Here is a 144,179-nt window from a genome sequence, read left to right as displayed (position 1 = left end):
CTAAAAAGAAAGAGAAAAAAGAGCAAAGCAGGCTCCAAAGCAGGTGGGGTGAGATGTTTCTCTGAGAGGTGACCTCTGAGCTGGGGCCTGAGGGATGAGGAGCGGCGGGAAGGCTGGAGGAAATGGCCAGGCGAAGGCCTGGAGGCTTGTTTGGTGTGAGCAAGGCAAAGAGTGAGAGGAGACGGGGTCAGATTGCTGGGCAGGGCCAGGACACACAGGGTCCTGAAGGCCATGGTAAAAGGTGAGCAGAGGGTTTTAAGCAAGGGGGAGACGTGACTGGATTCATGTCCTAAAAGGCTCCTGGCTGCCGTGGCGCTGAGGCTGGAGTTCTGCCGAGGCTCTGCAAGTCCAGCCCCTGGCACATGGTTCTGATGGGACCCTGCCCTCCCTCCAGCCCTCTGGCATCTCTCCCAGGGAGCATGCAGTGGGTGGGTCCATTGGCTGGGCCACAGGCCAAGGCCTCCTTGCATCAGGGAGATAGTGGATGAGGGTCAGGGAGCGCCTGCCCTCACTGCAGGGAGATGGGAACAGCAAATCCCTTCCCTGGCCTGGCTGGGGCCTGCCTGCCCTGCACGGTCCCAGTGACATCCCACTCCCGTTCCAGGGCATCTGCCAAAGCGAGGCTGGCTGTGTTCTGCTTTGCTCAGCCTCCCTGTGACCTCAGTGTCATGCCATGTGAGGGGCCCAATGACCACAACTCACTGGGCATCCAGGTCAGGCCAGAGCCTGAACCAAGCACCTCTTACCAGCCCTGGCATATCACACCGGCCCCTCAGGCTCAGACTCAACCAACACTCAGGGACACAAAGTCACCTGCTGAGGGTCACACAGCCCATCATGGGTGCAGTGTAGGACACATCTTTGCAGGTTCCTCCTGCTCCACCCTAGGCTCTACCTCTCAGCCCCTGGGGGATGCTCAACACTAGGTCAGAGGAAGAAAGGTGGGGAAGGGTGTTCCAGCCAGTGGGAACAGCATATACCAAGTCCTGGCTGGACAGTATATATTTTTTTGTAACTGCTTTATTGAGATACAATTTACATACCATACAATTCACGCATTTGAAGTGTACAATTCAATGGTTTTTTTTTTTTTTTTGAGATGGAGTCTCACTCTCTCGCCGAGGCTGGAGTGTAGTGGCGTGATCTTGGTTCACTGCAGCCTCCGCCCCCCAGGGTTCAAGTGATTCTCCTGCCTCAGTCTCCCGAGTAGCTGGGATTATAGGTGTGTGCCACCACGCCTGGCTAATTTTTTGTATTTTTAGTAGAGACGGGGTTTCACCATGTTGGTCAGGCTGGTCTCGAACTCCTGACCTCAAGTGATCCACCGGCCTTGGCCTCCCAAAGTTTTGGGATTACAGGCATGAGCTACCATGCCCGGCCTTAATGGTTTTTAGTATAGTCAAGAGTTGTGTAACCATCACCACTGTCAAATTCCAAAACATTGTCATCACCCCCAAAAGAAATCCTATAACGTTAGCTATCACCCCCTACCCCCTGGCAGTCATTAATCCATTAATACTTTCTGTCTCTACAGATTTTCCTATTCTGGATATTTCAGATAAATGGAATCACACAATATGAGACCATTTGTGTCCGGCTTCTTTTTTTTTTGAGACAGGGCATTACTCTGTCACTCAGGCTGGAGTGCAGTGGGACGATCATAGCTCACTGCATCCTCGACTTCCCTGGCTCAGATCATTCTCCCACCTGAGCCTCCCGGGTTGCCGGGACTACAGGTGTGTGCCACCACACCCAGATCATTTTTTTGGTGTGATTTGTAAAGATGAGGTTTTGCCATGTTGTCCAGGCTGGTCTTGAATTCTTGGGCTCAAGTGATCCCGCCTTGGCCTCCCAAAGTGCTGGGATTATAGGTGGGAACCTCCATGCCTGGTGGCATCTGGCTTCTTAGCACAATGTTTCCCAGATTCATCCATGTCGTGGCATGTGTCAATGCCTCATTTCTTTTTGTGGCTGAATAATATTCCATTATGATAGATATACCACATCTCGCTTATCCATTCACTTTCTGAATAATGCTGCTATGAACATTCATGTGCAAGCATTTGTGTGTGTCATATGTTTTCATTTTCTCGGGCATGACCCTAGGAGGGGTGTGTCTGGGCCACATAGGAATTCTATGTTTAACTCTTTGAGGAATTGACAGGCTTTTCTAATATAGGTTTTTTAAAAATAGTGAATATATAATATGTGTGCGTCTGCATGTGCACTTGTATTTATATGTATGCATCAAGTATGTGAACACAATTGTATATGTGTCTGTGTTAACTTGTCCTTCATGGCTGGGCGCAGTGGGTCACACCTGTAATCCCAGCACTTTCGGAGGCTGAGGCAGGTGGATCACTTGAGTTCAGGAGTTTGAGACTGGCCTGGGCAACATGGTGAAACTCCATCTCTACAAAAAATTCAAAAATTAGCCAGGCATGTTGGCATATGCTTGTAGTTCCAGCTACTGGCGAGGCTGAGGTGGGAGGATCATTGGAGCCCAGGAGGGAGAGGTTGCAGTGAGCCGAGATTGTACCAGTGTACCCCAGCCTGGGCAACAGAGCCAGGCCCTGTCTCAAAAAAAAAAAAAATAATATATATATATATATATATCCTCCGTAAGTAGTAGTTGTCATGATCATGCTTCTCCCACACACAGGAAGCCGGGAAGGGCATTCCTGGCAGAAGGATCAGTGTGGACAAATGCTGGGAGCTAGGAGTGAGAAGTGGAAGGGAGTTCTCGCTTTGGAAAGTGCTGGAAAGTGGCTGGGTCCACAGTAAGCCCCACATTTGAGCTCATACATCTTCTTTCTGCCCACAGCTTCTCATGCAAATCATATGCAAATCTCTCCCCTCCCATCAGCCCCGCGGCACTCAGAGGAGTGGGAAATATTCTCGATTGGGCCCTTCCCTTCATTAATTTCCAGGTCGTAGTACATTACTCACAGATAATTAAGAGTGAGCTATTAATACAACATTTAATATTCAAGTGCAGCGAAGAGGAGAGAACTGTAAGTCACAGAATCCAATACGACAAGAGATTGTGGTTTAGCGATGATATATATATATATATATATATATTTTTTTTTTTTTTTTTTTTTTTTTGCCTTCCAGATGCTCTGGACTATTTTTTGCTGAAATGTGGACCTGAGAACTTCATGTATTGATAGAACATGAATACACCTTAAATCACCAGCAAACCCATTTGAAGGGCCCAGGAGATATGGCTGGACAGTAACTACACCCAGAAATGTAACTGTCTCCATGGGGCATGTCTGGAGCGAGGAGATGGCCTGCCTGTCCCTTGGCTGGCTGGGTACTGATGTAGGGGAGGTTGGGCAGAAGTAGAGACAAAGAAGGAAATGTGGAAATGTGATGGTTCCTGTCCACACCTGGGGTGGGAGGTGGGGTGGGGGATGGAGCAGCTGGATTCTGGTCATCCCCAAACTCCCGTTCATCCTGGGTGGAGGCTAAGGCAGCCTGGACTATCCTGATGCGCTTCCCTGTATGATCTTGAAAATAAGGACTCGGCCGGCCGCGATGGCTCACGCCCGTAATTCCAGCATTTTGGGAGCACCGGGGGGCAGATCACCTGAGATCGAGAGTTGGAGACCAGCCTGGCCAACGTGGTGAAACCCCATCTGTACTAAAAATACAAAAATTATCTGGGCTTGGTGGTGGACGCTTGTAATCCCAGCTACTTGGGAGGCTGAGGCAGGAGAATTGCTTGAACCCAGGAGCTGGAGGTTGCAATGAGCCGAGATCAAGCCACTGCACTCCAGCCTGGGCGGCAAGAGCGAAACTCTGTCTCAAAAAAAAAAAAAAAAAAAAAAGAAGAAAGAAAATAAGGACTCTGTTGTGTCTCAACCTCACTGATCTCCAGAAAAAGAGCTCAGTAAATATGGAGTGATGGAGTCGAACATCTCTGAGCATCTTGGGGGCCTCAGTTTCCAAAGCCATAAAATGGACTTTCCATGGAATAATCGTGAAGGGCCAGTGCCCAACTTCCTCTGCTTAGAGGGAGCAAGTACATGTGATGTGGGAGTGTCACCTCAATGCCAGCAGCCATTTGTCACCGAGGCTGCTTGGTGTGTGTGGCTGGCAGACTTGGGTCACATCTTCGGACTGCAGCTCACTGCCTGTGTGTCCAGTCCTTTCGACCACCCTGGGAATCCACCTCCTGATCTGCAAAGCGGGGATAGGGTTGTCTCCAGGTGATTCACACTTAATGCACGGACAGGGCTTCACACATCCTGAGCGCTCAGTAGGTAAGTGGTACCTGCAGCTGGTATATGTGGTTCTGTTGTTTTGACAGTGGTTTTGGCTGTGAGCTGATTGAGTGGCCCATGGGGTGGTCGGTGGATGGAGATGGGCCTGCAGGCAGAGGTGTGGAGCCTGAAGGAAAGTCTGCTGTTCGCCAGGCATGAGCTGGGCATGCCCATGCTTAGCGTGTTAACTGGATGGTCTAACATTCACAACCAACCTGCAAGGCATCATCATGTTGTTTCGTTTTACAGGCGAGCCTAGGGAGGCCCAGAGACATCAAGGCACTCGCCCAAAGGCACCCAGCAGAGCCTGGGTCTCCTGGAATCTCTGTCTCCAAGGCCTGTGCTGTGATCTGTTGCTTGGGACTCATGGGAATGCTGGGTGGAGAGGCGGGAATACGGTGGAAGCTAACTAAGGCTCAGAGTTAGATTGGCCCGAGTTTGAGTTCCACCTTGGCCCTGTGTAATCCTGGGAATGTCATTCCTCCCCACATCACCTGGGCCTCTCATCTTGAAGTGGGAATAATGGAATCAGAACCAAACTGCTGGGGTCATTCTGCAAGGCAAACAGGTCAGTGTCCTCCAGGCTGTTTCTGGGCCCATAGGAATTGGCCAAAATACATCTTACCGTTGGGGATTAGCGTGTGTGGCTGGCAGACCTGGGTCACAGTGAATCAATCTCCAGTGAATTAGTGTCCATCTGTGTCCATGTCACAGATGAGAAAACAGGTTCATAGAAGAAAAGCAAACTCCAAGGTCACAAATAAATGAACTGTCTGAATCCAAAGTGAGCCTTACTACATCCCAGCCATAATTGTATTAGTTGGTAATATAATAATAACAAAACTGATATTCTTATTAATTTCTTCTCATACTGATCCCTTCCTAGCACCCCCAGAATTTGTGGATGATGAGCCTCCAGGGTCTCTCCAGAGGAGGAATCCCAGAAAGAGACTGTGTCCAAGGTCACATAACAGCCAGACATAATTAGAAAGAGGTGATAGCTCAGGGACCATATTTATGATTTCCTCTGAATTCTGGGTCTGGCAAGGTAATCACTTCCCTTAATTCATTAATTCAACAGAAACTCACAGATCACCTACTCATCTCCTGCATGTTGGATACTGAGGCAGCTGAGATAAGTTTGCCAGAGTCCCTGCACTTTGGGAGTGCACAATCTATTAGGGAACCCAGATTCATATACTAGTGTGGCTGTGGGCTTGAGACCCACAATGCCCAGACTCTCACGCATGGCAAGCGTGTTACAGCTTACACAGCCTGTGTGTTTCGTTTGTCTCATTTGAACATCCAACAAGCAGTGCCTTGGAGCTGGCCTTACAATGTCCATTTTGCAGATGAGGAGATTGAGTTCAACTCAGCGAGGACACCGCCTTGCCTAAGACCATGCAGTGAACCAGTGGCAAAGGCAGCATGCATTACAATAGCAGCTACTTACTCTTAAGTTAACAGGGAGTTTTATCTCCTTATTCATCGAATGCTCACGGTGACTGTAGGAGGCAGGGGCTGTCATGATCCTTATTTTACAGATGAGGAGATGACAGATTAAAAGAAGGTGTCATTGCTTGAGGTCACATCGTCATCCACACAGCCTGGATCTCCAGGCGGGACTGTTTGACCCTGAAGCCAGACTCTTCTCTGCTAGACCCTCTCCTGGGAGAAAGTCAAGGTATTCTGTGAGCTTTGTGGACACCGGGAACATGCCTGTCTCCCTTCTCGTTATAGCCTGGCTTAAGAAAGTCTTATTGAATGAATGAAAGAACAAAGGAAGGATGTTAGGTTTCCCCATTCACCCATCAACCGTCAACCTATGGACTGAAGGTGTGTGTCCCCCTAAATTAATATGTTGAAGCCCTAACCCTCTGTGTAGCTATATTTGAAGATGGGATCTCTAAGGAAGTGATTAAAGTTAAATTAGGTCATAAGGGTGGCGCCCTGATCCGATAGGATTAGTGTTCTTATAGGAAGAGACACCAGAGCTCTCCCTCTCTCTGTGTCTCTGGGCACACAAAAAGGAAAGGCCATGTGAGCACACCATGAGAAGGCAGTTGTCTTCAAGCCAGGAAGAGAGCCCTCACCAGAAACTGATCAGTTGGAATCTTGATCTTGGACTTCTACCCTCAAGAACTGTGAGAAAATAACTTTCTGTTGTTTAAACCACTCAGTCTTAGGTATTTTGTTATGTCAGCCTGTCTTAATCAGTTGGGGTGCTATAAAAATGATCCTACACTGGGTGGTTTAAACAATACAAATCTATTTCTCATAGTCTGAAATCAAGGTGCCAGCATGGTTGAGTTCTGGTGGGGGCCATCTTTCTGGTTTGTAGATGGCTGTTTTCTTGCCAAGTTCTTGCATGGCGGAGAGCAGAAAGACAGAAAGCAAGTACTCTCCTGTCTCCTCTTATAAGGGCACTAATCCCATCGTGAGGGCTCCATCCTCATGACTTAATTACTTCCCCAACTCCCCACCTTCTAAAGCCTTCCCACTGGGGAGTGGGGTTTCAACATATGAATTTTGTGGGGCACATAAACATGTAGTGCATAATACAGCCTGAGTAAGTTAATACATCTTCTATTTCCCTTCTCCTTTCCTTCCTTTCATCCACCCATCCATCCATTCATCCATCCATCCCCCCATCCATCCACCTCCATCCATCATTCAACTCTTCCTCCCTCCCTTCTTTCCTTCCTTTTTGCCTTCCTTCCTTGCTTTCTTCCTCCTACCCATCCTTCCATCTATCCATCCATCCATATCCACCCATCATCATTCAGCCCTTCTTCCCTCTCTCTCTCTCTTCCTCCATTCCATCCTTCCATACTTCAATCCTTTCATCCATCTATCCATCCATTAATTAATTTTCCCTCCCTCCCGTCATCTACGTGTCCCTCTAGTATACCCTTCCTCCTACCCATCCTTCCTTCCTCCCATCCTTCCATCCGTTATTCAACTCTTCCTCCCTTTCTCCCTCCCTCTCTTCTCCCTTCCCTTTCCCTTCGTTCCTTCCTCCTACCCATTCTTTCATCCTTTCATCTATCCATCCACCCATCCATATCCACCCATCATCATTTAATCCCTTCTTTCCTCCCTCCCTCTCTCCCTCCCTTCCTCCATTCCATCCTTTCATCCTTCAATCATTTCATCCATCTATCCATTCATTTTTTAATCCTCCCTCCCCTCATCCATCTGTCCCTCTAGTACACCATTCCTCCTACCCATCCTTCCTTCCTCCCATCCATCCGTCTATCCATCCATCCATCCCTCCTTCAACTCTTTCTCCCTCTCTCCCTCCCTCTTTTCCCCACTTCCTTCCCCTTCCTTCCTCTCTTCCTTTCTTCCTCCTACCCATCCTTTCATCCTTTCATCTATCCATCCACCCATCCATATCCATCCGTCATCATTCAGCCCTTCTTGCCTCCCACCCTCTGTCCCTCCCTTCTTCCCTTCCATCCTTCTATGCTTCGGTTCTTTCATCCATCTATCCATCCATTGGCTAATCCTCCCTGCCTCCCCTCATCTACCCGTTCTTCTACTACACCCTTCCTCCTACCCACCACCCTCCATCCCACCCATGCACTCTAGGGAGAATCAGTGCCACCCTCACCCTGGCACTGCACTCTGTGCCAAAGCGTTACCCAAAGCACACCAAAGTCTGTTCTTGGGACTCAGCCAGGGATCAGTGGGATTCCTCTGTGTATTTGCTATTCATGGCACCTTATGTAAGTGGTCTCTCTTAGTCAAGTTACACTATCCCAAACTTGTTAAGTCACACTATCCCAAACTAACCCCTCAAATTTGGTTTAAAAGAATTCCAATCAGCCATTTGTTTGCACAATGAGGTAACAAACAGAAAATTAATTTTATGTACACAGATAGAAATGATGAAATCCAACAGCTGCCCAGATATTTCATGCTGCAGAGGCCAGAGCTTTTAGGGAGGCCTTCTCAAGGGAAGGCTGGCCTGGAGAAGCCAGGTACCTGGCAGAAGGTTGGGAAAACTCCCGACAGCCTCCCCCACCTGCTCCACCTCGGCCCCACCCAGGCCGGCTCTGTGCAAATCACCCAGAAGCCTCATTTGCATTCACAACAGCTCATTTCCATACCCTCCAGCTCTCGGTGGCACGGCTGCCACTGGGCTGGGGGACAGCAGTCCCTTTTGTTTTCCCATGCCATCCAGGGAGTTGCTCCTTCATCCTTCAAAGATGGTAAAAAAAAAAAAAAAAAAAAAAAAAAGAAAAGGAAAAGAAAGAATGCAAGTGAGAAAAAAGAAAAAGGAAAGGGGAAGAAACACTCAAGACAAAGAGAAAGGCACCATCTGGGCAACAGGAAGGGAAGAAAATACCACTGTCTGGAGTTTGGACCCTGGGGAAGCAGGCGACAGAGGGACAGGGCCTCGGGGCTGGCTGGAGTAGAGGATCTTGGAATTGTCAGAACTGGCTCAAGTCCCAGCCTCGTCATTTACTTGGCTTTGGGATCTCGGGCAGGTGACTGGGAGGCTCATGCCTCTGTTTCCCCATCTGGGACCTGGCACTCTCACACCAGTGGCCTACGGCTGCTTGGAGAACTCCAGGGGGCTGTGTGGACATTGTGTGGCATGCAGTGGCCCCTCAGTGCCTGCGCTCCTGGTCATTCCTGCTGCAGACCTCGATGGCAAAGGGACTGCCACGTCTGAGCTGGTGGCACTGCCTGACACACCCTCTTCTGCAGGACTAGCTGTGTCCACCCTGGCTCTGCCCTGCCCCTTTCCCTCCCTGGGCCTCAGTTTCCCCAAGGTGGTGGAACTCCAGCTCCAAAGGCTGGTGCCCTTTAGTTCTCCCCTCTTACTCCTGTGTTTAGCAAATTGCAACAAAAGCCAAGGTATAGTGATGATAATGCTAATGAGGATGATGATAATAATATGAATATGTTTTTTAATTTTTACTTTTTGTGGGTACGGTATATATACTTATGGAATACATGAGCTATTTTGACACAGGCATGCAATACCTTTTTTTTTTTTTTTTCGAGATGGAGTCTTGCTCTGTCGCCCAGGCTGGAGTGCAGTGGCGCGATCTTGGCTCACTGCAAGCTCCGCCTCCTGGGGTTCACGCCATTCTCCTGCCTCAGCCTCCCGAGTAGCTGGGACTACAGGCGCCCGCCACCATGCCCGGCTAATTTCTTTTTGTATTCATGGTAGAGACGGGGGTTTCACCTTTGTAGCCAGGATGGTTTCGATCTCCTGACCTTGTGATCTGCCTGCCTCGGCCTCCCAAAGTGCTGGGATTACAGGCATGAGCCACGGTGCCCAGCCTCAGGCATGCAATACCTAATAATCACATCAGGGCAAATGGAGTATCCATCCCCTCAAGCATTTATCCTTTATGTTACAAACAATCCGAATATACTCTTTTAGTTATTTTAAAATGTACAATTGACTATAGTCGCCCAGTTGTGCTAGCAAATACTAGGTCTTATTTATTCTTTCTAGCTACTTTTCTGTACCCATTAAGAATTCCCACTTCCCCCACACCCCTCAACTACACTTCCCAGCCTCTGGTAACCATCCTTCTACTTTCCGTCTCCGTGGGTTCAATTGTTTTAATTTTTGGCTCTCTCAAATAAGTGAGACGTGCGAAGTTTATCTTTCTGGGCCTTGCTTATTTCACTTACCATAATGACCCCCAGTTCCATCCATGTTTTTACAAATGCCTGGGTCTCATTCTTTTTTATGGCTGAATAGTACTTCATCATGCGTAAGTACCATATTTCTTTATCCATTCACCTATTGATGGACACTTAGGCCACTGCCAGATCTTGGCTATTGAGAACAGAGCTGCAATAAACATGGGAGTGCAGATATCTCTTCGATAGACTGATTTCCATTCTTTTGAATAATAATATGAATATTCATAGAGTATGCAAGGGAGAACCTTGCACTGGGCTAAGCCCTGAATCCCTCCTTTCTCATTTTGTACTTACAACCTCCCTGTGGCTCATGTTTTAGTATGATCTCCACTTTACAGTCAGGGACAGAGAGGCTCAAACCCAGGCCTTCGCCTCTGTTTTCTGCAGGCTTTGGAGAGGCAAAACTCTCATGTCCTAGAGAACTTTGCCCGTGGCCCCTGCCTATTTGCCTCTCCACCAGGGAGGACTCAAGTCCCACCCATGCCTATAGAGCAGCCCCCAGATCCCTAAAGCCGTGCATTAGTGGGAGGGGGCGGCTCTGTGGCAGGGCCAAGGGCCAGGGCGCTAGGCTCTGCCGTATCTCACCAGGGATGTGTCTTGCTTAGCAGAGTCTTGGTTCAGGAAGGGTAGCCCTGCCTGGGCTTGGTGGGTAAGAAGTCGAGGTGCTTTAGAGGTGGGGGAAGGACATAAATGTTTGATCTTGCACTTTGTTCCTCACCCTGTGACCTTTCAATACCTGGTCCTGACCTTACCCCTGGGTCCCTGGGTCTGTATACTCCCCTTTCTCACTATGCTCCTAAATTTCTCACATCCACCAGGTTCCTGGATGAGTGAATGTGGTGCAAAGGCCCTGTGGTCCACACAGTCTGGGGTCCTTCTCCCTTCTATTGTCACATGTTGGTTGCTGTGTGTGTGTGTCTGTCCCGCAAGCAGGAAAACATGCTTCAGGGCCTGTTTGTTTGTGTTCATGTATGTGCAAGGGCCCTTGTGTCTTCATGGTGGTGAAGAACATGAATGCTGCTGCCAGCCTGCCGTGGGTTCAAATCCCAGCTCCGCTAGTTACCAGATGTGTGACTTCAGGCAAACCATGTAACCTCTCTTGAGTGTCATCTGTAAAATGAGGATGACGACAGCACTTAGCCTTGTTGTAAGAATTGAATGAATAACACAGACAAACTGTTGAGAAGAGCATTTGGCCCATGGTAAACTCTTATAAGAGACAGCCCTGGTGAGAATGGTTTGTGGGTGTGGGTGTGTGTACATGTAAGTATGTGTATCTATGAGTGGATGTGGCAGATTGGGTCCAGAATCTTATGCGAGCGCGTTCATACATTACGCTTGTGTTTTATATATCTGTGTGAACTGCATGGGAGCTGTACATGTGTGATGAGTAGGTCAGACCTGGTAGACGAGAGACCCTTGTAAGGGGTGGATTTGTGCTTGCTTAAACATTTCATATCAGTGTTCATTCAATTGATGAACAATTCTACTATTTGTGTAGAAGAGTTTGTAGGAAAACATAACTTGCTCTTTTTGCAGGAAGTAGTAGTATCTGCCTGAAGACCCACTAGAAAGAGGGACTTCTCTCTCCCCTTCCAGCTTGGAATCAGGGACACTGCCCCCTAGGCAGGAACTAGGGAATGCTCACATGCCCAGGGTGGGCTGGTAAGGCCTTTTGCTTGGGCTGGTAACTCCCCTGCTATCTGCAAGGCTGGCTTCAGGAGCCTCTCCCTGGGTCCACTGGGGAACCACCTCCCTCTGGTGTACTAAGAAGGCCAAGGGAGGTGTTGGCCCCAGTCCTTTCCCCTGAGTGTTTTTATTCTGTCCCGAGCTTCACATTTCAGTTTTAAATTTAGCCACATGCGAAGCCTTGTGTGACCCTGGCAGATTCGTCTTTCCAACTCTGGCTCCTGTGTGGCAATTGGGGCCCACTCTAGCCTTTTTTGAAAGGAAGAGAATCCAAACAATCAGGAGAGGAAACAGAGGGGCCAAGAGACTGTAAAAGTTCCCCTCAGTCTCCCCCTAAAGACACATCCCATTTCTTAATCATTTCTCTCTTTTCGAGAGCCTCTATGCCACCTGGCCACTTCCCTCCTTTTTTTGATCACATGAAGCTGGTGCCAGGATACTTAACTGGAAATCATAAGATGCAGGTTTGAGACCTGACTCACCTCGGGGTCTCTACATGACCTGGGGCAAGACCCTTCAGCTCCGTGGACCTCAGTTTCCCCACTTATCCATGGAGGCTTCAGTTCCTCCCCTCTGGTTGTCTCTGAGGGCACCGTGTGGATTCAATAGATGGGAGTGTGTTTATGATCTGTGATTCACTTACATCTTCTCTTGAGTTTCCCAGAAGCCCTGGCTCTAGAAATCTTTGTTGATTAATTTCTGGCTGGGAAGGGGAGTATGAGGTGTGGTCAGGGAGCTTAGAAGGGGGCTTAACTTTTGTTCCCTCAGAGCCTGGCAGGCACATAGGAGGTGCCAAGCAGTTGGTGGTTGAATGGATGACACCTTCCTGGGGTGATCATTTTTGGAATGTGGCCCACCCAAGGTCACACAGCCGGTGAGGACCAGCTGGTAGCTATTCTCTCTGCTGTGAGGGCATGGACCCTGGTGGGTGACACCAGCCGCCACTGTGCCTGTCCTATGTGTGCGTGTCCAGGAGGCAGGGGGTGGGGCATTAGCATTCATGGCGCACATGGCCACTAGAGGAGGCTGCCTGGTCCCCCCTGGGAGGCCGGATGTTGCAGCCATTGGGCCAGCTTGTCTCGGGAGGGGCGAGAACCTGACACCGCCAAACACTTGGTCCTGTCACTCCTGAGGGATTTGGTGAGCAGGTGGGTAACTTGGTTGGGTACATGCTGTGCTGGGTGGCTGGGAGGTGGGGAAGTTGGTACATTCGTTGTGAGTCCAGCACTGCAGGACAGTAGGACATGGCGTATAGTAGGTGTTTCATAAATAGTTTTGTACGAATAAACAACCAAAAAATTATTGATCTAATTGCCTAAAACCTAAACCAGTCTTCCATAACTCAATATATATGTTCCTCCCATGATCTCAAAACCTAAATTCAGAAAGCTGGGAGTCATGCTTGCTTTCCCATGATGGTTCATCTCCACAACCCACCCATTTCCAAGACCTGAAAATTCTCCCTTCAAAATGTACCCCAAATCCACCCTCCCCAGCATCTCTCGCTTGGATGCCTGTGGCCGCCTTTGCATGAACCTCATTTCTTCTTCTCTCACTCCCACCACCTCCTTCTCCACCAGGTGATCTTGGCAAAGTGTGAGTGGCTCTGTCAGTCCTGTGTTTAAAACCTGTGGCTTTTGGCTGGGCGCAGTGGTTCACGCCTGTAATCCCAGCACTTCGGGAAGCTGAGGTGGGCAGGTCATCTGAGGTCAGGAGTTTGAGACCAGCCTGGCCAACATGGTGAAACCCCGTCTCTACTAAAAATACCAAAAGATTAGCTGGGTATGGTGGCACATGCCTGTAATTCCAGCTACTCAGGAGGCTGAGGCAGAAGAATTGCTTGAACCCGGGAAGTGGAGGTTGCATTGAACCAAGATCGCACCACTGCACTCCAGCCTGAGTAACAGAGTGAGACTCCCTCTCAAAAAAACAAAACAAAACAAAAACCTGTGGCTTTTGTGATAAAATTCACACTCTTGTCTGGGTGCCTCCATCTTCTCCTTACTCATGAAGCCTCAGCCACTGCTCTCAGTTGCTCTTCTTAACCATGCCAAGCATGGCTAGGTTCCCACTTCCGACCCGTCTTCATGATTTTAGGGCTGGTTTTTTCTTGTCTGGTAGACTCCTCATATTTGAAGCTTTGTTCTTATCTTCCTATATTTTTTTCTCACAGTCATTACTCTTGATATTAAGTTATAGGGACATGTCTGGGACAGGATTGCGATGAAGAAGGTAGAGGATGGTTGGAATGATTTGGGAGGAGTGAAGAGGGATACTTCACCAGGATGGGCTGTTTGCCACATAGTCACCCACTGAATTATACTCCCTCTTTCCTTCCACCATCCGTCCATCCACCCATCCATCATCCATCCATCCATCCATCCATCCGTCCATCCGTCCTTCATCCATCCATCCTTTATCCATCCATCCATCCATGCATCCTACCCTCTCACTCATCCATCTATTCAACTACTAATCTCTATATCCATTCATCCATTCATCCACCCGCCCACCCATTCATGTACCCATTTTTCTATCCACCCACCCACTCACCTGTCTATCCATCCATCCATTCATCCATCCATCTATCCATTCATCAATCTATCCACTTATCTATCATCTATCCATCCATCCATCCATCCATCCATCCATCCATCCATCCATCCATTCATCCATCCATCCACTCATCCATTCTACCCTCCTACTTATCCATCTATTCAGCTACTAATCTCTGTATCCATTCATCCATCCATCCACCCACCCATCTATCCATCCATCGATCAATCTATCCACTTATCTATCATCCATCCATCCATTCATTCACCTATGCATCCATCCTTTCACCTACCCACCCTTCCATCCGTCCTTTCATTCATTGTCCATCCATCTACCCATCCACCTACTTATTCACCCATCCATCCACCCACCTATCCACACATTCACCCATACACCTATCTATCCATCCATCCACCCATCCATCCATCCATCCATCCACCCATCCCTTCATCCAATCTTTGTTGAGCTCTTTTTACTTGATCTGGCCAAAGTATGTAATTTTCTGTACTTCAGTTATCTTTTCTTCAGAATGAGGCAACCCTACTTACCTTATGGGACTGCTGTGAGGATCACAGGAGATGATGTGTGCACAGTTTCTAAGAGTGTGCCTGGCATGGAGGAAAGGCTCAACCAACATTTCTCTCAGAAGCACCTGGATTTTGGTACACAGCCTGCTCCTCTAGCCTTTTTGCTCTTTAAGCTTCCACCTCCTCTTCCCCCAGCAAGTTCCCTCCTAGAGGGCTCAGTCGCATCACACCACTCCATGGAAGGAGGAGAGCAGCTGCTGCCCAGGTGACCCACAACCCAAGGGTGGAGGTGGGCATTGGACAGCCTGTCCCATTGCCCTGTGAAGGACAGGGGAGATACTCATGAGGGACCAGTGTGCGCATGTAAATGTAGGCATGTCTCTCTTTTTCTCTGGAGATCTCCCTGCCTCTCTTTCTTTTCTTCTTTCCCCCTCTTTCCCATCTCTCTCCCCTTACCTTTCATTCCCTTCTCTTCAATTCACTTCTATTTCTCTCCCCAACTCTCTTTGTCTTTTTTCCCTCTCTCTTTTCTCTTATCTCACTGCTTCCTCCTCTTTCTCTTCCTTTTCTCCTTCTCCTCCTCTGTCTTTCCTTCCGCTTGCTCTTCCCCCTCCTCCTTCTTCTCCTTCTTGTTTGCTCAGCACTAGATGGAGGATCTGATTCTGCAGTCTTGGTTGGTCCTGGCTTCCCAGAAAATAACATCAGTACACCACATTCTTAGAATCTTAGAGTGCCCCTATATGGCATCTGAGCTGCGGAGGGCCTCTGAAACAGAGAAGAATGGAATCAGAGGACCACAGTGTCAGGAATTCTGAGAGCTAAGCTCTCTAGAACTTCAAGATTAAGGCTTATTGAATCTTGGAAAATAATAGAATGTCTGGAGAATAGGAGTTCAGAATCACTGACTTCCTTGGAGCTGGCTCTGCAAGTTTTCGATATCCCATTCCTAGATTGCCAGCACCTTCATTTAATAACTTAATAACTCTTTACTGCTGTAAAGCACCTGCTATGTGCCAGGCACTGTTTTGGGCTACTTGGGATAAACCCATGAACTAAGCAGGCAAAAATTCCCGCTTTCTGGACTTTGCCCCAGGGATGAGGCAGGGCCTGGGACTAACACATAATGAACTGATAAGACAGGTGGAAGGTGAGTGCTATGGAGTTTTTCGCATAACCAAGTACTGCCTGTGTTCTTTACTTCATATTTTTCTTTAAGTAGACTCACTTTAAAACACAGAAATATATTTTTAAAAGGAAGCTATATATTGCTGAAAATAATGAGAAACCAATATCGGTGTCCATCAGCAGAAAGTGTCTTCAAAAATGAGTACAATGGGCCAGGTGCGGTGGCTCATGCCTATAATCCCAGCACTTTGGGAGGCCAAAGCAGGTGGATCACTTGAGGTCAGGAGTTCAAGACCAGCCTGGTGACACGGTGAAACCCCGTCTCTACTAAAAATACAAAAATTAGTTGGGCATGATGACGGGCGCCTGTAATACCAGCTACTTGGGAGGCTGAGGCAGGGGAATCATTTGAACGTGGGAGGCAGAGGTTTCAGTGAGTCAAGATCATGCCACTGCACACCAGCCTGGGTGACAGAGACTCCATCTCAAAGAAAAAAAAATGAGGACAGGGGGTGCCGCCTGTAGTCCCAGATACTCTGGAAGGATTTCTTGGGCCCAGGAGTTCGAGGCCAGCCCAGGTAATATAGCAAGACCCCATCTCTAACTAAGACAACAACCAAAAAAGGGCTGGGGGCAGTGGCTCATGCCTGTAATCCCAGGACTTTGGGAGGCTGAGGCTGGTGGATCACTGGAGGCCAGAATTTCGAGACCAGCCTGGCCAACATGGCGAAACTCCGTCTCTACTAAAAATACAAAAATTAGCTGGGCGTGGTGGCACATGCCTATAATCCCAGCTTCTTGGGAGGCTGAGGCAGGATAATTGCTTGAACCCGGGAGGTGGAGGTTGCAGTGAGCTGAGATCATGCCGTTGCACTCCAGCCTGGGCGACAGAGTGAAACTCCGTCTCAAAAAAAAAGAAAAAAAACTAAACTAAAATAAATAAATAAATACAAACAAACAAACAAACAAAAAACTCCCAAAAAGAAGCACAGTGGAAATAAAATGCTGTAATGAGAAACCTGGCTTGATGCTGTTCCTTGTCTCTTTGGGAGCACGAGGACTGCATGCCCCACTCTTTGTTGTGAAGGAGAATTGGCAAGTGTCGCAGCCACCAAAGACAGGCAGGCTATAAAGAAGATGAAAAAGAAAAAGAAATGATTTAAATATCCTCTATGTACCACTGAAATCCTCAGGCCTGGCTTCAGCCTGCCGCTCCAGGGCCCCAGCAGGGAGGGCCTGTGTGATGTTGGGGCAAATCACCTTACCTCTTTGAGCCTCAGTTTCCCCATCTGGAAATAAGGGGATGATGAAGGCACCTTTCTCCTGGCACTCTTGTAGGGATTGATTAAAGTAAGTGCTTCAGGTGTACTGAAGGATTTGCAGGGTTAGTAATTTCTCCCTCCCACTTCCTTCTAGGCCTATAGGGGGAGTCATTCCAGGCTGCTAGGAGGAGGGTCCCTAGGCCCAGCATAGCACCTCCCTGGCCATCTACACCCTCACACCTTCTTCTCCACCTCCTTCACCTGGCCCTGGTGGGAGCTGGAAGGGTTGCCTCATCTAGGCTGAGCCCTCTGGAGCAATTTACAGGCCTGCAGTCCCATCCTTCCTAGTTTCTCCCAGCTGGGAGGCTATCATCTGCCTGCCAACCCCCAACACCTCTGTGTTTCATGCCCATTGAGATTTAGGGTTCCACCATTTTCCTGAAGGCAAATCGGGCCGAGGGGAATTTTAATGCAGCTTTATCAGCTATATCACGCTCACTTTACTTGGCAGGGAAATTGCCGGTGGGGGGTTGGACAAATGCTTGGAACAGGCGATAAACTCCCAACATCTTTATTCCCTGCAAGAAGGGGCTGTGGGCCCTGAAGACCCTGGGGAGGCCTTGAGTTCAGATGGCTTAGAACTCCCTATCATCCACATCTAAACCTTCCAAAGGATCCAGAACTTCTCCAGGTAGGAAACTCATTCATTCATTCAGTCATTCATATGTGTAACTCATTCATTCATTCATTCATTCGTGTGTTCCTTCAACAGGTATTTAACCAGTGCCTGCCCTAGGCCAAGCCCTGGGGGTCTAGTTATGAAAAGAACGTGAATCCTGCCCTCTTGGAGCTCACATTCCTATGGGCAACAGGATTCCCTTGTCTCAGGAAGCCCAGAGGCTGTGAGAGCCCAAAGAAGCAGCTGGCCCCACCTGGGAAGTCCCAGAAGGCTTCCTGGTGGTGGTGGTGATGGTGGTGGTGGTGGGGCATGTAAGTGAGCAACTGAAGGACAAGAAGGAGCATCTAAGTCCAGGAAGGCTTCCTGGTGGTGGTGGTGATGGTGGTGGTAGAGAATATAAGCTGAGTGACTGAAGGACAAGAAGGAACACCCAAGGCTTTGGATGGTGGTAAGAACTGTGTTCTAAGGGTGGTGGGGAGTCATTAAGGAAGTGGAATAGAAGTCAGCTGTGAGGACGGAGGGGTCAGAGTGGACACAGGGAAGTAAGTGAGGAGGCCGCTGCCCTGTCCAGGAGACAAGAAAGGACTGGGGATGGAGTGAAGTGGACACACCTGGAAAATTTATGGGGTGGTATCTATAGGACCTGGACTGGGGCAGAGGGTTTGCGGCTTGGTGGGTGTCAGTAGGGTGGGGGTCCTGGACCTCAGACCATCAGGGGATGGTAAAGAACATTTGTGCTGGGCACGCTCTCACTGCATTTGTTTCTCTTTGGCTACCCTGACTCAGAGGTGAAAAATCTCTTGTATATCAGATAGGCGGCCTTGGCGTGCCCTGGGGTGGACCCCAGCTCCTGTCTTCTTTCCCAGTGAGATGGGAGCAAGGGTTACCCTTGCAGCAAAAGCCTCACTCTCCCACTCCAGGCAGGGGGCTGGGGGCATGGGAGTCCATGACCTGGGGTGGGGCAGCGGAGCCCTTGGGGGCAGAGGTGAGGGAAGGGTGACCTTTCTCCTGTCTCTCAGTCCAGCCCTCTGGTTTGATCTGGGGCCCTCTGTGTGTTCTTTTGTACAAGGAAGGACTTGAGTTTCTCTCTGCAATGCTCAGTCCCTCTTTCCCGCCCTCCTTCTGTCCATCCACTCAATCCTTATTTATGGAGAGCTTTTAGGCACTGGGGATACAGCACAGGATGAATCAGGCAAAAATCCCAGCCCTGACCTCATGGAGCTTACGCTAGAGCAGAAGGATGACGAAGGATAAACAGAGTAGGCTAAAATATACAATATGCCAGAGCAACAATAAAAATGAGGCAGAGGCAGCGAAAGAGAGCATTGGGGTAGTCAGTGCCCTACTGAACTGAGATCCTGGATTACTTCATACCATTTCCACGCCGGGCCTGTACTTTACGGATACACTACCTACGCGTGTATCCATAAAAGGTATACAGTGTGGCTTGGCATGTTTTAAAACTTTCTATAAACGCAAGCATCCCATATGCATATTCTGTGATTGCTTTTTTGGCTCGACATCCTATTTTGAGACTGATCCTTGTTGATACGTGACGCTCCAGTTGACACACTGTCACTGCGATAGACTATTCCGCAGTATGAATATGTCACTACTCATTGAGTCATCTTTCCGGTGATGGACACTTAGGTTGTTTCCAATTTTTTTTTCTCTTACCACCCAAGCTGTAGGAACTTTCTTGTACCAGTCAACACCCCTGGACTCCAGTGTTTTCTAAAAGAAAAGCACCTGGCGACAGAAAGCCAATAATATCTGTCAAATTGCCCAACATGGTCTACAATGACACGATGATGATGATGATGAAGAAAAAATGGCTCCCGGGGACTGAGGGCCTCTTTCATGTAGGATCATTCCAGTCACATTAGCCCACACCTCCTTTCCATCCTCACACGCTAAAAGGTAGACTCCAGGATTGTTCTCACGTAGCAGACACAGGCCCGGAGAACAGGGAGGTTAAGCAGGTTCCCTAAGGCCACTCGACTAGGAAGGGACAGCGGGAATGCCAACCTGCACCCTCTGAGCGTAGCCACTGCACTGCCTGGTCCCTCTCTCTTCATAGCTCTGCTCCATCAGAGTGGTCTCATTATATCCCTTAAACACCCTCACCATGGTCCTGCCTCTAAGCATTCACACCAGCTGTTCCCTCTGTCCAGAATGCTTTTCTAGTCTCATCTCCAAGGCTGCCTCTCAGACCCTTCCTGGATCCTTTCCTCCTTTCTTTTCTTTCTTTTTTTCTTTTTGAGTTAGGGTCTTGCTCTGTCTCTCAATGTAGTGGTATGATCATAGCTCAGTACAGCTTCGACCTTCCTGGGCTCAAGTGATCCTTCCATCTCAGCCTCCTGAATAGCTGGGACTGCAGGCATGCACCACCACGCTTGGCTAATTTTTTGACTTTTTTGTAGAGACTAGGTTTCACCATGTTGCCCAGGCTGGTCTTCAACTCCTAGGCTCAAGTGATCCACCCGCTTCAGCCCCACAAAGTACTGGGATTACAGGCGTGAGCCACTGTGTCCCACCTCTGGGCAGTTTCTTGATCTCATTTATGTCTATAAGCTAGCCTACCATGGCACAGACTATTGTAGATGCTCGGTAAGTGATACTTTGACAGAGTGCTTGCACCATGCCAGGCTCTAGGCTGAGTGCTTTGCAGATATAAGCTCATTTCACCTTCACAATGATCCCTTGAAGTGGGAAGATGGTTTTCATCATACACCAAGGAGGAAGAGGAGCGGGGGCTCTCAGAGGCATTAAGTAACTTGCCCAGTGCACGCAGCAAGGGAAAGCAGAGGCCAGATTTGGAACCAGGTCTGCCCTGCTCCATCTCGCCACTGCCTCTCCATGTCTTCCTGGGGACTTGAGCGTCACAGAACTCACATATCAGAGTTTGGTGATGACGCCTTCATTTCACAAGAGGGGAAACTGAGGCCCAGAGAGGGACCAGGACTTGCCCAGGATCACCCAGCGAGTTGGTAGCAGATAAGGTCAAGCTCTTGTAATCTCCTGGACTCCCCAGGCCACTGTGACCCTGGCCACACTGGCTCGGTGTCCATGGCCCCATCAGAATGAGGGTGACATGTGCCGCATCTCTCTCTCCACATTGGGGACCGGTGGCCAGGGATGTGGCTGAGAAGGTAAAGCGAGAAGCGTGGATCAGAGATGTGTCTGTCACTGTGACGGGACGCTCAAGGCAGATCCATTATTCAGGTCATCAGGCTGGAGCCACCAGGCAGGCGAGGGAGGCCTGCTGCAGCCGGACGGTCAGCTGGCAGGGCCGAGGGGGGGCTGCAGGTCCCCGGGAGCTGTCACTGCTGACTGATGGATGGGGACAGCTTCCAGTCGCCGGCCATCCCCGCCACGAGCCCCGTGGCCATCTCTGCGGCCGCCCACGCTGGCCTCCCGCCCGGCGCCTTGCTTTGAACGTCCACAAGGCCTTTTGTTCCCGCAGCAGGAGCTGGGCAGGCAGCGTTGAGGGGCCCCTTTCAGAGGAAGGAGCCGCCTGCTGGGGCTTCCCCCTGCCCTCGACCCCTGCTGTGTTCCTCTAATTACCTGTGGGCAGGAGGGGCTGGCTGAGGGGTCCAGCTGAGCCCTGAGGAATCTGCTGGGGGAGGGGCTGGTGATGGTGGTGTGGCCATAGAGGCCTCAAATTCCAACCCGAAGAGATGATGGGGACACACTCGTCCCGATCGCAAATTGGAAACTGAGTCCCAAAGAGGGCAACTGCCGTGCTTGAGGTCACATAGCGAGTTAGAAGTAGGGCTTGGTCTAGACCCAGGGGTGTTTTGACTCCCCAGGGTAAGAGGTGGGAACAGAACCGGTGCTTAATAATTTTGAACACCTACTTGACACCTGCCGTCTTATTGAATCAGGTCCTTCACTTCCCAGCTCCGGGTCCTCAGGCAGGTCAATTTCCTCTCTCAGCCCCGGTTTCTTCATCTATGCAACACACTTATTTACCAAGGACCTTTTCTATTCAAGACCATGACGAGACATAAATTAGACATGGTCTCTAGCCTCAAGGAGCCCACCAATACAGGGAGTCTGTAGATGGCTTGGCACACGTGGTAAGTGCTGGGGTGCGTGGGCGGAGATGGCTGTGGGGCCTCAGAGGGGACAGGAGGGGCCCACGGAGGGCACAGTGTCTGAGGATTTTATCCAGGGAGGTGGCTTTGAAGAGCTGCAGATGATCTCCTGGCTGTGAGGAGCCACTGGAGGAGCTGAGGCAGAGGCAGGGGGTAGCCAGGAGTCTACTGCAACCGTCCAGGCAAGAGGTGATGAGGGCTAGGTCAAGCGGCAGTCCCTGAACCTTCACACAGGCTGGACTTTGAGCCAGTGGGCCTCGGACTCTTGGTGTAGCTGCTTTTTGGTGGTTCCTTAAAAAGCTAAACATAGATTTGCCATATGACCCAGCAATACCACTCCTGGGAATATGCCTAAAGGAATTGCAAACAGAGACTTGAACAGATACTTGTACACCCATGCTTGCAGCAGCATTATTCATAGTAGGCAAGATGTGGAAACAGCCCAGGTGTCTATCTACGGATAAATGGATAAACAAAATGTGGCATATCCGTACAATGGAATCTTGTTCAGCCATATAAAGGAATGAAGTTCTGATACATGCTACAACATGAATGTACCTTGAAAACATTATGCTAAGTGAAATAAGCCAGACACAGAAGGACAAATATTGCATGATTCCACTCATGTGAAAGATCTACAATAGGCAAATTCATAGAGACAGGAAGTGGTTAATAGGGGGTAGGGGGAGGGGGAAATAGGAGAGTTACTGCTTAATAGGTACAGAGTTTATTTTTGGGGTGATAAAAAATTTTAGAAATAGATAGTTGTGGCCGGGCATGGTGGCTCATGCCTGTAATCCCAGTACTTTGGGAGGCAGAGGCAGGTGGATCACATGAGCCCAGGAGTTCGAGACCAGCCTGGGCAACATGGCGAAACCGTGTCTCTAAAAAAAATGCAAAAATTATCTGGGCATGGTGGTGTGTGCCTGTAATCCCAGCTGCTTGGGAAGCTGAGGTGGGAATATCGCTGAGAGTGGGTGGCAGAGGTTGCAGTGAGCTGAGATCACGCCAGTGCACTCCAGCCTGGGTGACAGAGTGAGACCCTGTGTCAAAAAAAAAAAGAGATAGTGGTGATGGTTGTATGACATTATGAATGTACTTAATGCCACTGAATTGTTCATTGTATAATGCATTGAAATTGATTTAATGCATTGCATTTAAATGGGTGAGTTGTATGCTATGAGTTTAGCTATCTCAAAGAAGCTAAATTTAAAAACCAGGGCCAGGCATTGTGACTCAAGCCTGTAGTCCCAGCACTTTGGGAGGCCAAGGCAGGTGAATCGCTTGAGCTTATGAGTTCAAGACCAGCCTGGACAACATGGCGAAACCCCATCTATCTCTACAAAAAATACAAAAATTAGCCAGGTGTGGTGGCACACACCTGTAGTCCCAGCTACTTGGGAGGCTGAGGCAGGAGGGTTGCTTGAGCCTGGGAGGTGGAGGTTGCAGTGAGCCCAGGGAGCCTGGGCGATAGAGCCAGACCTTGTCTCAAAAGAAAAACAAAAACAAAAAACAAAACAAAACAAAAAACCAAATGAGTGGAGTTCGTGGGTCGGAGTCCTGAGGCCTCAGTAAAATGGGAAGAAGGGAAAGTCATCTTAGGGGAGATGAAGGCCACGGTGTGTCTGATTTTGCAAATCATGACTGGCTGCCCATGTCCCTTCCCTGTGGACATTTTCCCTTTTGGGAGATTCGAGCCCCACTCCTAGGCTGACTTGCTGTGTGCCCTTTGCTGAGTTGTACAACCTCTCTGAGCCTCAGTTGTCTCATCTATATATCAATCTATTTGCTTCAGGCTAACCGTTTGCTGGGCTCAGGGTCAGACATTTGCTCTGAATCTTTCTTTCAGTCCTCACCCTATTTGAAAGGAGAACACAGGGGCCCAGGGAGGGTGGGAGCCTTGCCGGGAGCTCCTAGAGAGTATGGCTGAGACAACCTGAGAGCTTGGCCTGGGGCTGGCCCAGGGTTTGCCTCAGTCCTCATCTCCCACTGGCCCTGAGAACTCCTTACCCAGCCCCGCTCCCCTCCCCTTTGCGTCCGTTTGGAGTTGGTCACGGATTTTGTTCCTTCTGCAAATGATCTCCATGTGTCAGGGATTGGGTTTCCCCTCGTCTGGCCCTGTCTCTCTTGGGACCCCAGGCCCCCCACGGGCTGATGCAGCCGGACGGGGCCTCCCCAGCAACTCCATGGCTCATTCTGATCCTGAGATGGGGCCCAGGCAGGATGGGGCCTGGGCATCTGGTTTAACCATCAGAGCAGGGGCTTGTTTCGGTTTTAATGACCCATGGAGCCCTCGGGAGAGGGAGAGGGAGCCGACTGGCAAACGGGGTGCAGAGAGGCAGCAGGGCCGATGGGAGAGCGGAACTGAACAAACAAATACCGGAGCGTTAATGGGGGACTCTGCGGCCGAGAAGTCACACTCACACTCATGCACGTGTGTAAGCACACACATGCACACATGCTGATGGAAAAGCCACCTTGCACACACCTACTTGCAGACGTTCCTGCCTCCTTCACCCTAGCCGTCTAAATGTCATGCTGGTCTCCGCACATTCTCAGTGCCATCCAGCCCCTCAGCCTTTGCCTAGGCCAGCTCCTCCACCTGGAATGCCATCCCTGCAAATGCCAGTCCTGCGGTTTGCGATGCCTGTGCTTCAGGGAACCCTTCCCTGATCCCACCTCCCCACCACCAGAGGCGGGGCCCCTCCTCCTCCTCCTCAGGCCTGTGGGTTGGGGAGAAGCCGCAGACAAGCTTCTGCTCAGCTGTGCGGGTGCCCTGTGATCTTGGGCAAGTCCCTTCCCCATCCCGGAGCCTGAGTTCCCAGTGCTCCATCTGGAAAAAGGCAACTCCACACCTCCTGCCTTCCTGGGTTCTCGCAACCGCCTTACTGTGATTGTCCCCATTTTGAGGCTGAGAAAAGAGAGGTTCAGAGAGGTTTAGTAAGTAGTCCAAGGTCACCCAGCTGGTTATCAGGAGACTGGGTGAAACCCTAGTACCTATGCCTTCCCCCACTTCTGTTGCTGAGAACGGTCAGATCAGCCCAGGAGTCAGACAGACCTGTGCTGACTGCCCCTTGGGCAGAGTCAACTGGACCCTCATTGTTTCTCGGCTCCCCCTTCGCTGTTATTCTGACAGGGGCATGTGATTGACAAGAGCTCATTTGCTCCCAGCCCAGCCAGGGGGCCCTGAGCATCTGCCAACCCCTCTCCAGGCCTCAGCCTCCTCATCTGCAGGTGGAGAAGAGTATTCCTGCTCTCTTGACCCTACCTGCCATGCTGGGTGGTAGCTGGGGTGGCAGTAGGTGCTTCCAGGTCTCAGCAGAGGAAACTGAGGCTCAGGAAAGCCAGGGCAGGGCTGGGATTCAAACCCATGCTTTGGACTTCGTGCCTGGCTTTGCCCATTGACCCCAGACTGCCTTCTGCCTCTAACTGGCAGGTGCAAACCAAGCCTGGGGGATGCCATCCACCTTGTTAACCCCTTTACTAATCCGGGCTTTGGAGGGTTTATCAGAATAAGCATGAGGGCTGGGAGGGTTTGGGAAGGTGGTCTGGGGAGGGAAAGACACACTGGGGACTTGGGGCTCCATGGATCTTTCTGCCCAACTCCCAAGTTCATTTCATCTGTCACATGGGCATACTGTTACTGCCTGCTTTGTAGGTGTTGGTGAGGATAAAGAGGAGTTAGTGGTAAATGGTGCCTGGCCTATCCACGCTTCATGGAAGCGTTGGCTCGTTACCAGCATCAAGTGTTAGCATTATTTATTAATCATCGGCTTGGAATGACATGTGTTATGCACCGGGGCTGCCTTTTTAGCAAAGACCTAGTTCATTGTTACAAGGACTTGGGGTTGACTCAGGGTATGGCAATGGCCTTGGCCTCTCCAAGCCTCAGTTTCTGCATCTGTGAAATGGAGGTGATACCCCCAGCCTCCCTCACCCATCTTTTGCAAACATAGTCTCTAGCTGTTCCAAGCTGCCAGATGCCAGATCTGCTCAGAGGCCCACATAGGTCTCTCAGCTCATCTCTGACAGCAAGTCTCCACCCCAGGGCCCAGGGAGGCCCAGGAGGCCAGCTTCTCCAGGGTGAGTGGTGGGTACTATTAGACTTCAGTGCCTGGTTTCTCTAACTGCGGGGCTGGCTATGGCCAGGCTGATCCTCCATCTAGACTGAAAATACCTGTGCAAATCCCTCTTGTAAAATCCTCAGCCCCCTCCCGTGGGGCCTCCTGGGGACATGCCAGAGGTTAAAATAAGACCTGAAGTTAGCAGAGGCCTGTCCCCGGCTGCCACCTGATTCTACCAGTCCCTCAGGGACTTGGTGCTCCTGGCACAGACGGATTCTGATATGACTGTCAGCAGGCAAGTGCCAGGCTGAGCCATCTCCAGTCCCCGAGGAGTTTTAGGATGCAGATTCCCTGGCCTGACTCCATGAGGTAGAGTCAGTGGCTCGCGGTGGGGCCCAGGGAAACTGTGTTTTATAAAACTCTCAGGGGTTGTGCTGACAGCTAGTGTTGGATGTCCATGTTCCACCGCCATTGATATCGACTTATGCTTGCTTATTCATGCCTTTGTCTCCTTTTCAGTGGTGCTGGGAGCCTCTGAGGGCAGGGCTTGGTTTTCTGTCTGTCTGAGCAAATGCTGGGTGAAATGATGAATGAATGAATTAATGAATGAATGAATGGATGAATGGACAAATGAATGACTGGATAAGCAGCTCCCTGGAGAATTTTGGACCTTCCTTGCCACTGATGGGGGTGAGAGCTTTGGGGCTGATATTCCCCTGGATACCTGAGCTCAGTTTAGAGGCAGGAGGAGGCATTTTTTCAGATTGCTTGGAGCCCCCTCCTCCAGGCAGCCTTCCCTGATGCCTTCCCCATCTGCTGTGCCCCACATCCCCTACTTTCTCACCCATCTCATGCCCTTTCCTTGTTTGTTTCCCTCTGCCCAGGACCCACCTTATGCCTGACTCAGGATGCTGTCAGTAACTGTTGAATGACCAAGCAGATGAATGAATGAAGTATCCCTAAGACCAAATCTCTCCTTGGCTTTGCCTTCCAATAAAGGGAAGTCTTGGAAGAAGATGCCCCTCTCTTGCCACACTCTGCCTCCCCAACCTTTGTCTTTACTCCAGTCCTGCCACATTTTTCAAGTTCTCTCCATTTTCTCCAGCCACCAAGCCTTTGCACCTGCTGTTCCTTGTACCTGAAACTCCCTCTGCCCTTGCTAATTCCTCCTTCTCCACATCTTTGCTTCAATGTTTTGGCTGTGTGTTGCCCTGATTGCCCCCCCAAAGCCCCATGTTCTTGCCAAAGCTGCCACCTTCCTTCCTACTTAAAGTGTGAGCTCCTTGATGCTGAGGCCGTATCAACTTCATTTCTGCTTCTCCAGCACCCAAGCTGGGAATGTTTGTTGAATGAATACATAACCTTGTTAAAAAGCCTCAGCTGTGCTTTCTAAAAATATTAGTTCTAAATCCCAGTATGGCTGGGGGACCCAGGCTGAGGATCCCAGAGATGGGTGAGGCGTGGAGGGTGCAGATGTGTCTCTAGGGCAGGGCCTTTGACAGGTCCTGCCAGGCCTGGAAATGCTGGCCCATCGCCCAGGACCAGAGACCACTTTTCCACTGAGCAGTGGCTCTCTGGCCTGAGGCTGCACTGACATTCCCAGCGCCAAGCTGTCCATCTCTCCCAGAGTTTAGAGTGGAGCTGAATTGGCTGGAAGTCAGGTAGTGAGGGGTGGAGAAGCAGAGGATGAGCCTGCTGTGTGAAGCTCCAAAGGGAGGCTGAAGAGAGAGAGTTATGGGCTCGGCCCCCACCTGCCCTTGAAACATGGAGGAGCAGCACCCAGGAAAAGCTCTTGGTAACTTCTCAGGCCCATGTGAATGTCAGGGGTTATGATTATCATAAGGTGACCCATTCTCATGGCCTGACCATCTTTCTGAGCGATGATGATGATGGTAGTATCTCCATTGATTGACAGCTCATGAGTGCCTGGTCTAGGGCTGAATGCCGGGGAGGTGGAGAAAAAGAATAACACACCAACCACACTGATTGTGTATCTTGAATGTGCTGGGCACTCTTTTAATTGCACTTTCTATATGACCTCATTTAAACCTCTTGAGTTTACCAGTTTACCAATGAGGCAACTGAGGCCAAGAGAGGCTAAGAGAGTCTCTTAAGGTCACAGAGCTGGGAACAGACAGAGGCAGGATTTGTCTCAGGGCCCCTGTGCCTTTGACCACGATAATATGTGGTGTCTGGGTTGGTCATAGCCCCTGCATTGAGGGGGCCAGGCACTCCCACACTAAACTCTCAAGCTCCTGCAGCTCTTTCGTTCCAGCAGGTGCACGCATGCCTTCGTGTCTTCTCTCACACTTATTCAATCAACAAACATTTGTTGGTACCTACTATGAGCCAGGACTGTTCTCGGCATTGGGATATGGACAAAAGTGCCCCATGCAGAGAAGATGACTTTAGAGCTTAGTTATACTCTGGTACGTGCCTAAAGGCAAAGACCAGGTAAATGCACTCACCGTGTGTGTGTGTGTGTGTTTATGTGTGTGTGTGTGTGTGTGTACTTGTGCAAAATCAGGGAAGGCTTCCTGGAGGAAGTGATGTTGAAATCAGGACCTGAAGGAGGAGTGGGAGAGAGAGGGAGCTGGTGAGGGTGCAGCGGCAGGGGGACAGGAGAAGCTCACATGGGCTGGATGATTGGGTTCATCCCACCCCCAGGCCTTCGCTTGGTGTGTTCCTCTGTCTGTGACACTTTTCCCTCTTCTTCATATCACTCCTGCTTCCTTTCCAAGTCTCAGGTGAGACATTGCCTCCTCCAGGAAGCCTTCCTGATGGTCCCTTGGCTGGGTCAGTGGCCTCCTCTAGGTCCCCACAACTCCCTGTGCCACCTGAATTGCTTACTAGGCTGTGAGTTCCCAGAGGGCATGGCCGGGTCTGGCTCCTGTCAGTGCAAAGGGGGTGCCCAGTGAGTAACTGAATAAATGAGGGAGTGAGTGAAACTGCTCTCCACTCTGCTGTGCTGATGGTGAAGGCTGCAGAGCCTGGTGCCTGCCCAAGGGATCCACAGACGCAGCTCCCTTCTGCCCCCAAATGGCTCCACCCAGGGAATTCCCTCAGACCTAGCTGATGATCCCATGTGGACCCACATAGGACCGGGCAGGGGAATTGATCCCATCTTTCAGGGCCAGGCTTCATCCAGTGTGCCAACTGCTTTTGATCTGATCTTCTCTTCGGCTGTTTAAAACTTCTGCCAGGATACACACATATGTTCCCACAAAGACACACCCAGACACGGACACACGTACAGGTACATGCACCCACAGACACGGACACACGCACAGGTACACACATGACAGACGTGGACACACGCACAGGTACACGCACCACAGACGTGGACACGCGCACAGGCACACGCACCACAGACGTGGACACGCGCACAGGCACACACACAGGTACACACACCCCCACACAGACATGGACACACACGAACACAAATTCAGACAAATACACATGACACACACCCAAAGACACACATGTGGACATGCACACACATATGGATGCATATACGTGGAAACACACAGACATGCACAGACACACATGGGCACACACAGAATACACACACACAAATACACACATTTATGAGCTCTGAAGCAGGAGGGCCACCATTACGTCTTCCCCAAGGTTGTTGTGAGGGTTAAATGAGCCAAAGTGATGAAAGTCCAGCTTCCTGCAGGCTCCGAGTAAGTGCTCAAGGCCGGTATCATGGGCGTGGGACCCGTGCAGTCATGCAGGACCTTGAGCACAGAAGGGCCCACGCTTGGTTTAATGCTCTCCTGTCACCATGTTGAAATCCTTAATATTCGAACAAGAGGCCCTGCATTTTTATTGTGTGAGTCCTGTGAGTTAGGAGTTGGCGTTGTGTGTGTTCCTAGTTTAACTGGCAGCCTGGAAACACCGATGGAGAGTCCACATGAACCCTGACTTCTGTAGGATTGTTTGAAAGGCAATGAGGCCGGCCAGGAAGGGTGCAGAACGCTGGGCTTGAAGGCTGGGGTGGGGAAACCCTGGCAGCCCAGACATTGCAGATCGGTTTGTAGCAAGCACCGTGTATATTCAGAGCAACAAAAAGGTGAGTTCGTGAGCAAAGAAGGTGGGGATGTGGGACCTCTGGGATCCAGTCCTGGCTTTGCCAGCGACCCCGATGACTGGCTGCATCTTGCTGTGCCTCAGTTGTCCCCATCTCTGCACCAGGCACTACCAGTGGATGGACCAGTCTGGATATTGGGGTCCCATCCCTGCTCCGGCTGTCCACCTCCTCAATCCAGAGACTGAGACCTGATGACATCTACTTCATTAATCCACTCGCAGCATCTTCTCCCCAGTTCAGCTGAGCAGAGATCAGCTGGCTGGCTGGAAGGCTGGTTATCTGGTGCAGAGCAGGTGGAGGGGCCGCACTCGGGGCCGACTGGCCGCCTGGTTTGTATTTTTAACACCCGGCTCTCGGGCGGTGACAAGGTGTCTGCTAAGTGAGGTAATAGGCAATTGAGTGGGTTCCGCTTTGCCGAGGGCCCTCATAAATCATGTCTGTCAGGGGCCTGTGTCGTAGTCCAGGGCAGCGCTGCGCGTCGGCAATTAGCCAGCCTGTGACCGGTGACTGGACTGCAGCCCTCTAGTCCAGCAGCACGGCCCTGGCAGGGCCTGAGGGGGGCTTTGGCCTCTGCCCCTCCTCTCTGTCCTCCCAGCCTTCTCCAGCTCAGCCTCAGACAGATGAGGAGGGACTGACAAGGAGCAGGAGTAGTCCTGGGGCTGCTCAGGAGGTTTTGAGTGGCCTTGGCAAGTGGCTGTCTCTGGGCCTCAGTTTCCTCATCTGCAAAGTGGGTGCAATAATGACTGCTTGAGGACTAATGAGTGAAATTGACAAGGAGAGCACACATCTTAAGGTAAGGAAGCCTCAGTGAGTGACAGTGATGATTGATGATGTTAATAAACACTCTGATGGCGCTTGCGTGGTGCCAGCACTGTTTATTCTAAGCACTTTGCATGTATTCACTCGCAGAGTCTCCATGCCTATTCCTCTTCAAGCCACGCTTCCCTACTTCCAATGCTTCCTTTACGGAGGGGACCCATGGTAAAGGCTCAGGTTCAGGCATATTTCTAGGTGGTGTCACCACAGGTGATTTTTATCTTATTATTTTTATATCATTTCGTTCTTCTAAATTTGTCTTTCACCAAGTGTGACACCAGGGCTGGAGGAGAGAAGCTCCCTAAGCATGGAGGCTGAGGCTTGAGGTCTACACAGAGTGGTGCTCCTGGGCCTGGGGACTCCAAGGCAGGAGGCAAAGCCCCCAAGTCCTTTGTTAAATACACACGCTGGCCCAGAGGGAGAAAAATGCCACATGGAGCCACACACACACACACACACACACACACACACAGACATGCATACTCACATATACACACACTCACATACACACATTAAAATACACACAAATATACACACTAACATATACACACATATACACACATTCATATATACACACACCTACACACATGCATACTCACATATACACACACAATCATATACACACATATACACACATACACACTGAAATATACACAAACATGCACACATGCATATATACACATATTTACATATACACACTCACATACACACATGCATACTCACATATACACACAATCACATCTACATACATACATACTAAAATACACACTGAAATGTACACAAACTTACACACATATACACACATGCATATATACACATTTACATATACACACATGCAGTTACATATACACACACTCACACACATGCATACTCACATATACACACACAATCACATCTACACACACACATCTACACACATACACACTAAAATACACACAAACTTACACGCATATACACACATTCATAGATACACATATGTACATATACACGCATGCAGTCACATATACACACACTCACATGTATACACACTAACATACACACACTAAAATACACATCCAAATATACACACACTAACATATACACACATTCACATACACACACTACCATATACACACATTCACATACACACACTAACATATACACACATTCACATACACACACTAACATATACACACATGCACACTCATATACATACATACCCACACACTCACATGTACACATATATTCACATATACACACACCCCACATGCACACTCCCTTCCAGGCCAGCTTATAAGAGCTTAGAAACAGAGACCCCACACGCCTCCCATTTTGCGAATGATTCTTAACACCTACTGTGTGTCTGGCATGGGAGTACAGAGTCATCTAGATACAGAGAAATCTCTGCCTCAGGCACATGGACCCCCTGAAACTGCATAATTGCAAACAGAGTCTTACCTCCACAGTCCCCCGAAAAAACACAGGCAGGAAGGCCCTTTCCCCTCTACACCACCCTCTCTGGTTGCGAAGCTTTCATGCCTGCTGCCTGGGGTGGTGGGAGGTGGGTGGGGGTTCAGATGGCATTGATGGCGGCAGTGTCCTCCAGGGCCCCCAGGCCTCCTCATGATCCCCAGATGGGAATCCTTTGGTTGCCAGCAGCCCTGTCCCCTGTCTTCCCTCCACCCACCCCCCCGCCCTGCTCGCCTGACCAGCCTTTGTGATGGGGGTTGGGAGCAGGGGGAGGCCCCAAGAGAAGACTCTTCAAAGAAAGTCCCTGGCCCCTCTCCGCCCTGCTGCGTTCAGAGCCTCTGGAGTGGCTCCCCCTGGGGGGCCTGGCCTGGTTAGAATAGGGGCCTGAGCAGGCCTCCAGGTGGCTTAGAGGGATGAAGGATGCTCCACTTGAGGGGGACACACGGATCCCAGCAGGACAGCATTTCCTAAATATTTTCTGCCCCTTTTGGGGACCAAGCAACAAAGTCCAGCCTCCAGGCTCATGCGGGGCCCACCAGGTGCACCGTCCTCTGTCCGGGCTGAGTACACCCACGGGCAGCTCTGGGGTGGGGGGTTGGGGCACAGGGCCGTGGAGACCGCCATCTGCACGGCTTTCTTGGCTGCCTCCCCTCCCTGGGGGTCGAGAGGGGCCGGGATCGATGCCGGGCCCAGCTGCCCAGCGGCGCCCCCATCCCGAGCCGGCCTGGCTTGGGTCTAATTGATTACACTGGGGCGTCTGTGAGGGCCCAGGTGGCAAGGCCCAGGCAGCCTCTGGCTCCCCTAAGGCACGGCCTGGCTGGGGACAGGGGTGTGGGAAAGAAAGAAGGCATGGGGCGGGGTGTCTGTGAGTCCCAATTAAGCCACGAGTGGCACAGCCTGGGCTGCCCCTAATTTGGTTTGGGATAATGAGCCAGGGAAATTGGCTCCTGTCTGACTGGAGTTTAAGCCCCATCTGGGCTGGGCCCTGGGAATAGCCTCTTCAGCCCCTGCCCTGTGGATTAGGAGAGGGGGTGGAGCCGGCTCCTCTGGTGGGCACAGCTCTCTACAGTGTGCAGACACTTTCTCCTGTGTGTTATCAATGGCATATTTTTTGGGGGATGGGGGCAATTACTATTACTGCTCCATTTTACAGATGGGCAAATTGAGGCCTAGAGAGGGGAAATGAAGCCTCCCAGTTCATTCCTGGCTGGATCCAAGACTTGAACCCAGATTTTCTCCTTTTTCTTTCTGATATATATAAGAATATATATCAGAAAGAATTTTATATATATATATGTACATTCTTATATATATAAGAATTATATATAAAATATATAAAAATATATTTATAAATATTTAAATATATAAATATAGATATAATATGATATAATAAATAAATATATATTATATATAATTATATAATATATTATATATTAATATTATATATAATATATAATATTATTATAATATATATTCATATATATTCATATATATATTCTTATATATCTATATATACATGTATTCTTTTTTTCTGGTTTGCCCAATTTAGCAAATAAAGACACAGGAGGCCAGGCGCAGTGGCTCATGCCTGTAACCCCAGCACTTTCGGAGGCTGAGGCGGGTGGATCACGAGGTCAGGAGATGGAAAGCATCCTGGTTAACACGGTGAAACCCTGTCTCTATTAAAAAAATACAAAAAATTAGCCGGGCGTGGTGGCGGGTGCCTGTAGTCCCAGCTACTTGGGAGGCTGAGACAGGAGAATTGCTTGAACCCAGGAGGCGGAGGTTGCAGTGAGCTGAGATCACACCACTGCACTCCAGCCTGGGCGACAGAGCAAGACTCCGTCTCAAAAAAAAAAAAAAAAGACACAGGACTTTCAGTTAAATTTGAATTTCGGATAAATAATATATAAAATTAGTATGTTTCTCGTGAAATATTTGGGATATCGTCATAGAAAATCTAATTTGTTCTGTTTGTTACCTGGCAACACTAGCCATTATTCTTTAGGGCCTTGGCGGAATCTGGGGATAGAGGAAACAAACTTTGGAGCCAGTCAGACCGGTTCAAACTGGTTTTGCCACTTTCCTCCCATGTGGTTGCAGTAGACAGAATAATGCCCCATCTCCCAGCTGCAAGATGTCCACGTCCTAATCCTTGGAACCTGTAATGTGTTACCTTATGTGGCCAAAGAGACTTTGAAGTTAAGGATCCTGAAATAGAGAAATTATCCTGGATTATCCGGGTGGGTCAATGTCATCACAAGGGTCCTTATAAGAGGAAGGCAGGAGGGTCAGAGTCAGAAAAGGAGATGTGACGATGGAAGGAGGAGGGAGTGATGTGCTTTGAAGATGGAAGAGGGAACCATGAGCCAAGGAATGCTGGTGGAAGCTGCTTTCCTAGAAGTTGGAAAAGGCAGGGAAATGGATCCTGTCCTAGAGCCTCCAGAAGGAATGCAGTCCTGCCAGCATCTTGATTTTAGTCCCTGTGTTAGTCTGTTCTTGCGCTGCTATAAAGAAATGCCTGAAGGCCAGGTGCGGTAGCTCACGCCTGTAATCCCAGCACTTTGCAAGGCTGAGGCAGGCAGATCACCTGAGGTCAGGAGTCCGAGACCAGCCTGGCCAACGTGGTGGAACCCCGTCTCTACTAAAAATACAAAAATTAGCTGGGTGTGGTTATGCATGCCTGTACTCCCAATTACTCAGGAGGCTGAGGCAGGAGAATCGCTTGAACCTGGGAGGCGGAGGTTGCAGTGAGCCAAGATCACACCACTGTACTCCAGTCTAGGTGACAGAGTGAGACTCCATCCCAAAAAACAAAAAAAACAAAACAAACAAACAAACAACAAACCCGAAATGCCTGAGACTGGGTAATTTGTAAAGAAAAGAGGTTTAATTGGCTCACAGTTCCGCAGGCTGTAAAGGAAGCATGGTAGCTTCTGCTTCTTGGGAGGTCTCGGGAAACTTACAATCATGGCAGAAGGCGAAGGGGAAGCAGGCATGTCTTACAAGGCTGGAGCAGGAGGACAGGAGAGATTGGGGAGGTGCCATACACTTTTCAACAATCAGATCTCATGAGAACTCACTATCACCAGAACAGCACTAGGGGGATGGTGCTAAACCATTAGAAACTGCCTGCATGAGCCAATCACCCTCCACCAGGTCCCACCTCCAGCACTGGGGATTACAATTCACTGTGAGATTTGGTGGGGACACAAAACCAAACCATAGCAGCCCTGCAGGGCTCATTTTGGAATTCTGATCTGAACTATAAGGTACTTTGTGGTGTCTCATGCCACTATATTTGTGATTTGTTACAGCAGCAATAAGAAACTAATACAGTGGACTTGGGTGAGTTGCTTAAGCTCTGGGCCTCCGGTTTTTCGTCTGTAAAATGGGGATGGTCCTTTCTTCTGCACGGGGTGGATCTGAGGTTTCTCCCGGGCAGAGCAGTCAGTTGTTCTCCTTGCCTGTGGTTGGTGTAAAACCTCACCGGTATCCTGAAGGCCCAGCTGCAGCCTCCTTCCTTGTTTAGCTTCAGATCTCTGGAGGGAGCCAAGGAGCAGACCTCCCTTTCCAGGGGATGAGCTGAACCCTGATTCCACAAACCAGGGCACAGAGCATCTCCAAAAGCTGCTCTTCAGAGACCAAAGATCATGGGACCAGGGTCTTGACAGACCTCCTAACTCTGCCATTTCTCAGCTGTGAGGTCTTGGATAAAGAAGCCACATTTCTGCCTCAGTTTCCTCAATGGGGCTCAGGGTGCCTCCACCTTTCAGGGCCCTTTTGAGGAAGAAATCAAATGCAATCCCAGGCCCATACATGGGAGGGGCCAACAAGCAATCATGAGCACTCCAATGCGCTCCCATTTAACGGATGATGAAACCAGTGTTGAACGGGAGTGACTGAACATCACACAGTGTGCGGTTGTGGATGGCAGGCCCTGGATTGGACCCTGAACTTCCTGATGCAGCCCTGTCTGTTCTTGTAGGACCTGCCTCTCCCTTTTGTTGTTGGTTAGGGGGGCTCTAAGGGGGTCTTTTAAACCTCGGGGGAACAAGTTTGTTAAAAGCAAAAAGAAAGAGTACCTCCTAAATTAGACTGAAGGGCACAGCTCTGAGATGTGCCTCTGATTCGGGGTGTAGCAGGTGGTGAGTCTGTGGGCACCCAAGTGGCTGTGGACCCTGTCATGAGGCTCAGGAGGTGGGCTCGTTCTCACGAGGAGCAGCTGTGCTCCTAACGTGCCCCATGTCCTCCTGGGGAGTGAATTTAGAGCCAGAAAACTGCACAGCCTGCTACACTCCTGCCTGGACTAGACTCTCCTGTGGGGCTCAGCCTCTCCCTCCCTACCCTGCTGGATTCCAGAGCCCTCCCTCCTTCTCTGGGATACAGATCTCAGAGGCCTTCCCCTCACCCCCATATCCTGGTTCACAGATGGGCAAACAAGCTAGGAGTGGTGAAGAGACTTTCCTAGGGCCACTCAGCTAAAAGGTGTTGGGAAAAGAATGATACCCAGGACTTCTGGGCGGGCCCCACATTGACTCACCCCTACCAAGAAGGTCAGGTGATAGAGTCAGGTGATAGCAAACAAGGCCTCTGAAGCCACGCTGTCCGGTTCAAACCTCATCCCTGTTTGGCACTAGCTGTGTGACCTCAGGCAAATCACCTAACCTCTCTGAGTCTCTGTTACCTCATCTGCAAAATGGAGTTGGTGATAACAATTGGACCTACTTTGAGGACTGTCAAAGGAATTAAATGAACTAATAGATGTGAAGTGCTTGGAATGGGGACTGATAGGTAAGAAACTCCCCTTTGAGCACTGATACCCTTATATTGATTTCAGGGCAAGAGACATATACTATTGGTGAGACCAGGGTGACTGTTCATTGGCACATTGAACATGGCAGTAAATAACATCAAACCCCAGTGAGAAATATATTCCTGGGTTACATTCACATTCAGTCCTTTGAGTCATTGTCTAGGTGAAGGCGAAATTCTCAGGTGGGTGCTATCTCGGCTCTCACACTTGCTCATTTTCCTTTTTAACCAAGAGGGGCCGAGCTGCAGGCTGGAGATATGGCAGGCAGAGATGACTGGCTAGAAACTCCTAACACATCTTTAGTGAGCTCATTTCTTTCGGGGTTACTTATATTTTGTCACAATTGACACTGATTTCCCACATCATATGCTGCTGATACTAAATGTTCTTTCAAAACAAACTGACTTGAGGACCAAGGCCATGTTGTGGAGGAAGGACATGTGCCCACAGCCTGAATGTCCCTGTGCAGCCAAGGGTGGGCTTCTCAGTCTTGTATGACCGTGTGACATGAGTCAGAAGACTGGAGAGGGACTCTGGGCACGGTGACTCACGCCTGTAATCCCAGCCCTTTGGGAGGCTGAGGCAGGAGGTTCACTTGAGGACAGGAGTTCAGTACCAGCCTGGGCAACATAGCAAGACTCCATCCCTACAAAAATAACAATGAAAAAATTAGTTGGGTGAGGTGGTGCACACCTGTAGTCCTAGCTACTGGGAGGCTGAGGCTGAAGGATCACTTGAGCCCAGGAGTTGGAGGCTACAGTGAGCTATGATCGTGATGCTATTGCACTCCAGCCTGGGCAACAAAGCAAGACCCTGTATCAAAAAAAAAAAAGACAGAGAACATTGGAAAGGGAATTGCCAAAGATACTTACAAAATTGAAATAAAAAATCTTTTTTGGGCTGGGAGCAGTGGCTCACGCCTGTAATACCAGCACTTAAGGGAGGCAGAGGTGCGTGGATAACGAGGTCAAGAGATCGAGACCATCCTGGCTAATGTGGTGAAACCCCCATCTCTACTAAAAACACAAAAAAATAACCAGGCGTGGTGGCATGTGCCTGTAATCCCAGCTACTCAGGAGGCTGAGGCAGGAGAATCGCTGGAACCCAGGAGGCGGAGGTTGCAGTGAGCAGAGATCTCGCCACTGCACTCCAGCCTGGGTGCTAAAGCAAGACTCTGTCTCAAAAAAAAAAAAAAAAGTCTTTTTTGTATAATTTCTGTCTTGGATTTTGTGTGCCTATATATGTGACATGGGTGATTGTTTTATGAGCTGACCCATTTTCAAGAGCTCATTGTTGGGTTCTGGAAACACCAGAGGAGGGAATTTGTTTCTCCAAAGGAGCCTCCAAAAGAAAATTATTCCTGATTTTGCAGCTGTGAGGCCTCCTTTTTCCTCATCTCCTGCTCCATAGAAAATGGCCTTTAACTGTGCCTCCAATATCTTGGGAACTGTATCATACTTTCATTTCTTAAGACTCAGAAACTTCTTAACTTTCTCCTCTCTAGTCTAAATAAACCCAGTCCCACTGCATACCCACCTTCCCTGCTAGTGAAAGTCCATTTTGGCCCAATTATTTCTGGAGGGCAATTTATAAGTAGACATCCAAAGCATCATTTATAAGCCTCTATTTATCTCTCTGCACAGCCATTCTGCTTCTAGGGTTCCATCTTTAAGGAATAAATGATCACACATCACATAACGATTCAGTGGTAAAAGTATATTAATCACAGCAAACATCTAGAAGTAACCCAGCTGCCCAACCATAGCAGGTTGGTTAAATGAGGAATGCTACATCCCCACAATGGAATATGATACGGTCAACCCATTAGCAGAATGTAGTGAAAGAATGTCAGTGTCAGCTCATCAGGGGCAAGGGTTTTGTTCATCCACTTGCTTTTTTACTGCTATATCCTCAGAATCTAGAATAGTGCCTGGCATACAGTAGGTGCTCAATAAAAAATTGTTGTGGATGAGTGAATAAATGAATGCTTAACAGCAGGGAAAGATCATTTTGCTATAGTCAAATTATCCGTGTGATCCTATTTTGTGTAAATATGCATAATGTAGGGATAGACAAAAAGTTTAAAGGTAATAAAATGATAAGCTTGGTGATTTCCAGGCTTGCTGATTTTAGGCAATTTTCCTTCATGATGTTCCAGTTATTGGTGTTTCCCAAAATTTATTCAATAAAAGAATTCAATCAGTTGAAATAAGAAAACAGTGCAAGTGATTTCTTTTCGAAATTGTGAAACTGCCTGTGAGATTGTGATGATGCAGCCCTCAGAGCCCTTTTGATGAAAACATCTCTAGTGCATAGATTCAAAATTCTCAAAACTCTCAGATCACAGTTCCTGAGAACATGTGGCTCAAAGTTCCAGGGGCCACATACAGGTCTGTGCTGTCTGGCTCTGGTCAGGGCTGAACAAAGCTCCATGACCAAGATGTCAAATCTGGAATTTTAATCCATGACAAAGCAGGAAATTTTCTCATGTTTCACTGTGGAAATCCTGGACTCTGCGCACCAAGGGGCCTGCCCTCCCCTAATCATCCATTCTGGATGGGACATTGAGGATCCAGGTGGATCAGCTTGGCCTGGTCTGCTACCCACCTCTGATCCTCCAAAAACTGGGGTTGAGGCTAAGACCCCTGATGTCCTGGAGGGTCCTCTAAGATCCACAGAAGAGGATGCCCAGGGGCTGGGCTGGGGGTGGGGTTAAGCCTGATAATGGCTGAAAATGATTTGTAAACAAACAAACCAACCAACCAACAAACAGAAACGTTATCCAGTGTTGGTTAAAGGAATTCCAGACATCAGGGCATAAAGGGGAAGGGAGGTAGGGAGGTTTGGGCTTGGAGGGCTGAGGGAGAGAGGTATGTACCCCCTGATCTGACCTCATGTGAAGAAGGCTTTCTTCATTTGTGGGTAAAATCAGCCACACCAGACACTCTAGAAATTGCAAAGAAATGGGAAAAATGCCTTTTAATTTTATTCTTTTTCTGTCATTTGTCTCCCGTCTTGGGATTTGAACACACGAAGGTAGAAAACAGTGATGTCTCATTGCACCCATGTTTGACTCGACTGCATGCGGGTCTCATCGCGTGGCCTTCCTAGGAAATTTGCAAGGGCCATTTGGGTGACACGCACTGACTTTAGAAACCAGCCTCCCCCTTAAAGGATGGGGGCCCCAGAAAACTTCCCTGGCCTCTCCACGCCCACATCATGGCCTTGTGACAAGTCTCTGGGCCGACCCTCAATTAACTTGTGGGTCCTTGACCATAGAGGGCCACATAATTTATGATAGTGCAGCAGGTTGAATTTAGGCCCAAGTGCCCTGTTAGAATGTTAAGAGTGTGACTCAGGGTTCAAGTGATAGATTTGAGGGAGTCGGATGGCCATCTCTGTGCATGTGGCTGGGCCTAAGAATGCCCAGCTGCACTCAGTAAGAACCACGGACCTACCTGGTTAGCTCTGGAGATGTGGGGCTGCTGGCTACCCAGGGGGTTGGGAGCCCATGGTGGGACAGCAGGTTACTAGCCCCTGAAATCCTGGAACTGCTCCCTCGCTCAACAGATGTGCTTGGGATGACGCCCACCCTTCCCCACCACAGTTCGAGTGGGAGCCTTTGACCCTCCATCCCAGTGGCCTGGGCCCCCTTCCTCCCCACTGGGGTTGGGGGCAGGAGGCAACACTGAAACTTGCTTGTTATACAGAGCTGGTGAGCCTGTGTCATCGCTTGGGTGACACCCACCGTATGATGGAGAAGAATGACACCTGATTTCTCTTTAGGAACCAGGAAATCCATCCTTAACACATTAAAAATCTCACCCTCAGGGAAGATGCAACCCCACTCTGTTTCCTAGAAGTTCCATTCATTTCCTAGCCTGTTATTCTCTCTCCTTCCATCTTGCTGGTTCAGTCATGGGGATTCCACTGGTATTCTTATTTTATCTTGTTATCTGTGGCAATGTTGGTCAAGAAAAATCTTGGAGAATTCCAGGGATAAGACAGATGAGAAAGGGTGACCTGGCTGGGTTGGGATGTGGGGTGGGAACCCTCCTGCTCGGCTCCCTTCCAGTCATACTCCACAGAGATGCTTGAGGAGGCTTCATGGAACACCCAGCATTCCATGGCAGACAGTTTGAAAACTGCTGGTGAGAACTCTGACTCCCCTTCTGGGATTCAGCCTGGTCTGAGGGCTCGCTCTGCCCCGGGCTTGCCGTGTGGACCCGTTTCTTTCCTCTCTGGGCCTCCGTTTCTTCACTTACTACAGACTTGCAGAGTTCAGAGGGGCCAAGATGAAAAAACCCAAATTTCTCATCCAACGGCAAGGAAAACAGGAGGCCCACAAAAGAGTCTCTGCTTAGCCCAGGGCACACAGCCTCATCCCCGGGCAGCAAACGTCCCCGCTGGGGAGGTCAGGGCTGCTCCCCACATCAAGAGGAGATTCCTGTCTGTCCCAGGTGGGTGCCTTCCACACTGACCTCACCCGGCAGGACCCGAGCAGGCCAGACGTCGGCACGCACACTGGTTCCGCTCCCCTGAAGCCACAAGGGTGGTTTTCTTTCCCAGCTGGAAGGAGCAGCCCTCTTGGGGTATTTATTTTATTTCTATAAAAGTGGGAAGCAGCTCTCCAGGGCCCTGTTGATGGCTTGTCTGGCCGGAATGCCTTCCCTGCTATTTCGGGATTAAGACAGTAAATTCCTTCTCCAGGGTGTAATGGTGTAAACACCGGGCTCTCAGGGGAAGGTGGAACAGCCACTGGGCCCTACCCTGTGTCTGTGGCTCAGGCAGGGCCTGGGGAAGGGGCTGGGGCCTTGAGATGACCCCTACCCGCTCCCTGCCAGGGTCCGAGTGACCCGGGTGCCTTCCTCCCCACCGGGGCTGGAACCAGGATCAGCTTTGTTCTACTGGTGCCAAAGAAGGATTGGGAGCCCCCTTTGGGGAGTGGTGAGTGATTTCCCTCTCTGAACCTGGGTATCCCCCCTTCTCTAAAACACGAGTAATCACATGTGCTCGGCACTGTGCCAGGCCCATGGTAGGTGCTCTGTCCATCACAGCTCCAGTGACTTCACTTATTATTATTACCATAAAGTGTGGTTGAACAGGACACACTCCTTGCCTCCCAAGAAGTTGACAAGGAATAGGGGAGAGAGAGGAGGGCAGGACCAGCAGTTAGAGACATGAGTGCTAAACCCACTGGTGGTAGGTAACAGGGAGGGTGGGGTAGGCCAGGTGGAAAAGCGGGAGGGAAAGAAGGGTGCTCCAGGCAGAGGGAATGGCACAGGCAAAGGAAGGGAAGGGAAGCAGATCACCACTTGATCAAGCTTAGAAGGAAGTTCAGCAAGGCTGGGTGGCCGTGCCTGGGGGCAGTGGCGAGAGGAAAGCCCAGGGCATCCTTGGCGACCCCGTGAAACACACCCCTGTGAGTCACGGCAAGGAGTGTGCAGTTTCCCCAGAGATTTACACTGGGAGCACTGGATGATACCGTAAACCCAGACGACAATTGCCAATGTATGGCAAACTTGCTGGTATCGATGAGTGACAGAGGGCTGTACTTTGGGAACATTGAGGCTGGAGCAAGGGCCTGTGACACCAGGCGTGATTGAGTGGGGCATTCCAGCAGCCCTCAAGGCTGGAGGTAGAAGAGGCCAAGGGGAGGCTGAAGAAACAGCAGGTCAAGTGATGCGGTGACGTTAAGTGGAGAGCTGAGAGCAGCTCCTAATTTCTGACTCCGTGGTTAATGTGCCAGTTAAGTAGCTGTAATCAGTAGCAGCTGTGAAGGGGACCTGCAGGCTCCACAGAACGTCGCCAGGAACCAGGGATCCGGCTCAGGTTGTTGACTGGCAATCGGATTTCCTATTGTTGGGGTGGGTGAGCCGGCAGGAACAAGGTGCAGCCCCGGGCATGGCCTGTGGAGGTCTAGGATTGGAGGGTGGGGCAACCCCAAAGAAACAGAAACCTGGCCCAGGGAAGCTGCTCAGGAGCCTTAGTGGTGAGGGTCCCCTTGTGTGCACAGGGATTTTCACTGTAGTGCTCACGGGTCCTCTAGCGTAATGTGGTGGTGGTGGTGGTGGTGGTTCTGGGTTCTGAAGCCCTGGTGCATCCAATTCTTCCCACTTCTTGAAAACTAGTTGATCTTGGAAAAGTTCTTATTTTATCTGAGGGTATTCTGTGAAATAGGTTTGTCACGTTCCTCCCACCGACTATTATATTGGGAAAGGCACATGATAGGATTGCAGGCAAAGTGCCCTCACAGCTGTGTACATAGTAGGTGCCCAAGAGGTGTCAGCTGCACAGTAACAAGAGGACGATGGTCCTAAGGCACTGGCACTGTCTTTGCTCAATGCTTTGTCCGGGCAGGTGGTGGTTCTGAGGTTAAGACACAGAAGCTGGGGTGCAGGACCCATTGATGGATTCATCCCATCAACATTCATGGGGACCAATGAGGATCAGATCCTGCATCTGGTGGGGACACAGGCAAGACAAGGCTCTGGCCCCACTCCTAACCTGGGTCCCTTCTTCTCTGCTATCTCTGAGGCTCCCCACTGTATTCCTCCATCCCCTATCAGGGACTTCCTCTTTGTCCTGTTTCCCTGTTGCTCTTTTTCAGGTAACCCTGTGAGCTCCTCTTCTCTTTGTCTTGTAGGCTGGAGGTCCCATGGCTCAGTTCAGGCTGTTTATTGTTTCCCTCTCCTGGGACATTTCACCCACTCTCAGGGTTTGGTATCTGGCATCTACTAACACTTCTCCAATCTCCATTTCCAGCCCAGACTCATTCATTCATTCATTCATTCGCTCACTCTTCCACCCACAGATATTTGTTGCTGAAATATTGTCACTGTAATGTAAGCTGCATTAAGCAGGAACGTTTTCTGTCTGCTGACCACCCTCTGCCCAGTCCCTGAAACCCGGCTGGCAGATGCAGACCCTCAACCACCCTTGCTCAATAAATAGATGAATTGGAGGACTCACAGGGGAGGACTCACTCTCTTAAACTTGACAGATGCAACCCTCATGCCCTGGAGAGAGGAGGTCTAGGAGGAGCCTAATCTGACCCCAGAACCATCTACAGGAGGGTTGGGTCATTCAGCTCATGCCTCTCACCCCCATTTAGCAGATGATGAAACTGAAGCCCTGGGCAACAAGGTAACCTGCCCAAAGTCACAAGGTGATACAGTGGCCACGCTGGCACCTAGCTTACAGAACAAGGCTCTTGCCTTGTGTCCTGCAGACCAGCAGGTTCTGGGAGGCCCGAAAGGTGTCCGACAGCAGCCAGCTGTGGCATATTTCTGTCACGTTACATAATGGCAGGCAGGTAATAACCACTCAGCCTCTCCTGTCTCTGTGCATAATAGGTAGAAAAATGAATTCACATGTCATTTGCTGCAATAAAGGAAAGTATTCTTAGTGCTCGCAGCCTTCAGTGGGGCTGAGGCGAGGGTGCAGTACATTCTCAATGAATCACCGGTAAAGGCTGAGTGAGGGAATCTCAATTCTTCCCTGACAATGTCAGCCACAATTAAGCTCAATCGCTGAGGTTTTATTATTATTATTTTTGAGAGAGGGTCTTGCTGTGTCACCCTGGCTAGAGTGCAGTGGTGCAATCACAGCTCTCTGTAGCCTCAACCTGGTGGGCTCAAGTTATCTTCCCACCTCAGGCCCTCAAGTAGCTGGGACTACAGGTATGCACCAGCACACCCGGCAAATTTTTGTAAAGACGGAGTCTCGCTATGTTGCCCAAGCTGGTCTCAAACTCCTGGGCTCAAGAGATCTGCCCACCTTGGCCTCCCAAAGTGTTGGGATTACAGGTGTGAGTCACCGTGCCCAACCACTGAGGTTATATTTATAAGCGAAGCTGGTGAGTGTGTATGTGTGCAAGGGTGAGTAGGGCTGGTGTGTGCACATGGCTGCCTGGGGCACTTACACGTGTACGTGTGTGTGTGTGCGTGTGGCCCTGGGAGGGGTGAGAGTGGGCTTGTGCAAGTGTGCATGTTTATGTGCGTGTGCACGCATGCGTCACTCATTTATTGGGACCTAATGGTATAATGTGTGCACCCCCTGGGCAGTCAGCCCTATGAGGACAGGGCTCCTTCTCTGTGGCATTTGCCCCTGTTTCCCTGGTGCCCAGTCTGGGGTGTGGCATACAGTAGGTGCTTCAAAATTATCTGTTAAATGCATCAACAAGTACCCCAGCCCTTCCTCCAATATAACCTCAGATCCTCCTCAGATCTGACCACTTCTCTGCACCCAGCTTTCACTACTCCACATAAAGTCACTGTCCTCCCTATTTCCCCTTTTTCCTTCCCTTCCTCCACTATGACCCCTTTAGTCCTGGGTTCAAGCAATGGCCAGAGGGGTCTTCTTAAAACTAAAAAAAAAAAAAAAAAAAAAAAAGCAAGTCGCTCTCCTGATTAAAAAACAAAGCAAAATTAAAACAACCCAATGACTCCCTATAGCTCTCAGAACAAAACCCAAACTCTTCCCCAGGATGTTCAAGGTCCTGCTTCATCTCCCACAGCCCCACTCCCATTTCCCCCTTCAGTTCTTCCAAGGGGTGGCCCTTTCCTGCCTCAGGGCAAGCCTTTGCATCTGCTGTCCCATCTACCTTCAACACAGCTGGCACTTCCTCTATCCTCGGGTTCAGTTTACATATGACACCTCCTCCAGGAAGCCTTCCCTGTCTACACTGTTTAATCTCCCCAGCCCTCATCTTACCCCTGTCCTTCAGTCTTCTCTAACACAACTTCGGGACCTCAGGACTTGTATCATAACCTGTGAAGATCTCCTATGTCCATTTCTCTGCTAGTCCTTAAGTTCCAGAGGACAGGGCTGCTTCTGATTGATTGCACAGAGTATTATAAGCAGCCAGCCCAGCACTGGGCACAGGGCAGGCACCTACTAAATGTTAGGAGATGGCTGGTGAATGGGTGTGTATGGGGCACCCTCCAGGGGGCAGGTAAGACCTGCAAACCACCAATCTATTGAGATGAAAAAAATAAAACCACATTTCTCAAACTGCCTTCCTTCCTTCCCAATGCTTTCCTTATGCATGCACCTCCTCTGATACTGTTTTTCACTTAATGTGCATTTAGAGGGACTTGCTTTTTCTTTCAACAGGCAACTTTTTATCACTATTTTGAATTGGAAACTGCCCATAAATGAAGCGTTAACTATTGAATTAGAAATGCAAGTGTCAGCCAGGCACCTTGGTTCATGCCTGTAGCACTTTGGGAGGCCGAGGTGGGAAGACGGCTTAAGGCCAGGAGTTAGAGACCAGCCTGGGCAACATAATGAGACCCCGTCTCTACAAAAAATAAAGTTAGCCAGGTGTGATGGCATGCACCTGTATTCCCAGCTACTCAGGAGGTCAGGGCGGGAGGATTGCTTGAGCTCAGCAGTTAGAGGCTGCAGTGAGCTATGATCACGCCACTGTACTCTAGCCTGGGAGACAGAGTAAAACCCTGTTTCTAAAAAAAAAAAAAAAACAGGAAAAGAGATGCAAGTGTAGTGTGCTAGAGTGGCCCACTCTGAGCCTCCTGGGCTGGGCTTGGTGGCCTCTCTGTTAGATGTCTAAGACCCAGCAGCACCCAGCCGAGGCTTTCTCCTTGCTGTAATCATGAGAGCTGAAAGAATGACCAGGCTGTCTTACTCTGATGTTCAATCCTCCCTGTCTGTGATCAGTCCCCAGGCCACTCTGTAGCATCTGTTTTCCTGCCCAGAACTTTCCAGTCCCGGGGAATGAGCTAAGTACCTTTCCAGTCTCTCCTGGTTGCCCTTTGACATCCCCTGGCATTCTTGCCCCACATTCCAGGAGGCAACTCTGGGTCCTGGGGGTCCAGTGAGGGGGCATTGGCTTCTATTTTGGGGACCTCAGTTTTCTCATCTGGCAAATGGGAATGCCAATCTGGGCACGAGTGCCTGTCTCTCAGGCAGCTGTTAGGATGAACTGGGAGCCCAGAGGGTGAATCCCTCATGCCTTGGGAAGGTGTTTTGGCTGCAGTCATTCCTGAGCTTCCAGACACCTCCTGGGACAGTTTGGAATTTTTATTTTTTGGTTTTTGTCTGCGAGGGGGAAGCGTGGGCCTCTGCATTATTTTCATTCCATGAGGCCGGAAAGGGGGTTTTGCACAGGTGTTTTCTGGAGGGAGGAGGGGGAGCTGGGAGCCCTGGGGCAGCTGTTATTGGCAGGAGGCCAGATGTGCCTGCTTTTCAGAAGGACAGAGTGAAAGGAAAATGCCTTATGATGGAGCATCTACTGTCTACCTGTTCGTGTACCAGCTGCCATGCACACCCTAACTTATGAACTCCTTCCAGCAACCCTTGAATCAAGTATTGCTGCCACCCATTTTAAAGATGGGAGAACTGAGACTCGGGAAGAAGACATTTGCTCAAGGTCACTCAGCTGGGAGGTGGCAAAGCCAGGTTTATGTGGCTCCAAAGTTATGATCTTAACCTCCAGTGACTGGTGCATCCATGGAGCTGGGTTCCAGTTCTGGCTGTGCAGGAATTTGACCTCTGGGAGCCTCAATTTCCTCATCTAGAAAACTGAAGTAGCAAAATCTGGTATGGAGACTTGAGGTGAGTCTTTTAAGCCTTCTTTCAAACAATAGTACTAACAGGAATAATAATACCCTTTCTGTATGGAGAATTCTCTCTGGCTCACAGAGGGCTTCGGGGACACAGGGGAAGCCCAGAGAGACAAAGTGACTTGTCCAGGGTCACACAGTGTTTCTAGACCTCACAATGCCGCAGACGCTGTTTTTGTCGTTGTCCCTTTGCTCCTTAGACCTGTCCCGGGGAATCTCACCCTGACCCACACAGGCCTGCACCCCTGACCTCAGCAGGACCGGCTGAGCGGGGAGGGTAATTAATTCCTCAGCACCCAGGAACTCAGGGAACACATGTTTCTGAGCCACCTGCCCACCGCATGGCGAGGAGACCCCAGATGGTTGTGAGAGGCTGAAGATGTTATGTCCCACTGAAGGGGAAGAAAGGTCTCTTTTCCTTGCACATTTGCAAGCACCTTCTAGAGCACCTGCCCACCTCCTTGCTACTTCTAGCTGCTCCCTCTGCCTGGAACACTCGCCCACCACTCCTTGCCTGGTGCTTCAGCTGCCTCCAGAAAGCCTTCCTGGACCACAACCTAAATCGAGGTCTGACCCCCTCCCTGGCCTCCCTGACTCTCTCATGCTTGCTTTTCTTCTGGAGTCTCTATCTGGGTTTTGAGGCACTCAGTAAATAGCTTGATAGACTAGATGCGTCCTCCAGTGCCCGTGAGGCTAGGGTTCAACCCAGAAGGAGGACAGAGGTAGTGAGCTCCCCACACATCTCTGGATGATACCAGGCAGGGGGCCCAGAAGGTCACCGTTCAGGGGGCCCCTCATCCCTGTGGTGTCCCAACCAGGGAGCAGACTGAATTCTCACCTCAAGTCTCCACGCCAGATTTCGTTATTCTAGTTTTCTAGATGAGGAAACTGGAGCTCCCAGAGGTCAAATTCCTACACAGCCAGGAAGTGGCAGAATCGAGACTGGAATCCAGCTCCATGGATGGGCCAGACACTGGAGGTTTCTGCCACCCACTGCCTGCCAAGGTTTGCAGGGAGTGCGCAGGGCTTTGCAGGGAGCAGGGAAGATCTGTGCCTGAGGCCCAGAGAGATTAAGCCACTTGCTCAAGGCCACTCATGGCGCGGCTAGGGGGCCCTCCTAGAGCCCTCTGGGCTCCCACCCCGGGGTGGGGTGGTGGGGGAGGCGGTGCTGGGACTGAGCCGGCGGCTGAGATCCCGCCCCTCTTCTCCGGACCATCCCAGAGGCACGGCGCCCGTGACATTGGCTGGGACTTCCAGGCCCATATGTCAGCCGCCACCGCCAAGGCGCCCGCCGTGGGTGCGCGCAGTTAATTAGCGGGCCTCCCAAAGTTCATCAATAATAGATCTGGCGGTGGCGGCTGATTGCCTGCGCGCGGCGGGCGGCGAGCGCCAGTAAATCAGCCTGACGGGTGCTGACCACGCTGCCGACCGCCGTGCGATGAGCGCCGCCCTCCGAAGTCAGGAGGTCTCCAGGACTGTGGAGCAGACCCGGGGCAGGGGGGCGGAGACGGGAGCACCCCGCCCCGCCCCCCCCCTCCCGCCACCGTCTCCAAGGGTCTCTCTCAGCCCCTCCGGCTTTCTCCAGCTTCCTTATCTCCATCTCCGGGTTCTCCGTCTCTTATCTTTTTTTTCCTCTCTCCTGGTCTCAGCAATGAGAACTCCACCCCCACCCCAGCCCACGTGTGGTTGCCACACACAGCCCTCAACACATGCACACCGCCTTCCCCCCACCCCTCCTCCATGACAGTCCTCTGGTTTTCTTGTAGGTGAGATCATGCCAGGCCTCTTCCCATGTCCATGTGTGTGCCAGGTACATGTGCCATGAACACACACATTTATTTATGCAACATGCACCCACTTGTCTACAAGTGTGAGATCTCCACGTGCCTCCCGGTTAGCTATGCCAATCAACTGGGGGAGAAGGTGCATCTGACAGAGGAAACAGGATGTGCAAAGGCCCTGTGGTGGGAGAGAACGAGTGTGCTCAGGGACTGAAAGAGACAATGTGGCTGCTTTGGCCACATTCCCTGGCTCTCCCCAAGAAGACCCCAGGTAATGGGCACTTCTGAAACCTAATGCAGGGTGTGATTCGGTCTCTGTCACAACCTTGCCAAGCAAATGCTCCTCAGGTCCAAGTCTTTCAGCCAGCCTCCACTCTGACTTTAACCACGAAGTCGGCATCTATCCCTCCTGATTCGACTCTTTTCCCCCTGCCCCCCAGAGGGGCTCAGATCTCTCTGGCCAAGCCCAGTGACCTCACTCAGCTTTGGCGTGAGTTGGGCAGAGAAGCCCGGACCAGGGCAGGGAGGCCGGTCATAAATCTTTAGCAAGTTGTGGCTGGCAGTTCTCTGCCTGCTCTCAGAGACTGTAAAATTTTACTAGAGGGAGAGCTGCTGCCCACTGGGGAGGCCATACAACATTAGAACCCGCTAGGGTGGCAGCCGTCAGCGCCTCCATCACCTGCCAGGCTGCACCCCCTCTGCCCCAGGGCTCATCTGCCCTGCCTGCCTCCCCAAGAGACTCGGGACTGGCTACCACCTGCCCAGGGCAGAGCTCTTTACAGCCTATGAAGTAATCCCCACCAGGCGGGGAGGAATCTTCCAGATCTCCCAGGGAGCTGGCAGAGCTGTTACCACGCTCACTTGACAAATGAGGAAACGGTCAGACAGGGTGAACCTCTCTGGTGTGCAGTGGATTAAGTTGAGGTGGTAAACTTGAATCTAGGACCCCCGAGTCTTATGGCAAAAGAGTACTTTTTCACTCTTGGTTTCTCTCCTTTCAAATTCTGTCCACTCATCAACCCACTGTTCTTTCCAACTATCCATCCATCCACTCCCCTGTCCCTCCATCCATTTATCCATCCACCCACTCACCTATGCCTTCAATAACCATTTGGAAGCATAGACTACATACAAGGCACAGAGGTAAAGAATGCACAGCCCTGTCCTCAAGGAAAGAAAGAGATCCCCAGGGACAAGGTTGCAAACATCCCAAAGCACCCACTGGGTGTCTCAACGTGCTAGGTGCTGATAATGAGAGCCTAAACGTGATAATGGCAGCAACCATCATCTTTCATGGCTACGAATCTCCCCTCCGTGTGGCAGAGATGGTGAGAAGTATCCTCTGCCCCTCCCACAAAAGTCCGTCCAGAGCCTACCATGTGGCAGGCCTTACACAGTTGATCTAATTTACTGGTCGGCTCAGTCTTTCGAGGTCAGAGTATTTTGACTCTGGCCGTGAAACAGGGAACTGAGGCTGGGGGGATGGGGTGGTTGTGGGGTGCAGTAGGAGCCAGGTGGGGTGTGCTGAGCTTTGTCCCAAGGCGGCTGAGGAGTGGGGGCTTCTGGGGAGGGCTTGCGGTGGGCACTGGGCAGGTTCAGCCTGGCTGCGGCCTGCACAGGAAACATCTTTGCCTGGCAAACAGGATGGTCGTTTGCTGCCTAGGCCTCGGGGTGCACGGGTGCCGGGGGGTTGGGGGAGGGAGAGGGACCTAGAATAGCTACTGTCCTCCCCATGCCCCCTGCTCCTAGCCTGGCCCCTGCCAGCCTTTCTGCAGTCCCTAACTCCCTCCAGTGCCCACAGCAGGGAACCTTCACCAGTGAGGCCACTTCCTTTGAGCCTCCCACAGTCGTGAGCCGACAGAAAGGAAATGGAGGCTCAGAGGGGAACAGCAGCTGACCCTGCCTGTCTCAGCTGGTGCATGGTGACCCCTGACTTAAACCCACTTCCAGCTCCACACTCAGGGTTAGGGTTCTCTCAGGATCTGGGGTGGGGAGAAAGAGAAGCTGCATTTGGGGGTCTACCCTCTGGCGAAGCTAGCATCTGAGCGGATCCAAGTCCCCTTTTCTGGGGGCTCCCAGCCCTTGTCACTGCACCCCATTTTTCCAGGGCCCTCAGAGAACTCTTGCCACTGGGGAGCAGCAGGTGACAGACTCTTCCCAGAGCACTTCAAAGGCTCTTCCTGAAGGCCGGCAGCTCTGATGTGGGATTTCTGGCATGGTGACACAACAGGGGGTGCATTCATGATCCTCCTTGCACCCCAAGGTCAGCTGAGCCCTCTCAGCCTCTGACAAACTTGGACTCTAACCCATCCCAATGGTTTCCCCCTCTTGCAGCATGCAAACTGCCAGTTCAAAGAAAAGCAGGACACCAGCAGCTCTGCTAGGGCCTGGGATTGGGGGACACACTGGACTCCACCCCAGCCTGCCCCTGGGAAACCCAGCCCTGCCTGCTGGGTGATCTGAGGGTCACACACACCGTCTCTGGGCCTCATGACTCACTTAATGGAGAAGACACCATGGGGATTCTTGCTCTTGAATTTTCTGATTTGATGATTTTCAAGATCCCATTACCTTCAGGTTCTGCAAGTTTATTTCACAAATATTTTGATTTTAAGATGCTGTGAATCTCCAACTCCAGAATTCAAAAGTCTTTTTGGAATTTTCTTAACCATGTGCACACCTGAGTGTTCTCAGGTGAGACGCAGTGCGAGACGGGTTAATCTCGCGTGAGACGCAGTGCGGGACGGGTTAATCTCGCGTGAGACGCAGTGCGGGACGGGTTGATCTCGCGTGAGACGCAGTGCGGGACGGGTTGATCTCGCGTGAGACGCAGTGCGGGACGGGTTGATCTCGCGTGAGACGCAGTGCGGGACGGGTTGATCTCGCGTGAGACGCAGTGCGGGACGCGTTGATCTCAGGTGAGACGCAGTGCGGGCGGGTTAATCTCGCGTGAGACGCAGTGCGGGACGGGTTAATCTCGGGTGAGACGCAGTGCGGGACGGGTTAATCTCGGGTGAGACGCAGTGCGGGACGGGTTAATCTCGCGTGAGACGCAGTGCGGGATGGGTTAAGGCTCTGAGAAGTCCAGTGGTTCCCTCCAAGGTCACGCTTCAGAGGTGTCACCCTGCTTAGGACTTGCCCCTGTACCCCCAAAGTTGTTTACACTATGGCTTGCCAGGCAGCTGAGCTCCCATGAGAAAAGTATGCCTCTGCTGACATGCTTGAGGCAGAACCAAATTCCTTCCTTCCTTCCTTCCTTCCTTCCTTCCTTCCTTCCTTCCTTCCTTCCTTTCCCTCCCTCCCTCCCTTCCTTGTTTCCTTCCCTTCCTTCCTGCTTCACATTTATTTTCTCAGTCCTTCACTCTTTTGTCCAATCATTTATTCATTCAACAAACACAACGCAGAAATCATCTCTCTTATGTGATTTGTGGGCTTCCCTTTAAACGACATAAAAATGACCCAGAACCTTTTCTGAACAAGGAAGGGAGGGCTCCTCGATGGCTTTCAGGCTGTATGAGCTTGGGCAAGTCACTGCATCACTCCAGGCCTTAGTTTCCCCATATAACAAATGCGATAATGGTGCCCACCTTCCTTCCTTTTCTGCCTGCTGGAGAAAGGTTCCCTTCAGGAGAAGACATGGGCTGGAATGAGACTCCAGGACTACTATTTTGGTGGGGAGACAAGGCATCAAGTGGGGACGGGGAGTGTCCTGGGAGACCCAGGAGGGGTCTGAGGGCCCAGGAGGCATCCTGGGCCCTGGGTCCCAGCCTCAAAGGCCCCTGTGGGAGTGAATTCAGGAGCCGGTGGGCCGCAGACACGCAGAAGCCGGGCATGAAATCTAGGCGCATGCAGAACTGCAAAGCATGGGCTGGGTGGACGCGGACCATCCTTTGATGTGCTTTTGGGGTGTGTAATTAACTGTAACTGAAATATTATTTGATCTTTTATGTGGAAAATCAAATTGTGTTGTGTCAGACATGAATAAATACACACCAGCCGGTTTCTGGTTTCTGCAGCCGCAGTAGCCCCTCCCCCGCCCCCACCCCCACTCCCTGCCCCACCCCCTTTGCCGGTGGAAATATAATTCTCGCCTTTTAAACTTTTCCCTTTGTCTGGTTGTGAAAGGCCCCATTGTCCTGGGGGAAGGGATGGGAGGGGGCTGGGGCCCGGGTCGAGGGGCCGAGGAGGGGGTGTCGCGCCCACAGACAGGGCTGGGGCTTAGGAACTTAACCTTTGGGAACTCCACGCCCCTTTCCCTGGCCACTGGCCTGGGGCAAAGCGCTTCAGCTGTCTGAGCCTCAGTTTCCACACCTGGGTTCCATGTGACAGGCGCACTGCCCACCCCAGGCACCCAGGCCTCTATTCCCGCTGGGGGAGGCGCATGTGCAGGTGACGGGCCATCATAGCTCGGATGGTGGAATTTGAGGTACTGGCAGTTACTTTTCCACGGAGGTGACAGCCTCTATGGAGACCCTAAAACCACTCCCAGAGCTCCCTGCCGGGTTCTGAGATCTTCCTGCAGGGAAGCCAGGAAGGATGGGGAATGCAGGGTGCAGGAGCTGGGGGCTAGGGAGGAATATTATGGCCTAATAATTACGAACACACTTTGGAACCAGGCAGGCTTGGGTGTAAGTTATACAGCCACTACTCATCAGCTCTGAGACCTCCCTGAGCCTCAGTTTCCTCACCTGTAAAACGGGGATGACCTCCTTCATTGGGTTGGAAGGCACCTCAATCTTCGCATACTCTATCCCATCTACCTAATAGGCCCTTCCCTCCTCTCTCCTAGCCGTCTCTCATCTGTGTGGGCTCAGCTTAGACATCATTTTATTTTTAGGAGAAACTTTTGCTGACCCATCTGAACTTGCCTCCTTGGGGTGTTTTCTTGCTCCCCTCCCACTCCCCTCCCTACAACCCCATGCACTCACTCTATATCTGCCTTATCTGCCACACTGTGAGCTGAAGAAGGTCCCAGACCTACCTCTCAAGTGTTCCAGATGGAACAGCATCTGGCACAGAGTAGGCGCTCGGGAAGTGTTAGTTGTAATTACACCCTGCAAACTCTGGCTCCATCAGGTGCCTCCCCTACCCCAGGCTGTGTCCAGGAACCCCCTCATAGGGAAACCTGGTGCTGGGAGCAGAGGGATCAGAGACAGTCCAGGGAAAACAATATGAGCTGGGGCTGGGCCTAATCAAACATCCGGGAATTATAAAAATAAACAAAACAACAACAAAAAACACTAGATAAGCCACAGTTATTGTCCGAACCTGTAATACTTAGACGAGATGATTTTTCAGAGTGGGCCAGCCCATTGCCAGCTCACTTGCCCTGGGGCGGGGGGTGCAAGGTTTCATTGCTTCCCCAGGTGGAAAGGCAGAGATCCGAGCCAGAAGGAGACCCCCACCTCCAAGGCTGTCACTGTACCACTGGTGAAACTGAGGGCGGCAAGGAGACAGCTTCCAAAAGTTACACAGAGTGGGACAGAGCCCAGAACACTATCTGTTTCCTGACTCCTAAACCAGTGCTCCTTCCCCTGAGGTCAACACCGACAAAATGCTAAGAGCATTTGTTGAACTCATGCTGGGTGCAGGCCGAGCTTTCCATGTGCACACACACACACACACACTCCTGATGCTGGGTGCAGGCTGGCTTTACACACACACACCACACACCCCCCACACCACACACCACACACACCACACACACCCCCTGATGCTGGGTGGCCAGGCTGAGGCTTTCCACACACACACACACACACCACCCACCCCCCCACACACACACACCACCACCACACACCACACACCACACAGACACACACACACATACACATATATTTTGAGATGGAGTCTTGGTCTGTTGCTCTGTTGCCCAGGCTGGAGTGCAGTGGCATGATTTCGGCTCGCTGCAACCTCTGCCTCCTGGGTTCAAGTGATTCTCCAGCCTCAGCCTCCTGAGTAGCTGGGACCATAGGCAACTGCCACCATGCCCAGCTAATTTTTGTGTTTTTAGTAGAGACGGGATTTCACCATGTTGGCCAGGCTGGTCTCAAACTCCTGACCTCAAGTAATCTGCTCACCTTGGCCTCCCAAAGTGCTGGGATTACAGCTGTGAGCCACTGTGCCCGGCCTCCATGCAAATATTTTTTATCTTCCCCACTTTATACAGGCCACATGATGGCTTTCCTGGGCCCCTTTCTGCATTAAAAATATTAAAAATTATATTTCATGACTGTGGGTATAAAAATGAAAACATTAATTTTGTATATGAAAACATTTTCAACAAAAAGTCTTTTTTCTTCTGATTCTTAAATAAATTAAAACATTTTTAAAGCTCCTAAAAGTATCGTTGGGTCCTAGGGACAGTGCTTACTGTGCATGATGGAGAAATAGGCTGTCTATAGAGGGGAAACTGAGGCACAGCGAGGAACCTGAGATTCAATGTGGTAAGGCCACTCACTCAGGGACATACAACCTGTTAGCAAAGAAGCTGAAAAGAATCCAGGCCCGTAGTGTGTGTGTATTGGTTGCAAGTTTCCATCAGGAAAATGGGGGTACCCCTGCTGTGCCCCAGGGCTTGCACCTCTCCCCAAGCCCCCTCTCCCCCAATGTTCTTCTGGGGCCCAGCTGCAGCCATGCTGGTTGATGTCTCCTGTCTGTGAGGCCATGGTGGCCCACAAGGCGAGACATTCCCAACCTGTCCTCCCAGAAGCCAGCTTGAAGGCCTCTCATTCTTGGTATCTGTGTTTTTGTGGCCTCTTGCTGACTATCCAGTGGGGGGTTTGGGTCAAAAGCCATTGTTGGGTGTGTGAGCACAGGGACCCCTTAGATCACCCCCTCCCTGCCTCGGCCACTGTAGGTCAGAACCTCAGGTCTTTCCAAGGGCTGGATCACCTGCTGTTGACACAGAGGGCATTAAACAGCCCAAATCAGGCAGCGAGAAAGTGGTTCTCCATCAACCTTTTTTTTTTTTTTTTTTTTTTTGAGTTGGAGTCTTGCTCTGTCCCCCAGGCTGGAGTGCGTGGCGCGATCTCGGCTCACTGCAAGCTCCGCCTCCCAGGTTCATGCCATTCTCCTGCCTCAGCCTCCCCAGCAGCTGGGACTACAGGTGAACACTGCCACGCCCGGCTAATTTTTTTGTATTTTTAGCAGAGACGGGGTTTCACTGTGTTAGCCAGGATGGTCTCAATCTCCTGACCTTGTGATCTGCCCGCCTCGGCCTCCATCAACCTTCTTATAACATGGGAGAAAGTCTCCGTTGAGTGCTAATGTATCTTAACGCTTCTCTCCAAAGCTTGCTAATCTGCCTTTGTAAAACCTGGTGGTGGAGCGGGGAGGGCAGCAGAGGATATCTCTAAGCTGGCGATGTTTTGTCTTCATTTTAATGGTTCTTTTATATCTATGACATGCAGAGCTAGTTTCCCATTGAAGGTGATGATAAAAAGTTTTTAAAATAAATGTGCTTATTTATTTACTCAATAGATAAGTTTTTTTTAAGTAAAAGAAGGTCAATTTAGGGAAAAATACTAAGTAGATGATCACAGAGAGGAAGTGTGACTAGGAAAGAAATCATGTTGAGGGCATCTGAACCAGGGAAGTTTGGACAAGCTGTTAGAGGCGACCAACACATCTGTGTTGCTTTGACTTTAGGGCTCAGACAGGGGCAGCAACTTGCCTGGGATCACACAGCAAGACTGAAATTCAGGTCTTTGTGACATCAAAACCTATGCTTTATTCCAGGGGTCATTAACATTTTGGAGTGGGTTGGGGTGAAGGTCAGGGCCTTCTTGGTGGACTATTTCCTCAGCAAAGCTTATGGGAATACAATTTTGCCTACAATTTCAGAGGTTTGGTGGTTTAGGCTCACCAATTCTAAGTGTCCCATTCTGCAGACACTCTGCCATCATGTCCTCATGAATCCCCATCCTTAGATGATGACAGATGTTTTCCCTGGCTGTGACGCCATCCTTCTCCTGAATACATTCACAGTGTCCCAGCAGTCCAACTGGCCCCTGCTGTAAGGACCACCGTGGCTGCAGGAGAGGCTAGAGGTGGTTAGGAGACATGTGTTCCAGTCGTGTGTCCACATGGCCCCAGAGGGCGTGCAGGGAGACAGGCTCCCTCATGGGAAAGGAAGCCTGTTCTCATAGCCAGAGCTGTTCAGTAGGGCTGCCTGGGCAGGGAGTGATCTCTCCATCACTGGAAGTGTGCAAACAGCAGCTGGGGAGCCTTGTGGTTGGAATTCCCACCCTGGGAGAGGGACTGTCTCTAAGACCTCTCCTTTCCAGCATGTCCAGGGTGTTGGTGATTAATCCAATAATCTCCAGCCTAAGGCAGGAGTAGGTGGCTACCTCCCTGCTTTACTGCCCTTAACTCCTCACCTGGCTTGATCTTTCTTCTTTTCTTTCTTTCTTTCTTTCTTTCTTTCTTTCTTTCTTTCTTTCTTTCTTTCTTTCTTTCCTTTCTTCCTTCCTTTCCTTCCTTTCCTTCCTTCCTTCCTTCCTTCCTTCTTTCCTTCCTTCCTTCCTTCCTTCCTTCCTTCCTTCCTTTTTTTTTTTTTTTTTTGAGATAGAGCCTCACACTGTTGCTGGGGCTGGAGTGCAATGGCGCTATCTCGACTCACTGCAACCTCTGCTTCCCAGGTTCAAGCAATTCTCCTGTCTCAGCCTCCTGAGTAGCTGGGATTACCGGCACCTGCCACCACGCCCAGCTAATTTTTTGTATTTTTAGTAGAGATGGGGTTTCACTATGTTGGCCTGGCTGGTCTCAAACTCCTGACCTCGTGATCTGCCTGCCTTGGCCTCCCAAAGTGCTGGGATTACAGGCATGAGCCACCACGCCTGGCCTTGATTTTTCTTTCTAGCACTCATTACTATGCCTATTTCATATGCTCTTCCAGTTATCTGTTGCTGTGTAACAAACCACCCCATCACTTAGTGGCTTAAAAGAGCAACAATCATTTATTTGGCTCATTAATGTATAATTTGAATAGGGCTCAGCACGGACGACTCCTCTGTTCCAAGCAGTGTGGGCTGGTGGCTTGACTGGAGACCGGGAGATCTCCTTTCAAGATGGCTCACTTCCATGATTGACAAGTTGAATGCTGGCTGGGAGCTCCTCTTCCCCTCTGTGTGGGCCTCTCCATGAGCTGCTTGGGCTTCCTCAGAGCATGGAGGCTGGTTTCTAAGAGTGAGTCTCCTGAAAGCATACGGTGGAAGTACACAACATTGTTATGATCCAGCCTTGGAAGTAAAATGCTCAGTTTGTCAGGCAGTCATAAAGGCTTGCCCAGTTTCAAAAGAATGGGGATAAGGGGTCCACCTCTTGAACATAAGAGGCAGAAGATATTGTTGTGGCCAGCTTTATAAAATACAATCTGCATGTGTCTATTCGCTTCTTTGTTTACTGTCTGCCTCATTAGTTCTGGGACCTTGTCTTAATCACTGCTATATACCTGGATTCTGGAACAGAGCCTGTCAAATAGGTGCTCAATAAATGTTTGCTGATAACCTAAATGGAGAGATGAATGAAAAAACAGAGATATAAAAAAGACAGAAAAGTGCAGAAAGAAGGGGAAAGAGACAGAGACATAAAAGGGGGAAACAGAGAGAGACAGACTTGGTGAGATACGGTCAGGGCCTGGCTGAGGGTACCTGGTCTAATGACAAGGAGGCCTGGGGGGAGGGGAGGCAAGGGGGGACACCTGCCGGGCCTGCTATGGGGAGGCAGGAGTGGGACAGCTTCTGGGGACTGCAGCCTGTGAGCTGAGGCGGTGCCAGCCCAGGGAGGGTGGTCACAGGCAATGCAAGCGAAGGCCACGTCCAGCAGGATCCTGGGACCACAGCCAGCTGGGGCCTGGTCTGGCAGTGGTGGCTGGTATAGGCAGCTTCCCCTCTGAGCAATTTCCCTACGGCCAGAGCAGCCGCAACCAAGAGTAATGAAACAGAGGAATGTCGGTGACATTTTTCTAAAGAGGAAAAATGTGAAGTTTCCAGTCAAGCTGAAAGACTTATTGGGTTCGCAGTGAGGCTAGAGCTCACTTTTGAGAACAAACTGCTAGACAAGGGGCACAATCGAGTCCCCGGCAATGTTCACTCCCGGCCCGGCACGACGCCTGCTGACACTGTTTTGACTACATTGTTCACATTGATTTTCCTCCAATTCCTCAGCAAATGCAGACTCAAGACATCTTCAGGGATCAAATCAGGGAGGCCAGGCAGGCTCTTCATAGAGAAGTGCCAAGCAAGTTGGGTGCCTGGGGGCTGTTGGTCTAGGGCACTGGCTGGCAGGGGCACTGTCTGGGCACTGTGGGATAAGCTATAAAATTGATACCCATACCTGGCACAATTTGTCCAGCATTTTTCATTTTTCCATTGAGAAAGTTTGACTGTTTGTCTGTCTTGCTCTCTCTCACCTACACAGTCTTATTTCTGACCCTTCTAGCAACCCCACCAGGTTCAGAGGGCTAAGGGACTTGCCCGAGCTGACACAACCAGCCAGTGGCTGGCCCAACGCTGCCCAGGTCTTCTGGTTCTTGGGCCACTGTGTCTTCTGAATGGCAGTAGTCTCTGGGTAAATGAGGGCATCCTGGCTAGTTTTCTGGGCTTCAACAGCTGCTTTGGGGACCTGCATTTCACACCTCCTGACCTCTTTTCTGCTGCAAGGGTCATCTGACCAATGTGATTTTCAATTTTTCCGTTTTTCAATTGGAACATTGGTTATGTGTTTAGCTGTGGGCACTGGATATCTAGAACTCACCACGTCCCAAACCGAGCTCATCGTCACCCACCTGGCTCTCCTCTGGGGTTGTCTCACACATAGCAGGGCCACCTCAGTCTTTCCTGGAGTCCCCCTCGACTCTTCTCCCCCTTACCCACAGTCACGACCACCTCAAAGCCTTAAGATTCTTCCACCTAAATCTCTTTTGAATCTGCCCTGCCCCTCCCCACCCTACTGCTGCCACTCCATTAAGGCCACCATCTTCTCTCCCCTCAATGACTACAATGGCCTCCCTAAGTCCATTCTTGCTCCTGCAACTTATCTTCCACCCAGTAGCCAGAGGTACCTCTTCAAAATGCAGATTACACCCTGCTTAAAGTCCTTCCACGGGTTCTTGGGCCCCAGCTTCTCACTAAAGCCCATGAGGATCACAGGACCGATCCCGTCCACTGCCAGCCCCACCTCCCAGGCCCCGCCCACAAATAGCCCCTCCCTACCCTCCAGGCCCCGCCCACCCCAGCCCCGCCCACCTCCGGATATCTCACCTCTCTCAAGACCAAACAACCTTCGGTCTCCTGGAATGTTCCCTTCTCTCTCATACCTCAAACATGCAACCCCCTGTCCTTTCTGCCTGGAAAGCCACAATACATTGAAATGATCTGCTTTCCTGTTGCTCTCCTGCCCCAGGCTGTGATTCCTTGGAGACAGAGTCTGGGCTTCACTCACTTTTGCATTTCTAGCATCCATCAGAGACCTTAACACACCCTGGAGGCTGGGTGCATGCTCATTGAATGAGTGAATGACTCAGTCTTCTTGGTCAATCAAGTTCTAAGAAGAGGTGGTCTCAAGCACTGGGGCTTGACAAGGCACTTGGTGGGTTCCAGGGGCCTGGACATTCAGCACAGGGGTATCATGTGGTCCAGCTGTAGGGAGGTGGTCTTCAGGGCTGGGGGTAAAACAGGCTGGTCATCTGGGAGCTGTGAGCACATGGTTGTTCAGGGAAGATTGTCAGGCTAAGGTGGTTTGAGTCTTGTTTAGGGGACAAGGAAGGGAGCCCTACCTGGGAAAGGCATACTTTGAAAGGTGCAGTGGTTTATGCAAAGGCACTGAGGCTTGAAAAGGAAATGGCTCCAGGATGCAGGGAGGGAGACATCAAACACCAAGGCTTGTCTGAAGTCACAACTGGTGCAATGTCAGTAAGACTGTCAAAGCTGAAAGAACCTGTAGAGACATCCTATCTAGCAGGCCGAGCACAGTGGCTCACGCCTGTAATCCCAACACTTTGGGACGCTGAGGCAAGCGGATCACTTGAGGTCAGGAGTTCGAGACCAGCCTGGCCAACATGGTGAGCCCTCGTTTCTACTCAAAATACAAAAATTAGCTGGGCGTGGTGTTGCGCACCTGTAATTCCAGCTACTCGGGAGCCTGAGGCACGAGAACGGCTTGAACTTGGGAGGCAGAGGTTACAGTGAGCCCAGATTGCGAGATTGCGCCACTGCACCCAAGCCTGGGTGATGGAGTGAGACTCTGTTTCAAAAAAAGAAAAAGAGACTTTGTATCGAATCCTCCATTTACAGGTAGAAAGCTGAGACCCACGACAGGGGAACTTGCTTAGTCACATAGCAGAGCTGGGCTTGAAAGCCAGGACTTCCAACTCTGAGTCCAGCTCTGTTTATTCAGGAGTAGGCTTGTGATTCATTCTCAGGGGAAACTGGGAGATTCTTGGCCTAGAAGAAAGCATGTGGAGGCCAAGGAAGGGAGTCGCCAATTCTCAGACCCGTTCAGATCATCTCCATTTTACTTAAAGGGCGGTAGGTGTTGTAGACACACAGATTGCAGTTTCCCCAGAGGAAACAAGCTGTCATCTACAGAGAAAAAGACCTGGGGCTGAATGCTTGGGGACCTGAAGCAGAGAGGGGGGAACAAAGAGAAGTGAACCTGACAAAGCTGTATGTCAGTTTTCTTGCCAGCAGCTGCCCCGGTCCTCTGGGCCAGCCCTGCTGTCCATGGCCAGGGCAACTGGAGATCTCCAGCTTGGAAAATTGCTTTCCTTCTGATCCTGTTCCAGCCCTGTCCTGAAGGGCTGGATGGGGCTTCTGTCTAGACCCTTCATCAGCTGAGGTTCAGATATGATCATGATAACAACACATAATAATCTCTACCATCAACTGAACATTGCCTCTAAGCCAGGCATTGTGCATTGTGAGTCCTACTTCCTTTAAACTTCAGGAGTTAGGGATCTGTGATTCTCTCCATTTCACAGATGAGGAAGTGGAGGTTCGGTTGTCTGGATTCAAATCCAGGTGCTCTGGCTTCAAAGATCTCAGGGATTAAATTCTGAGTGTCATGGATCTTCTGGAGACTGAGGCTCAATGTTCTCACTGCCACTGCATGCTAGAAACTAGCTGGCCCCAGCTTCTATTGCAGTGTGTATGGGCATCTCAGTTCTGTGATCTAAGGATACTGACAAGGCACAGTATCTTCCCCCAGATGCTTGGTCTATCGGGAAGGCCGGGCTTCCCATAATATACCTTACAGAACATCCCAAAGGATGCCTTCTTGGGGTCTCATTAGATTTGAAACTCATGAAGGCTGGGACTGCATCCCTAGCACAGTGCCTGGCACTCATAAGTCCTCCATCAACTCTTGGTTAATATCATCACACACACACACACACACACACACACACACACACACACACCCCATAGTAAGCCAGGATATGTAATTGAGTAAGCCAGGATATGTAATAAGTAGATTATAATCAGGAAAGTGCTTTGAAAGGGCTACTATTTTGTGTTTACACAAGTGAGCCATGTTCATTATAGAAATACTAGAAAATTAGGGCAATAATTACACACTCACCCTCCGTACTCCCCCATAGCCACTATTACTATTTTGGTAAATAACCTTTCAATTCTTCTAAGCTATATGCAGGGTTGTTGCATTCCCTGACCCCGGAAGCCACCATACATAGCAAATTTTGAGTGGCCATAGTAATCCATTTCGCAGCCTGTGCAACTGTGTATGGCAACCCTGGATATGTATATGTCTGTCAATATTTATTCTTTACAAAAACGACACCAAACTACACATACCATTTGGAAAATTTATTTCTTACTAAAAAATACTGTCAGTATCTTTTGTGTTAATACAAATCTTATTTTATAATGTTTAAAATAAATTACTAGGCTGTTTTTTATTTTATTCTTTCCATTACCATGATGAACATTCTTTTTGGGCATCTGTCCGTTATGTTTTTTGGATAAATTATATGTATATATTTAAGCAAGAGAATTGATGTTTAAGGCATTTGATACAAGCTGCCAAATTCTTCTCTAGGAAAGTTCCAGCAGTGTGTTGTTCCACCATTAATGCATGAAAGAAAAAACCTAGGTAAATTTGATTAAAAAATGCTGGGAGGAGGAAAAGGAGAGAGTATCATGAGGGTATTTGACCTGCTAGGGGTCTGTAGAGTGGGCTTTCTCTTTAAGAGGTTGAGAGAAAAACAGTCTGTTGGTGACTGTGCGGCCTCCTGGTCTGTTGTAATAAAGCCACAGCATCCCAACTTCTACCTTCGACTCTGCTCTGAATCTCTATTTGACTTTGAGCAAGTCATTTCCCTCGCTGCAGCCAAGTTTCTCTTCCTGCAAACTTGCAAGATTGGGCTAAATCTGGAATGGCAAATAAGATCACCTCATGATTGATTGGTAGTGCCTGTCTTGGAGGTCTGTGTTGAGATTGTCAAGCTGTCTGAACTCAGCAGGAAAGAGTGCTGTGATAAATTAATAATGTCTGCCACAGGTGTGGGAAGTGGGATGGTGGTACTTTTGCCATGTATTTGTTATTCCAGGACTAGACACTTTTAGAGGCTCCTCAAGCTCTGAAAAGGCAGAGAGTTTTTCCTGATGCTTTGTTCCTCACAGATGTCTAGATTTGGGGGAAAGCTTCATTGAGTTAGCCAAGTGCTCCCATCTTGGTCTATCTCATTCTGGGTGTATTACAATGGAGCTAAGAGGCAAATGACATCCAATTTCTGTTTCTTGACCTTAATCTGCATCTCATGACATCGTCTTCAGCCTGCAGCGAGAGGATTGGGGATTTCCTACAATTTCAGTATTCCATTCAGTTTTTATCATTTTAAGGTTCATGCGTTTCTAATTGTTATGAATACCATGGCAAAATTAATAGTTCTATGGTTGGTTTATTACATTTAGTAAAATTATGTGCATGCAGTGTTTGCCAAGAGAAGATGCGGCAGGCTCCTTAATCATGTAAAGATGATAATTTAGTTGTTACACTTGTTGAAATGATGGGATTAATTTTTAAAAAGTTTGCAAACTGGAAGAGAAATGTAAAACATTAATTTAGTTAGACAAGCAAGCTGACAACTGACAAATCCTTTCAGCCAAAACTGGTAATGGAGATGCTACGGACCCAGTGGGAAGAAGACTCATCAAGGAGGCACAGGCACTTTCAAGGAATTGGGAGCTTGATGATAGAGTGTGCTGTGTGACTTTTGGGGAGACACTTTCCCTCTCTGGGCCTTCACTTTTCTTCTATAAAACAGGACCAGATGAGTAGTTTTCAAGCCATGTTCTGCAGAGCCCTAGGGCTTCAGAAAATATCATGAGGGCTAAAAGAGAGGCAGGTGGGGTGAAGTTTCAGTGGAGGGGGCATCAGTTTTGGGGACCCACCAAGATTCCCTTTTTGGGTGCTTTCACCCTGATTTTACCTTAGGGAATTGCTCTTCCCTTGTCATTAGTCCGTGTGGTTCTGGAGGGATTATTTCACCTCTGACTCCAGAGGGTGCCATAGGACTCAGGAGTGGCCCATGAGATTAGTTCATTGCCCTGGTAACTGTGATTGGTTTGGAACAATCACATGACTCAAGCCTGGGCAATCAGAGCTGATGAACCTTTTCCCTAGCATCATTGCTGGAACTGACTAGAATGAGACTCTTTCCTTTGGGGGTGGTTGAGCAAGGAGGATGGGAGGCTACAGCTTTGGAGGCATCTGGGTCATGATTTGGGAAGAGAATGTCTGAGAATGAAGCCAATGCAAAGGTGAGGAGACCCAAGATACAAGGCAGATTCCCAGTGTCATTGTTTCAACTCCTGAATCCAGCTCTATCTGATGTCTTGAGCTTTCCTGTTATATGAGCCCATAAATTCCTTTTTTTTTTGCTTCAGCAACTTCCTGTTGAATTTCTTTAACTTTTGATGCAAAGAATATCATCTCTTGCAGTTCTCTCATCGCACTTCAAATGGATCCGATCTGCATTTATCTATTTTATACTTCAGAATTCCATTTCAAAATTTTGTTTGAACACAGGATTCTGTCACTAAAAAGTAGCACTAGGACTAGATGATTTCCAAGGGGCTTGCTTTGCCATGATATTTAGGAAATGACATAGGTGCGTGCATGCGTGTGTGTGTGTGTCTGTGTGTGCATGTGTCCACAGTTGTATGAATTAGGTGCTGACACACAGAGCAGGGAGGACTGACTCCAGGTCAGTTTTACTAAGAAGGACCATTTGAAGTGCATCCTGAAGGATTAATAGGAGTTTTCCAGAGAGAAAGAGAAAGTGAATGGGATTCCAGGCAGAGGGAACAGCATGTGCGGACGGCTTCAACGTGGAAAGACTAGAAGGCATTTGGGGAAGACTGTATTGTCTGGTGTGGCTAAAGTAGGCAGCCTGTGGGTTGTGAGAAGTTGGAGGCTTGAGGAAAGGACATGGAAAAGCAGAAGAGGCCCACTGTGAAGAGCCTTGAATGTCAGAGTGAGGAGTTGGATTATAGCTGGCAGCCACTGGGCAGCCGTGATAAATTCTTGAGCAAGAGAGGAGCAGGGCCCATGGAGGGCTGTTTGCTGGGAATAGGAGAGACTATGGGAGGGAAATCAGTCTTTCTGGGTGGCTGTGCTTGAGACTTCTGGTTCTTCTGTATGAGGCAGGAGGTGAGGAGGATCAGACATTCGCCTCTGGAAGGATCCCAGCTCTCCACAGTCTGCATTCCAGAGCTGGCTAGGCCTCACCATTCTCAGCACTGGAATCTGAGCACTACATTGAGGAGGGGGCCTGGGAGGCCGCTTCATGGAAATTAGGAGGATGGGGAAGGAATTCCTGACTCTGCTAGCTCCATTTAACTGGCTGTGATTTATGGGGATGTTGCAGTAGTTCCCAGGGGGAATCAATCCTTTCCCACCACAGTGGGGACTTTGAGTCTAAAGATATTATGAAAATTCCTACGAGTTCTGAGGGCCCTGTATTCCCCTCCCTCGATGGCCTGTTTCCCCAAATCCACCATCTGGGCTATGTTACATTATACTTCAGGGGCTTTTACTCATGCCATTCCATCTTCCGGATCACCCTTCTCAGATTTTTCATGCCCCAGGGTAATAGTAACAATCATAGCCAGAGAACCAGCAGCAATAACTATGGCTGTGAATGCATATTGCATGCCCACTCTGCGCAGGTATAGTGCTAAATGTTTATTTACATGCATTTTCTCATTAAATTCTCTCAGCAATCCTACAAGGTAGAGACTTTTATTATCTTCAGTTTACAGGGGAGGAGGTACAGAGAAATGAGGTCGTCTGCCTAAGGAGTATAGCTGTGAAGAAGACGAGGTGGGATTTGAACCTAGGGCTGTCTAGGAAGGAACAGGCCTTGGATTTGGGAAGGCCTGGCTGGAATCCATGGCCAGAAATATGGTAAAGGAGAAGAGTAAGAAGGGAGAGATGAGACAGAGAGGTGAGAGGAGAGGATTTGGAGGAGGAAGAGAGAGAAATAGAGTTACATCTTGGCATCCTTGATTCAAAGAGTCTTAAAGGAAGAAACAAAACTTTTGTAAAATATCCATGAGGCTCTAGGTAAGAAGTAAAAGAAAAAGGTGCAGGCAGAAGAGGAAAGACAGGGAGTCTGTGTTAGGAGGAAGATAAGTGGGAAAGAGATGGGGGTGCAGCAAGCCGGGGCTCCTGGACCCACAGTCTGAGGGGAGGTGGTGGCGGGGGAAAAGGTGCCTGATACTCAGGGCTTTCCAGGGAGAAGGGGAGCGGCCAGCCCTGGCTCTTTGGCTTTCTGTGCCTTCTGATCTATATTCTCAACCAAGGAGAGGGGTCCCAGGGTGGCAAGTACACAGATGTCTTTTCCATGCTCACTTTGACCAAAGTGCACCTTTTAATGCAGTAAGGTTGCAAGGCAGGGAAATTGGGTTGTGAGGGGAAAATGACTATATTTTAAAAAATATTAATTTGCAGGGCACCATGAGGGGTGTGGTCTGGATACCAGGCAGAGCCAGTCATGGCCTCCTTTCAGCTCTGTTCACGAGTCACTTGTTCCTTTTTAAAATTTATTTATTATTTATTATTTATTTTTTGAGACAGTCTCGCTCTGTTGCCCAGGCTGGAGTACAGTGGCACCATCTCAGCTCACTGAAACCTCAGCTTCCAGGTTCAAGTGATTCTCCTGCCTCAGCCTCCTGAGTAGCTTAGACTACAGGTGCACACCACCATGCCTGGCTAATTTTTGTATTTTTTATAGAGATGGAGTTTTGCCGTGTTGGCGGGGCTGGCTTCAAAATCCTGACCTCAAGTGATCCACCCGCCTCAGCCTCCTAAAGTGCTGGGATTACAGGAATGAGCCACTGTGCCCAGCATGGAGCCCTCCCCACTGCCCCTGACCTTTGTGGGTCCCTGTCTCTGGGTGCAGCTTGGGATCTGAGAGTTTGACTGTCACTGATGCCTCCAGGTAACCTCTGCAGCATTTGGCTCTAGACCCAGCTTGACCAGTGGGGCCGTGGAAGCTGCAAGCTACAGATAAGATGGGAGAGGAGGATAAGGAAGAATGGCGTGCAATTCAAAGGAACAGCAAATGGAATTACATTCATGAAGGACACAGGCAAAAATAATGATGATAACGAGCAGGCATTCTCTGAACGCTGTGCCTGTGGCAGACCTTATGTTGAGTGTGTTTCGTGGATTATCTTATCGAATCCAGACAGCAGTCCTAGGAGGCAGGTACATTTATAATCCCCATTTTACAGATGGGGAAACTGAGATTTAGGGAGATGAAGAGGAGGCCCTGGGATTCTGGCATCACTTACACATCACCCTATGCTGTGCAAGATCCACCTCTGTGATGGGTTCAGGAGCACACAGAGGCAGGGGCATGGCCAATGTGATTCCTTGGACCATCTGTCCTGTCCACAGACTCTAGGCAGCATAGAACCAGAGCTGATTGGGCCATCCAGTAACATGTCCCCCTTCCCTTGCCTGAGAGATACATAGGTTCTAGGGAATCGGGATTGGTTAAGCTAAGCAGGCATGTCCTGTCCCCAAGGTGGGGCTTTCCTTCCAGATCTTGGCTAGTTTCCTTGGCAGCAACAACAGCAGACGACAGGGGCTGTGCTCCTACTCTGGGCCTTTGCAGAGCCAGGCCCTTGCCTCATTATCTCATTGAACACCACAACATCTTAAGGAGGTATGATCAATATTCCCATTTTGCAGAACAAAGAGACTAAGGCACAGAGAGGTTGAGTGAACTGCCCAAAGACACTCAACAGCAGGCTAACAGTGCTGAAAGATAAACACAGGGCCCTTCCTCCCTCCAGTCCCTCCCTTCATCTGTTCTGAGGCCAGCATGGCAGGAGAACTGGAAGTGGTTGACCCACCTTTGTCCAGCCTCTTTGGGACATGCTGAGCAGGGCTGTTGTTTCAGGCCTGACATGGACCACAACAGGAGCCACCACTTGAGGCTGTGCTTACGTAACATGGTTTCACCCAGCCTGGCCCAAGTGAAAGGTTGCGATTTATGCTGAAACAAGCCACCATGTATGTTTAATCCTGATGCTGTGGTGACCACAGCATTTGCCTGATTTATGTAGCTGTTTTTTTATTAATAGGAAAATCACTACCTGATAATATTCTGGTCCTCCTAGTATTGACAAGTGTTGGGCCATAAGCTTGAGAAGCTTTGAGAGAAAAGGAGAATTTTGTTTTGTGGCTTCTGTCTGTGGGTTGTGGCTGAGGCTGCCTGGGGATGGCAGGAGATGCACACGCAGGGAGTCCCACACCCTTCTGGAAATGCATGCACCTGTATATGGTGCATGTATATGAACATGTACTTGGTAGTACATGTTCATGCCTACACATGCATGTGCACATGCTTTTGGCATGCCCACATGTATTCACACATGCACATATGTGGAGGAGGGAATGTACACAGTTACACATATGTTCATGCTTATACCCAGCCACAGGCCATGTGCATACTTGTACAGGTATGTGTACATGCTGCAGTCATGCCCACATGTATCCGCATGTGCACACACAAAGCCATACATATGTGCTCAGGGATGCACCTAGTCACACCCATGAGTGACTAGGCATATACCTAGCCTTAGTGCATGGGCACATTTGCACCAACACATGCAAGCATACCCAGTAGACATGCATGCCTGTACATACACATGCATGCCAAACTGCCAAACACACTGTACCCTCCTACATCCACACTGTAGGCATGCCCACACACTTGTGGATGCTCATGCATGCACATACACATATGCCTCTCTGATGTGTGTGCACACTCATGCACACCCCACACACACTAGCCCTTTTGCTTCTCCACAACTGGCCTGCAGGTGTGAGGAGGCCCTGAGTGAGGAGCTACATGGACCTGGGTTCAAATCCCAGCTCTGCCTCTCCCTAGCTGTTTGGCTTTTGGTAGATATTTTAATTCTCTGGGCCTTGGTTTTCCCACCCATCCAAAGGGTGTCATGAGAACCATCATCTCTCAGAGTGGCTGTGTGTTTAGGGAAGGCAATGTCAATAAATAACTTGGCACAAAGTGAGACTTAGGAAATGGTGGCTCTTAGAACCAGTGACCAGATCACCAGAAGCCACGATACTGAAAGGTGTCACTACTTCTCAGCTTTGCTGTTCAGGCCTTTTCTGATCAGGCAGCTGCTGTTTCCTCTATGTCCCTGGGAACAGCCCATGCTCCAGTTATCTGGAACTATTTATGTTCCAGTATGCCTTTCAGGCCTCCAAGATTTTAACCATGCTGTTCTCACTGCCTGGAATGAGCTTCCCCACCATTTCTCAAGAAAACTCCTACTCTTTCTACAAAATCCAGTCTAGGAGTCACCTTCTCAAAGAGGTCCTTCATGATCATCCTTCAACCCCAAGGCCCACCTACAGGCCCTGCCACATCTATTTGTTTGCCAGTCTCTCTCCGTTAATCTTCAGTGGCTTGTGTGTAGTAATTACTCACTCCATCACACCCTTTAATAAGAGATTAGCCAGTGAACTGGCCAGCAGAACCCAGCAAGTTGAAATCTCAAGCCTTCTATTCTTAGGATGGTGCTCTTTTCCTGTCACCAAATTATAGGATGAGTGATAACTGTAAAGGCTGACATCAGCTGCTTCCTGCTGAACCCTGTGCTAAACAGTGCCGTCACCGTCTCATTAAATGCCCCCACTGATACTGTGAGGTAGGAACTCTTATTATCCTGTTTTACAGATAAGCAAGGCAAGGCATGGAGAGGTGAAGTGGAGGGCCCAGGGTCTCCCAAAGGTGAGCTGTGCCTGATACCTGCTTGACTCCAATGTTTGAGTCTCAGTTGTATCCCATGGCCAATGAATAGACTGACTTGATGATAAATGGCTGGTGGAATGACCGACTGAATAAGTGACAGGTGGAATGAATGAATGAATTAAGCAAAGAACAGAAGATGCAGAAACCCACACCTGGGTTGCTCCACAACAAGTCCCCTCAATGCCACCAACCCCAAGACAGATGCTGTAGTCCCCTCTCCAGCCATGTGGCTCTGGGGGCCCTGGGCAGCCTTGGTTTCCTGGTGAGCCCCATTCATCCCCTGACTCACAGCTCCTTTTGCTTGTCTAGATGTTGCTGAATTCTGGGTCAGAGCTACCTGTTGGACGTGGATGCTGGGTCCTCAGCCCTGGCAGGCACTCTTGCCTGGGGTTGCCAGGACTCCAGCAAGCAGGGAATGACCAGGTATCCCCCCAGGGCCCAGTCCTCCTGCAGCTGATGGGCAGAAATTTGTCCACAGTGAGTTAAGACCCTCTTGGCCACTGCTTGTGTGTTCCTCCCACCCTGAGGCTCAGGACAGCTGGGCAATAAGACAAAAGTAGGGCAATGACAGCTCCTGCCTGTGGACGGACGCTGGGCATAATTCACATGGGAAAGGTGTCAGGAGCGTATTTTGACTACAGCGTCATAAGCTCCAGGATTCGGGTCTGCAAGTGCCATCCTGACAGATAAATTGGTCAGAATTCAATTGTCTGTGACAAAAGGGCGATCTCCCCAACTGCTTTCCTCCTGGGACCTTGTGGCCCACAGGAGGGAGAGCTAGAAGTCCTCTGGCTTGCAATCGTCCAGCTTCTGAGAGGTCCAGCCCCTGGGCAGACCCGGCAAGGTGGCTGGCTGCCTGCCCTGGTGCCTCCCCCAGCTCTGGACGCCCTTGCCAGCACATAGCTCAAGGCCGGTGCAGGCCTTCCTGGTGTGTGCACAAAAGACGGGAGAGCAGGTGGACAAATGGGGTTGTACCGAGAGGCTGTGACACTTGGGGACCTGGATGCTGTCTTGTTGTGTGTCCTTGGAACCTCTTTTTCCTCTCTGGGCCTCAGTCTTTCTTGTTTTAAAATGTGGAAGTTCATTACTTCTCTTTTTCCTTCCCTTCTTCCTTTTCTCTCTCCCATCCTTCCCTCCCTCTTCCTTTCCTTTTTCTGCCTCTCTTCGTCCCTGCCTCCTCTTCCCTCTACCTATAGACTTTCATGAAAGCTCCTAAGTGTTATATACTATGCTGGGTGCTAAGAGTTAGGTAAGTCTTACAAGGGTCCTAGCCCTCAAGGCAAATTTTCCTTCATTCACACATTTATTCATTCAACAAATATTTACTCAGCCCTGACCTTGTGCCTGGCTCTGGTAAACAGCAGGGCACTGGGAAGACAGGGCCCTTACCCCCCTGGAGCTCACAGTTCAGTGGGAGACATTAATCAAATCAATCTACCAATGAAGTCATGATTATTAATTGTGTTGAAGAGCTATAAAGTGAAAAAATAAAAAGTCTGGGATACAGAAAAGCAGGGAGTCCTATCTGGAGAGGGAGGTCTTGCAGAGGAGGGTATATACATATTTTTTGAGATAGAGTTTCACTCTTGTTGCCCAGGCTGGAGTGCAATTGTACGATCTCGGCTCACCACAACCTCTGCCTCCTGGGTTCAAACGATTCTCCTGCCTCAGCCTCCCGAGTAGCTGGGATTACAGGCATGTGCCACCATGTCCAGCTAATTTTGTATTTTTAGTAGAAACGGGGTTTCTCCATTTTGGTCAGGCTGGTCTCGAACTCCTGACCTCAGGTGATCCTCCCGCCTCGGCCTCCCAAAATGCTGGGATTACGGCATGAGCCACTGCACCTGGCCGAGGGTACATTTAAGTTGAATGGAGGTGGGCAAATTGGGGTGAGGAGCATCCCAGTAGAAGATGGGTCGTGCCAAGGTCCGTGGTGGGATGGTCAAGACTCCAAAGGGGCATCATGGTGATTCCAGAATTTCTGGGGGTGAGAGAGGCTCATTGTTTACCTCCTGGGCCACCTCAGTCTGGTCTGGATCTTGGCCCACCTGAGATTTTACACTTTCGCCATCAGGGCTTCAGTTTTTGCATCTGTACAACGGGTGCACTTCTATTTGGGTGGTCCCTTTCACCTCTATTATTCTTTAGTTGCTGAGTAGAGCTAAAAGTTTCCTGGCACGTTTGACTTAAAGAGTCAGCAGAAGGAGGAGTTTTGACCCAGGTCTCGGCATCACACAAGCCCTAGTCTGAATTCTGGCTCTGCTGCTCTAGGGCTGGTTGACCAAGCTACTTTACCCCTCCAAGTCTCAGTTCATCTGGTCCATGAAAGGGTACAGTTTACTAAATGTGAAAGGTCATCCTGAAGATTGAATCAAAGGACACAGCATTTGCCAAGGGGTGGTCTGAATTTCATCAGCAGAAGGAGCAAGACATGAGCAAACTTTCCACTTTCATGTATTTATTCTAGTGTATATTGGACACAAATAGAATGAGCACATTCTACCAGTACTTTCGTGGATGTTCTTGCCTCAGATGACACCGAGATTAAAAAAATGTCCCTGAAAGTTAAAAAAATGATGGACAAATAGTGGGGGAAGGATTTATTTGCAGGGGCAGAAATGGTGAGAGTGGATGAATGGCCAAAGTATGTCAGGTTCCAAGGGAGATCATGTGAAGTACTTAACATCACGCTAAGGGCTCACCATGGCCTCCAGGATGGGTGGCTACAAAACAATGATGATGATGATGATGGTGATGGTGATAATGATGATGGTGATGATGATGCTGATAATGACGGTGATGGTGATGATGATGGCGATGATGGTGATGGTGATGATGATGATGATGATGTAATGATGGTGATGACGATGATGGCAATGGTGATGGTGATGGTGATGATGGTGATGGTGATGATAATAGTGATGGTGATGGTGCTGGTGAGGAGGTGAGGAGAATGAGGGTGATGATGATGGTAATGATGAGGAGGATTATGATAATGGTGAGGATGATGGTGATGATGATGGTAATGATGAGGAGGATTATGATAATGGTGAGGATGATGGTGATGATGATGGTAATGATGAGGAGGATTATGATAATGGTGAGGATGATGGTGATGGTGATGATAATGATGATAGTGCTGGTGACTTTTTGTTGTTGAGGGGACACCTCCTGTGTTATTGAGAAATGTGAATTCTTTTGATTAAATTACTATGCAGCCTCAGGCAAAGTCCTCCCCCTTTTTGGGCTTGGACCACTCACCCACCTGGAGATGTTAGTGGACTACAGCGTCCTTTTATTTCCTATGGCTCCTAGGCCTGCCTGTTTTGCTGAGGTTCTGAATGTTAAGGCTGTGTTGAGGCAACCTCTGTCCTCAAACCCTGGGGGAAACTTCTGGTGTAAATACCCAGGGAGAGCCCCAAAATGCGAACATCTGGTTAAAACCCGGCAGGGCCCAGCCACTGCCTCCCAGAGGTGAGATGGACATAATAGTTCTTTTGCTAGACTCGGTGATTTATGTACCTGCCCTGGAGGCGGTGATGTTTGCACTTGTTTGACGTAGGAAGCAGGGGGGCCAGGAAGGTATCAGGAAGAAGGTGTTTAATGATATTGGGTAAATATTAGGTGAGCAGTGGCGATGACCATAGGCTGGGAGCTGGGCCGAGGGTGTCTCTCCAGCTGGGAAGCCTGAGAGGTCTTAACTGTATCAGGGCCCTGTGACAGCTGCTGCAATCCATATCCCTCACTCCAGAGTGTGCGTCTGAGCAACAAACTCACCTGAAAGGGAGATACTAATCCTCAAACTTCAGTTCCTGAATCCAATTCACATCTTGTTTTTCCTCTCCAAGAGTAGCCTTGAATAGGGAGGAGAAGGCCGGGCCTCAGATCAGTCTTGGATTCAAATCCTGCCTCATTAACTATGTGATTTTGGGTGTTATATTTTGCCAGTCAACCTCAGTATCTTCCTCTGTAAACTGGAATGAATCAATGCAGCTAAGATTTCTGAAGAAGAGCCAAAATTGGATGGAGGTGATTGTGCTTGGTACAAATATTGGGTAGCAGAGCAGAGCAGAGAAACCCAAGGGCACTGTGAGGATGAAGCCCACCTCATGCCTGGCATGCAGTAGGCACCCATCAGTGTCAGCTCGTGCCTAGTCTTCAGGCTTAAGAAACATCTCTCAGGGAACCTGAAAAAGAGGCCATGATGTATATAGCAGCAAGAAGGGGCATCCCTGGCAGAGGGAACAGCACATGTGAAGGCCTAGAAGTGGGATGGAATCTGGGTTTGGTTAGGGAACCATGACACGTTCTGGGTGACAAGAAGCAGGGTCAGTATTGCAGGTAGTGAGGCCAGGGAGAACGAAGAAAGGGTGTGGGGTAGCACATGGGGAGGTACAATCAGATTAGGGTTTTCTTTTTCTTAAATATTTATTTTGTTTAATTCCTTTATACACTAGTCATGTGCTATGGGGTTGAATGTGTCCCCCAAAGTTTGTGTGTTAAAAACTTACTCCTCAATGTAACAGTGTTGAGAGGTGGGACCTTTAAGAGGTGATTAGGTCATGAGGGCTCTCTGCTCATGAGTAGATTAATATCGCTGTCATGGGGAATGGCTTCATTATGGTGAGAGTGGATTTGTTATAAAAGTAAGTCTGGCTCTTGCTGTCTCTCTTACACGTACTTTTTTGCTCTTCTGCCTTTCACCAGGGGGTGATGCAACAAGAAGGCCCTCCAGATGTAGCTCCTTGATCTTGGACTTTCCAGCCCCCAGAACCATGAGCCAAATGCATTTCTTTTCTGTATAAATTACCTAGTCTCTGGTATTCTGTTATAGCAATACAAACGAACTAAGACACCAAATATGTAATTTTATATACCTGCATAAGTGTCATGTCACTTATGTGTTTCTTTAGTGCTGACAGTTTTGCTTCCTTTTTTTCTTTCTCCTTGGCTTCCTCCACTGCTTCCTGCCATTGCAGACCACCCCCCAAGCCAGGTCACCCAAGTTAACTACCTAGTCTGAATTCTCCCATAATTTTCATAATTCTTTCCATACTCATGTCATCACATATGTGAAGCATTGCGATTGATGTTCCTTTCACAACAACGGGATCACATTGCACACACTTTCTCCATAGTGCTTTTTCCATGCCAGACGTCTCCTGGTAATATCTTGAGCTGATTGGTACAACTCTATGCCCTCCTGTCCTTGGCTGCATAATACTCCATGGCTTGGGTGTACCCTGATGCTTTCACCATTCCCTGACTGAGGCTTTGCTTTCCTTTCTTTTTGCTGCTACGAATGATACTGCAGGAAACATTCTTGAGCACGTGGCTTTAAGTGCTGTGTGTTTGTTTCTGTGGGACAGATCCCCAGGAGGGGGATTGCTAGGGCATAAGGTAGATTTTACATTTTCAGAGATGTAGCAAGATTGCTTTTCTAAAAGGCTGTAACACTTTACATCTCCAGCAGTGATGATCGAGAGGGTATTTTCTTCCCAGTCTAGTGGGGGTCATTGTTTTCAGGCTAATGGGAACCAGAGATTTGGGTTTTCAAAGGCTCTCTCTGCCTCCAGAGTGGGGAATGAGTTAGAAGGTGAGATGCATTTATTCAGTTGATTATTCAATTGATATCTGCGTTGTGAATTCTACAAGAGCAGAGTCTGGTCTATCTAGTCCACACCTGTATCCTCCAGTACCTGACACATGGTCTGGCACAGAGAAGGTGCTCAATGAATATTGGTGGAATGGAAGAAGAAATGGATAGATGGGTGTGTGGGTGGGTGAATGGGTGGGGGATAGGTTGGTGGGAGGAAGGGTGGGTTGATGGGAGAATGGGTGGCTGGATGGGTGGAAGAATGGAGGGATGGATAAATTCTGAGAGTGAGCCATGATTTCTGAGGACTTCCGTCTTTCTCCAGTCCTGGGTGTGAACAAATCCAAAATTAGTAAACTATCCGCTCCTCCTTTCACCCTAAGGAAATATAGCAGGACAGGTAGTTGGCAGAATGCCGGGAAAAATATGTCCCTGAGAGGAGAATTAATGAGCAGTTGTGAAGATTACAGAGTGGGTTGGTTTACCTTGCCTTGCTGGAGCTGGCTTAAGACTCTTGGGGTGCAGCAACAGGCAGCCACATCCACGACACCCCCCTGCCCAAATGCACCCCGTGGTACAGAGAGGGCTGTGGAAGGTTGAAGACAAGGCTCCCCTTGGAGGGCCCAATTTGTGATGAGAGGCCGGAGAGATGCCACTTCTCAAGATATGATAAGAGTAACCAACACTGGCGGGGCACAGTGGCTCACGCCTGTAATCCCAGCACTTTGGAAGGCCAAGGCGAGCAGATCACCTGAGGTCAGGAGTTCGAGACCAGGCTGACCAACATGGTGAAACCCTGTCTCTACCAAAAATACAAAAATTAGCCGGGTATGGCGGTGCATGCCTGTAATCCCAGCTACCTGGGAAGCTGAGGCAGGAGAATCACTTGAATTTGAGAGGCAGAGGTTGCCGTGAGCAAGATTGCGCCGTTGTACTCCAGCCTGGTGACAGAGTGAGACTCTGCCTGAAAAAAAGAAAAAAGTAACCAACATTTATTGGGCACTTACTGTGTGAAATGGGCTGTGACTTACATACATCTCCTTGTGTCCATATCAACCGCTTGGGCAGCTACTCCTATTATTGGCATTTTGTAGATAAGTAAAAGGGGGCTCAGAGAGGCTTGTTTACTCATCAGATTACACAGCAAGGAAGTGAGCAGTTGACTAAGCTTCAGCCACAACTTTAATCCACTGCTCTTTGTTGCTTCTCTAATGCTGCCCAGTGGCACCCTACCTATGCAGGAGGGAGCTCAAACTTTCCCCTTCACATTCTGGCCTCAGCCTGCCTACTTGGCAGCCCCAAGTGATCTTCGCCAAAGGGCCAGGGTGCTTTCAGCCTCTTCCTGCCTCCTCTGCCCTCTGGAGGTCTATGGTGGGGAGGAGGGGAGGGAAGTGTGTCATGAAGAGAGGAGACTCATCTTCTAGTTCTGCCTCTGCTACTTCCTGGGCCTCAGCATCCTCATCTGCAAACTGCGTTTATATCTGCCCTTGAAGGATGCTGTGAGGAATCACAAGGTTGCTGTATTCTTGGGAGAGAGATTATTATCCCTGACCCCGCAGGATCTTTCTTGCTCACCTTGCAGGGTCGTGCATCTGGCTTCATGAAGCCTTTGGGATCATCTCTAGGATGGCCCCCACAGGGCACAACAAGAGACCCTGATTTCTCACTTTATTCCCAGCCTTGGTCCTGGACCACACACTCAGCCCTCCTCACCTCCGCCTGCTTCCGTTGTTCTTTCCTCTCACCTGGTCCTTGTCTTACCTTGGAATTGACACCCAGGCATCCCTTCTTCTAAGTGCCTTTGTCTGCCCTGGATAAATTACTCTTTCCTGAACCAGTCCAGCCTAGACACTTTAGCTCAAACACTTAAGGAGGAATGCTGTCTGTATGTTCACCCCAATCTCATTCATTCATTTAATCACTCAATTAATATGCATTGAGAATCTATTATACCATGAGCCAGGTGCTGTTCTAGGAAGTAGGAAACTAACAGTAAAAACACTCATCCAATTCTCATGGTATTTCTATTTTTCAATGAAGGCATAGGCAAATAGAAAAAAATTATAAATGGGACTTGGGAATTTTTCAGGTTTTGTTCAGTGTGGTCCGAGGGGTGGAGGAATGAGTGGAAAGATGATTAATCTCAATGGAAAGACAGCACATTACTCTGTACCTAAAATGGGGAATGAGCTCCTTGTCTTTGGAAGTGTGCAAGCAGATCCTAGACAACTTCTTGACAGGGCTCCTGGCATCAGTGATGGGGTTGGCCTGGGAGACTTTTAAAGCCCCTCCCAGCTCCAGATGTCCATGACTATGGGCTGGATGCTCTCCAGGCTCCCCTGCTATGGAATTGCCCGAAGTCTGATGGCTGTGAGCCCATTTGCACTCAGCCTTCCTCGCTCCCAGCTCACATCACACTGAATTCTGGCTCCTCAAACCTGTCTGATTCTGCAGGGCACCCCTGGATCGTGGGGCTGGCTGGGAGGGGCCCTTCCCCCACTGCCTCCTCCTGGGCCCCTCTTGTTTATGAGGCTGTTGTCCAGGGTTGCTGGAGCGACGCTGGATCCACGCCCCACTCGGAGCCCACTGACTTTTGGGCTTTTTCATGGCTTTTGAACACAGCAGCTGCTCCTGTCTCCTGTCTGAGCGGGTCTCTTGGATGAAAACCCATCGATGAGGGTGTTTCCAAGCACCCTGGGCTCACAAGAGCTCCTGGTTTTTCCTTCTGGCTCCAGCCGTGAGACCTTCTTCCCAGCCATGTAGGGTGGAGTTCAAACCCAGGCTCTGTGTCTGGGCTGTATGAATTCAAATCCTGCCCGATCCTTAACCCTCCCTATGGACGTGCTTAGCTAGAGTGTCTAGACTCTCCCTGTGTCTATCTCAATGATGACAAGGTTTAGTCTCTCCTGGAGAACCTGGACAGGCTTAAGTGGTGAGGAAACCCTCTTGGGATGAGGGATCAGACCCTAGAGTGCCCACCCTGACATTCCCACCCTAGTGGATTTCTGTTTGACTCCAGGCTGAAGGCTGGGTGTCCATGGTGACCGATGGGCCTGCTTGTTTCCCGAAACTTCCTTAACATTCCCGTCATTTCTTTCCCATCTCTCACCTGACCTTAGGCCTGGAGTGGGGCTTGTGTCCAGGATGCTCTGTCCTTCTGAAGTCCCTGTCCCTCCTGGACCTTGTGGAACCCAGAGTCCCTTCCACCCCCCCATTGGAGGACCGGACACCACTGGCTCAGCAGATGGGGGACCTGAATGCTACTCTACTTTATTAAACTCCACTGTTTAGCTTTCGGCAGGTCACAGCTCCTTTCTGGTCCTTGGTTTCCTGTCCAATGTTTGGGTTAGGTCAGGTCAGTGATTTTAGACTTTATCCTTCCTTCCGCACACACCCTGCTTTTTAAATTTGCAGCAACCTCTTTCCTTTGAATAAAATCTTAGGTGAAACAGTGTGAACAAGATGGGGGCAGACCAAGACACAGGTGGGGATCTAGAAAATTCTCCCTTGGAGACAAAGGCAGCATTAGGGACTGGCAAGGAAAGAGGCTGAATAGTTAAAATTTAGGATCACCTGCTGGGCCCCTTGCCCTGTCAAAACATGTCTGTCCTACGTCCCATTCTCTCGTGTTCCTATCCTCTGTTTAGAACCAATTGTGTATAGATGGTCCCTGGCTGAACCTATACATTTTTGATGGCCCAAGGCTGGGTGTGATGGCTCATGCCTGTAATACCAGAACTTACGGGAGGGTGAGTTGGGAGGATTGCTTGAGCCCAGGAATTTACAATCAGCCTGGGCAACATAGTGAGACCCTGTCTCTTCCAAAAAATTAAAACAAAAATTAGCCAGTCATGCTGGTCCGCACCTGTAGTCCCAGCTACTCGGGAGGCGGAGGTGGGAGGATCGCTTGAGTCCAGTAGTTTGAGGGTTCAGTGAGTTGTGACTGCACCACTGCACTCCAGCCTGGGCAACAGAGCGAGATCCTGTCTCAATAAATAAATACATAAATAGAATAAAGATGGTTTGAAAGTGATACGTATTCAGTAGAAACTGTACCTTGGATACCCATACGATCATTCTGGTTTTCACTTTCAATACGGTGTACAATAAGTTACACGAGACATTCAACACTTTACTATGAAGTAGACTTTGTGTTAGATGATTTGGTCCAACTGCAGGCTAATGTAAGTGTTCTGAGCACGCTGGAGGTATGCTAGGCCAAGCTGTGCTGTTTGGTAAGTTAGGTGTATTAAATGCATTTTCAACTTACAGTATTTTCAATTTACCATGGGTTTATTCGGACACAGCCCCAGTGTAAGTCAAGGAGCACTTGTAATTGGTTCTACGAGGATGAATGGGTTTGTATTTTAACAGGGACTTCCCAGAGACTTTTAGCTGGAGACGACCCTAAGAGGGAATGACAGGAGGGCTGGGGGCCCGGATGAGCTCTCGGGAGCAGGTGGACTGTTGGCGGAGACGTGAGCAGTTCCTTCCCAGCACCGAGCAGCACATTTTGTTTATACTGGGAGGCTTTCTGACTTCACAGCAAGAGTATTTTGGGAGAAACTGTCTCTCCCACATCTGGATTGGGGCAGAGACCAGCTGTTACTCCCATCTCTGTGTTCACACTGTTGTCATGTGTGGGGAAGCGCTGCCAGGTGCTGGGCGGGGACTGGAGCCTTCTGAATTCTCTCCCTCCTGTGCTCCCTCTGCCTCTTCTGGTCTTGTTGGAAGACTCTGGCCGAGGCAGTGGGACCCATAGGGCTCAGGCCCAAGGGTCTGGGTTTGGATTCTGACTCCCACTTGCTCACTGTGGGGCCTGTGTGCATGACTTCCCCATCCCCAGGTTCTTGTCTGTAAGATGGGAGTGACTAGCAAGACCCACCTCTTCTAGAGTAGGGAAGATGAAATGAGACCATGCACCCAGACATTCAGGGCACAGCAGTCGTGGCCACCTTTTCTTCTCCACACTGGAGGCTCCGCAGAGATGGAACCATGAAACCTACCCAAGGGGCAGGGCCCTTCCTGGACTCTAGCCAGTGCCTTTAGTTCTGGGGCATCTTCCCCGAATACACACGCCCACTGACTCCATGAACACACATCCATTCAGAGATGGACACAGACAGATGCATGCAGACACACTAGCACACGGGTGCACATGCCAGCCCTATTCACATGGGCACATGCACACACACTCCTTTGCACACATACACATACGTGTACACTCAATACGATTTAGCCAGTGAGTGTATTTCAAGCAGGTCATGTTAGACAGCTCTTGCTGACTTTGAGAAAGGCAGATGAAGTCCACATCCTCATGGAATGTCTTGTCTAATGGGGGAGGCAAGCTCTCAGCCCAAAACAAACCACATAGAACAAAATCATTTAGACTGAGGAGGAGCTGTGCTGGAAATAACCTGGGGTAGGATGGTGAGGGTCGTGGCGGGTACAATGGGGACATCAAAGAGACATCTTCCCACCTCCCCCACCCCATATTGAAGGCCATATTGAAATAGTGGAGGACGAGAAGGAGTTGGTTATGGGAAGATCTGGGGGCAGAATGTTCCGGAAGAGGGACAAGGCCTTGAGGAGTGGCAGGAAGGCAGGACGGAGCAGGTGGAAATGAGGTCAGTGACAGTGGTAGTGGTAAGGCAGCACATTCAGGTTCCTGCAGTCCCGGTGCGGAGTTCAGATTCTTCCAAGTGCGACTGTGAGCTTAGAGATTGTTCTAAGACCTCCATATCCGCCATTTGACGCCTGCACACATGTATGCGGGACACCCTCAGGCACACACGCGTGATCTGGTCTCATTTTGCACACTCATGTGTGGTTCCTGTTGTAACATGCATGTGGCTGAACTCTTAGGCACACATGCAGTGCACACAGAGGGACACGATGCCCGCTTGACACACACATGGCCTCACCCCTTTCCTGCTGGTGTTTTAACTTAGCAGAAGTGGCCAGGAGGTGGCAAACTGCCGACCTGCCTTGGTGCCCCCATCTGGAGCCACCAGGGCTGAGGCCAGGGCATGACTCACGGTTCCTGGTTGGAGAAGTCAAGGGGCAGCCTTGGCTCAGGTTTAAGGCTGATTTCAGTGAGCGGCTGCTTGCTTTATGTTGTTCTTTTGAGTGGTGGGGAGGCAAAGCCCAGAGAAGCAGGGAGGTGGAGAGAGCCATACTGGCTCCGTTTTCCATTGTTGGGCCTCAATTTCCTCATCTGCAAGATGAGCAGGGCAATCGTGTGCCACTAGATGCTACCACGACCTGAGGATGAGGCAGTGGAATGACCTGTGATTTTGATGTAAGCCCTGCAGTAGATTCAAGGCAGGAGACATCAGCCTGACAAGAGGCAGTCAAGGAAGGCTTCTTGGAGCAGGAGCACTCGTGCCAGACTGCATAGCCCATTCCTGCTGAAACAGAACCCAGAACTGAGCTGCCCTTCATGGCATCTGCTTGGGAAAGCAGTGGCCGGGTCTTGGGCCACTTTCGTGCTGCTGCCTGTGATGTGCACCCCGTGTGCAGTTCCACACATGGGACCCTGCAAGGTTGATAGGATTATCCCCATTTTACAGATGGCAAAGCTGAGGCTCAGGTTTTATGGCCCATGTCAAAGAGCTGGGAAGTTAAAGCCTAGGTAGGAATGCCAGATCTGCTGCCCGATTTGTGGGAGTCCGCACGGTGTCCACATCCCCTGCAATTGCCTTCTTCTCCTTCCTCACACCCAGCCCCATCTCATTCAATCCTTAGTGCTCTGTAAGTGACAAACTGATTCCTTTCGAATGACCGTACCTGGAGCCCATTATGGGCAAAAATTAGGGTCCAGGTCCCTTAGGAACGAGTTGGAGCCTCCAGTGTGTGTCAAGTTCAGCATGGGTGGTTCATTAACATGCCCTTGGGGTCTCTCTGTCCCATGGTGATCCCCCTTGCATGGGCAAGGGGTGACAGCAACCCCATCTCTCTGTCTGCAGATGATGGCAGTTGGGGCTGTCTCAGCCTCTTGGACACTCATGTCCTCCAGTGGGGTCAAGGGAGGGAGCATTGAAGATGAGGGTAACTGTCGGCTCCCGCTCTTGTGTTTTACATGGATGGGTCTCCAATCTCCTTCACAGCTGCCTGGGTGTGAAGATGCTCTGACTGTACCCAGGGATAAGGAGTCCCTGTGGGGAGGGCCTGAATACTCGAATCAGACAGACTCAGGCTCACATTGCCCTCTGCCTTGTCCTAGAGCTTCATCTCATCTCCAAGACCTCTCAGCTGTAAAATAGCCCTTGTATCACTGAAGCCTCACCAGGCAGGGATTCTCCTGGCTTGTTTACTCTGGAATCTTCCGTGTCTTGAATCAAGTAAATGCTTAATAAACATCTGTTGGAAGTGTGAACTACAGAGCTGTTTGTGTGAACTACAGAGCTATTAAATGAGATAAAATGTGGTTAAGGCCTGTTACACAATCAGTGCTTCATAAATGATCACTGCTGTATTCACGTAAAGTGCTTGGAACAGTGTCTGGAAAATAATAATAATACAATTAATAGTAATTCAGGATGTGATGATTAATTTTTTTGGCTTATGATACAAGTTCCGCAATTAACAGTCACTCCTCTGGGCGTCTGTTATTTGCCAGGCATCTCGTCAGGTGCTTTGCAAGCCATCTTCTCATTAGACCTTCCTCTTAGCCTTGGGGGGGCACCTTTTATTATCCCTATTTCACGGACTAGGAAACTAAGGCTCAGAGATGCCATGACTTACCCATAGTTTTATTTTTTAGTTTTTCTAGAGACAGAATCTAGCTCTGTAGTCCAGGCTGGAGTGCTGGGGTGCAATCCTAGCTCACTGAATCTCCAACTTCTGGGCTCTAGTGATCCTCCTGCCTCAGCCTCCTGAGTAGCCGGGACTGCAGGCACACATCATCACACTTGGCTATTTTTAAAATTTTTTGTAGAGATGCAGTCTCATTATGTTGCCCAGGTTGGTCTCAAATTCCTGGGCTCAAGTGATCCTCCTGCCTTGGCCTCCCAAAGTGCTGGGATTCCAGGCATGAGCCACTGTGCCAGGTCCTTACTCATAATATCAAAACTAAGAAGGAGAGAAGCCAGGGGTTGAGACTACCTTCTCTGTGGAATATCCCCCAATCTTGGTCTTTCATGGCCACCTAGGTAGTTTTTGCCCCATTATTAACCCAATGCCATTCTTTAAATCCACTTTACACCAACTCACTTAAAAAAGATTTTAGCCTCAGCCTTAGCAACAATATCCATGACATCCCAAATTGGAAGTGATGATGATATTTTTAATACACATAAAAATAAATATTTGAGAATTAAAAACAAAAAGTTTTATGCCTGTGTACCACCATCTCCCAGCCACTGGGGTGTTTAAACCTCTTTTTGGGACTTTGATCCAGTTCAACCATCTTATTTCATGGGTGGGGAAGTGGGAGTGTCACACAGAAAAGTTCAGTGATTTGCCTAAAGCCACACAGCAAACACAGCTGAGACCTCCTGACTCCCGAGCCTGGGGCGTTCCCTGCCCCTTAAACAAGTGTGTATGTCAGAAGAGGCGGAGCTCACCCAGGGGTAGGCTCTGCCTGAGTTTGGAAGGAGACTAGGCTCCGCTTCACAGACACCATCTCTGTTGACCCTCAGTGCACCTCTTCAGGAATGCCTTCTTGTTCCCATTTTAAAGTTGAAAGGACTGAGGCTCAGAGAGGTGAAGCAAGTCTTAGTGAGTAAGGGGTGGAGCTGGGATTTGAACCCCAGATCTGGGTGCTGTGCATTGGAGAATGTGGCTAAGGACAGGCAGAGTTGGTGGAAGGAACACCGCTGTCAGGGGTGATGGTGTGGGGGACACAGGCCGGCTGGGAGCCTTCAGTGTTGGGACCGAACGACCTTCTTTTTCTCTTAGCCTCAAACATCAATGCTGCTGTACCTTTCTGCTTTCTGGAATAGATTTAGGTTGCAGAGGCCTTTGCTGCAGCTGACGTGCTGCGTATTTTTAACTTGGAGAAGAATGTCCTGGGCTTTCTGAGCCTCCCGCCAGCCGTACCTCCTTGGGACTAGGAATGCAGCCTGCTTCCTGCCTTCAGTAGCCTCTCATTTTCTCCCCAGCCCAGCAGCCCTGTCTTCTCAAGGCGAGACGGCTAAAGGTCTTGGGAATTTTCTTAAAACTCTTAAACCTGGCCGTGAGCCAAAGGGAAACAGCTCAGAGAAGGCTGATGCTGTCTGGGAGATGATAGAAATATGGCATTCCTGCGGTAGGCGATTCCTGAATTTACGGGGGGCGGCATGCAGGCCCCCCAACAAGCAGCCGGCCCTGATGGCTGGATCTTTGCAGCACCCAGAGACGCAGCCAGCAGGAAAAGAAGCGGAATAATCGTAGCCAGTTATGCAGCTTTTGCTGTGGGCCAGTGTTCATTGGTCTTCATGGGTTAGCTCCCCAAAGCCTCATGAGCTGAATGCAGTGGGTGCTATTGTTAGTGACCCAGAGAGGTACACTGACTGGTTCAGGGTCACACCGCCAGGAAGTGGTGGGGCTGGAATTCAAGCTCAGTCTTTGCTGCTATACATCCCTGTTACATACACCTAGACACATCCACCTATCCATGTATGTACACACAAGCAAGCACGGACACAATACATGTGTGCATACAAACACACAGACAACACACACAAAAAGACATGGATGCAGCACAAGAACACATATGCATATACAACATGCATGCACATACAACACACGATGGACACAGTGCTTACACGAACACACGTACGCACACGTATACCATGTGCGTGCATGCACTGACTCATAGACACATTCCAAAACCTGAAGCCAAAGAGCTTACCTGGTTTTCTGGAGCAGGGCCAGGACTCTGTCCCTCAGACCCTGGGAGCACCAGCTTCCTTCCTCCCTTCCCTCCCTTCCCACAGATGTTTGCTGTGGTTCCGGCCAACTAGCCAGATGTGCGCCATGGCCCAGGATGTCTCAGAGACCCAGAGGCTGAGGGGGTTGCCAGACTGCCCTCAGATGTCTCCATGACACCATCCAGCCCCAGGCTGAGAGGAGCCAGACCCTTGAAAGGGACCCATTGCTCTGCAAGGTTGCTGTGCTCTCATGGTGCAGGGGGCAGTTAGCCACGGGAGCTGAATTTTGTGGTCCAAGCAGGAACTCTAAGGCTGAATCCAGCTTGAAGCCACCATGAGACTGGGGGCTAGCCCTCTGCCCTTCCTGAGCCTTAGTTTCCACTGCGTGCAATGGGGACAGCAAGGCCAGGTTGGCCTCTCTAGGGTGTCATGGGGACTGAACACATTTAAAATGGAAAGGAATCTTAAAGATCTCTTTAGTTCTCAATTTGTTGATGCGGAAACTAAGGTTCGTATCACGCTGAGAGTCAGTGGCAAAATTGAGCTTGGAAACTAGCTCCTACAAATCTTGGCTGGAAACGTCTCGTATTTAACTTAACCAGCTTCTTCATCGGCAACATGTAGCAGCACACAGGAATGAAAAGATTGTTCTGTCTTCTTGCTAGCAGGCCTGTTCTGACATTTCCTTTTTGCCCCAAGACATTTTTCTCTGGGGTTACTGATGAACAAAATGGAATTTTTTCTGAGACGCATCAGATTGTTCCAAATACCAGTGCCCTCAAATATAACATTTACTTCTCCCAAACCCCAGGCTTTGGTCTGTTTCACCCCAGACTCCCCAATCCAGATTTCAGAGGCTTGGGGTCAATGGCAAGGACATTGCATTATAGTGCCCCATACTGACACGACTATAGGCTGGGTTTGGGCTGTCTCTGTCTTCTCAGGGAGATGGCAAGGAGGGAGAATGTCAGTGTCAGGAGTATGGGCTTCCGAGTGAGGCAGATGTGAGCTCAAATCCTGGCCAGGCCTCTCACCAGCTGAGTTACCTTGGGCATGCTTCTTAACCTCTCTGAGCTTCAGTTTTCTCATCTGTAAAATGGGGATGAACGTATGTCATGAGGCTTAAATAAGATAACAGATGTGCAGTGCTCAGCAGGGCTGGCACGGGAAGTGCTTGGCAGTTAAGCCCATTTTCCAGAGAGACAAAGGGACGAGTCCCAGGTAGGCCACCTTCAGAAGGTGAGCACTGGGCAGAACCTGGGGCCAGATGAGCCCACAGCTTGGCTCTGGCTGTAGGCCAGCCCCCGGGGTGACGTGTGGCTTCATTTTTCCATGCTTTCCCTCTGGAAAAGACCTCAGCTTCTCTGCAGCCACCATGCTTGCCTATCCTAATTTCTCTTTGCAGACAAAGATCCCTGTAACTGTTCCTGCACTACCTACTCAGTCTCAGCCCTACAAAAAGCTGACCAGAGCTGTTATTTTAAGGGCTGTCACTGCATTTCCCTTTGAGGGTCTCTGCTGGAACTGGCCTGCTGTTCTCATGGCTGGTGGCAGATCTCTGAGCTGGCTTTCAAGGACAAGGAATGGACAGAGAGTGGCGGCCACTGCCTGGGGATGGGGGCTAAATTCATGCTTTGAGGAAGAGCAGCCCCACCACCCTCAGCCCTTCCTCTACTTTCTCTCTTATTTTTCAGCAGCCTGAGTACCTACTCTATGCTCCGAGGACCTCCCGGGTAATCTTTTTACAGATGAGGAAGCCATGACTCAGAGAGGGACAGCGCTTTCTCCAAGGACACACAGCAGAAAAGTGCGTGGTCCTCCTGGACTCCTGGCTCTGAACGCTTTTCCCGGCTGCCTCTTTTCTTCATCTGCTGCCTCTTCTCCCCTCCCTGAACTCTTCCTCCTCTTCCCCTTCCTGTATTCCTTTCCTTCCTTCTCTTCCCTGTCTTCTTCCTCTTCCCCTTCTTCCTCTCTCAGCTCCAGATTCCCTTCCCTCCTCTCGTCCAGGTCTTTCTCTAGAAGTCTCCTTACCCCACCGGCTTTTCCTGTTGCCATCATCATTATAACATTGGAAACACATCAGGAGAGAGAGATGACATTCAGCAGCATGTCTGGGTTCCCCCCGGCCCAAGCCCTGCACCCAGTCCATGCCGTGCATAACGTCCTTCAACAACCGTAGGAGATGGGTACCATATCTCACCATTTTACAGGCAAGGACAGGACAGGGGGACCGGAGGAGGAAGCCACCTGCCAAGGGCACACATGAAGCTGGGGCTTGGGCTGGGGTCTCAGTGTAGATCTGGCTGACATCAGAGACTTCATGTTGTAGTAGACACACACACACTCACGCTTTAAAAAGGAGAGTTAACTTACAAACTGTCAAGTAGACAGAGTGTAAGAGAGCAGCGCAATGCATTTTTACATGTATACACCACCCATTATGAAATAGCACATTTTCAGCACCCGGAAAGCTTCCCTTGTGCCAACCTCCCAGTTGACACCCAGAGTCCCTGGTCTTAACTCAAAACTTCAGCTCTAGCAGTATCTGGGCTGAAATCCCTATTGTGTGACATTGATCAAGTTGATTTGCCTCTCCGTGCCTCAGTTTCCCCATCTGTAAAGCAGAGCTACAATCCTCTCCCTCATAGGACAGCTGCAGAAAAACCCTGTCTTAGGTTACACAGGAGGCACAGCTGAGAAAGGTGGGCCTTGTGGTTAATGTTATGAATGTGCCAGAGCCTGGGCCCCCCCTGCTCCCAGCAGTCATGGAGGCTGCTGTCACCCATCAGGCCCCCAGCCCCTCTCTTAATCCCAAGACCCCAGCCTGAGAAGGCCCCAGGAGCCAGGCCTGCTTCTCTGGGGAAGTGAGGCACAGTGGCCCCTGACTCCAGCCATTTTCCCGACCCCCAGACCCAGACCACAGCCTGCAAGAGGCTAACCTGCCCCCCTAATACTGCCCATGACCCCCGCCTGGGCTGGCGAGGCTGCGCCCGCCCGCACCCATTCATGTATTTTGTATTATAAAATGACTGCTGTCTCCATGGCAACATAAAAGGAGCCGATCTCATTACTGGGGCCCGGACACATTATTTTCTCCAAGGAATTTCTTCTTTTCATTATTTCCCTCCAAAGGTCAGTTATCCTCTCAGGCGGGGCGGGGGGCGGCAGCAGGGGGGGGTCTTCGAAAGGTGAGCCGGATTCATGGCAGAATTCCCCTGGCGGAATTTACAATCATTTTGCCTCTTTCCCCTGCTCTAACACCGTTGGAGAGATTTTCTTGCAGCCAGGCGGTTCTCTTTAACCCCTGCAGCCCCAGCAGGCAGCAGACAGGCTGTTCCTGTTGCACTGTCCTGGGAATCCCACCCATCTCTGTGCCTCCTTCCTCCTCCTCATAGTCACCTGCAGCTGCCCGACTTCAGGTTCTGAGAGCAGGAGAGGTCTGGAGTTTGTCTGATTAACCATGGAGGATTGAAGGGATCAAAGGCATTTATTCTAAGTCCTCCCACTGAGAAAAGCACCCCTTTAAAAGTTAATACTAGTGATAATAATAATTTATATGGATATCTGGAATGCCGTGTAGTGTAGTAATTCAGAATTTTGGTTCTAGGGTCAGAGGGACCGGGCTTCAAATCCTGCCTATGCCAATTTCAGGCTGTGTGACCTTGGGCAGGTTGCCGCATCTCTCTGAGCCTCAGTTTCCTTACCTGTAAAACAAGCCTCATACTGGCATCTGCCTTGCGGTGTGGGGTAAGGATGGAATGAGATATGTATGTAAATTACTGAGCACTGTACCTGGCACACAAGAAACAATCAATATTGGTGATGATTTATCTTTGGGTATATATCTGTCAGTTACTGTGTATGTCAGTTATCTGTTGATGTGAAACCAATCACTCCTAAGACTTAGTAGCTTAAAACAACAATAAGCATTTATTATCATTCATAGTTTCTGTGTATTGGGCATTTGGTAGCAGCTTCTTTGGATGGATTTGGCTCAGAATTTCTCTCGCTGTTGCAGTCGTGTGTCTGGGGCTACAGTTATCTGAAGTCCTGACCAGGGCTGAAAGCTCTAATTCCAGGGTGGCTCACTCATGGCTGGCTTTTGATCGGGGGCCTCAGTTCTTCTGGATCTTCACATGGTTTGTCTGTCCTCAGGGCTGCTTGAGCATCCTCACAAAATGGCAGCTTGCTTTCCCCAGAATGCATGATCCAAGAGAGCAAGATGGAAACTGTGATGACTTTTATGATCTTCTTTAATCTTCCCAAGGGAGATTCAAGGCTGATTTCCATTTTACAGAGGCGGTTGGGGCCCAGAGAAGGAAAGCAATTTGCCCAACCATTGAATTCCAGATCTGAGTTCTTTCTCCTGCCCCTGATTCTCATGGACCCAGTAACTGTGGTAGTTGGATTCTGCTGCTCCAAAGGGAGGGAGACTTGCTGGGAAGAGTAACTCTGGGCAGCCCGGGTCTGTATTGCAGCTGGTTGGGGCAGAGCAGTGCACAGACACTCAACAAGTGAAGCCAGTCAAAACACTCCCCCCGAGGAAGCCAGTAGAAGAAGCGTGTTTGTAAAACTGACGGCGTTTTTGTTGACAGGCAAATGTCTGTATTACATGGCAACAAATGGCTGGAAGATGCAAAAATTCAGTCAATCATCAGGGATTGTTTTTTCTCTTTAGAAAAGAAAAGCTCTCCCACCACCAAACAGGATGAGTGACGTTTGCTTTGTGTTTGCAGATCAGTCTCTGATTTAGCAGGTTCCTGGGGTGCGGCTATGGAGATCCAGGGGCAGCCCAAGTCCTTTTGAACCAAGCAGGGAAGGGTTTTCAGGGTCTTTCCAGTGACCCAAGGGAGGAATTGCTGCGCTGAGATGTGCCACTTTCAGGGAGAGAGAGAAAAAGCTCTGGGGGTGAGGGGTACTAGACCTCTGGATTGGGTGTCATTGGCTTGCTCCTTGGCATAGTTTCTGCTCCAGTTTTCTGGCTGACTTTCAGAACGACAGTATTCCTCAAACTCTGCTGTGCTCAGAGGCTCGTAGGAGAGCTGGTGAAAATGCAGATGCCCAGGTTCCAACCCTGGAGATTTTAATTCATAAGGCTAGGGAGGGTGGCCTAGGTACCTGCATTTTTAAAATACCCGCCTTCCCCTTCCTAGAGATACTAATGCAGGTGGTCCTGGGAAAACACTCTTGGAAAAACACGTGATGTGGAAGAAAGACCCTGTGGCCTCTGTCCCCTTCATCTAGCACATTCCTGGTCATGTCAGGGCCCAGCTGGGCTGTGTCTCCAGGAAGTCATCCCTGATCCCCTCTTTCACAGAATAGGTCACACTCGTAATGACACTGCTGCGCCTACCCCTCTCATTTCTTCTGGCTCAGTTTCTCAGAACTACACAAGGGGAGCCTGAGGTCTGAGTCCTCTGCCTGATGTCAGTTCTTCAAATGTGGAAGCTCTTCATTCATTCATTCATTCATTCATTCATTTGCCAAGTCTGTATTGAGCACCTGCTGCATGCCAGGCACTGAAGACAGAGCAATGACTGAGACAGATTTGGTAACTGTAACTGTTGCCCTCCCAGAGTCCAAGGTCTAATGGGGAGACAGCTCAAACAAGCCAAGACACAACTCTATAAAACATCTGTAAGTTGTATGTTTCCCAAGGGCATAAACATAGATGGGGACCTGGGGGGCAGCTACTTTCCGCTACAGGGCTGGACAGAGAAGGGCTCTGCGAGGAGAGGACTTTTGGGTTGAGATCCAAAGATAAGAGGAGGCTGATTACTTGAGAACTGGGGAAATGCCGTTTCAGGCAGGAGGAGCAGCACGTGTAGTGGTCCAGGGGCAGACAAGACCCAGAAGTGTTCAAGGCAGAGGAAGAAGGCCAGCGTGGCTGGAGTGGAGTGGGTAAAGGGGAGAGCACCGTGAGATGGGCATGGAGCACACCACATGCAGACTGCAGCAGAGTCTGGGTTTTATTCTGAATCAGACAAGAAGCTGTCAGACAGTGTTGCATGGTTAGAAGTCAAAAGGCTGGCCAGGTGCAGTGGCTCACGCCTGTAATCCCAGCACTTTGGGAGGCCGATGTGGGCAGATCACGAGGTCAGGAGATTGAGACCATCCTGGCTAACATGGTGAAACCCCATCTCTACTAAAAATACAAAAAAATTAGCCTGGTGTGGTGGCGGGTGCCTCTAGTCCCAGCTACTTGGGAGGCTGAGGCAGGAGGATGGCGTGAACCCAGGAGGCGGAGCTTGCAGTGAGCCGAGATTGTGCCACTGCACTCCAGCCTGGGCGACAGAGCAAGAAACCATCTCAAAAAAAAAAAAAAAAAAAGAAGTGACAAGGCTAACAGGACACCATTTTTTGGACCAGATCCCTATCCTTTGGCAAGTGAAGTGTTAGCATTTTATCCATTTCCTGGGAAGCTTGCAGTAAATGTGGCAATTACTACTATTATGACTTAGACCTTAGATGCCACCTCCTCCAGGAAGCCCTCTTTGCTTCTGCTCCAACAGCTTCATATTCACCTCTACCAAAGCATTCGTGATGGATACATGAATATACCATGACATACCAATATATCTGCAGAATTGTAGCCAGTGCCTGTTTTGCTGAATGGGAGAATCCAAGAGGGCTCAGCCTCATCTTTCATCTGTGTCTTCCAAACACCGAGTGAGGCCTGGCACAGAAGAGTGTGTGCGTAGCATGGTGGGCAATGGTGAAATCAGACTGAGTTCAAATCCTTGTCTACCGTTGGCTAGCTGTGCAACCTTGGAAGGCTCCTTAATGCCTGTGCCTCAGTTTCCCCTTTATGGGGAGTGAAGAAATAGTAGTTTTTGTCAAGGTGTGTGCTGTGATGAGTGGGAGAGCAAGTGCCTACAAATTACACACCATGGTGTTTGGTGCACAGTGAGTGCTGATGGCTGTTGGCTGTGCTTGTTATCCTGTACCCAGATATTTATTGAATAAAGGTTTTGGGGGCAGCCCCGCTACCCTTTCATTGCTCCCACTACCCTGCCACTGCCTGCTCCCACCCTCCTATGGACAGGAGTTTGGCTCATCAAATCCTTGAGCGCTGGACAAGGATGTGTCAGGTTTGATATCTGGCTGCTACTTCCAGCTTCTCAGATTTCCGGGCCCCATACACTTTGGAGATCTGTGTGGGGATTTGTGGTGACCTGGGCACTTTATAGTGAAACAGCCAGAAGAGCCTGGAGAGGGCCTGGGGCTGGGGATCACAGGACCCCCATGCCCAAGGCTGATTCCCTGGTTAAAAGTACAGGAGGACGCTTTCCCTGGGAGGGGACGGGGACTGTAGGACATTGTCCCCCAGGTGGGATGTTTGGAGCTTGGGTCACTCCATATCCATCTGTCCGTCTATCTGTCAATCTGTTAGTTGATTATTCACTGAGCACTGCCTGTGTCTGGCACTGGGGACCCAGCAGAGAACAAGGCAGATGCCATTTCTGGCCTCATGGAGCTGATGTTCCCTACAGAATAAGAAAGGAGCCAGTGTTTCATGAGTGCCTGATAAGCGCTGGGCATTTCTCCCACGTGATTTTTTTAGGCTCACCATCACTCAAGGTTGGTTTTGTTGCCCTGCTTTCCAGATACCAACCAGTGAGGTTCAGGGAGGTGATGTCAATTGCCCAGGGTCACAGGCTCGAGGGTGGTCATGCTGGAATTTGGACCCAGTCTGTCTGGTTCCCCTATATCTCCCATCTTTTTGTAAAAGGGAGCTTACCTTCAACTTGGAGGTTGCCGTTCTGTCCCGCCTCTGTGGTGATCAGATTCCTAACCTGGATCTGCCTGAGGACAACATCCATGTCTTCTCTATCCTGGTTCCCCACAGATTCCAGCATGTTGCCAAACTGGTAGCAAGGGTGAGACATCAGGGCACCAAACAGAACCCTTCCAGCTTCTGTCCCCATTTGAGCCCTGGTTAACCCACCTTTTACATGAAGCCTGCCCTGATTGCCCCAACAATGGGGACCTTACCTTCCTGTCTCTGACCCTGAGAAGCTCAGACTTTCTGAGGCATCATTAGTGCCACCATTCTCCTCCCCTTCCATTCGCTCCCGCTCCTCTAAGTGGCAAATATTAATTAAGCACCTCCTGTGGTGAACTGTGCAGTGGTTATGGGCATAATCTCTGGGTTCCGAGAGCCTGGGCTTGAACTCAAGCTCTGCCACTAGGGATGTGGCCTTATGAAAGCCCCATTACTGCCCTGACCTTCCATTTCTTCATTTCTAATGTCAGAAGTTTATTCTGAAAATTAAATAAGATACAATTTAGCCCTTCCTTCCTTCCTTCCTTCCTTCCTTCCTTCCTTCCTTCCTTCCTTCCTTCCTTCCTTCCTTCTCTCTCTTTCTCTCTTTCTCTTTCTCTCTTTCTTTGACAAAGTCTTGCTCTGTCACCCAGGCTGGAGTGCAGTGGCAAGATCTCAGCTCACTGCAACCTCTGCCTCCCGAGTTCAAGGTTTCAAGTGATTCTCCTGCCTCAGCCTCCTGAGTAACTGGGACTAGAAGTGCATGGCACCATGCCTAATTTTTGTATTTTTAGTAGAGACGGGGTTTAACCATGTTGGCCAGGCTGGTCTTGAACTCCTGATCTCAAGTAATCTGCCCGCCTCTGTCTCCCAAAGAGCTGGGATTACAGGCGTGAGTTTCTTTCAATTAAGAGAGTGAATCTGGGAGACTTTAGAGCACACCAGCTGTATAGCCAGGAATAAAATTGCTCTCCCCAGTAGAACTCCTGATGACTTGCTAAGAGCGGATGAAGAGCTGTGAATAGTGACTAACCCTTCTTAGTTTAACCGCTCACATCAAGTCGTCAAATAAGCTTTGGAAGAATACCTATTACATATTTACTACTGAGAAGGGATCAAGACACACAAACAGACAATTCTGTGAAGTGCACATCTGCGCCTTCTCTCCTGATGTTTCCCTCCAAGGGCTCCACAACATTCTTCAGCTTGGAGCACAAACCTGGGGTTCCTATGAACTTTCATGGGGAGGATATTGTTAACACCCCCTGCTCATTAGTACTTCTGCCAGGTGTGACCCTTGAAGAAGCTTCATTCATTAGGCAGATGTATCAATAATCCAGATATATCTTTCGGACAATTTTTTTTTTTTAATGGATAAGCATTTATTCTCTTTAAGGCCCTGGAAAACATGGGCTTTGGTGCTGGAGCATTCAGCTTACGCAAAACACCGTGAATGCTAAAATTTGCTTCTTTTTGATTTGGTCTCTTGCTAGCTTGAAGGCCTGGATTTTATAACAGGTCAATTTCAGACCATTTGATATTGATATATGAAGATCCTTAGGGATTATTGAATGCATTTTTCATCCAGCTGCGATAGTATCATATAAGGAAAATGGGATTGACTGTTAAGTACAAATTGAAAAAGACATGGTCATTTAAGATAACTCCTTATCTGTATACAAGGAAATGGTATCAGGGAAATAGACCACCAGTTGACAGAAATAAATTTCACCTTGGGTTCCTCCTCCACACACCTCCTCGACTGCTGTTCACACTCGTCTGGGATTATTCAATTATTCTGGGAGCCCTTTCCTGGGGCCCCTGTTAGAGGATGCGTCTGGAGGGAGAAGAAAGTCCTCTGCTGTTTTATTCTAGAAGGAAGGATTGGATAGGAAGAGCTGGAACCATTCATGGGCTAACCCTTCGGGACTTTGCAGTGGGGCAGCTTTATCCCAGAATATGGCAGGTCTTCCCAGTAGAACCTCTGATGCTTGCTGTAATAGAATAGGCGGAGAGCTGAGAACAATGATTTCACACCTTTTTTCATCCACCAGGCTCACTCACATGACCTCTGTTGCTCACGCTGGGGACACTCAGCCTGTGTCCCGGGTGATGGGTTGAGAATTTCTATTCTTATGCAGTAGAACGCTTTTCATAATTCACATCTCTTTGGCACATGACAGCTCACACAATCTTTTGGAGTGGCATATACATCCTGTGAGCCAATGTGAGTTCTGCCTGACTCCTAAGCCTGTATGTTTTCCTGCATCGTGCATAAGAATTGTGGATTTGAAGCCCAGCTGGAAAATTTCCCAAGCCCCCAAATACTCCCTTTGCTGATGGTTGGGATGGCAGGAAACTTTTCTGGTTCCCTAGAGTGGTAGAGTGCACTGGCCTGTTTCTGTTCTTGCTGTGCCCTCTTCTCCAATTCTGGGGGTGGTAGAGGAAAAGGGCTGCTACTTTTACAGGTCCTACTTGTGGAGAGGTCAGCTCGGAAGTGCATGCTCTGGGTCCCCTAGAGGACAAGGCTTGGGGTGGTATTGGACATGACCTTGGGGGAAGCAGGGTACATGCTCCAACTTGGCTCCTCTCACCCTACAGGGGAAGTCAACATCAGAAATTCTCTCCAACTTCATAGAGGAAAGGGCTTTCAGAGACCTCAGGGGAACCAGGTGATTTGAGGCCTAAAAGTCATCCCCCTTAAGCTGACTTAAGGCTAACTCATTATTCCTGAGGACTTACTGTGTGCCAGATTTGCCATGTCCAGGAGACTGAGAAGGGTGTAATGAAAATTGGACCAGTCTCTTTATATGCACAATGTTGTTAGAACTCACAGCACCATCACTCTCATTATATGGATGAGCATCATCAGCTGGGCAATATGACCCCCATTTTACAACTGAGGAAACTGAGGCTCGAGGTGAGAAGTAACTTGAACAAGTCACACAGATATTAGTGGGAAAATAATTTGAAACTGGAGTTGTTTAACTTTGAAATAATTCACTCATTCACTCATCCACTCATTTTTTTCATTCATGCATTTCCTTACCCACCTACCCATTCATCTTTCCATCCATCCTTCCTTTCTCCCTTCCTTCCTTCTGTTCATCCATACACCACCCACCCACTCACCCTTCCTTTCATCCATCCACCCATCCATGCATCCATGCATTCATCCATCTATCCATCCATCCATCCACCCACCCATTTATTTTTCCTTCCACCCATCCCTTCATCCATCCTTCCACCCCTCCATCTATCCATTTATTTTTCCTTACTTCCATTCGTCCATCCATCCATCCATCCATGCATCCATCCATCCACCCATCCATCCACTCACCCACCCACCCACCCATCCATTCATTCATCCACCCCCATCTATCCATCCATTTGTTTTTCCTTTCATCCATCTACCATCCATCCATCTATCTATCCATCCATCCATCCACCCATCCATCCATCCATCCATCCATGCATGCAGTCACCCACCCACCCACCTATCCGTCCGTCCACCCATCCACCCACTCACCCATCTATCCATTCATCCATCCAACGTCAATCAAGCACGTGCTGGGCAATAACCTCCCTTAATCGCTATGAATGATTTCTTGGGGCATCAGAGGGGACCCCAATGCTTTCCCCAGGGCTACCACATCCTGGGGCTGATCAGAAGCCATCATGACAAGACACTTGAACCATGTTGGAGGCCTTAGTCTAAGCTTTGCCAGGAAGAGGCAGGAGGCAACAAACTGCAGGGAGTCTCCCACCTGGCATAGGGATTGGAGTGTGGCATCAGAAGATGCACTTGGAAGATGATGTGTGTGGGGGGTGGAGAGAGTGGCTGGCATAAGTAGTTCACTTCCCTCCCAGAAACCCACAGGCAAACTCTCTCCACCAGCCTATAATTCCAGCTCACCTGTCAATGGGCACAGGGCATGGAGCCAATTCTTTCTGAGTCTCATGAATCACAGCACTCAATTCTTTGGTACTAATAAAATGCACTCTCTCTCAAAGACTTGACTGAATGAACCACAGGTCCGTCGAGATCCTCAAGTCTCCTCTCTCTTTCTGTCCCTCTCTCTGAGTCTGCACTCAGGCAAGGCCTTAAATTGCTGGCTGAAAAGGTGATGTGCCCCTGGGGGCTGCAGGTCTGCTTGGCAGGAGCTGTGGGTGGGGTGCAGGGCTCTGGGTTCAAGACCTGCCACCCTCTGGTCCTGACCTAAGGAGATTGTTCCTACGGTTTCTGAAGTCTCTTCCAGCCTGGCCCAGCAGGGGCTAACTTTCTCTAATGCAGAGTGGTTAGGCAACCCCACTTATCTGTAGATCCCCAAACATAGTCCTTGTATTCTAGACATTCACAGTCTAGAGGGAAAGACAGATGTGCCAGCAGCTGTAATTCACAATCATAGTGAAGCAGGAATATTAGGTGAACCAAAACTGTTACTAGTTTCCTGTTGCTGCTATAAAAAATGACCACAAAGTTAGTGGCTTAAAAATAACAAAAATTAATTTTCTTACAGTTCTAGAGGCCAGAAGTCCAAAAGCAAGATGCTGGAAGAGCTGTGCTTGTCCAAAGGGCCCAGGGAGGACTCTTTCTGGCCTCTGCCAGCTTATGATGGCTCCAGGCGTTCCTTGGCTTGTGGCCACATCACTGTAGTTACACCTCCATCTTTGTGTAGCTTTATCATGGGGAGCTTCACCGATCCTGAGCCCAGGATAAGGCACTTTGTGTTCATCATCCCTAGGAATCATTGAAGACAGCTGTGAGCCAGGTGGTGTGGTGCCCGTTGCACAGAGGAGGAGAGCGAGGCCCATGTCCTGTCCTCGTGGGGTGCTCAGCTGCAGCAGCCCGGAGCCCTGAGGTGGCCACGAGCTCTGGCCAGGAGGCAGCAGGGGCACTGTATGCGTTGTAGGGCCTGTTTGGGAAGACATTGAAGAGTAGGTGCCAGTGAGTCAGGTTATCTCCAAAGAGAAGTCAAAGATGAGCTCTGGCTGGAGAATGTGACCCTGAGTGGCCCTCTTCGTTTTACAGATGGGGAAACTGAGCCTCAGAGAGAAGAACAATGTGGCCAGGGTCCCACAGTGAGGATGCGGCAGAATCAGGATTGGAACCCAGACCTGTCTGACTCCAGAGCTTTTGGGGACTAGGATTCTCTCTGCGTGTCTTTCTCTCTCGCCAAGGTATGGATACTTCCATAATGATGAACGAGCACGGACATTTGCCAAGTGGCTGCTCTGTGCCTGACATGGAGCTGAAAGGCCTGGAAGAGATTCCAGCTGTGGCCTTGATGACCGATGCCATGGGGAGGGCAGAGAGGGGGGAAGCCCCAGGAGACGGTGCAGCAGTGGGAGTGAGTGTCAGCGGAGACCCCTTTAAAACCACTCCCAGGGCAGAGGGATGGAGGCAGGAGAGGCTGTGTGGAGAGGCCCCTGACAACCCTGGCTGGAGCCACCATTGTCACTCATCTGGATTATTGTGGCAGCCTCCTTGAAGGCGTTTCTACCTCCATCCTTGTCTCCTAGTAGCCTATCTTCAGCTCCAGCAGCCAGAGGGACCCTAAGGCATGAGTCTGCACAAGACATCATCTGCTGCACACCTTCCCCGAGCCCCCTCTCACCCACAGTCAGCGCCAATGTGCTCGGGACAGCCACACTTCCCTGCCTTCACCCATCTCTCAGGTCCCGCCCCAACACCTCAGCCTCCTCCTGGCTCCCTGACACCTTCTGCCTCAGGCCTTGCATTTGCTATTCCCCCTGCTATGACTGTTCCAGGTCCAGACATCTGCAGGGCCATCTTCCTCATCTCCTTCCCAATGTGACTTCTGCCACCTTCTCCATACGGTCTCCCTGGCCACCCTCTTAAGTTATTATCCTGGCTCCAGGACTTCCCATCACCCTTCCCTGCTTTATTCCCTGCTTGACGACACTTTTCACCTTCTGCCATATCACCTACTTATTTATTATCTTCCTCCCCTCAACTAGAATGTAAATTTCGTGGAGGCAGAAAGTTCTCTCTGCTGCGTTCACTGCTCAACATCCAGGAGTCTTGGCACCTACAAGGCATGTAGTGGACCTCAATCCATCTTCTATGAATGAACAAATGGGTGTCAATCATAATTTTTGGGGTTTTGGTTAATGATCGAGGAGCCACATAGGAGAGCAGTTAAGGGGACAGACTCGGGGTCAGGTAGACATTAGATCAAATTCCAGTGGTGCCACGTATCAGCTGTGTGACCTGAAGCAAGTGACTCAGGTTCTCCGTGCCTTGATGTTCTCACCTGTTCAATGAGGATGCTAGCCTCACCTGCCTCGGGAGGAGCTTGTGAAGACTGAGTGAGCCAGTGCATGCAGGGCAGGTAGCATGAGGGGAATACAGTAGGCACTCACTCAATGACAGACCTTATTACTACAGATGCATGGGAGATTCTTGGAATTTCAGCAAAGGGGCTTGGAAGATCATCTGACCTTTCTTCCCCTTGCAAGAGGGGAAGCCAAGGCATATTCCAGAGCCTGGGGAGGGTCAGAGCTTTTCTTTTCTTTCTTTCTTTCTTTCTTTTTTTTTTTGAGATGGAGTCTCGCACTGTTGCCCAGGCTGGAGTGCAGTGGCGCAATATCGGCTCATGGCAACCTCTGCCTCCCGGGTTCAAGTGATTCTCCTGCCTCAGCCTCCCAAGTAGCTGGGACTACAGGTGCCTGCCACCATGCCCAGCTAATTTAGTAGAGATGGGGTTTCACTGTGTTGGCCAGGCTGGTCTCGAACTGCTGAATTCATGATTTGCCTGCCTCCGTCTCCCAAAGTGCTGGGATTACAAGCATGAGCCACCGCACCTGGCCAACTTTTCTAAGTTAAAAGCCTGAACCCCCAGGATTCTCCAGGGTGAAGTTGAAGCTTGCAGCCAAGCCCTACTTCAGGGGCAGAATTCTCTGCTCTGGGCTGTGTGGAGCAAACACAACTGGGCCAGAAAGGCAGCTATATTCATTGGGGTTCTCTAGAAAACCAAAATCAATAGAAGAGAAAAGCATAAACATATATATGAATATATATAGAGATTTTTATATAAAATATATATTTAAAAGATTTATATATAGAAAGAGATTTATATATAAACATATATGAAGAGATTTATTATAAGGTTTTGGCTCATGCGATTGTGGAGGCTGAGGAGTCCCGGGGGGAATCTGCCGTCTGCAAGCTGGAGATGGAGGAGGGCCAGTGGCGTAGGCTGAAGGCCTGAGAGCTGATGGTGTAGATTCTTGTTGGTGTCCAAAGACCTGAGAACTTGGAGCAAGAGGGCGGGAAAAAGACCAGTGTCCCAGCTCAAGCAGTGAGGCCAAAGGAATTCAACTCTCCTCCACCCTTTTGTTCTATCCAGACCCTCCCCATCCTCATGGGGCAGGGCCATCTTTACTCAGCCCGCCAAATTCAATGGCAGTCTCTGGCAGAAACGCCTCGCAGACACACTCAGAAATATGTTTAAGTCCTGAAAGATGAGCCCTAATTCCACCCAGCAGCTGGCACATCTGGACTGTGACCACTGGGGCTGACCCTTGGGGCTGCTGTCACGATTATGTCCTTGAGACACCTCAGAGGTTCAAGCCACTGGCAGCAGCTGGGTTGGACCAACAAGCTGGTGAGTTGGGCTGGTTAGAGTCTGGCTAGAGGTCATGTGTGTTAACAATACTTTGCAGTTTTACGGGATCCGTAAAACCTCATCGGCAAGGTCCCAGGTAACCAGGTAAGGTTTCCCTGCTCTGTTCATGTCTTCCTGCTTACCACTGCAGACAGTGAGTGATCTTGTTAAAGCACACATGAGATCAGCCCCTGCAATGCCTTCTCCCTCTCCAGAGAAGGAAAACTAGACTCTTCCCCACACTTGGCCCCCCAGCCCCCTCAGGATCAGACCCCTTCTTCCTGAGGTCCTGCAACTCTGTCCTCTCCCACTCCCTTCCAGTGACACCAGCCTTGTCTCTGTGCCACAAGCATGCTGAGCTTGCCTGGACCCCAGGGCCTTTGCACATACTCTTCTTTTCTGTGGAACCTCCTCCCCCCTGACCTTGACGTTGCCCACTTGCCTCCTGCCGCTACCACCTCCTTAACTCCTGGCAACCACTAATCCATTCTCCATTTCTATAGCGTTGTCATTTTCACCGTGGAATGTAAATGGAATCAAGCAATGTGTAACTTCTCTGGGTTTTACTTTTTGGATTGGACATAATTTTCTGTTGATCCATCCAGGCTGGCGTCTGTATCAGTAGGGAGTGAACAAGGTCTACCTCCTCTTCAAACCTCCCCTCTCCAGATAGGCCCCTGACACCACTCCTGTTACATCACCTTGTTTTGTTGTGAAATTTTCTTGTTTATATGATAACTGGTTTAACATCCCACTCCCCTAGCGGATAGTGAACTGAGCCTGTTGTATCCATGCAGCCCCTCCTGCCTTGGTAAAAATGCCCCACACAGAAGCAGTGCTTAATAAATATTAATTTCTTTGCTGAGTGCATGCTCAGTTGCAGATGTGGACACAGAAGCTCAAAGAGGAGAAGGGATGTGTCTTGTACTCCACTGGGCAGTGAGTGAGTGGGCAGTAGAGTCTGGAGCAGGAGGCACATGCCCGATTCCCCACATGCTGGACGCTTCTCCTGTACCCTATTTTGGGCTTTCCCATAACTCTCTGCCAGTCTCATCGCAGCCTGCCGGGAGGTGGGGCAGCTGGGTTGGAGAGGTGAGGATGTGGCTCTATGGTTGGAGGTTTGGGAGGAGGGCGGTGCTGGAGAGATAGCCACTGAGGGCTGTGGTATGGGTATGGGCGTGGTGTGGCCCACCCACATGGAAAGGCTAGACAGACCTCAGCACTTCAGGGAACATGCTGTCCCTTCTGCCTTGGCCTGGCATGCCTTGTTCACTCCCTTGCAGCCTGCAGCCCCCACAGGGCCCGGGTGGTGAGTGGCCACACCAGCTGAAAGTACCAAAAGTTTCTGGCCGTCTGGAGCCCAAACATGTAAGCTATGGGAACCCAGGGCTGGCATGCCCGCCAGTGACACTTCCCGGAACCTGCACATTCTGGAGCTGGGGAATACCCTGGGGACCCTAGATCTGGTGGGTCTCCAAACTGCTGGTGACCCTGAAAGACGGAGTGGGGGCTGTGGGCCAGGCATTCAGTTCAACAAGAATGTCTTCGTGTGCACCCGGCACACATATGGGTCTCATAACATTCTACTTGTAAAATGGGCTCTGTGGTTTTTATTTTTATTTTTAAATAAATCGTTTTATTTTGAGATAATTGTAGAGTTACATTCTGTTGTAAGAAATAATACAGAGATACCGTGTATCCTTTACCTAATTTTCCCTAGTGATGACATCTTGCAAAAAGTCTAATGTCCCAACCTTGATATTGACGTTGATACAGATACAAAACATTTCCATCCCTCATGTGGCCCTTTTCTAGAAGCCACGCCCACTTATCTCCTGCCTCCACCACCTCCTTAACTCCTGGCAACCACTAATCTGTTCTCCGTGTCCATAATTTTGTCATTTTCACAATGGAATGTAAATGTACATACAGCCTGTAACTTCTCTGGGTTTTGCTTTTTGGACTGGACATAATTTCCCATCGATCCATCCAGGTTGTCATGTGTATCGATAGTCGTTCCTTGTTACCGCTGAGTCATATTCCATGATGTAGCTGTGTCACCGTGTGTTAACCCAGTCACCTGTTGAAGGGCACCTGGGTGGTTTCCAGTTTTGCGCTATTACGAATAAAACTGCTATAAACATTCATGTACAGGTTTTTATATGAACATAAGTCTTCATTTCTCTGGGATCAGTGCCCAGGAGTGTAATTGCTGGGTTGCATGGTAGAATATTTGCTTTCTAAAGAAAGTGCCAACCTATCTTCCCCACTGTACAGCGTGAGAGGGAACCCATTTTCCCTCATCCTCACTGGCATTTGGTGTTGCCACTATTGTTTTTATTTTAGCCATTCTGACAGGGGAGTGGGGATAGCTCATTGTGGTTTAAATTTGCATTTCTCTCATGGGTCTGCGGTTGTTTTTTTAATGTTTTGAACCACGATTGGGTCCCACTGGCCCATTTCACAGATGAGAGAAACTGAGGCCTGGAGACTGCAATAAATATGGATCTCCTAGTTTTCACCCTGATCATAGGCCATTCAGAGAGGAGGGAGATTTTTGAATAGCTCTTTAAAAGCATGCGTACTTTTACTTGGAGGTGTGGAAAGCATCATTTTGGTATTTTAACCAAGGTGGGTGTGCTTTCTGTGATGTCCTGTCCCTCAGGATTCTTGTCCACTTGGAGTGCTGGCTTCAAGCTGTCTCCGAGGGATGTGTTGTCCCCCCCCCACAACGTTGCTGGATGCAGGGACACCTCTTCTTTATAGATCGAGAGCTCTCTTGAGCTGCCCTGAGGGCGATGGTGGAGTCTGGCCAGGGAGTGGGGGCTGCCTGACACTGACCCCCACCCAGTCCACAGAGGCGCTGCATCTTGATCCTAAGAGGGTGTCACTAATCTCTGCCCTGAGAGGGACATGGCCACCAGCGAGGCTCGAGGCTGTAGCTGGCCTGGGAGCCACAGGTCAGGGTTTAAGCCCCCCAGCCGTGCCCTTCTCCCTCTCCGGGCCCCCTTGCCCTCTGTTCTCCACCCCTGCCACTATCCATTCCTCAAAAAACATCTTCTCCCCTTCTTGGCCTCCCAGAGCTGTTGTGTGTCTTATTTTTATCTCATTTTATTTTTGGAGAAAGACGCATTTGTGAGACCCAGGAGGAGGGGAACACAGCATCTGTGAAGGAAGGGCGTCTGGAAAAAGACAACACACACACACAGAGACGCACAATTTTTAAAAGCATGGTAATAAATGCTATTCAAAAAAAAAAAAAAGGAAAAAAAGTAGAGAAAAACCCACCCCACAATCTCTGAAAAACACAGCCCATTGAAATGACAAGCCGAAAATCATTTGCTAAGCGCCGAAACCGTTCCCTTTGTCACCCAAATCCTTCTGTTGACAGTTACCTTTCAATCCCACAATTGTGTGGCAAGGGCTGATTTTTATTCAATGTTCTATTCACCCTGCGTATTAATGAAAAGGGGGGAGGGAAAAAAACTTGTAAGAATGGTGTTTAATAGGCTGATAGACAAGCCGTCTGGATTCCCCAGCCAACCCCCTCTTATCAGTGGCTCACAGTGGGGCTGACGCTGTCTCTCTGTCCTGGCTCAACTTGGCGTACTTGCTCAGTCTTGGCCCCTGCAGTAGAAACTCTGGGATGGATGGATTGATTATATATATATATATATATATATATATATATATATATATATGGTTTGATCTTTTCTTCTTTAGGGAGGAAGGAACACACACAGGTCGTGACTTCATTCCATGATTCAGATATGTACCCAACAATGTTTACTGAGTGTCTACTGTGTGCCAAGGGTCTCTGCTGGGTGCTGGGGTCAGGCATTGAACTTTGAACCAGCAGACAGATCAGCAAGCCAGGTTGGTCCAGGTGTCAGGAGAGGTCATTGTGGGCCCCACTAGTGTGGGAGACTGTGGGCCTCAAATCATTTCTCTAGGTTCCCCCAAGGCAGAGGGGCCTGGAAACTGTCTGGCCCCATCTTTGCACAGATGGGTTGTATTTCAGCACCGAAGGAGGAGGCTGCCCTGGGTTTCGTACTCACCTCTCTTCGTGCCTGGTGCGAGGCAGGGGGCTGGACAACGCGAACACCCCAGTCAGTTCTGTTCAGAGACTGTATGGGATCTTGAGGCTGGAATCTAACCTCTGCCATTTACTTCCTGAGGCTCCTTGGGCGAGTCGGTTCACCTCTCTGAACCACAGCCCCCTGGCTGTTCTGTGAGGGTGATGACATCATTGTAGTGGAGTAGCATGGAAGAAAAAGGGAGATTCTGCGAGCTGAAGTCCCTGGCCCATTCTCTTTCTCTCCCTCTTTTACCTCCTCTCTTTGTTTTCTCTCATGGATTTTAGAACTCCATGATGAGTGCTGTGCTGGGGCCGGGTGGTGGGAGAGCTCAGGAAAGCAGAGAGGACTGCAGCTTAAAGGATGTGTTTCTGACAGTGAAACTGGCTCCCTGGCTGGGTAATGAGCTCCCCGCCATCCGAGGGGTGTAAGCGGAAGCCAAAGCCAATGCCAACCTAGTGAGGATGTTCCAACAGTTGCCATGTGGATTGAGGAACTGGTACCAGCCTCGCAGCCAGCCCACTTCCAGTCCTGCTTTGTTCCCTACACAACCCACTCCATCCCCAGACCCTATAGCAGTTGGCCTATTTTGCTTCCATCACACGGGCCCCATACTGGGAGGCATCTTTGAATCTTCTCCTACCGACCACCCCATGTTCGACCTTGGCAAACTTCATCTTTAAAACATCTCGGCTGGTGCAGTGACTCACGCCTGTAATCCCCGCACTTTGGGAGGCCGGGGCGGGCAAATCGCTTGAAGTCAAGAGTTTGAGATCAGGCTGGCCAACATGGTGAAATCCCATCTCTACTAAAAATCAAAATTAGCCAGGTGTGGTGGTGGGTGCCTGCAATCCCAGGTACTCAGGAGGCTGAGGCAGGAGAATCGCTTGAACCCGGGAGGCGGATGTTGCAGTGAGCCGAGATCGCACCATTGCATTCCAGCCTAGGCGACAAGAGTGAGACTCTGACTCCAAACAAACAGACAAACAAACAAGAAAACAAAACCACATCTCAAGGCCACCAGCTCTCACCCCCTCCCTACACCTTTTACCTGGCACCTGCAGCGGCCTGTCTCTGCTCCCTGCTTCTCCCCTGGGCCCTTCAGTCCTTCCTCTTCACAAAGCAGAGGGAAGCCTTGAATCCACGTGTCAGATCTCCCCCATCTGCTTAGAACTTTCCGTTGACCCCCATCTGGAGGCCCTCATAACCCGGCCCCTGTTACCCACAACTACTGCCCATCTCCCTCCTATTTGCTCCATTCACACCTCCCCGGAACTTTTGCTGTCCCTTGAATATGCCAACTGTGTTCCCTTTGTGCTGGCTGTTCCCTTTGCCTGGAATGTCCTTCCCCCAGATCCTCACAGGGCTGCCCCCTTCTCCATTCAAATTTCTGCTTTAAATACCACCTCTAAGAAGTCTTCCTTGATTCCCTATCCATCACTACCTAACCCCCTTTTCAGCTTTATCTTCCTTCTCTGCACAAATCACTGCTTTATACCACATCATGTATTTGTTCAATGGATCATTGTCTGCCTCCCACGCTGGCCCGTGAGTTCCTGAGATCAGGCATTGTGTCCCCAGGTTCATAAATGGGTTGACGCATAACCTCCAGGCCTGTGGTGGGGCCATACCTAGATCTCATCCTGGGGCTTGTGTCCACCGACCTCCCAAATCAGAGCCGAGGGGTGATCCCATTATTGCCCCCTCTTTTAAAAAACAACATGAGCTGGGCAGCATTGATGAGTAACAGCCACCCCTCATCCTGACCGCTCATTTAGTCACTCAGCAAACATTTATTGTCCTATGCCAGGCAAGGTGCAAGTTTGGGACCCAGCTTTCGGATAAGATGGGCACAGAGCTGACATTTTAAATGGGGAGATTGAGATTAAAAGTAAAAAATATACATAATGGAGTCAGTGTTTATGAAGAAATATAGAACAGGGCAAGGGATTGGTAATGATGCTATTGTCAAGGGGGCAGTCAGGGAGGACTTCCTGAAGGAGGCAACCATAGCAGAGTTTTGAATGCAGTGCTGCTGACGGAGGCAGGTTGGTGGGAGGACTGGTGAGGCAAGGCAAGCAGATGTCAGTTAGAAAAGGGCCTTTGGTGCTGTGGGGAGATGTGTTAAGGAAAGGATTCAGCACAGTGAGAAGTTTGAGTGGGTGCCCAGGAAATGCTGAGTGAATGAAAGAATGAATGAGTGAGTGAGTGAGTGAGTCAGCACCGTACACATGCTGTGCCCTCCTGGAGTTCGATGTCCCACCCTCTTTTATCCCTTTCCCCCAACGTCAGCCCCACCTGGCAGGTGTCCCCTTTTGAAAGCACCACCTGCACCATCTTGGCCTCTCTGCCTTCTCTTGGTGCCTCAGCTCCACAGCCAGGATTAGTTCAGCTTTAAACGTGAGCATTTTTAGTGAGCAAAGCAAGAACCGCCCCCTCCCCCCCCCCCGCCCCAGGCACACAATGAGCTTCCCGTCCCCCAGCCTCCTTGGATGGAGCGATCATCCAGACAGTCATTTGTGTTCTGGGTTCTGCATGGCCCTTCCCCTCCCCTCCCCGCCCTCCGCTGTGATTGCTGACGACGCAGATTTTAATATATTCACACTGGCAGAGCTATTTGCATTCAGATACAATTATGAGGCAAGAAACGGCTTCCTCAGAGCGGGCCCCAGAAAGGGGAGGAGGATTTGTGTCTCTTAGGCTGAGCTGTGTAGTCCTGGCTGAGCTGAACGCTGTACCCCTGCTTTCCAGAGGAAATATCCCAACAGGTCCAGCACCCTCCGCACCCTCAACCCTGAGCTTGCTAGGATCTGGCTTATTCTGGCTTATTCTTGGGGTAGGAAGAAGTGTTTGTGCTGGTGGAGATGGGGGCAGGGCAGCGTTTTCTAAACTCCTATGTGCCAGACACTGTGTTTGTCTCTCTGTCTAGGCCCTCAGGAGCCACACACAAGAAGGAGTTAACTACTAAATAAACAAGATAATGACACATTGAGGCTGCCTGTGATGGCTCTCGCCTGTAATCCCAGCACTTTGGGAGGCTGAGGCTGGCGGATCACTTGAGGTCAGGAGTTCGAGACCAGCCTAGCCAATGTGGTGAAGCTCGTTTCTACTAAAAAATACAAAAATTAGCCAGGTGTGGTGGCCTGCGCCTGTACACTCAGCTGGTTGGGAGGCTGAGGCAGGAGAATCGCTTGAACTGGGGAGGCAGATGTTGCAGTGAACCGAGATCACATCACTGCACCCCAGCCTGGGCGACAGAGTGAGACTCTGTCTCAATAATAATAATAATGACACATTGGAACATGTGCAAGGAGGGAAATCAGATAGGCAAAGTGACACTCTCTGAGGGTATTTCTTAGATAAAGTGGTCAGGGAAAGTTGACGGCAAAAATGCCCTGAAGCTTTCACTCCTCCTGGTAGCCACTGCCCTTTGCCACATGACTCTGCCACCTAGAAGGGGAATCTACTTCCCATCTCTTGAATGTGGGCTTGGCCATATCCCCTGCTTTGGCTGGTAGGATGTGGTATAAGTGATACAGGTCCAGCTCTGACCTGAGGCCACAGAGGCCTTGGGCATTTCTTTCTTTCATTTTTTTTAGAGACAGAGTCTTGCTCTGTCACCCAAGTTGGAGGGCAGTGGCGTGATCATAGCTCACTGCAGCTCCAAACTCCTGGGCTCAAGCCATCCTACCACCTCAGCCTCTCAGGTAACTGGAACTACTGGCACATGCCACCATGTCTGGGTAACTTTTTAATTTATATTTTTTGTAGAGATGGGAATCTCACTACTTTGCCCAGACTGATCTTGAATTCCTGACCTCAAGTGATCCTCCTGCCTCAGCCTCCTAAAGTGCTAAGATTACAGGTGCAAGCCACTGCACTGGCCTGGCCTTGCACATTTCTGCTCACTCACTTGGAACCCTGTGACCACCTTGAGTACAAGCCTGGGCCCTTCTGCTGGAGGATGAGAAGCACATATAGCAGAGATGAGCTGTCCCAGTTGAATCCAACCTAGATCAACCAGAACCGGGCTGATCTGCTAGCTAACCTCAAAGGCAAAGCAATCATTTGATGAGCCCAGATCAGTACAACTGCCCATCCAACCTGCAGCCACAGAAGCTCTGCAGCCGTACAAATGCCTGCTCTTTGTAAGCCACAGAGTTTTGAGATGTTTTGTTATGCAGCAGTAGCTAACTAATACAAAAGGTCAGTCTGAGCAGGTGACATTTTGTCTGAGGCCCAAAGGATCAGAAAATAGTAGTGGCGAGAAAAGCTGCAGGAAGAGAATTCTAGGGAGAGGGGACAGCAAGCACAGAGGCTCTGAGGTGGAAAATGCAAAGGCTTGTTTTGGGGACAGAAAGGAGGCTGATGTGACTTGGGTGTGGTGAGTAAGGGGAGTGGCATGGGATGTGGGTGAAAGATGGATGGGGGCTAAATCATGCAACCCTGTAGATGATCCTGGTGTTTGAGGAATAGCTGTCATGGGTCTGAGTTCTCATCCTACCATGTAGCAGTAGGAGTGTGAATGAAGGCGGCTGCTGCTGTTGCTTATTTTAACAGTGTACATGGCAGGATGCAGAAGAGGCGACATTTACCAAAAATATGGTCTTGGCCTAAATGTGCTTTGGGAACCAGTGACTGGTGTGTGTGTGTGTGTGTGTGTGTGTGTGTGTGCAGAAGGGGATTGTATTAGTCTGTTCTGCCACTGCTATAAAGAAATACCCAAGACAGGGTAATTTATAAAGAAAAGAGGTTTAATTGGCTCCTGGTTCTGCAGTCTGTACAGGAAGCATGGTAGCATCTGCTTCTGGGGAGGCCACAGGGAGCTTTTCCTCATGACGGAAGGCAGAGCAGGAGCAGGTGTCTTCCATGGCAGGAGAGGGACTGAGGGAGATGCCACATACATTTTTTTTTTTTTTGAGATGGAGCCTTGCTCTGTCGCCAAGCTGGAGTGCAATAGCGATATCTCAGCTCACTGCAACCCCTCACTCCCAGGTTTAAGCGATTCTCCTGCCTCAGTCTCCCGAGTAGCTGGGATTATAGGCACACGCCACCACGCCCAGCTAATTTTTGTATTTTTAGTAGAGATGGGGTTTCACCATGTTGGCCAGGATGGTCTCGATCTCCTGACCTCGTGATCCGCCCGCCTCTGCCTCCCAAAGTGCTGGGATTACAGGCATGAGCCACTGTACCCGGTCACCACACACTTTTAAAACAACCGAATCTTTCAAGAGAACTCACTATTGTGAGAACAGCACCACAGGGATGGTGCTAAACCATTCATGAAGGATCTACCCCACGATCCAATCACCTCCTCTGACTCCACACCTCCAACGCTGAGGATTGCATTTCAACATGAAATTTGGGCAGAGACACAAATCCAAAGCACATCAGGGATGCATGAGAAGGTACATGGAGAGCCTGCCCATGGAGGCCACGGTGAATAACGAGAGCACACCCTCATTTACTTGCCCCACCCAGTCCGGTAGGAGGGTGTGTTAGTGTCACAGGGCTGCCATGACAAAACACCCCAGTCTGAGTGCTTAAACAACAGAAATGTGTTCTTTGGCAGACCCGGAGGCTGGAAGCCCAAGATGAAGGTGTTGGCAGGTTTGGAGATGACCACGTTCTCGCTGCGCCCCCAGGCGGTCTTTGCTCTGTGTGAACACAGGTCTGGCGTCTCTGTCTGTGGCCTAGTCTTCTCTTATAAGGACTATTATATTGGATTAAGGCCCACCCTGTTGGCCCCATTTCCCCTGAATTATCTCCAAATACAGTCCCATTCTGAGGTCCTGGAGGTTAGGACCTCATCATGTGAATCTGAGGGGGACACAGGTTAGCCCGTCATGGAGGGGTTTTGGCTCATTGCCCCTCCACTCTGGCCACACACCTTTCTGGCATCTGGTTTTGAAATTTTCCTTCATCGGTGTGATTTCTCCCCCAATGGTTGTTCCCCACCCTCCACCTGAAATGGGGAAACTTGGGGAACAGAGGTTGGAGGTGGCATGGGGCATGAAAGGAAGGCTGGAAGGGGAGGTGCGCCCGCCCAGTGAAGTAGGTGCTTCCTGTGTCCCGTGTCACAGACCCTTGGCCTCCACTCTGATTTCGGGGCAGCTGTGTGCACAGACTGGGGCATGGTGCTGAGCCCTGGCACAGCCTTGTTGTCTGTCTTGGGTCTTGAAGGAGCCCCTCAGCCTGAGCAGGTGCAGCCTGGCTCTGTAGGGTGCCAACTATGGATGGGGAACTGGGATCCTGGATAAATGGCCCAGCCTCCTGTCCTTTGGAGGGGACAGTCCTGAGGCATATTGTATTTGGTTTCTGGGAAGGTCTCCAGAGGAACAGAGTCCTGGGTGCCCACAGAGTCATCCCTCAAATCACCCCTTTCCTGGCCCTCCCTCCTTCCCTGTCTCACTCTCTCTGTTCCCTTGTTGCTTTTTTCTGGAATCTCCTCGCCAAGTCCCCAAGTCCTTGTCTCAGTGACTGCTTTCTTGTGCAAAGATAGGGGCTTCACCCTCTGCTGGGTCAGGTGGAGGCTTGGCTGGGACACCCAGAGGGGAGTCATCCTGAAGCTGCAGGGGTGTCCCGTTGGGGGATGCGGAGAAGCCACTGATCAGGCAAATGCGACACCTTCCAGCGTGGCTCCTGCGGGAAGAAGAGTAAACACAAAGGGAATACAGCACTTTACAGTTTATAAAACCCTTTCCCTACCATTGGTCCTGGGCTGTCACAACAACCAAGTGACCTCAGCCAAGAGGCACAGTGCACCTCATCCTCAGATGAGTCCAGTGAGGCTCAGACAGAGGCAGCAGCCTGCTCAGAGACACACGAATTGCCTGGGACCAAGGCTGCCACCTCCCAGCAAAGTGTTTTTTCTTGGGAGATCCTGGGTACATGCAAAGCCAAGTATCAGACAGATCAGTTTCTAATTCCAGCTCTGTGACCCTGAGCAAGTTACTTCCCCTCTCTGTGCCTCAGTGTCCTCCTCTCTAAAATGAAAGCATTATTGTGAGGGATTAAATGCAATGAGTGTGTCCCTGCCGCAGCCTCCCACTAGCCTCCCTGCCTCCTCCTGTCCTCCCTAAATGCCTTCCGCAGAGCAGTTTTTCCAAACAGCAAGTCCAGGGGCCTCTCCTATGTGTAAAACCCTCCAGTGGCCCCTGGGGTCTTCAGGACAAGAGCAGAGTTGAGGACAGCTAGCCAGCACTGAGCCCAGTGAGCCAGGCCACCCTCTCCTGCCTCACCTCTACCCTTCCAGTCATTCTCTTTGCAGATTCTCTCTCACCCCAGAAAGTGAGCCCAACCTTTGCACATGCTGTTCCTTCTGCCTGAGACTCCAGCTGTCTTCCTGATAGCCTGGTCAGCCCTTTGGATTTTGTGGGTTTTTTTGTTTTGTTTTTTTTTGAGATGAAGTCTTGCTCTGTTACCAGGCTGGAGTGCAGTGGCAATATCTCAGCTCCCTGCAACCTCCACCACCTGGGTTCAAGCGATCCTCCTGCCTCAGCCTCCTGAGTAGCTGGGACTACAGGTGTGCATCCTCATGCCCAGCTAATTTTTTGTATTTTTAGTAGAGACGGGGATTCACGATGTTGGCCAGGATGGTCTTGATCTCTTGACCTCGTGATCCACCCGCCTCGGCCTTCCAAAGTGGTGGGATTACAGGCATGAGCTACTGTGTCCTGTTTTTTTGTTTTTTTTTTTTTTAAACTCAGTTTTTGAATCAGCATCACATTCAGATGCATCGAAATCCACAAGGTACAGAAATGTATACACCGAAAACTGAAACTGCAGCGCTCTCTCCCATTTTCATTCTTCAGCCCCCCCAAAGGCCCCTCCTCACAGGCAAACCATGTGTTCAATTTGTATGAATCCTTTCAGAGACATTTTATGCAAATACAAGGAAGTCTTAAAAAGATTATCCACCTGCTGCCTTTTACAAAAAACGTACAATACGCCCTGCATCTTTTCCCACTCACTGTAATTTGGAGCTCTTCCAGATCAGTAAATAAAGTGCTTCCTCATTCATTTTACAGAGCTGCATGGTATTCTGCTGCATGGACACAGCCTCATTTATTGATCTAGTCTCCTGCTGATGGGTATCTAGATTGTTTCTGGTGTTTCGCCATGACTTAAAATGCTTCATTGAATAATATTGTACATCTACCTGCATCTAGGAGAGAAACTACAGCATTCCTTCCTAGGCCTGAAATTACCAATTTATTATATTGATAGATCGTATCTAATTATCCCCCCTAGAGAATACCAATGGACACTTTCCCCAGCCGTGGCCTGACTGATCGGTCAGTGTTTTTGAGGGCTGTGAACAGTGGTCGCCTCCCTCAGGAAGGCTTCCTAGACCTTCAAGCTAGCGCAGGAGCCTTGCCTGGGACCCCATCCCAGTGCCATGCATGTGGCACCCTGTATTGTAATGGACTATTTCTTTTCCTGTCCTTGTCATCCGACTGGCAGCTCCCCAAGACTTGAGACCTGAGACCTTGCTTATTGGAGAGTCTTCTCAGTGCACAGCTGAGGGCTGAGTAAATATCAGCTCCCTTTCAGCAAGCTCCCAGGGATGGGGGCCCCAGGATGGGCAGCTTCTACTTACACCTTGTTCCCTCTGCCCCAGAGAGAGGGTCTTGGCCTCCGCCCTGACACCTGCAGGCCAGTCCACGTGTGTGGTGTTCCAGCACGGAGCCCCCTCTCCCAGCCTCTGGGGCCTCCACCTTCTCCCTTGAACAAATAAGAATTGTTAGAAAAAGGCCTGTGGATAAATTATTATGGTGACCCTCATTCCAGTGCAAAAAACTTTTCCTAGCTGCCAAGTGAAAAGTCGAAATTTGCATTTAAATAGAAAACGTTATGCGGGCTGAACAGGGAGGCCGAGGCCCCCGGAGGCCTCTCTTGGGTGGGGAACAGCAGCCCCCGAACCTCCTCAGGACCCTAGCAGTGGGGGAAACCTTCAGAGCCTGAGTTGAACCTGGTCCTTTCTGGGGTTCATGGTCTCCTTGGGGCCTGTAAGTTCTGGTTTCTGCCACGGTTCCCCAAAGGTCCTGCAGTCCAGCCAGATAGACCTCTGAGGTGCTCTCCCTCCATCACCCCTTGAACTTGTTTTCCTTTCTCGACCCACAGTGAGAAGGTAATCACAAACACTAAGAGCAGATAGAAACTTCACGGATCATGTTCAGAGCATAGTTTCAGAGTTAGATTGATGGGTCAGGGCTGGCTCTCTGCTATGTCGCTTAGCCTCTTCAAGCCTCAGTTTCCCGATTCGTAAATGACAAATAACACCTTTTTTTTTTTTTTTTTTTTTTTTTGAGACAGAGTTTCACTCTTGTTGCTCAGGCTGAAGTGTAGTAGCGCGATCTTGGCTCACTGCATGCCCCATCTCCTGGGTTCAAACGATTCTCCTGCCTCAGCCTCCTGAGTAGCTGGGATTACAGGCATGCGCCACTACACCTGGCTAATTTTTTGTATTTTTAGTAGAGACAGGGGTTTCACAGTGTTGGCCAGGCTGGTCTCCAACTACTGACCTCAGGTGATCCACCTGCCTCAGCCTCCCAAAGTGCTGGGATTACAGGCATGAGCCACCATGCCTGGCCAACACCTCTTTTTTTTTTTTTTTTTTGAGACGGAGTCTCGCTCTGTTGCCTAGGCTGGAGTGCAGTGGCATGATCTCGGCTCACTGCAAGCTCCACCTCCCGGGTTCACGCCATTCTCCTGCCTCAGCCTCCCGAGTTGCTGGGAGTAAAGGTGCCCACCACCATGCCCGGCTAATTTGTTGTATTTTTAGTAGAGATGGGGTTTCACCGTGTTAGCCAGGATGGTCTTGATCTCCTGACCTTGTGATCCACCCACCTCGGCCTCCCAAAGTGCTGCGATTACAGGTGTGAGCCACTGCTCCTAGCTGGCCAACACCTTCTTATAATTTATGTATATATATATATATAAATGATGTATAATCATAAGTTGCTACATATTTATTATATAATAATACTCATTATTAATTATAATTTACTATAGTTAATAAATGTAGTTATTTCAGTTTGTTAGTCCAATTCTTTTTTTTTTGAGATGGAGTCTTGCCTGTTGCCAGGCTAGAGTGCAGTGGTGTATCTCCGCTCACTGCAACCCACGCCCCTGGGTTCAAGCGATTCTCGTGCCTCAGCCTCCTGAGTAGCTGGGACTACAGGCGCACACCACCACATCCAGCTAATTTTTTATTTTCAGTAGAGACAGGGTTTCACCATGTTGGCCAGAATGGTCTCAATTTCCTGACCTAGTGATCTGCCCACCTCAGCCTCCCAAAGTGCTGGGATTACAGGCGTGAGCCACTGCATCCAGCCTGTCCAATTCTTAATGCTGGATTCCACTATAGCACCTTTGCCAAGGGCTTGGGTACCCCCTGTATGGGGTGCTCACTTCCACACGGCTCAGCCTGTTCCATCTGTTGAGACCTCTGTCTTCTGTGACTTCACCAAGCCCTCCCTTGCCTTCTGCATGGCTGCAGTTGAGGCCACCTCCTCTGAGGCCTCCCGGATTGCCCTGCACATGCTGGCTTTTCCTTTTTCCAGATGGCCCCATCACTGTGGGCAGACCTAGGTGTTGCCTTGTTAGAGCCTCTGACTCCCTTTTAATAAAGAGAACTTCAATCTTCCCTTTATTTGAGAGTCCACTCAACTGTCCATGAAGTTCTCTCCCCTAGGCAGCCAGAAAGCTGATAACAACTCCCCAGTATAAAAATAAAAGTCTAAAGAAGGAAAAGAATTACAAATGATGTTGTGGCAAAGTGCCTACACTCAGAGGAACACTGTGTTTCTTTTTTTTTTTTTGAGATAGAGTCTTGCTCTGTTGCCCAGGCTGGAGTGCAGTGGCACGATTTCGGCTCACTGCAACTTCCGCCTCCTGGGTTCAAGTGATTCTCCTGCCTCAGCCTCCCGAGTAGCTGAGATTACAGGTGCCCACCATCACGTCCGGCTAATTTTTGTATTTTTAGTAGAGACAGGGTTTTTTCACTATATTGGCCAGGCTGGCCTTGAACTCCTGACCTCGAGTGATCCACCTGCCTTGGCCTCCTAAAGTGCTAGGATTACAGGCGTGAGCCACTGCACCTGGCCCGTGTTTCATTTCTACCTGGGTCACCTTGGATGCACCAGCTTCTCTGAGCCTCAGCTTCCTCCCTGCAAAATGGGAAGGCTGGTGATGATCTCAGCATGTCCAGAGTCCAGCTTGGTGGTGGGCATCAGCGCTCAGTGAAAGCTCATGACCAGCTTACAGCCATTTGATTCTCATATGCACAAAGTGAAGATAAAGACTTCTTCTTCAATTCAGCAATTGTATCTTGAGCTCTAACTCTGTGCCCATTGCTGGTATACAGCCTTCTTTCTTAGATGTGATCAAAAGCATCCCTAGGAGGGCAGGGACACTGTCTGCACTGCAACTGTTGCATCCTGATATGGTTTTGCTGTGCCCCGTCTAAATCTCATCTTGAATTGTAGTTCCCATAATCCCCACATGTTGTGGGAGAGGCCAGGTGGAGATAATTGAAATCATGGGGATGGTTTCCCCCATCCTGTTCTCGTGATAGTGAGCGAGTTCTCACGAGATCTAATGGTTTTATAAGGGGCATTTCCCCTTTTGCTCGGCACTTCTCCTCGCTGCCACCACGTGAAGAGGGATGTGTCTGTTTCCCCTTCCCCCAGGATTGTGAGTTACCTGAGGCCTCCCCAGCCAGGCAGAACTGTGAGTCAGTTAAACTTCTTTCCTTTATAAATTAGCCACTCGCTAATACGTCTTTATTCGCAGTGTGAGAATGGACTAATATACACCCACACTGCCCAGCACATAGTAGGTGCTTAATGTTTGCGTCTAAAAGTTGTGAATAAAAGTCGTTTTTTCTTCAGCCTCCAGGACAATGCATGGCAAATAGTAGGTGCTCAATAAAACTTGGCTGGAGGAGGGAATGTAGGTACAGAGGAAATATATGGCCAGAGTTCTGAGTGGCTTGATCAGAATAGGCATTTGGCACCACGTGGATCTCACATGGGACCCTTCTCCTCTGTTGACACATGTTGGCCATTGCCCTACTATGTGGTCACTCTCTTGGTCTCCCAACAAAAAGCTGGGCTGAAATTCTCTAGGTGAGAGGGAACAGCAGAGGCCTCTGTACTTAGGGCTTGTAGTGCTGGGGAAAAACAGGATCTGAGTGGGAGAACTTGCACCTGACGAGGGTAGCCAGTGTCCTCGCTGGACATGTAGGTACTGCAGAAGGGGAAGAGGGGCTGAGTGCTGGAAAGATCACCAGCATCTTCCCGGAGGAGGGGACCTCTGAGATGGGCTGGCTCAGGCTCAGGACAAGGTCACAGGCAACCATTTGTCCAGCGAATTGGGGGTCTGGGGAGGATGCCAAAACTAGGTTGCAATATGAACAGGGGAGACAGGAGGTTGGAGGATGGGGCTGCCAGGGGCTGGGGCTCCTGAACGCTGCACACACCATCAGTCTGTTATGAAGGAGCTGATGTGGGCTACACAGAAATCTAACTCATAGCAGAATGTTCATCAGAACTGCTCCTTCTGCTCTGCTCCTATCTGCCAGCCTTTCCACTACTCTCTTCTCTCTCAGATTTCACAGCACTGGGGAGATGGATCTGTCATTATCATGCCTTCTAAGTGCTGTGTACTGAGCTACTCATTTTCCACAAGGGGGGACTCTAGCAAGCACGTCCCCAAACTACAGCAGTGGTTTATTGCACGTCCGTTGAGCCCCCCAGGTGTACACAATCATCCCGTTTTAAATCCCAGTGATGGAACCAAACAGGTGTTCTTACTCCCACATTACGGCCGAGGAAATGGATTCTCAGAGGGGTCAAGAAATCGGCTCAGGACCATGCAGCCAGGAAGCAGTGAAGTGGGATCTCAAGCATTCGGTGTCTGTCAGATTTTTAAACATGTACTTTTAGGGAAAACATGTCTATGTAATTTTTTTAACATAATTAAAATGGAAGGAATCAAATATACAGTGATACATATTATTGAGAAACACAGAGTTAAGAAATGGGTGAAAGTGTGGAAAATAGCTGCCTCTGGGAAGCAGCATGGGGAGGGAGGGAGTGGGGGGGACGGGCTGGGGACCCCTCAGCTAGGTTACAAGCCTTACAGTGCCACTGGATTTTGTTTTTAACTATGAGCCTGCATTCCATTTTTTCTTCCTTTTTTTTTTTTTTTTTTGAGACGAAGTTTCACTCTTGTCACCCAGGCTGGAGTGCAGTGGTGTGATCTCAGCTCACTGCAAACTCCACCTCCCAAGGTTCAAGCAATTCTCCCGCCTCAGCCTCCCGAATAGCTGGGACTACAGGCACGCACGACCATGCCCGCCTAATTTTTGTATTTTTACTAGAGACGGGATTTCACCATGTTGGCCAGGCTGGTCTTGATCTCCTGACCTCAGGTGATCCACCTGCCTTGGCCTCCCAAAGTGCTGGGATAACAGGCGTGAGCCACCGCGCCCGGCCGCCTGCATTCCTTTTATAGAAAATAAAAGATTAATTACAAAAAGTGACAATTTCCCATAAAAGACTATCTAAACCGTCTTCAAGGTCCTCAGGGGGAAAGGAAGCTCTCAGCAGCTCGGGTCCTACCCCAGCCCATGGAGGTCAGATTTCTAATTTTTAAGGTTGCACGGCATCCCTGCAGCCTGGCCACATCTTGGCCCACATAGTGACTTCCCCAATAATAGACATGGTGGTTGTTTCCACATTTGGAAGAAGCAGCCAGGCTGAGAGCTAGCACGGATTCTCAGCCTCCCTGGTACCAACTCTGGGCTCATCTGACCTTATACTTGGTGGGAGCCCCTAAGGGCAGAGGCTGGGCCCCACCAGCTTTCTACTCCTGGTACCCAGCTCCTGCCCTGCCACAGTGACCTTCCTCCACAGCAGGACTGACCAGGCAGACCAGAGCCTGTCCTCTGTCTCACTGGTTGAATTCGAGGAGACAGAGAATTGCCCAGATAAACTTCCCCAATTACAGTCAGTAATCAGTCCGCTGAAGAAGATCGCCTGTGCTTAGAGTTGGCAACAGGGAGGGCTTCCTGGAGGAAGTGACATTTGTGTTGACCTCTGAGGGTATGGAGAGGCATGAAGCCAGCCGAGGTGCTGGGAACAGATGCCTAAGTCAAGAGAACAGCATGCGTGAGGGCTATGAGAAGGGAAAGAGGTTGGTTGTCCAAGGAACCACCTGGACACCAGTGTGGCTGGACACATGGGAGGAGGGGAGCAGGGAGAAGGGAAGATAAAGGAAGAAGGAGGGAAGGGAGGAGGGAAGAAGAGGGGGGAGGAGGCAGGGAAGAAGAGAGGAAGGGAGGAAGAAGGAGAGGTGGGGAGGAGGGAGGAGAGATATAGGGAAGAGGGAGACAGGGAGGAGGGAGCAGAGAAACAGTGAGGAGGGAGGAAGGAGGAAGGGAGGGCCGGGCCAGGATTTCCCCAAGGGACCTTGTCTCAGCAGGATGAGATCAGTGCTCAGGGCTGCCAAGAGGCCTTGGTCCTGGGACACCTTACCTGGGAGAAGAGCTGGAAGCTCTGAGGGCTGGAGTCCCCTCAGTGGGCAAGAAGAGGTGCTCCCTAGGCTGGACAGGCCTAAGAGAGACACACCAATGAGCTAAGCCCAACGGAAAGGTTAACCAGGTTCCCGCTTCCCTCACTAGAGTCCCTTTATACATTTACAATGTACCAGTCAAACCAATTAGCCGTAAAATGTTGTAGGGACTGCATTTTATTGGATTCTGTTCAACTCGGAATTGGTTAAATAATGTCTGCTAAGAAAACTAAAAGCACCACACAAGACCCTCCAGGTGGGGGTCCCTGGAGGCCTGTGGTGCAGCTGGGGAAATGGGTTGGACCTGGGCTGCCAAAGGCTGAGCTGAACTTCTGTGAGGACATCTCTGCCCACAAAAAGTGGGGGCGGTGGTCCTCATAGATCTTTGAGCCCCCTGTGGGTCTCAACCCTATCAGATCATTCGAATCCCTGGGGAACTTTTGAAACGGACAGCATGAATGCCTGGGCCGCCACCCGGAGTGGTTGCATCTGAACTGTGGAGCAGAGCACCATTCACCTCTCAAAGTCCTCCCAAGGGGGTCTGCTGTGTAGCTGGGGCTGGCTCTACTCCGGTGTCTCTACTGGGGGTGATGTTGTCTCTGCACCCAGAGGAGGTTTGGCAATGTCTAGAGATGTTGTTGGTTGTTATAACTGGAGGGGGCGGCTGCTGGGATGCAGTGGGTAGAGGCCAGGGGTGCTGCTTGACATCCTGCAATGGACAGGACGGCTCCCCAACAGGAACCCTCCAAGCTCAAGCATTAGTAGTGCTGAGGCTGAGAGACCTTGAGCTGGTCTAATCTACCTGTTTGACAGATGAGGAAACTGAGGTTCAGACCAGTCAGTGGGGTGTGTCTGGGGTCACTCAGAGCCTGGCAAGCAGGGCTGATGAACGTCTATCCCTGGGTGGTGTACCTGACACTGCTAAATGCTCAGGGTTAGAGATTGTTCTGTCAGATTCTGTAGGCCAAGGTGATCAAGTGACTTTGGGGGACATAGCCTGACCCAGGCTGGGATGAGCCTGAGGGTCTGAGGACTGTACCACTTCTGTACATTGCTCATCTTCCCCTGCGAAAACTCCCGACAGAGCCCATTCCTCTAGCAGGTCTGACCCCAAAAAGTGGTTCCATAGAGGGCAAGAGAGTCCTGTTTTGATGTTGCAGAGGGCACAGGCCTGAAGAGGTTTTGGCCCCATGCCTTTGGTCATGGACTGCCGAGGGACCATCCATTTGGCCATTTGTGCATCCTGTGGGGGTAATCCGAGCCATGTGCAGGGCTGGGGGACCAGGCTAATTGCAGGCTTGGAGAAAGCCATATTGAGCAGTGACGGCGGGCAGTCGGGCAGGCGTCTGGGGCCGGGATGGTACCTGATTAGCTAAATTGCCAGCACCTGCTTGCTTTTATTGCAAACATAAACACGGCTGTGCAGACAATCGCCAGCGAGCCTAATGTTTTCCGCGTTTGCCACATCTGCAAGGTCCAGGGTCGGGCAGGGGGAGGCTCAGGCCTCAGCAGAACGGGAAGACAGAACTGGGTGAAAAGGCACTGGATTAGGTACTGGAGGAGGGAATTCACACTTGGTGAGAGGACTCCTCCGTGGCAGGCATGGCGCGAAGCCTTTCTATCCCCATGCAAAGCCATCTGACCCTCAAAGCCTTCCTGTGAAAATAGTATCACTTTTCTTTTTGGGACTCAGAAAAGTTAAGCGATGTCCTCTGAGTGATGTAGCCAGGAAGCAGCTGATACAGAATTTGTATTCGGGCCTTTCCGTCTGCAAAGCCCCTATTCTTTTTACTAACTGGAGATAGGGAGCCCTGGGGGTTCCTATTGTGATTTATTTAACTTTGCATCTGCAGCACCAAGCAATTAGCCAGTGATTGCGTGTGTGTTCAGGAAAAGAAACACTATTTCTAGTCTTCCCAATAATTTGCTAGGCGACCACAAATTTGCCATTTCTTCTTTCTGTGCCTCAGTTTCTGTATCTGTAAAGTGGTCATCTAGTTGCCTATCTTCTGCTTTCTGAACTGTGGGACAAGGAGCGTGGTGTGTGGGAGTAAGCCTGCAAAGGTGTCTGAGGTCAAGTCCAGCACTGGCTGCCATCACCCACTGAGGCTCCTCTGTGCTTCATGGAACAGTGTTGGCTGTCACGTCGGTCGCACTATCCCAGGATGAGTCCGAGGCCTGCAGGACCCCACCATGGCTCAGGCAATATTGACTTCAGCCCTCTCCCAGCAATTGGCTGACAAGACAAACGGCCAAGGAAACCATTTCAAATTAACTCCGTCTCCATTACAGGCGCTTTTATTAAGATAAACTATTTGGAGGATGTTTAGAGGAGAGAGCCCTTTGGAGCTGGCCAGAAGGTCAGAGGGAAAGTCAGCCCGGACTGCACAATTGTCATTTGCAGGCGAGCGGCACTTCTCTCAGATTCAAATGTGCGTCTCTCCCAGTCAGTGACAGATGCTTCAAGCCTGTGACATGCTTTGTCAGAATTTCATTTGTCCAAGCAAGGTTCAGCCTCATTCTTGGCAGATGCCAACAATAGGGGAGCGTGTGCATTTAAATTCCCTTCTGCAGTCCTTGGAAATGAAGTGTGGGTATTTCTCCATCAGTGCAGAGGAAATCACCAAATGTGTCCTAGAGCCCAGGAGAAGGGCAAATTTTCATTCATTCATTCATTCATTCACTCACTCACTCACTCATTCATCTCTCCCCTTGCTGATTATAATAATTGGTTTATTAAATAGTTCTTGTTGTCATTTAGTCATTCCTCTAATTGCTTTGAATCTTGACTTCTTGTGTGTCCTTATGTATGTCAGAGCCTCAGTTTCTGCACCTGGAAATGGGAATGATGATAGTTTAGGATGACACAAGGGCTAAACACTTTGTTTACTCCGTGGCGCTCTGTTTACGCCCTGGCACTCAGCAAACACCCACAGGAAGGAGCTGGTACTGTGGTTGGGAGGCAGTTGTGGAAATGAACTTCATCCGGAGGAGGTTAGGTCGCTGCTCACAGCCACAGGGTGGTGTGTGGATGAAGTGGGTTGAGCCCAGGGGTCTGGTCCCGGAACCTTTGTTCCTTCCTTTGGATCTGCTCTTCTGCACGTGTTGCCTGGGTGTGGTGACAGCCCTGCACTATCGGCTCCACAGTTAAGTGGTATTTGCAGAGCGCAGATCCAAACTCAGATTCTTGGGTCGCCTCTTGGATGTCTCTAGGGTGGGATCATCTTCTGTAGGATTCCCCAGCAGCCAGTGCAGGCCACAAGTGGTGTTCATTGCCATCTTTTCCAGAAAGCAACATTAGGCAAAGGCCCACCTGGGGCCAAAGAATTGACTTTCTCTTGAACCTTGGGCTGGCCATTCTCTTCTCTCCAGGCCTCAGCTTTCTCCTGTAGGCAGTGGGCCCTTGAGTCATGTCAGCCTCTTTTAGACTCTGAAATGATATGACCTTTTAAGTGGAGAGGATGGGTGTCACCACAACCCGAGGAATTGCTGTTTGGGGTGCTTGAACCACACAGTTGACATTCTCCAGTGCTTGAAAACTCCTTCCCCTAGAATTCCTGTCCCCAGAGACCTTCCTTCTCTGGAGCCCCAAGTCTCTGCGTGCAAACACCTATTCCACCCCCGAGGGACTCTCAGCACCCAGAGATTCCCTGTAGCTTCTCTTCTGCTGCCTCAAACAGGCTCCCAGGAAACACCAAAGATTCTCTTTTTGGAGTTCTCCGAGGATGACAAACACTCCCATTTCTCCTGTAACAAATTCCTTTTCTCAGCTCAGGGAGCCTTATCAAGCAGTCTCGTGTACTGTGAGTGACATGTCACAACCCGGTCTGGGCACAAGAGGCAGGTGAGTGTATGATATAGCCTGATGGGCTGCAGCACATGTGAAATGGGTATGTGTTGGGAGAGTGGGACCTGGCTGGCAGGGTGAGTAGAGGGAGGGTTTCCCCTGGCTTTGCAGAGCTATTTTATTTTGCCTTGTTTTTTGAGATGGGGTCTCACTATGCTGCCCAGGCTGGTCTCGAGCTCCTGGGCTCAAAAAATTCTCCCACCTCAGCCTTCCAAGCAGCTGGGATCATAGGTGTGTGGCACCATGCCCAGCTAATCTTTGTATTTTTTTTTGTAGAGACAGTTCCACTTTGTTGCCCAGGCTGGTCTCAAACTCCTGGGCTTAAGTAATCTTCCTGTTTTGGCCTCCCAAAGGGCTGGGATTACAGGTATGAGCCACGGCACCCAGCCAACTTTGCCAGAGCTTTGCTCTCCACTTGGAGAGAGCCCAGAAAGGTGGAGAATTCCTACGGTCATCTGGGCAATGGCTACAGCAAAGTCAATGGCAAAGGAAAGTAAAGAACATTCCATGATATATATTTAGGAGCCTGGGAGACGGGAAAAGGAAATCAGGTTAGATTCTCAGAGTTCACAGCCTAAGCAGGTCTCCAAGGTCCCTGAGAGAGGTTGTGGGATCCAGATGTGGACAGGGAAGGAGGAAGGGGGAGGGGAGGCAGGCTGGGGAGAGGGGGAGGTCTGTTCACAATTAGCCTTGATTTTGTGTGATGACATTCAAATTGTGGGCAAACATGAAAGCAGAGTGGTGAGGACACGTCTGTCCAAGAAGCCGAAGGATTAATCCGACGTGAAGGACGCGGACCGAGGGCTGGTACCACATGGAAGCGTTTTGTGTGGGTTTTGATGTCCCGCCAGCTGAGGGGCCTTCGCGGCCTGGGCTGAACAGGCCCTCCACCCCCACCCCTGCTCCCTCACGACTAGCTGACTCTGGGCCAGAGAGGTTAAGTCCCGAACACCAGGAGGTTCTACCTCCTGCGGAACTGCCCTCTGGCCTGCCCAGAACTGAAACCAGCATGGTGGCCCTGGATGTCCCCAGAAAGTCAGGCACTGGGGGGTACCCTGCTGGCTCCAAAGGTGACGGTGGCGGGCGAGTGTCTGTAAACTATTTTCAATATTTCTGATATTACAAAGGCTGGAATAGCCCACATGCTGGGGGGTGGCAGGCAACTGCCTTCTCATAAGGCTCTGTCGGGATAGGCCTTGGTTGGGAATCTTGGAATTTTATAGTTGAGGCCATTTGGGAGCCCCAGGGTCACCTAGCAAGGGTCCTGGCTCAGGATGAGCCTTCTCACTGAACTAAATCCAGGAAGAAGCATCATTCTGATGTCTCCTTACTGAGCTGAATGTTGGGACTGGAGAGAAAGATGTAGCCTAAGTTACAACTCCAGGCTCTATCCCTTACCATGTAAGTGCCCCTGACAGGAGCCAACCTCCCTGGAGCCTCAGTTTCCTTGTCTGTAAAGTGGGGAGAATCATCAGTCCTCCCTTGGAGGATAGATGTGAGAACTGGATGCTCTAGTGTTGATAAAACGGTAGCATCTAAGAAGCAACCCAGTCAGTGGCTGTCACCATTTCCAGCCCTCTTGGAGACGGTGAGCTCTCAAATAGGGCAATTATCATTATCAGTGTTATTATTGACATTGCTGTTTATTGTTATCATGAAAGGGTTTTGTTAAAGATGCAGAGTGTTACAACATGTGTCTGTTGTGAAAATTAGGGCAAGGATTCCTTTCCATCAATTCAGGCGGCAGGCTGCGGCTGTCCCCTCCAGACACTCAGCTGTAGCCCTCCAGCCCCGTTGTTCGTGACCTGGGGCCCCATCACATGCCGGTGGGGCCGACTGCCAGGCATCTAAAGCCGTCTGGAAGCCCAGAGCCCTTCGGATCGGAGCGGAGGAGCGCATTTCACGCAGTCCCTGTGACCCCTGGCGGTCCCTGGGGAGACAGGAAGGAAGGGGCTCTGTTTTGGTGGAGGAGGGGTTGGGAGAGGCTCTTTGGAGGAGAAAAGGAGTTGATGAAATTTCAGGATGTACGGAGGTCAGCTTCCAGCCGGCTTGTCTAGCTTAGAGAAAAGTGATCGCCACCCCGAACACGCTTCTTAATGAAGCACAGCCTGTGCTTACAAGCCATTCCCTTCCTGCCTTTTCCCTCTAGGAGGAAATTCTAAATCTTGAACACAAACGGCCAGAGAATTATATTTACATATATTTATATTTTATATTCACACATATCTAGGGAGCTGGGAGCAGGGGGAAAAAAAGACTAAGGTTTATTCTGGACAGCAGTGATGTTTCATAAGAGCAAATGAAGAGAGGTGAATAGTGGTCGAGCTTGCCTTGGTGTTTGAGCTTTAAACACAGAACCAGGTCTGTCCCTCTGAGGAGTAGTTAAATTGTTCAAAGCAATATATGGGACAAGGTCTGCAAGTGTAACATGGATGGGAAGAGTGGGATAGAAAGGTCAACTTTGCATGGTTGTTCATGAGGGTTGACCCAGCTGGGTCTAGGCATGAGATCTAAGGGGCTGGCTATCCAGCTAAGTCAAATGTGGAAGCTTGCCTTGCTCTAGCTTGTTGCAGAAGAGAAAAGCAACAAGATCTGTACCCACGTGGGTAAATCAGAGAAGAGATAGGAAGCAGGGAATCTTGGCCATTCCATGCAGGAGAAGGCCCTGCTGCTAGCAAACCTGGCCCAGTCACTGCCCCAAATCTAAGCAAGTTGGGGTGACTCCTTCTCAGTGGGAGAGATAAGCTGGGGAAGGTGTTGTTGAGAGGGCAAGCACACACCTGGAGCAATGTTAAACATGCACCTGTAATCCCAGCACTTTGGGAGGCCGAGGTGGGACGATCACTTGAGCTCAGGGGTTTGAGACCAGCTTGGGCCACGTGGCAAAACCCTGTCTCTGCAAAAAAAAAAAAATCCCAAAACAAAACAAAACAAAAAAATTAGCTGGGCATGGTGATGTGTGCATGTAGTCCCAGCTACTTGGGAGGCTGAGGGAGGATGATGGCTGGGAATTTAAGGTTGCAGTGAGCCATGATTGTGCCACTGCACTCCAGCCTGGGCAAGAGTAAGACCCTGTCAAAAAATAATAATAAAAGAGAGAGAGTTCACATTCCCTTTCCCAGCAGAAAATGTCAGGGACATGGGTGGGCAGTGTCCCTACAGGGCCGCACAGTTGGGCAAAGCTGTCCCTTTAGGCCTTATTCCAAGTCCCTGTAGAAAAAGGGAGGCCCAGATACCTGAAGGTGCTGGGAGGTCATTTTTCCAGGAAGGCCCTGTAATAAGATAGCCGTCTTCCTTCCCAGTAGGCTCCACACAGAGGACCCTGAGGCCCAGAGGTGACTTGGCCAAGGTCACTTGGCTGCTAGGCAGCAAAGCCAGCACTTGACCCAGGACTTTCTGACTCCAAGGACCAAACCCTTTTTAAAACTTATTTTTATGGAGATATTTTATACAAATAAAATGAAATACGTAAGGTAGGCGTAAGGGACAAAGCAAAACCAAACAAACAATAGCCTCTCCACCACCGAGCTTGAGAAATGCAATGCTACCCATGCGGCTAAGCCCTGTGGACTCCACCACACCTGCTACCTACCCGTCTCTACTGCCAAGGTGAACCCCTCTTCCGGGTTCAGAGTTGGCTCTTTGTTAGTGACTTATTACATGTATAAGATTCCTAGATACTATAGTGTAGGGGTTGCCTGTTTTTGAACTCAGTATAAATGGAATCCCACTGTGTACTTTCTTCTTTATCTTTCCTCATTCTGTTTTTGAGATTCCTTTATGTTGTTGCATGCACTGTAATTAATTAATCAGTTTTAATTCTTCTTTTTTTGAAATCATTTAAGACTCACATGAAGTTGAAAAAATAATACAGAGAGAACCTATGAACCCTTCACCCAGCTTCCCCCAATGATAATACCTTTCAAGGCCATAGTAGAAGTGATCAAAACAGGAAATTGACACAATAGTACAATCTCACTGAGGTTACTACTGTGGAGACTCAGCTTGGGATGATTTAGCTTGGATGAGGCAGAACACACCCCCGGATCTGTGGGACCCAGAGCCCATGCACCTAACCAGTGGACAATACTATTAACCCAGGGGTGGGCCATATTCAGATGTCATCAGTTTTTTTTTTTTTTTTTTTACATTCATCTTTTATTTCTTCCCCTGACCGCAGGTGTACAGTTCTTGAAAATGTGTGTAGGTTTGAATAACCATCCCAACAGTCAAGATACAGAGCTACTCCACCAGGAAAAGATTCCCTGGTATCGTTCCATAGTGATGTGGTTAATTTATTTTTAGGGCTGTGTGGGAGTCCATCACAATTGATTCATGCGATCTCCTGGCCATGGCACTAAGGTGTTTTCTTGCCCAGAACTCCCTTGAACACACTGCTATGAGCATCCATGTGTGTATCTTGAACACATCAGCTGGAATTCTTTTTGGGCATCTTCTTAGGGGTGAAATTGCTGAGTCAGAGGGTATGTGCATCTTCCACATGATGCTACATTGCCAAATTCTTTTCCAAGTGGTTGTCATAATTCACACTCTCACCAGCAGCATACTACACTGTTTCCCAAGAGGCCCCGACCGGGCCACAAAACCAGTATCCGTACAGCACTGTTTACAAAACCCATCAACACTCCTTACCCCGGTTAACCCTCACAGCCCCCGGTGACATAGGCATGAGTTATCACCTCCTGTCTGTTCAGAAAAAGAAGCCAGAGCTGAAGTGACCAACTCAAGTTCACACAGTGTGCAAAGTCCAGGTTGCAGACTCCAGACGTTGTTATCTTTCCTGTAAAAACCCAAGGCTAGGCATGGTGGCTCACACCTATAATCCCAGAGCTTTGGGGGACAGAGGTGGGGCTATCGCTTGAGCCCACGAGTTCTGTAATTCTGAGATCATCAAGATTTTTGAGCCACCAGAATTCTGCCTTGAGACCAGCCTGGACAACATGGTGAGATGCCCCTCTACACAAAATTAAAACTTTGTCTCTACACAAAATTTAAAAAAATTAGCTGGGTATGGTGGTGCACGCCTATAGTCCCAGCTACTGTGGAAGCTGGGGAGGGAGGATCACTTGAGCACAGGAGTTTGAGGCTACAGTGAACTATGTTTGCGCCACTCTGCTCCAGCCTAGGCGACAGATTTTAAATAAAACCCAGTGCTTGTGTAACTTTTACCAAGGGCCAGGCACTGTTCTAAAGGATTCCCTTCTCGTGTATTAACTCAGTTTAATCCTCATAGTGACTCTACGATGTAAGTATTTATTATTATATCCATTTTACTTACGGAGAAGTAGAGGTACAGATGGAGAGGTTAAGTAACTTGCTCAAGGTCATTCAACCAGGAACTGCCAGTGCTGGACTTGAATGCAACTCTCTTGGAATCTTCTCTGTGGAACCCTCTACTCGAGAGGACACCCCCACCCTCCTGGGTGCATGACTTAGTTCCCACACTGCTATCCCTCTCAGGCACCCAGGGGCAAGGTACAATGCTAAGAGCATGGCCTGGCTGGGTAGGGAGAGGCACCAGTCTTCTCTGGGTCTGGGCTGGGTGCCGCGTGGGCACCTGGAGCTTGGAGCCCAGCCCGCTGCCCCAGGGAACCTGCAGGGATGTGGGGAGCATGCGGAAGTCTCAATCCGATTATGCTATTAGTTTGGGCATTCTGGGGTTGTGCTCTGTGTCTACTTGACAAAACACAGCCCCGGAGCGGAGCCCTGATTGCTTTAACCAGGCGGAATTGAGCTCACACTTCAAGCAGCTTCTCTGTTATTACTGGCTTAGTGCTGCTGAAGAACCAACAGCAATAAATACACCACCAATTTGCTCTCTGAATGTTCTTATTTGCAGCACGCCATGCAGAAAAAATATTAACAAAAAACAAACTCCTCACTCATAACAGGCTGACGAGAGCCTCTTTAGAGTGGCAATGTTTGCCTCGGTCTCTTATCCCGTGTTTTCTTTCTGTCTAAAGAAGCTATAATTTGAGTTAAGCAGCTGCTGGTAATGTTCTTCTGGGACACTGAGCTAAGAGAGGCGATGGTGTGGGAGAAGGTTGGCCCACAAGGAGGACAATGGAGGGAGAATCCCACTCCAGGGACTGGAAACTGAAGGAATGGGGGAGGCCCATCAGCTGAATGGGAAGATCCAGAGAGTTGCTCTCAGGGCTGATGAGGAACCCTGGGGTCTTGGAGTCCTGAATACTAGGAAAGCCGCTACTGCTTTCTGGAACTTGATTTCCGCATCTGTGAAATGGGCTGATTTGATGACCTCTTCCGGTTCCAGCACTCTGTATTTGCCAAAGTATTTTTTATTCTTCCTCATGTTCTGGGTTCTGACTTAGCAAGAATTTGTGGGAGTGGACACTGTTCTGTAATTCTGGGATTGGGATCGTCAAGATCCTTGAGACACCAGAATTCTGTTCTATTGTTCTTTGATTTGAAGACTCCAGGGGACTATGAATATGCAATTGTAATAAGAATAATGGTGCTAACATCACTACAGTGTAGCCAGGGCCAGCTTCACGGGGGGCCCTGTGCTTGGCTTAATGCTCTGCTGTCGCTAGCTTGAAATTCATCATTATTATTGTTTTTTCAAATCCCCTATTCTGAGAAGCAATCATCATTATTTTTTTAACAAGGGGCCCCACATTTCATTTTTTCACTGGGTCCCACAAATTACACAGCCAGTCCTGAGTGTACCAGTTAGAAGATTTTGGAGGCAAAAGGACTTGGTTCAAATCCTGTCTCAGGCCTTCCCAGCTGTGGGACTCCTGGCAAGTCACAGCCCCTCCCTGAGCCTCAGTGGCCTCATCTGTAAAGTGGAGCTAAGATCTTGGCCGGGCGTGGTGGCTCACGCCTGTAATCTCCGCACTTTGGGAGGCTGAGGTGGGCAGATCACGAGGTCAGGAGATTGAGACCATCCTGGCTAACACGGTGAAACCCCATCTCTACTAAAAATACAGAAAAATTAGTTGGGCATGGTGGCGGGCGCCTGCAGTCCCAGTTACTTGAGAGGCTGAGGCAGGAGAATGGCATGAACCTGGGAGGTGGAGCTTGCAGTGAGCCGAGATCGCGCCAATGCACTCCAGCCTGGGTGACAAAGGGAGACTCCATCTCAAAACCAAAACAAAACAAAACAAAACAAAAAATCTCACTGAGGTTACTACTGTGGAGACTCAGCCTGGAATGATGTAGCTTGGATGAGCCAGGACACACCCCCAGATCTGCGGGACCCAGAGTCCATGCACATAACCACTGGACTGCACTGCCTTTCTGCTGATTTAATTTTTCACTATGGAAAACCTCAAACGTGTGAAAGCAAAAAGGACAGTAGTATAAAGAACCCCCAGGTACCTATCAACTGCCTCAACATTCATCAACACACTCCCAGCTGTGTTCATCCATGTCTCTACCACCCAAACTAGATTATCTAGAAACAAGTTGGTTATTAGGACAAACATGGTGGTTATCACAGTCTACATTCCAGTGCCTGCAGAGGTCTGGAATTTCATGGCTCCTAGACTTAAGGAGTTGATGCCTGGAACATTCTGACATTCAGAAAATCCACATGGAACAGTGACAGCCAGAGAGATCTTTTTCTCAGTCCAAATCAGGTTCCCAGGCTAAGCACTGTGTCAGGCTGAGCAGAGCAAGGCTGCGTTGGTTAGTTGAGATGACCTCAAGCAGGAATGTTCTCCTCTTGTGAATTTGTTTAAGATAATTACATTAGGTCCCATTTCCAAGCCACTTGTAAAAAGAGTGTATTTTCATGTTCAACCACATCTGAGCTCCCAGGGACGGTTTGAAGAATTCCCTTTTTCCCTCCACTCCCAGCTCCAAATGGCTCCAAATGGTTTTCTTTCTTCTCTCTTTCTCTCTCTTTTTTTTTTTTTTGGAGACAGGGTCTTGTTCTGTCACCCAGGCTGGAGTGTAGTGGTGCCATCATAACTCACCGCAATCTTGAACTCCTAAGCTCAAGTGATCTTCCTGTGCCAGCCTCTTAAGTAGCTGGGACTACAGGTGCTGCCACCGTGCCTGGCTAATTTTTAATTTTTTTTTTTTTTAAATAGAAATGGGGTCCTGCTATGTTGCTCAGGCTGGTCTTGAACTCCTGGCCTCAAATGATCCTTCTTGTCTGGCCTCCCAAAGTGTTGGGATTATAGGTGTAAGCCACCATGCTCGGCCATTTTGTCTTGGTAAAATCTCCCTTGACTGAAACTATGGAAGAGGAACTGGTTTGTGAATGAGTCACGTTGGGAACTATGGCTATTGCTGTCTCTGGCTGTGTTAGTTATCTACTGCTGTGTAACATCTACTAATTTCGTGGCTTAAAATAATTTACATTTATGATCTCATAGTTTCTGTGGATCAGGAGTCTGAGCATGGTGTGGCTGGGTCTTCTGCTTAGGGTCTCACAGACTGCAACCAAGGTATCAGCTGTGGCTATGTTCTCATCTGAGGCTCAACTGGAGAGAGAGCTGCTTCCATGATCATGCAGATGATTGACAGGAGTTAGGTCCTTGTGGGTGTAGGACTGAAGACTTCAGCTTTTTCCTGACTGTTGGTCAGAGGCCACCTTCAGCTCCTAGAAACCCCCACATTTCCTTGCCACATGGGCCTCCCAACATAGGCAGCCTACACCTTGGCAGCTTGCTGCTTTCAAAGCTGTCAGGAAGCAAGAGATTCCAGGAAGATGAGTGGTATAATCTTAAGTATGTAATCACACACATCTTGTCAATTTGCTCTATTTTGTGGATTAGAAGCAGGTCACAGGCTCTTCCCACATGCCAGGAAAAGGGACTGGCTACACAAGGGCATAAACATTAGGAGAAGAGTCTGTCTGCTGCAGTGGCTCATTTATTCATTCAGCTAGTATTATTTTTTATTTTTCTTTTATTTTTTGTAGAGATAGGGTCTTGCTCTGTGGCCCAGGCTGGAGTCCAGTGGTGCAATCACAGCTTGCTAGAGCCTTGACTTCCTGGGTTCAAGTGATCCTCCTGCTTCAGCCTCTGGAGTAGCTGAGATTACAGTTATGAACCACTGCCCCCATCTCAACTAGTACTATTGACAGTAAACAAGATAGATGTGGCCCTGCCCTCAGGAAACTTCTATGGAGCAATCCGTGGATCCTGTGTGTGGGGTTGGGACAGTCCCAACTCTGATCTTGCTGTGAGACTTTTGGCTTGACATTAGCTCTCTGGGCCTCCCTTGACCTATCTGACCAGGGGAATGAATACCACAGAGCTATCCCTGGCTCAATGGTGATGTGAGGGTCCAATCTTCATGGACCCTCCATCATTTATCGAGTGGGTATGGTATACCAACCACTAAGCCAGTGCTTTACCAGTGCCGTCTCAACCCTTACCACAGCCCATGTGCAGGGACTTTAACCCTGCTGTTGGCTGTGACCCTCATTCTGCTACCCACAAGAAAATACGTGCAAATGCCCTCTGGAAGGAGTCAGAGGATGCCCTACTATGTGTAAAGAGGAAGTGGGGTAGAGAAAGAGTTAAGAAGACAGGTGGTTGTGATGGAGACCTGCTGTGAGGCCTCTTTGAGGCCTTGGCCCTGAAAAGAAACGTCTCCAAGCATCAGTCTGACAGGCATCTCCAGAACAAAGAGGATGCTGGTTCCTACCTCATGGATTAATATGATGGTAAACTATGTTTATGAATAGAAAGTCTCAGAACCATGAGAACATGGTAACTACTCAAAGAATGGTGGCTTTTGTCATCAAACACCTACTGTGCACTGGCCCCATGCTGGGATGTTTTATACTGAGCCTGCCGGCCTTCAAGGTGTGAGGCTCTGAGATGAGATAATACGGCCTTGGGGTGGAGAGCAGTGATAAAACCTGGCCGTGACCTCTCCTGGGATGACTTTTTGGTAAAGACAGAGCCTTCTGGTGGCAGCCAGGGAATGTTCTAGGTACCTGACCCTGAACAAACCTCTTGCCTGTGAGGCCCCTGCTCCTGGCACACAGGCTAAACCTAATTTATGAATGAACCCTTCCCCAGTACCCAGTCAAGTGTGGCCAAAAAAGGCCCTATAGGAATTGCTGCTCGGGGCAGAGGATGCTGGTCTTCCTATGAGCTTATCAGGCTCCTTCCAGGTTGAGCCATCCATGGCTCCCCAGTGCCCTTGAGAAAAGTGCAGAATCCTGCCGGTGGTTTGCAAGGGCCCATGTGAACCAGCCCCTCTGGTCTCTGAGGCCTCATCCTCTAGCTCGGTCCATCTGGTTTTCTCTGCTCCAGCTGTTCTAGACATCCTTCTCAGAGTCGCAATCACCCCGACTCAGGGTGCTTGTGCGCGCTTCTCTCCTTCCTTCCCCTGGCTGGGTCTTATTTACCTGAAGTGCCACTTCCATGTGGAAGCCTCCCCTGACCTCTGCATTAAGTCTCATGCTTTTGATCCCAGAACGCTCTGCCTTTTCTGCAGCAGGTTGCAAACTTGGACTCATATAAGTGATCATTTGGGATTATTTGTTTGCTATTTCTCTCCAAAGCTATGAGTGGCACGTCGGCTTGTTATTCATGGTGTCCCCAGGTCTGGTATATCATAGGTGTATAGTGAGCCTCTGTGATGGAGTGATTGGGTCCTGCTGATGGCCACAAACCACCCCAGTTTTCCCTGCTTGGCAGCTTATGGTGTCAAACACACTCTGAATGTCAGGGTAGCAGGACCCCAAAAGGTGGCAGATCCCATTGCCTTATCAACAGATGGGGAAACTGAGGCATGGAGCAACAAGGTGATACACAAGTTTGGGAGTCAGGCACACATAGGCTCCTAACCCTGCCCCATCATTTAGTCACAGTTCATGCCTTAAAATACGTTCATTTCATAGTCCTTAAATACGCAACTGTGATAGGATCCTTATAGGAAATTGGAAAAAAAAATACAAAAGCTATATCTAAAAAATATCTAAATCTGAACATTATTGCCTCCTAAAACTTAAACCCCCTAGTTCAGAAGTCCCCGTGTCAGATGTAGCAGCCCCAGGGCAAGCTACTCCTTTTTATCCCCAAAGAAAACCCTCTCCAGTTCCACCATCCGGGGCTGAGTACCCCTCATGTGGAAGTACTTCCTTCCAGTCTTTTGTTCTTGGTCTAATTTTTTGCATAGATGAGATTCGCTGTTGATGTGTAATGTTTTTATTTTCTTCTAATGACAACAAGTCTCCCTTGAAGATGGGGCCCACCTTCTGTATGTGCCCAACTCTCAGGGCCTAGGACAGAGACCCACACGTATAGGTATCAGCAAGCATCTTCTGATAATTGAAGGAATGCCAGAGAAAAAGGGATCCAATCACAGATGACTTTTGGAAAGAGGCAGCCTTCCATCTGAGCCTTGGGGAAGCTTCCCTGGATGCAGGAGAGGTGGGGGCACCTCCTGGCAACTTCTGGGCAGGGCTTGGTCTAAACTTCACCAGTCACTGGGTATCCCCGTAAATATGTGCATATCTGTTTTCTCTTTAAGGTAACAGAGGATGCTTTTTGGAAAATGCTGTTTTCCAGCACAATCACTGCTGGATTGTCAGGGTGAAGTTCTAGGCCACGGTGGAGTTTAGAAGTAGAACAAGCACTGGCTTTTGAGTTGGGGGGACCTGGATATGCATTCTGGCTTGGCTCAGTCTGGCTGTGCAGAGCTGTCCTCATGGACACAACATTGGGCCCCATGCTTGACTTAAGGCTCAGCTGTTGTCACTTTGCAATTCTTGATAATTTTTGAACAAAAGTCTCCATGTTTTTATTTTGCACTGGGCCCCACAAATCACGTAGCTGCTCCTGTGACCGTGGGAACTTGGAAAAGTCATTTAACCTCCCTGGGACCTTAACTCTTGTGATTTGAAAAGGAAGATAGGCATCTCAATCTCACAGTGCTGCTGTAACAATTACAACTACAATCTCATATACAGAAGTAATTACTATAAATTGCATTGACTGCACACGTGCTAACTGCTTGACACTGATGACTCTCCCAGTCGCCCTGTGAAGAAGGGGGTGACTACCATGCTCATTTTATAGATGAGGAAGCTGAGGCTAGGAGTGGCAAGGTTGCTTGCAGGATTTCAGTGGTGGAGTCGTGAATTCAACACTATTGAGAACCCATTGGATGCCCAGCTAGAGCCTGCTGCTTGCCCACAGGGCTGGTGAAGCAGGTGCATTGCCAACGGTGCTTGCACAAAGTAGGTGATTGGTAGGTGCACATCCTCCTTCCCAGGACACAGGCATTGGCAAGCAATGTGTCCCCAGAGCTGTCTCCCCCCTTTTCCTTTCTGAGCCTGGAGCATGAAAAACCTCAAATTTCTAACAGCTGTTGAGAGAACAAACTGTCTCTAAGGAGGAAGGCTTTGTTGCTTCCCATCCCCTTCCCCAGTATCCACCCCCCTGGCCCCCACTAGGTCCTCCCACCCACAGCCTCTCCAGCAGGCGCTCGCCAAGCCCTGAACAATTTCAGTTGCTTTGGCAAGAGCCTCCGTGAGATCATGGGCTAGTCTTGTGCATGCGTGTGGTGCGGGGTGGGGGCTGGTGTTCTGCAGAGCTGCCCAGGGGGTGTTTTCCCTGGACACTCCTGAAGGCACACATGAGGCAGGTGGCTGTGGTAGTGGTGATGAGGGTGGCATTTTCCCTTTGCTGTGCCCTGAGATTTGGAGGGTGTTGCAGGTTGCCCCTGCCTGCCTCACCAGCTGGAATGGAGCGGGAAGACCCCTACACCCAAGCCCCACATGGACTGGTAAGTTGCTGTGTGATAGTAGACAAGGCAACCCTCGTTGGGCCTCAGTTTCCTCTTTATAAGAGGTGAGCATTTCTGTTTGTCTTCTCCTGCTGTTGGTGAGAAGAGTATGGAGGAAAACCCAGATGCGACAGGATCAATATATCAGTTGCTTCCACTCATTGCCTTCTGCCTGCTGGCCATGAGTCTGAGTCATTTCTCTGGAAAGCAAAAGGCCAGAGTCCCACCTGCTGCATGTCTTGGCTTCAATATTACCTTCCCCTGGAGACCTCCCTGGACCACCCTATTTAAACCCTTAGCCATCACTACCACCCCCCACCCCAGTCCATCCCCAGCTACTGCTAATTTCGTCCCTGTCTCTATAGATTTGCCTGTTTTAGACACTCCTGATAAATGCGTCATACAATATGTGGCCTTCTGTGACAGGCTTCTTTCTCTTAGCACCATGCTTTCAAGTTTCATCCTTGAAACATCCATGTTGTAGCACGGATCAGAACTTCGTTCCTTTACATGGCTGAATAATATTCCATTGCACACATAGACCACATTTTGTTTATCCACTCCTCTGTTGATGGACATTTAGGGTGTTTTCACTTTTTGGCTAGAATGAAGACTGCCGATGTGAGCACTCGTGGGCAAGTTTTTGTGTGGACAAGTGTTTTCACTTCTCTTGGATAAATACCTGAAGTGAAATTGCTGGGTCATGTGGTGACTCTATATTGCACTTTTTGAGGAACGGCTAGACTGGTCCTAGGCATACTGGGTTAATAGGTCTCGGGTAGAGAGGAGGAACCTAAATTTCCAACCATTCTCTCCTTGCATTACAGAATAAAGAATAACCTCCTTGTTTGACTTTGACCTCCTTCTATGATATAACCCTAAGCTACTACTCTGGCTTCTATCCATTGTGCCAACTAGTGAGGCCATTTGCTATTTCCTGAACAGAATGTTCATGTCTCACCTCTGCACCTTCACTCATAACCATTTCTCCCACTTGGAATGCCTTATCCCTCTATCACCTCCCTTCCAAAATCTTTATTTATTTATTTTTTTGAGACAGAGTCTCACTCTGTTTAGCCCAGGCTAGAGTGCAATGGTGCAATCTTGGCTCACTGCAACCCCTACCTCCTGGGTTCAAGCGATTCTTCTGCCTCAGCCTCCCAAGTAGCTGGGATTACAGGCATGCGCTACAACACCCAGCTGAATTTTTGTACTTTTAGTAGAGACGGAGTTTCGCCACGTTGGCCAGGCTGGTCTTGAACAACTCACCTCAAGTGATCCACCCACCTCAGCCTCCCAAAGTGCTGGGATTACAGGCATGAGCTACAGTGCCCAGCCCTAAAATCCTCATAGTCTCAACATCCACACCCAAGGCCACATTTTCCAAGAAGCTCTTGTTAACCTTCCTGGGTTCTGTGGCACCCTCTCTGTCTATTTTACCTTCCATCACGAATTTCCTTCAATTTGTGATTGTGTGGGTGCACTATCCAAACTACTGGATTTTCTGGGACCTTCAACTATGCCTGCTTCCTCTTTGCATTCCCCAGTCTTGACACTGGGCCTGGTGTCAGTAAGAGCCCCGTAAATTCTATTAAATGCCAAGGTGACTGGGAATGAATTTACAGGAGTGGCCAGCAGGTCTGGGAACTCCACCACCTTAGACTGTCACCTCCCCAAGGGTGGAGACATGCCTGGGATTGCTTTCTGTGGTTTTCCTAATTTCTAACCTAAAGCCTGGTCTATGGTAGGCACTCAATAAATATTTGTGAAATGAACGAGTGGTTCAAAGACCACCTTTAGAGAATGAGTACTTTAGTCAAGAGATGGGGTGTTGAGCGAGAATCTTGCCTGGGAGGCCAGAAACCTGGGTTTGAATTCTTGTTCTGTGTCCACCTCTCACTCTTTGACCTTGGGTAAGCCTGTTTCCCCTTCTGGGCCTCAGTTTCCCCATCTGTAGGATGGAGGTATTGGAGTAGATGAAATTGAGGCAATTTCTAGCTCTGCCAGCCTGGGATGGCCTCAGCCAGTGTGAGAAGCCAGCCTTGGAAGGGGGCATGGGGCAGCTCGCTCCTGTCTGCCCCAAGAGAGGTAATTAAGGCATTCTCAATTTTCATTTCTGAAATTGCAAGGGACATCCTATCATGCAGGGAATGTATATTGTCCTTGGAGCCTGACCTCAGGCCTCTGATTGATACAGACGTATTTTTCATGCACATTTCACAGAGGAATAGCTCAGAAGCTATATCCCTGGTTCCCCAGCTTCCCATCCAGGATTGTCTAAGCACATGCTCCAGCTCCTTCCACGCAGGCTGGGCCTGGTGTGGACCATGCAGTTTGCTCCAGTTGATCAATAAAATCTCCGAAGGACCAGGGCCTGGGGGCTCTAGGACAGCAGGCCCTAGGAGTCAGGACTGAGGTGTAGGAAAATCCTCCTTGGCTTGCAGCCTCCTGAGCAACAGGCCTCTGCCCTGTAGCCCTGCACTGCTGGGTTTCCCATGGGGGTCACAAGTCTGCTCCCCTAGGGAAGCTGTGCTCTCCCTCTTCCTACACTTTTTGCTAGACAAGGCCCCCTAGTATTATTATTGATTATCATAACCAACATAGGTGAACTCTTGCTGCGTGCTAAGCATTTTCCACACCTTAACTTAGAGGGGTGGGCATTAAGAGCGTGGGGGACTTTGGTTTCAGAAGGGTCCTGGGTCCAAGTCCCATTTTGAGGCTGTCATAAGTCTTTGATGAAGTCCCTACATACTTTGGAAGTCCCCATGTCCTTTGGAACACAGACCCTGGAACCGAGCAGAACTGCATCCAAACCACAACCTCTGTCGCTTAGCTCTTTGCTGGATCTCTAGAAAAGAACTTCACCTTCCGAGCCTCTGTTTCTTCATCTGTGAAATGGGTATATAAATGGATGAGGATGCATTGCACATTGAGTGCTTAAGATGCTGCCTGGCTCGCAGGGGACACTCAAAAATACGCCATCTATGATAACTGTTCTCTTTGTCTTGTTTTTGGCACCCCCACCCCCTGCCCACCAGATGGAATCTCTAGCCAGACTTCTAACAGTGCCACTTTTTGAATTTCCCCTGAAGGAGTCAAGGAGTGTGAATTCTTTCATGTCCAGCTTCTTTTGCTCACGCTATATTCGCAAGTTTCATCCACATAGCTGTGGGTATCAACGGTTCATTCTTTTTCCTTGCCAAGGAGTTTTGCCTTCTGTGAATCTTCCATACATAGTCTGTACATCCATTTGCCTGTTGATAGGCACCTGGATAGTGTCTGATTTAGGGCTAGTAGGAAGAGTGGTCCTGCTAGCATCCTCCTGTGAGTCTCCGGCACCCACATACACTTTATGTTGGTGTTTGCCTAGGAGCAGGGTTGCTGGCTTCCAGGGCAGGGGTATGTCCGGCTTTAGCAGGCACTGCTAAGCAGGCTTCCTGAGTGGTGCACCAAACATTGCTTCATGTTTAAAAAAGTTTTTTGGCTGGACATGGTGGCTCATGCCTATAATCCCAGTGCTTTGAGAGGCTAAGGCAGGAGGATCACTTGAGGCCAGGAGTTTGAGACCAGCCTGGGCAACAAAGTTGAGACCCTGTCTCTACAAAAAATAAAGAAAAGTTAGCCAGGCACAGTAGCGTGTGTCTGTAGTCCCAGCTACTCAGGCTAAGGTGGGAGGATCGCCTGGAGCTGGAGAGGTTGAGGCTGCAGTGAGCTATGATTATGCCACTGCACTCCAGCCTGGGCAACACAGTGAGACCCTGTCTAACAAAACAAAAATCAAAGGTCAGCCTCTCTCCCACCTCCTTCTCCAGGTAACCATTGTCAACAGACTGTTGTCTCTCTCTCTCTCCACACCACACACACCACACACACACACACACACACACACACATCAGACACAGCAGACACACGCACACATTGCACAGTGACCTAAATGGAGTTCTCCGAGGCATCTTGTTGGCAGCTGGTTTTCCTCCTCTCCCTTTGAAGTCACTGGAGACAAGGCGGGAACTCCACTCGCCTTCCTCTAGAAATCTTTCTCATTGGTCTCACTCGGGGTTCCAGCCCCACGACCTGGCATGTTGTTCTCTCTGTTGCCGGAGTCTGGCCACCAAGGTGTCTCCGTGTGGAAGGAGGAATCTGGTGGCAACTGGGGATCAGGTGGGGTCCCAGGGAGGCAATAGGGAGGGTCTCCACTCCTGGGAGGCCCTTCCTCCCTTCCCGAGTCCCCACGGGGCTTGCTTTGCGTAGGGTGAGGAGGTTTTGCTGTAAGCATCACTCCATCCTCAACTTATTCCATAAAGCTTGCCCCTGTTTTCAGTGACTCCTCAGTGGTATACCTCCCCGGTCTGCAGCTTAAAAAATCATGTTCTCCTTCCTCTTCTTGCCCAGCTGGTTCCTGCTTCATCTTTACAAACCTTCCTAAAACGCTTAAGAATAAGATGCAGGTTCGGCCACTCTGACTCATGCCTGTAATCCCAGCACTTTGGGAGGCTGAGATGGGCAGATCACCTGAGGTCAGGAATTTGAGACCAGCCTGGCCAACATGGTGAAACCTGTCTCTACCAAAAATACAAAAAGTAGCCAGGCATGGTGTCGTGCGCCTGTAGTCCCAGCTGCTCAGGAGGCTGAGGTGGGAGAATTGCTTGAGCCTGGGAGGCAGAGGTTGCAGTGAGCCAAGATCATAGCACCGCACACTCCAGCCTGGGTGACAGAGTAAGACTCTGTCTCCAAAAAAAAAAAAAAGAATAGGATGCAGGCTGGGGTGAGAGCAGGAGGATGAAGGGGCCTTGGTGGGGGCCCATGAGAGCCGGGCTGAGGCAGGTCAAATTCTTCAGGGGTTGTATTTCTGCCGAAACCAGCTTCCCGAGGTGCCATTCTCCTTAAAGAAAACAAATTGAAATTCAGTGTAGGTGGCCTCGTTGGTCTTCTCACCTGGAGGATAAATGGCTCAGGCTGCTCCCCAGGAAGGCAGCTTCATCTGGGGAGCTGGGGTTCACCCATGTGACCCCCACTGTGGCTCCAGACTATCAGCTGTGGCCTCAGTATAGGATGCAGCCAGGAGACCTGGGGGCAGGGCTGGCTTCATGGCCTTGGGACCTCTGCAATTGAACAGGGCTTTGAGCTGAGAAGGGCGCCATGTTTGTTGAATGCTCTATTGTTACCATCTTAAAATTCTTTTTTTTTTTTTTTTTTTTTTGAGACAGATTCTTGCTCTGTTGCCCAGGCTGGAGGCTGGAGTGCAGTGGAACGATCTCGGCTCACTGCAACCTCTGCTTCCCGGGCTCAAGTGATTCTCGTGCCTCAGCCTCCTGAGCAGCTGGGACTACAGGCACCCGCCACCATGCCCAGCTAATGTTTGTATTTTTAGTAGACATGAGGTTTCACCATGTTGGCCACACTGGTCTCAATTTACTGACCTCGTGATCCACCCGCCTCGTCCTCCCAAAGTGCTGGAATTACAGGCATGAGCCACCGCGCTCAGTCAAAATTCTTAACACATTTAAAAATGAGGAGCCCTGCATTTTGGTTTTGCATGTGGCCTGGCAAATGATGCAGCCTGTTCTGCCCCGGGGTCCAGGCATAGCCTTGGCAATGTCTGGTCCTTGCATATTCTATCTTGGGATCTCAGTTTTCCCAGCTGCAGAATGGGAGGACTGAAGTGATTGCATGGAATGACATTTGAGGTGCTGCCAGCCCTACCTGAAACACCTTAAAAAAATTTTTTTTAATAGCTTGAAAATGCCTGACAGGTCCCTCATGATAATCACTGATTCTCACAGTGGAGGCCCTGGATCAGCAGCATCAACATCACCTGAGAATTTGTTAGAAATACAGATTATTGGGTCCACCTACACCTTCTGAATCAGAAACTCTGAGCCTGGGGCCCAGCAGTCATCTGTGTCATAAGAAATCCTCCCAGGGATGGCTGGGCATGGTGGCTCATGCCTGTAATCCCAGCACTTTCAGAGGTTGCGGTGGGCAGATCGCTTGAGCCCAGGAATTCGAGACCAGTCTGGGCAACATGGTGAAACCCTGACTCTCCAAAAATTCAAAAAATTAGCCCAGTGTGGTGGGACGAGACTGTAGTCTCAGCTACTTGGGAGGCTGAGGCAGGAGGATCACTTGAGCCCAGGAGACAGAGGTTGCAGTGAGCCAATATCATACCACTGCATTCTAGCCTGGGTGACAGCAAGACCCTGTCTCAAAAAAACAAAAACAAAACCAAAAAAACCCAGAAATAACCCTCCCAGGGGTGCTGAGGATGGGATACATTGTTGCAGACCTACACAGACTATGCTGAACCCTAGAATCCCAGCCTGGGAGTCAGGAAACTGAGGGCCCCGCCTGGATCTGATTAACTGGCTGTGACCCCAAGCAAGTCTTTTCCCTGCTCTGGGTCTCAGCTTCCTCATCTGTAAAATGGGCAGGTCAGATCTTTCTTGCAGGTGGCTTTGAGGGTGACACACTGCCTTGCGCATGATGTATATAAAGCATTGCAAACGCATATCATTTTTTCTGCTTTTTATAGAGACAGGGTCTTGTTATGTTGCCCAGGCTGGTCTTGAACTCCTGGCCTCAAACAGTCCTCCTGCCTTGGCCTCCCAAAGCGCTCAGATTACAGGTGTGAGCCACCATGCCCAGCTGCACAAATCATTTTAAAAACACTTTTATGAATAAGGAAATAAATGACTTTGGCTCCTGGGTTACCTGGGTGTGTAGGCTGTTCTGGGCACCCCCAAGTCACCCCTTCCCTGGTCCCCAGTGTGGGCTAGAAGATTCTTTGACTCTTAAAAATGATTTTTTTTTTCCTTTTTGGGCAACTGATAAATGATGAGTTTGGTAGAGAGAATGTAAACCTTTCTCTTCTTGGAAGATAAATACCACCGGACACCTCAGTTTCCTCATCTGTAAAATGGAGACAGTACTACCCACCTTTCAGGACTGGCATGTAGATTAAATGAAATAATTTATAGAATAGGCATAACACAAGGTGCAAGTACAAGGATCAATAAAATTTTCATATTCTTATTCTTACTAAAAACATAGGCCGGGTATGGTGGTTCACACCTCTAATCCCAGCACTTTGGGAGGCTGAGGTGGGTGGATCACCCGAGGTCAGGAGTTCGAGACCAGCCTGGCCAACATGGTGAAACCCTGTCTCTACTAAAAATACAAAAATTAGCTGGGCGTGGTGCTGCGCACCTGTGGTCCCAAATACTCGGGAGGCTGAGGCACAAGAATCACTTGAACCTGGGAGGCGGAGTTTGCAGTGA

Source organism: Nomascus leucogenys, chromosome 7b (assembly GCF_006542625.1).
Source record: "Nomascus leucogenys isolate Asia chromosome 7b, Asia_NLE_v1, whole genome shotgun sequence".
Lineage (NCBI taxonomy): Eukaryota > Metazoa > Chordata > Mammalia > Primates > Hylobatidae > Nomascus > Nomascus leucogenys.
The sequence above is the reverse complement of the archived record's forward strand: the minus strand, read 5'-3'. Positions refer to the sequence as shown.